General features: G+C 41.3%; 11 protein-coding genes across 15 annotated transcripts in view; 5 read left to right on the top strand and 6 right to left on the bottom strand.

Moving 5' to 3' along the window:
- Positions 1 to 1,947, bottom strand: part of LOC115809559 (zinc finger protein 883) — a 5,803-nt gene extending 3,856 nt beyond the window's left edge. Inside the window, exon 1 of the mRNA XM_030771270.1 lies at positions 1,844 to 1,947. The gene's annotated coding sequence lies outside the window, so the exon portion shown is untranslated. The remainder of the gene's footprint in view (positions 1 to 1,843) is intronic.
- Positions 1,948 to 4,295: 2,348 nt separating this feature from the next.
- On the bottom strand, positions 4,296 to 18,782 carry stox1 (storkhead box 1). The gene is made up of 4 exons (XM_030771388.1): positions 18,284 to 18,782; positions 7,348 to 7,500; positions 4,790 to 7,211; positions 4,296 to 4,449 (listed from the first exon to the last, which is right to left on the bottom strand). Exons 1-4 carry the CDS (start codon positions 18,612 to 18,614, stop codon positions 4,296 to 4,298), a joined length of 3,060 nt encoding a protein of 1,019 aa, XP_030627248.1. The 5' UTR covers positions 18,615 to 18,782.
- Positions 18,783 to 28,580: 9,798 nt separating this feature from the next.
- Positions 28,581 to 48,839, bottom strand: ccar1 (cell division cycle and apoptosis regulator 1). Its single transcript, XM_030770961.1, has 25 exons — positions 48,805 to 48,839; positions 47,670 to 47,794; positions 47,103 to 47,280; positions 44,769 to 44,801; positions 44,326 to 44,522; positions 41,835 to 41,961; positions 39,830 to 39,838; positions 39,537 to 39,729; positions 38,894 to 39,020; positions 38,395 to 38,550; positions 36,884 to 37,109; positions 36,325 to 36,438; positions 35,835 to 36,001; positions 34,564 to 34,774; positions 33,189 to 33,272; positions 32,578 to 32,766; positions 32,170 to 32,361; positions 31,791 to 32,009; positions 31,531 to 31,660; positions 30,801 to 30,883; positions 30,487 to 30,633; positions 29,889 to 30,012; positions 29,588 to 29,773; positions 29,079 to 29,284; positions 28,581 to 28,853 (listed from the first exon to the last, which is right to left on the bottom strand). The coding sequence occupies exons 2-25, from the start codon at positions 47,741 to 47,743 to the stop codon at positions 28,797 to 28,799; spliced, it is 3,429 nt and encodes a 1,142-aa protein (XP_030626821.1). The 5' UTR covers positions 47,744 to 47,794; positions 48,805 to 48,839; the 3' UTR covers positions 28,581 to 28,796.
- Positions 48,840 to 49,138: 299 nt separating this feature from the next.
- LOC115809359 (NFU1 iron-sulfur cluster scaffold homolog, mitochondrial) lies at positions 49,139 to 53,419 on the bottom strand. Its single transcript, XM_030770962.1, has 8 exons — positions 53,352 to 53,419; positions 52,725 to 52,822; positions 52,236 to 52,371; positions 51,860 to 51,926; positions 51,605 to 51,716; positions 51,256 to 51,319; positions 50,710 to 50,884; positions 49,139 to 50,226 (listed from the first exon to the last, which is right to left on the bottom strand). Exons 1-8 carry the CDS (start codon positions 53,417 to 53,419, stop codon positions 50,155 to 50,157), a joined length of 792 nt encoding a protein of 263 aa, XP_030626822.1. The 3' UTR covers positions 49,139 to 50,154.
- Positions 53,420 to 54,676: 1,257 nt separating this feature from the next.
- Positions 54,677 to 59,040, top strand: LOC115810970 (transmembrane protein 150A). Its single transcript, XM_030773044.1, has 7 exons — positions 54,677 to 54,741; positions 56,293 to 56,340; positions 56,541 to 56,612; positions 56,724 to 56,791; positions 57,176 to 57,306; positions 58,142 to 58,319; positions 58,853 to 59,040. The coding sequence occupies exons 1-7, from the start codon at positions 54,677 to 54,679 to the stop codon at positions 59,038 to 59,040; spliced, it is 750 nt and encodes a 249-aa protein (XP_030628904.1).
- Positions 59,041 to 62,319: 3,279 nt separating this feature from the next.
- Positions 62,320 to 68,172, bottom strand: eif4e1c (eukaryotic translation initiation factor 4E family member 1c). The gene is made up of 7 exons (XM_030771441.1): positions 68,137 to 68,172; positions 66,883 to 66,974; positions 65,025 to 65,120; positions 64,678 to 64,741; positions 63,483 to 63,596; positions 63,128 to 63,267; positions 62,320 to 62,577 (listed from the first exon to the last, which is right to left on the bottom strand). Exons 1-7 carry the CDS (start codon positions 68,152 to 68,154, stop codon positions 62,463 to 62,465), a joined length of 639 nt encoding a protein of 212 aa, XP_030627301.1. The 5' UTR covers positions 68,155 to 68,172; the 3' UTR covers positions 62,320 to 62,462.
- Positions 68,173 to 72,545: 4,373 nt separating this feature from the next.
- On the bottom strand, positions 72,546 to 101,904 carry tet1 (tet methylcytosine dioxygenase 1). Its single transcript, XM_030772328.1, has 11 exons — positions 100,447 to 101,904; positions 86,757 to 86,807; positions 80,434 to 82,558; positions 80,189 to 80,279; positions 79,174 to 79,267; positions 78,672 to 78,880; positions 77,314 to 77,464; positions 76,185 to 76,274; positions 75,571 to 75,708; positions 75,136 to 75,442; positions 72,546 to 73,585 (listed from the first exon to the last, which is right to left on the bottom strand). Exons 1-11 carry the CDS (start codon positions 101,902 to 101,904, stop codon positions 72,555 to 72,557), a joined length of 5,745 nt encoding a protein of 1,914 aa, XP_030628188.1. The 3' UTR covers positions 72,546 to 72,554.
- A 2,733-nt stretch (positions 101,905 to 104,637) lies between these two features.
- On the top strand, positions 104,638 to 110,937 carry slc25a16 (solute carrier family 25 member 16). 2 transcript variants are annotated; one of them, XM_030772797.1, is made up of 10 exons: positions 104,638 to 104,696; positions 105,481 to 105,626; positions 105,999 to 106,091; positions 106,641 to 106,774; positions 106,881 to 106,944; positions 107,119 to 107,240; positions 107,339 to 107,405; positions 107,853 to 108,015; positions 108,212 to 108,280; positions 108,742 to 110,937. In XM_030772797.1, exons 2-10 carry the CDS (start codon positions 105,527 to 105,529, stop codon positions 108,896 to 108,898), a joined length of 969 nt encoding a protein of 322 aa, XP_030628657.1. In that variant the 5' UTR covers positions 104,638 to 104,696; positions 105,481 to 105,526; the 3' UTR covers positions 108,899 to 110,937. The 2 variants fall into 2 exon arrangements, with proteins under 2 accessions (XP_030628657.1, XP_030628658.1); XM_030772798.1 differs by lacking the exon at positions 104,638 to 104,696 and adding an exon at positions 104,962 to 105,158.
- A 1,747-nt stretch (positions 110,938 to 112,684) lies between these two features.
- alox5a (arachidonate 5-lipoxygenase a) lies at positions 112,685 to 124,240 on the top strand. Of its 3 annotated transcripts, none has more exons than XM_030771430.1 (14): positions 112,685 to 112,834; positions 113,352 to 113,550; positions 113,666 to 113,747; positions 115,276 to 115,398; positions 116,334 to 116,440; positions 118,380 to 118,552; positions 118,959 to 119,105; positions 119,632 to 119,835; positions 120,531 to 120,617; positions 121,035 to 121,126; positions 121,820 to 121,941; positions 122,553 to 122,653; positions 122,987 to 123,157; positions 124,061 to 124,240. In XM_030771430.1, the coding sequence occupies exons 1-14, from the start codon at positions 112,685 to 112,687 to the stop codon at positions 124,238 to 124,240; spliced, it is 1,938 nt and encodes a 645-aa protein (XP_030627290.1). The 3 variants fall into 3 exon arrangements, with proteins under 3 accessions (XP_030627290.1, XP_030627289.1, XP_030627291.1); XM_030771429.1 differs by having other exon boundaries at positions 120,948 to 121,126; XM_030771431.1 differs by lacking the exon at positions 122,987 to 123,157 and having other exon boundaries at positions 120,948 to 121,126.
- A 1,609-nt stretch (positions 124,241 to 125,849) lies between these two features.
- On the top strand, positions 125,850 to 137,407 carry anxa11a (annexin A11a). Of its 2 annotated transcripts, none has more exons than XM_030771091.1 (16): positions 125,850 to 125,915; positions 126,227 to 126,269; positions 128,076 to 128,310; positions 129,201 to 129,289; positions 130,182 to 130,538; positions 131,418 to 131,505; positions 131,850 to 131,944; positions 132,544 to 132,657; positions 132,806 to 132,896; positions 133,495 to 133,574; positions 133,838 to 133,894; positions 133,992 to 134,085; positions 134,843 to 134,938; positions 135,676 to 135,734; positions 136,107 to 136,229; positions 136,652 to 137,407. In XM_030771091.1, the coding sequence occupies exons 3-16, from the start codon at positions 128,085 to 128,087 to the stop codon at positions 136,709 to 136,711; spliced, it is 1,629 nt and encodes a 542-aa protein (XP_030626951.1). In that variant the 5' UTR covers positions 125,850 to 125,915; positions 126,227 to 126,269; positions 128,076 to 128,084; the 3' UTR covers positions 136,712 to 137,407. The 2 variants fall into 2 exon arrangements, with proteins under 2 accessions (XP_030626951.1, XP_030626953.1); XM_030771093.1 differs by having other exon boundaries at positions 125,857 to 125,915; positions 130,326 to 130,538.
- A 4,374-nt stretch (positions 137,408 to 141,781) lies between these two features.
- dlg5a (discs, large homolog 5a (Drosophila)) overlaps positions 141,782 to 142,617 on the top strand; it is a 37,081-nt gene continuing 36,245 nt past the window's right edge. Inside the window, exon 1 of the mRNA XM_030771710.1 lies at positions 141,782 to 142,279. Coding sequence (XP_030627570.1) covers positions 141,979 to 142,279 — 301 coding nt within the window. The 5' untranslated portion in view covers positions 141,782 to 141,978. The remainder of the gene's footprint in view (positions 142,280 to 142,617) is intronic.

The raw sequence follows: 142,617 nt of genomic DNA, 5'->3' as shown, positions 1-142,617 counted from the left end.
CCAGCTTCAGCTTTCCAAAGTTTGAAATACAGGTGCATAACAGTTTGAAATAAAGCTACAACAGTTAAAAGGGGCATTAAGCTATACTAAAACAATGCATAACCAATAATAAAGGAAATTAGAGGTGAATAACATAAAATCAGTCAATAGTAACATAACCCCAGAGGCTCACGTTTGGAACCAGAGAGTAACCTAAATTTCCAACAGGGCAGTTGACTGCAAAGGCAACAAGGGAAACAATATCAAGTGCTATAAGAATACACAACTGTTGCACAACATACACATACATTATTAGTAAACTAACAAAACAGATAATGAACCATTAACATCACGTGCCTGTAACAGGTGACAAAACATTCCTACCTAAAACATGGCATATATACAGGCATACATGGCTGAAAAAACACTTAATACCAATCGATAGAGCAAGAATCATACCCAGTTAGCAAATTGCACTGTTGCTAGAAGCTGGCTAATGTTAGCCGGTGGGCAATTGATATTAAGCTAGCTGGCTAGATAGATATGTCTGGTGATGCAAACACAACAGGTAATTAGTGAAAGTACACAGAATGCAAACCTGCGCCAAATAGCATATTTTGGGAAGTGTTGTCCTATATCCTCCCTATGGACAATGCTATGACGTCTTCGAATTTCATCCAACTTAAAACTTTGAGAAAAGGGCAACTTTGGAATTTCATAGTTGGCTAACTTAGCTCGCTAAATAGCTTGCTAGTTAGCTTCCTTCTGCTGGCAAAATCTGCTAACTAGCTGGCTAACTAGCAAAATAGCAAGTTAACAAGTTGTGAAACAGCGTTCAAGACTAGTAAACAAAATTCATTGTTCATTATATTTTGTGCGAACGCAACGTAAATCTCTCTGCATGTGCAGACGTAGTAATGGGTGTGGAAGCAGCGACTCAGTCGTTTCTCCGAATTAAAGGGCTGTTGCGGGTAGGCATCTTGTGCCATGATGAGTTGGAGACGCAGCTAGTTAGCCCTAAAATGGCCGCCGCTAGCTTCCGCCCTACAAAAGGCATGTAGCCACGCATTTCACTTTCAACATTCATCGCTGACGAATAGCAAATAATTTGATTTCACTGTTAATCTTACAATTTCAGGGCGAAAAGAAACAAAACCTAAACGTTAAACACATGTAAATACACAAACACTGCGGAATGCTATTTAGGGAACGACGGCTATAATGCGAAGCGATAACACGGTCGGACACCAAAATGGCTAACCGATGAGCTCTGTAAAAGCCCGGGAAAGGCGTCCCCCATCTTATATAACCAACAATATGAATGCCCCCACCGACAAAAGGAAGGGAAATAAAAAAATGTATCTCAATAGGTGTTTAACATTTATGTGATCGATAGACATTTGGAGACGAATTCGCGTGCGTAGGCTGCGGAGAAACGCACAACACCACAGTTGAGAATGCTACATAATTCTTTAGCATATTTGTAGCCCACTAACACAACATGGCCTACAACACTCTGCTAGCGAGCTACCGCCATATCACACTGATCCGAGCTTCGTGGCGTTTCACGGTGTCTTTCACGGGTTGGAATAGGGCATAAGGTAAATGTATTGAAATTCGTTTCGCTTCGGAGAACCAACTACTGGCGAATACACACTTTCAGGATCCCTTCGTGTATTTGGAGGTTATCAACACAATAACGAAAAAAACTTTTGGCACAACGTAGCACGCTAGTTAGCCAGCTAAGTTTACCAACGTTAGCTTAATAAGGGATAATCCAAATATTGCACGGACGGAGACTTCTTTGAATATATTAGAAAGAATTACACAAATAGTATTCGGAGTCTTCGACGAAAATACCGACCTCTTGCTCCTTGGTGGGATTTTTTACTTGTTGTCGTCAAAGCCTCTGCACGGTCGATGTCTTCACGATCTTGGTTTGCTTGCGTCTGCACTCACTGCGGTCTTCTCCTCTCTCTGTCCAGAGAGCTGGCGCCACTCCGCTTCTGGCGCCAACACTGTTTAAGCAGTTCACCTAACAAAGGGGGACAGGACTGCCATCTAGAGTTTTGGGGTGACACTGGGCATTTCGTATTGGCCACGAAAATGTGTTTTTTGTATATAAATATTTCACTTAACATTTAGCTCGTGTCACCTGGGGTAGTATTTGTGGTGTATTGCAATATGCACGTTCATGTAAGCGCATTTCAAATGTGCAGATATTTCACATATAGAAGTCAGCAGAACTGCTTCGCTGAGCGTTCAATTTACAAAGTTTTCACATTTCCAGACATCACAAAAAACAGTGACAGGCCTGTACATGCTTGAGGAACACATCATTCGTAACGGCGATTCAGTCAACTTTTTGTGGGTGGAATGAGAAGTCTGATTACGTTGAGAAAACTAGGGACTTGAACCATGCGATCAAACGAGATAAAATATTAGGCAAAATACAATTGTTTGTCCAGTTACGGCTGTGATATGGACCGATTTGTAATAGTACTGAAGGAATGGGTCAGACGCTGACAAAACAGATTATTATGGTGTTTGCGTGAAAACTGCCTCTTCACATTGCACTTTACAACACTTCTAGTTAAGCAAAAGTAATGAAGTGGTATAATGGAGGACAACAGAATATAGTGTAATATAATGAGTCAAACTGTTTGTCTCTCATAAATATGGCGTCAGCCAAAATCCTTCGTCTCCGTTCGTTTGGGTTGTGTTGCACTGAGCGTGGTACGTGAAACCAGCCACTAGGGCGCACCTTGTTTCTAGGATTGGTTTAATAAAGCGTAAACAGTGGTACCAGCCCAATTGCCATTATCTCTTTCGGCCGTTCACTTATTAACGCTGTGTTCTACTCAGAGTGGAAGATTCGGCGTGTACGTGGAATCGTTAGAAGACAGTGTGAATTTCTCAGGGAGTTTTATGCCAAAACGGCGTGTTTCGCCCGATCTCTCTAAAACCTTCTTATCTGAAAGCAATAAATTATTCTGTTATTCTGGACGAGATATATATGTACAGTTAAGTCCAAAATTATTCATACCTATGCCAAATTTGGATTTGTAGTGGATTTTTATTCGACTAATAGGTTTCATCTGGCTGGAAATGACAAAAATGACAAAAGACGGTGAGGGCCGACCAAGGAGGACTCCGTTTCTCAAAGACAGAAAAGAAGAGAGCTTTTGGTCATCAGTGCTGTGGTCAGATGACCAAAATGTTTCTTCTTTGTCCAGCTGAGCTTTTGCAAAGGCTAGGTGGGTCTTTGTGTGCCTGTCTTGGAGAAGTGGAGTCCTCCTTGGTTGGCATCCATGGAGACCAGCCTTGTGCAGTGTGTGCTGGAGTGTCTGCCTTGAGATGTTGGTACCAGAATTGTTCAGATTCATCAGGATGGCCTTGGTGGTGATCCTTGGATTCTTCTTGGCCTCTCACACTGCCATTCTTGCCTGCACAAGGGTCACTTTTGGCTTCCTCCCCCCACCATTTGAGATTTTTCAGTGTACTTTTAGATTATGCTTTGCCCTGTTGCCACTAGCACTTGAAATCACTTGGATATGGCTTTATAGCCTTTCCCCATCTTGTGAGCAGCCACGCGTGCAACCGGATGTCCTCATGAAGCTCTTTGATTTTAGCCATGACTTGCAATTGACTAGTAACTGACTAGAGAGCTACTGCATGAGCTGTTCTCAATTTATAGTTGATTAGAATGCTCTAGAACATGGTAGAAATTACCAGGACCATTTGGAATGGTATAGGAGCTTGCATTTTGTCATGCATTTGTGACAATTTCAAGGGGTGTGAATAATTTTGGACATGGCATTTTTGGTAAAAATGTACCAAAAAAAACCCCATAGGAATAGTCAAAATGTATCATTAATATCCAAATTTGCCATGGGTATGAATAATTTTGGGCTTAACTGTATATAGACAGATGTAAAATTACTCATGCTAAATTCCCACAAGGGCAAGGGTTTACACACCAAAATATATAATGGAACAGACGATTCAACGCATTTATTCATACAGAAGGAATGACGAGATAAAGTTTCCACATAAAAAAAAGAGGACAGGGGTCCTTCAAGTAACCTCCAAAGAAGAAATAGCATGAACCCAAAAATGGATATGAAATGATCTGCACTGATTACAAAAATTCTTACTTGAGTACAGGTCTCCTTTTTTTGAGAGAGAGAGAGAGAGAGAGAGAGAGAGCAGAATTTTACAAGCAGAGGCAAAACATGCAGTATATATATATATATATATATATATGTACAAAACTATTAGAAAGAGTCCAAAACATAGGTTGTTTTGAGAGATGTTCAGACATTCATGACAGGAGTGAGTTGAAGCAGAGAGCTCTGAGTGTGCATGTTGGTGCTTTTGGAGTGAAGTTTCTCCAGATTTTGCAAGAAACCACCACGTTTCAGTCCCCTCAGTATCGCTGAGTTATTTGATGTTAGACTCAAACATGTCCTGTGGAGGAACACACACGCATGAATAGTCATTCAAATGGCAAACTCACAGATTAATGTCATTTAATGTATAACACAGAGAAACAGTTCATAACAAACAAGACGATAAAAACATTAATATTCCAGGCTGACGGAGAAAATGAATAAATGCTGATAATAGATATTACTATTATTACAAATGTCCTGGTCTGTAATTCATTTTAAGTGAGGCTCTTGTGGGCAACAACTTCATTAAGTCTTCGGTCATATAAAGTGCATCATTCTAGCTTCATTTTTTTCCAAATATCATATTGGATTTAATGGTACACTACACAATCATCACAATAGTGTAAGTGACTGACCTTGGGGAGTCAATGCCGCTGTCTACTGTGTTATTGTGACTTTCCACTGTTTCTCCTGAACATGCTGCATTGGGCATGCTCTGACTCTCACTCACTGTGGGATGGACTATTTCATCCTCCCAGGCTTCTGACTGGCCATGAGATCTATCCACCATGTGTAAGGCAGACACCCTGTGGTTGGACTGGCTGTCTCCTTCGTTTGTATACTTCTGCACAGTTTCAGTGTCTGTGTCCAACTCACTCATCGGACAGTAGTCAAAAATACTGCTGTCATGGGCCTCAGTAGGCTCGTGGTCTCCCAAAGCAGAACAATGTACTGCTTCACCCAAACCTAGGCTTTCTGTTGGAGATCTGGTTCCCAAACCCAGACCGCCTGGCTGTAATCTCTCACCCACACCTTGGTCCTCATATCTGGGGCTGGATGCATGCCGACTGATGGACAGCATTGCTTGGTACTCATTGCTGGCCAACTGCCACTTGTAAGCTACATTTGGTTTGGGATTGATTTTGACGTGGTCCAACTGGGCACTGGTTGTGTTTCCTTCCGCTTTGCTTTCCCATTGCCCATCCACACTGAGGGACTGCCGGCACTGGGTCAATCCTGGGAGGGATACCTCACTGCTGCCAATAACATAGTCCTCATTCAGACACAAAGAGCTGCAGCCATCTTCATCATAGTCCCCCTCTGCTCTCTGGTAGATTTGTTTGTCATCATCAGTGTAGCCATCGCTTTCCACCTGGCTTGTGCTCCTGTGCATGCACCTCATGTCTAGTGCCGGTTTACTGCTTGCCATACTACTGGTTTGCTGGTGTGAGGCAAGCAGGTCTGGTCGATCACTGGAATCCTCTTTGATGTTAAGATGACATACGGTCAGCCTACGCGGAACAGTGGATTTGGGCCAAGACATGACTGCATCTGTGGTTTCATAAGGATGAGATGGGTGATCTGGACTTGCCTTATGTTTCTGGTCAGGTACACCTCTTATATCTCCATCCTCTATGATCCTGGGTGTGACTTCCTTATTGTGTTTGTCTCTACACTCCTTGCCTCGAACTTGTCTTCCCCTGAGCTGTCTGACCTTTTCTTCCATCTTCAGGGTGCAGCTCTCTGGATAGAGAGGGCTGTAATTACTAGAGAGTTCTCCAATAGGTTTAGGGTCCAGGGTGGAGTCCATGATTAAGCCTCTGTCTTGAAGACGTTCACAGGATCTGTCCTTGAGGGTGTGGGATTTCTCTGTCTCATCTGATGCACCTTTTGCACGGTGAGGGTCCCATGACTTTGACCTGTGACCTACATGTTCCCTGTATCCAGAATTTTGCCTCTTATTCTCTCGTCTCCTGTGCTCTCTGTGACCCACTGTCTGAGTAGTGTCCCTAATGGGTATCCCCTGAAAAGGGTTCTCTATACGTTTCTTATACACATACTTTGCCTCCACAGTGGTAGAGTCGTCATGGCTATCAAGCTCATCCAGAAACAATTCAGGCTGAGGGTGAGAGGGTATTACATCGTCACCTTCTAAGTTGTCAGCACACTGCAGAGCCTTGGTCTTCAGTCTCTGTTTCTCTCTGGCTATAGGGCCTCTTCTCTTAGTCCTAGCAGCTCTAGAGGCAGACCTCTTGCCTCCAGATTTGGGGGGGTGGCGCTTCTGCTTCGAGACAAGTATCTCAGTAGACATGCCTTTATCCACAGCTCTTTCAGCCCCTCTCTCTCCCCTGTCCTGCAGCTTCTTCATCAAGACTGTGTGCCGGACCAAGTTGTCAACAGTCAGCTGAGGGTTTATGCGTTTGATAATAGCGTGCTCCAGGTCCCTTGGAAGATTATTTAGGTCATCCTCATCCCGCACTGGCCACTCTTCTGGAGGGAACTGTCCAGAGAAGGTGGCGTATTCCTTTTTCGGTTTGTTCTCCTTATTTTTCCCTGTGTTTCTGCGGAACAGGCTGAGGCCAAACTTGCGGCTAGGTTTATCCTTGCGATTACCAGTGGTAGTGCATGTGGATTTGCTGATCTCGCTTGCCTGGCAGTCAGCTGCTGTGGACGTGGACTGGTTCTGGACAGATGGCTTCTGTTCTTTGGACCACTTGAGACTTTTGCCTGTGCACTCACTGACAGAATTTTGGTCCTGTACAGATGGGGGTACAGTGGTCTGTGAGTGAAAGCAGCTGCAGGACTTACAGTGGGCCACAGGTGGAGTAGTGGCATCCACAGAGTTCTCAATGCTCAGCAGGTAGGTGATAGGAGGAGGAGAGGGGAGAGAGTTCTCTCCTGTTGTCCACCACCTTTCCTCCTTCTCCAGGCTGTTGGTGATGAAGTAGGTCCTTGGGGTAACAATGAAGTAGCCCTCCCCAGTGTGGTAGATTTTTCTTTCTTTTATCAAAGTTCCCAAGGCACTGTAAAGGATGTCTTGAGTGGGGATGGTCATTCCTGAAATTTACAGGAAGGAAGAGCTTAATCTGTAGTTGAACAAAGTAAATATCTATGATACTGAACGTTTATGAAACTTGCTGTAGATGCACACTCTGACAATAAGGTATGCTGCTGAACATCCGGTAGTAAGTACCTGGGTGGGCTTTCATCATATGATTTATCAGAGCCTCCTGGTTGACCACCACATCAGCAGCATTCATGTCAGAGATGATTGAACAGAGCACCTCTGAAAGCGGGATAAATTGGGACTGAGAGATGGGTGTCATCTGTACTGGAGACAGATCACCTAAGATTCAAACAAACATACAAAACATGTGCAAATGAGTGTGTAGTAAAACAAGTTAATTTCTAAGAGCTGGTTTTCACTCCTGTGTATCTATCAGTGTAAGAAAAAACAGATAAAACAAAATACTTTTCAGCACATTGTTAGAGAGATTTTGTGCATCCTAACAAACGGTTTCACAAACACAGGTGTGATGATTTCTTTCACCATCCATTCACTTTAACCCACTGAAGCTATTTTGCTTGTTCATGGTACAAAGGAAAATAAGACTGTCATAGAAACTGTTTCATTTCAGGACAAAACTGGAGCCACGTTATTTGATTCTGCACCTCCCTTAGTCTCCTTGCTGTGCTCACTCGAGCATGCTCAGAGATGTAACAACCAGTGTCCGGATCTTAATGATTAACAACATGTGGTTATATTTAATCAGGGAAATAGAACACAGACACAAAAAAACTACTTTCCACTCTCAACAAGATTAAAACAAAATGGCCAAGATATGTACCTTCTTCTGCCAAAAAAAGTTCATCTATAACCGGAAAGGTGAATAGAACCAGCATGGCCACTCAAGGTTGGACTCAGAGGTTGAGTAGAACCTTGACTCAAGGTTGGAAAACACACAGAGAATGTACACAACAAGGTTGGAAAACACACAGAGAATGTACGCAACAATGTGCAGCTCTGGACTTTCTAATTCTTCACTGAAACACACAATATATAATTTTATCCACACAAATGAATGAATGTGCCCAAACCCTTACATTAGGAGGGAAGTACTGTTTTCCTTCTGAACGTTTAACGGATGTTTTGATAATTGTCTTTCCTGAAGACTGCTGTTTGGGAGAGCCCAGACGGCAAGCAACGTTTTTTTGATGTAGACACATGCAGTCTGTACACACTTGAGGTGGCAGAGAGGGTGGCAGCAGAGAGAATGAGAGAGAGAGAGAGAGAGAGAGAGAGGGGGCTCTTGGCACTAGACAGGGGGATTCAGGTTCAAAACAACACCAGTTCACAACGAATACAGAGTATAATTCCACCAATGTTACAAATCTTAACATGCCACTTTTTTGTTCTTAAGTAATGTGTCTATGTTCCTCTTGGAGGTTGGATTGGTTAAAAGCATCTGGTAAATGAATAAGTGTAAACGTAAATGTAAAAAGAATTTTCAACACCAGCATGCAGCTGAAATTATTTTTTCTATTCATTATCATTCAACTGACCTAAAATGGACCAGGCAGGAAGAAAGGCAGCAAACGTAGGAGACTGAATTGTGTGCTGATTGGTCCAAGTAAAACATCTAGGCCTTTGTATTAGATTTATACTCAGTAAAGTTGAAGATGGGGACATGTAAGGGAGGACACAAGATGAAGCAGTTAATGATTACTTGCAAATATTTTACAATTTTACCATGCTGTTTATTTAGCAGACACTCTTTTATCCAGAGAAACTTACAAAGTTTCCAAACTCCAAAAAGTTTCTAAGGATGAAACTGCAAAAATGCAATCTGAGGAAATACAAAAATTTAAAGGTGATGTCTTTACACATATCCTATGTTGTAATGCTATGCCTAACAGATACACTGAAGTGTCAGCAGAGATGCTTAGTCAGAGGACAGGTTTGGATTGGTAAATTGGGGCACGCCATATCCTTATTTTAAATCCAGGGAGTATTGCACAACTTCATATTTGTTCCTCTGTGCTGATGTGATTCTTGAGTATTGTGGGGACTGCAACACCACCCACCCACCCCCCCCTCCTTCCTTCCTTTTGCTGAAATGAATTCATATCCAACGCATTGCTCTCAGGCCAGTAATGCTGTGGTTATTCTGCAAGCCACTTAGTAGAGGATGTCCTGCTTGTGTGCTTGCGTGTGTGTGCATGTGTGTGTGTATGTATGTGTGTGTGTGTGAGTCAAGAAGTGAGCAATGTGGAAATGACGATTCTACAGTGCACCACAATTACGACACTTGACTATGCTACCCTTCTCTACACAGCCCCATAGGCACTGCTATACAACACGATGTGAACTGGGAATAGGAAATTTCTGCAATAACTTTCAGTGAGAAAGACTAACTACCAGTGATGTGTTATCTGTCTGCCAGCCATGTGTCATCTGTCTGTCTCCTGAAGAGGGTGAAAGTGTGTATGTGTCCTTGTTCATTGTAAAAGAAGGGTATGAAATTGAAAACTTTCACATATCCTATAAATACCTCTACCTGTTGTCACAGCAACAACACCCCTCGACTCTAGTTAGCTTGGGGACAAGCAGTTTTAACATTGCAAATACATGACATTTTCACTACAGATATGGGTATTTGTGTTTCAGAGTCCAAGAGAATGTCAGTTCTGTTCACTGAGGAATCCAACCATGTGTTTAAAAGACTCAGAAATGTGTGTGTATGTATGTGTGTGTGAGTGTGTTTCTCATGCATTCACATGGTAGAGTGCTACCATAGGTCACTTGCATCCCATTAGCAGATCTTATCATATTACCCACCATCCTCTGCCAGTCAGGCCACAGGGAAGAAAACCTAGGACTTTGTACTGAACTACCCTCTGCTGATTTTTTTTAAATCATTTCAGCTTTTTGAATTTTCGTTCGGTAATCAGTTTGCATTGTTTTATTTAAATAATGGGACGGAAGAGTCGAGTTATTTATAAGTAAATGTCCTCCTTTAGTAAAAACACAAAAATTGAAACATAAAAACATTGTCAGCATGAAGATGCTTTTTCTGTAGTTCATACTCAACCACAAAACAAACCCAACGGACTCAAGACTTCATGTTGAAAACAGACTGCCATTCAGCACAAATGATTTCAGTAGGCATGAGTCCAAACGAGAAAGGGGACGCACAGACCACAGTATCATTACAGGTTTTTCTATTGGAAATAAATGTCTGTAGCACACTGTTCTTAGATATATTATTTCCAGTAACAAACGTGTTTCTGAATTTAATGTAGACTCTCTGTGGCATTGGTGTTCGTTCCGTGCATTTTCATTCAAAAAAAATAAATGCTTATGGTTTTAAATACAAGGAAAGCTGAGTACATACATTAGCCCAAAACTGATGGATTACCCTTGAGCTACTGTCAGATAGCTTAAGAAAACAAGTGTCAAGTGATGCTCACTCAAGTCCATGTTGGAACAAGTCCATTCATCAGCAGTGGCATCAAGACTTCACACGAGCAAAACCACAGAGGTAGTTACAAAAGTTCTGTTTATTCAACACGCACAAACTCTTACACAGACACACACACACACACACACACACACACACAAGCAACTGTAACACATTTCATGTCTCTGCTAATAAAGGTGGGAGGTTAATGTGGTGGTTGTTATTCAACCCCACAACCACAAACATGGCTCCCACCAACCTGAACAGCCCCACCTCTCTGTCCCTCTCCCCCTCTTTCTCTGTGGTCTGGTAGAAAGAATCAGTGGCAGGTGAGGGAAACAAAACACCATGATGTTTCAGACTTTTTCAAATGAGGGTGCAGGGTGAGTATTGAATTTAATGTGACCTGGCTGCTGCACTGGTCATAGACCTTAGAAATCTGGAGCTAGAGAAATTCAAAAATGTGTAGTGGTCTTTTTAACTTGACAGTTAAATTTGTGGACCATCCCTAAACCACTAGACCGCAAAGCCACACCCACACTCCAAGACCTCCAGACGTAGCATACTTCACCTGAAATTTATGAGTCTCTTGGCAAAGTCCAAAGCATCAGCTACTTAAAGACCATTAAGCTCTCCAAGGCAACACCAAACATGAGGCTTTCTTCAGAACTCCGGGGCATGAACACAATGTATTGTCTTATACTTTAAGACTCTTCTTGGCTGAATTCATTTGCCAGCTACTGCGTGTTCCTGCACAGCCATTCTATACAGAGTCATTCAAGTAAAGAGGTAAAAAAAATAATGCTCCAATTAGCATTTGGCAAACGAATCTCATTTTCATTAGAAAATCCATCCCTGGGAGGGATATTTAGAAGCAAGTTTGCGTGGAGCCAAAAAAAAAGGCCATATTCATTATGGCCTTTGTTAGCGGAGGCTGTGGAATCATGGCTCACTTTATCTAACTGAAGCCTCAGCCCACCCACTGCCCATTCTACACACACAAACAACTCTGGCCCCAGCACTTCACTTTATCACTGTGTTTTAATCTCCTCTGCCTTATCCGTAACTCTTCTCATCTCAGACACAGCTCCATACACACTCAGAGTGAACTCTGTGAGTGAAAACCAACAGTCACAAGTGTTCAGTGGTCTAATCTGGAAAAAAATGATTTTAGAATCAGCAAATAGCACAGTGTGTAACAGCACAGTGATCATTTATAAAACCTTTCTGTTGCAGGCATATATTCAGAGGCACTGTGCTGAAAAAGATATTATGTAATATCTAAGATATATAATATAGACATATACTATCTATGATGTAATATTACTTAGGCTTAGATCTTGCATCCCTCTTTCGCCGCTTTGTGTGTAAACACTACAGTTATTATTGTGTTTTTCTAATGTTTATAATACTCCATCTTGTATGCTCTGGGTAGAGTTTTATGAGGCTACACTGTTGCTGAAGCTGCCATTAAGGTGACAGATGTGGAAGAGGACCTTTATAGAGTCTTAAATCCACGGACAGACAGACGTCCAAACCACACCCCGGTTCGACCCTAGTGTCTGCCTCTTCATCAGAAAAAGAGAAATACAACATGACACTCAAGTTAAACTAGATCAGTTCAACCACACACATAATAACAGAACAGATATGACTTTGATCAGAGAATTTACTAGACTCTACATGGACTGCGAGGCAGTGATGAACAGAGGAAACACACAGATAACAGAGGGGTTCAGCAGGTTATTCCATTACAGTCAAGTGCCTATTCAGAGCAGTAAAATATATGACAGAATGGCTCTGAGTGCTTTTAGGATTACTTAACCATTCTGTTGAACAAAACACTTCCGTTCACTCGGTGCCTCCCAATAGACCAAGAATAAATATTTTAATGCACGTAATGCCCAGGCGTCTGGGATCCCCACTAAAGGCCTGGATGAGTAGAAAGACCAATATTTTGACTGCACTCTTATCCTTATCACAGTGTGAGGAAACAGCAAAGCAAAGCAGACAGAGAGACTCATTCCAGTGACGAGAGAGAACTAAATCCAAAGCAACGAATTTTAGCAAATAAGAAATATTAGAGGAAACTAATCTTTTTATGTAGATGTTGGCCATGGAGCAGCAAACCGAATATTTATCACATATAAAAACACACATCTAGCTTTCTGCCTCAAACTAGTGCGCTGCAGGTCAGACTGTAACTTCATCTGGTGTAATGTTACACAAAAGGGAGCAGTGAACACTGTGGAGCTTGTCCCGAACATTTGTCACTTCCAAGGAAGTAACAGGAACGCTCGTATTCCACAGCTGGAAAAGAGACAACTAAGGGATAATAAATAGCCAAATATACTTCTCTGAATTAATAAAATGATGAATAAAATATGATTAGGAACACAATAAACCATAAAGCATTAAAATGCTAAAACAAACCCAGTGGAATGGAATTAAACTGAATGTTGACTATCGGCATTTCAATTTTGCACCAATAACAGATTAATAATAGCTCCTAAGCAGATGATGTACACTCAGACAGTGTCCAATTCCCTTGAGCATGCTCAGTAGTAACTGTTATGTCCTGCAGTGCGACTGCACAGAACAGACGTTATCAAGCCTTCTGTGCCACGATCTCGAAATTGTTCAACCACGAAAACTCCGAAAGACAAATGAGACTTTAAGTGAGACTTAGACTAGAGTGAGCCACACTAGACATGACTTCATCACAATAAGAGAAGATCATACAGAAGATGTAAATAACACTGTAAACAAACCCCCAGCCCCTTTGATCAAAACACTGTTTTTAAAATACCCACCAAAAAAAAAAAAAAAACCCTCATTCATGGTTTGGTGGTGAGTTCCTGGTTTCAGACTTCACATGACAAATGTTTTGCATCCACATCCAACCAATGTGATGGATTATGTCTGTCATCATCTGTTGTTTGACAGAGAGGCTTTAATGGAATGTTGGGGTTCAGTTTCATAAGATCTGTTCCCTAAGATGTTTAGATATTCCAGGTGTTTTGGACAGAACGGCTTGCCCACAAGAAGCAAAGCTTTACAGAGCTCCACTAATCAAGATCCACGCTGCTAACTCACACCATATGTCTGCCATTTCCTCCTGCCTAGAACGACCTCCTCCGGCCTCAGCGTTTGTTATCCTTTCATTGGGAGGCCTTGCCACATGAGCAGCTCAATCACACACACGAAACGATGAACAGCTTTAGCGATAAAATACTGTTTAAGTCCAAACTGTGGCTCCATTTCAGCCCAGCTGCGCTACAGTTACAGGACAATGTTATAAATGTCTAACAGGAAAAAGAAAACTACTGTGGAGACTAAACTGCCCTTTCCTTTTTACCCAGTTGTACAATTAAACCATCCCTCTGTGCTGTTTCCTCTGACCAGTGTGTGAGAGATACGAGAGTACGAGCGCAGCTAAATCCAGTAAAAGCATCCCAGTGGGGTTTGTGAACTGAAGAAGAGGCAGAATAGGACTATTATCATCATTTGTTTTAACTGGCACAGTCTCTTTCTGGTGGCAAGCTTCAAACGTTGGTAGCATGTAGTTTGTAAAAGTATGCCGTTTGGACGCAACCAAGGACAGGCCTCCTAAATGGGAAGAGGATGGAGCCGACGGAGGTCAGGAATTTATTAAGAATAGGGTCAGATACAGAATGGAGGAGGAATGACTTCTCCAATAAAAGCACATGTCCTCCGCCAAGAAGGAAAAGCATTCTGCAAACTAAATGTTAACCCTCCCTCTCTCATCCCAGTCGGCAGGACGTAATGTACGCTTGTGTAAAAAGCCCTTCAGAAACACACCTGCATTCTAGCAACACAGAACCACTGGTTCTGAAAATTCTTAAATGAGACAAAATTAGGAAATCTTGTGCCCCCGTGTTGTTTGGAAGTAAATTCTGAAGTAGGGACTTTGAGATAATTGGAGTCACAGGGATATATTAAATTGTGGAGAGTAAAATTAGCCCTGAGCAGAAAGACTGGTGAGAATTCTGTGTGAGGGAAACGCAAAGGCTCAGTGGACAACGTCACAGATGCTGAAACCTGCCCTTCCATCTGGCAACACAGCCAGGGCTGTTTCAATCCAATGGCAGAATAGCAGCGTTTCACTAAAGAAAACAGGCAGCATAAAGAATACGACACACAATGCACATAGCTGTCTGTTGAAGACTATGAGTGTTTGGTTACCACACAGAAAAGCATTCCAGTGCCAGCTTTCCTAGAAACCAGCCCAGCTTCACTACAGTCCAAACATTGGCTAGGTGCCCACTGAAAATTTGTAGCGGCCAGACTGTCCCGCAAGTCTTTGTGTTTGTGGTTTGTTTTTTTGTTTTTGTTTTTTTACAGGTCCAGCCTTTAATTATTTATTTCATAAAAGACAAGGTAACTGGTATTAATGTTTTCACTTCATTTTTAAGAGACCGTTTTGGCTAAGTTGCAACTCAGATGTAATGAGCTAGCACTTCTAGCGCCAGCCTGATATAGAATGACTATTTCTCATCTGGGCTTCGTTAAGCAAATCTGAGGGCATAAAGAAGCCGTGTCTTGATGAAGAAAGAGAGCTTGTGAACTTTAACAAGCATATGCTGGTTGACCTGTGGCTTCTCTGAGCATAAGGAGCAGCTGGACCTACAAGGTTTACATGCTGCAACCACCAGTAACCCCTGTGTTTGTGTGTGTATTTGTTTGAGTATTAGTACAGAAAGTGTGTGTTCGTGTGTGTGTGTGTGTGTGTGTGTGTATGAGGAAGTGCACCTTTGGTGGCCAGTTAGCGGTGAAACTGACCTGTGTTGCCACAGCACCACAGGGAGTTTCCTCTCTAACTTACAAAGACCTGCGTGGCTTCTTGTCGCTGCTAATATACAAAGATCCATAAGATGAGCTTTGTACTAATGAGAGAACTTATAGCTTTACACCTACACATACATCAAAAGAATGCAGGGATTAGCACTACAAAAAGGAAATTAAACACATACACTGCCTCTTGTATGAGTGAGTTCTCTCACAGTCCACAGCCAAATGAGCAGCAGCTGAAAGTAGCACAAGACTTTCTCAAAGACTAAAGCTGTTCGTCATCTTTAATGGCACAGGACACCTCATTACAAGCCAGGGCTGCTCTGTGTAACTGTGTGAACCTGAACATCCCTGTATCTGTGCACTATCCAGCTATTCAATAATGCAGAGATCACTAACAGCCACAAAGAGTATGGGCTCACATTTCCCCAGAGAGGCACACTGGGAAAAAGACGACAAGGTCAGGATTGTTCTTCTGCTTTAGACAACAAATGAGGACACATTCAGGTGATAGACTCCAATATAGCACATGTATATCGATTTTGAAATTAAATATGGTTTTTTTATGTACAGATTGTTACATTTGTGAAATCAGAGATGACGTTCACAAAGTAATTTTTAGGAACACTCAAGCCATAGGTCTTATGTCAAATTCCTCCACAGTCACTTTGTAAGTAAGTGTGATGCAGTATAACTCCTGTGCCAGAGCGCCTCTCCTCACTTTAAAAACAATGACAGACACAGCCTCCTATAGTAAGAATCTAATTCACATCATCTCAAAAATACTGAAATGTTCCTCCTGAAGGAGAAACAGAAAGAGAGAGAGAGAGTGAGTGTGATTGATATTGTAATCAGTGAAGAAAGACAGAACTCTGAAAAAGGAAAACAGTCTCTCTCTCTTCACAGATTTTCTGCTGTTAGTAAAGAGGTCAGAATAATTCATCTCATTTGCTTAGACTCACACTCAGTCCCCTTATCACTCACAAAACACAGACTTTACATCAGACAACCAGACATGACACAGATTTAAATTAACAGTTAATGAACGACAATATTTCATCGTCTTCACTCTGAAAATAAACCATTACACAACCAAGTTCATTGCCAAATGATTAAGAGTTGCTTCAGATATAACAATCCAGTGAACTTTTTTTTATTTGATGAACTCATTTTAAAAAGCAGGAGCGAAAGTGAGATGCAAACTCGGATTGCGTTGAGGCAGAATGGATTTGTGTTTGATGTTGTATTTGATGCTTAGATGTAGGGTATGGAATATATTTTGCAGGTCTATTGAGACTAAATACATTCACTGGCTATGAAATACATAAAATCAACTCAAGAGCGACTGCTGTAAACACCATTCAGCAGACAGCTAGATGACAGGAGCCCACTCACTCCCAGTGAAGGGTCACAATGAAAAGACGAGACATTCTAGACTCCACGTATGACTGTGTGTGTGTGTGTCTGTGTGTCTGCCTCTAAACCAAAATGGGATACTAGAAATCTATATCTACCCTCCACTCTCCATCCAGTCTCACTGTGTGGTCCACCACCCAAATCCGTCAAATGTATGTTCCCACCCACCATTCTACAGCAGAAGCAAAAAAAACAGCTATCTTGTCAGATGAATCCCCTCAATATACAGCCACAAAGCACACACACGTCTCTCTCTGTCACTCCATGTCACTACACATGAACCATACCACAGCACTCTATCTCTGCGTCCCCGCACAGGCTACACCATATTACTGAAGTCTCTCTCTCTCTGTGTGTCTCTAAATACACTACGTAAGTCTGTCTCTCTCTGTCTGCATACAGCACATTACAACAATCTATCTTTGTGTCTCTTCACCCTACTCTAAAGTAGTCTCTCTCTGCACATACACGTCTCAGTATTAGTATAATGTACAGCATACAGCTGTTTACCATATTATGATTGGAGGAATACTGAACAGTTTTGACTGTCTATGTGCATTACAACGTTTTTGAGTGAGAAGATGTGACATTTGTGACATAACTTGTGTCTAGGCCCCGACTCCAATCAGTTTTAGTTGGTCACAGGTCTCTGCACATTTCCTGTCATATAAGCTGATGTTACAAATTCATATGTATGTCTTAATCAAGTTGAGGTATGCCATGAAACAAGAAAAAAAAAACTACTTTACATTTTTAAAACAAATTCTGTGGCTAGATTCTTTGATTTTTATACCAAAGAAAAACCATACCCGCACAAGGGAAGAACATCAAATACTCAAGTTTCGCGTTCATTCCCTTGAGCACATTCGAGAAGGCTATAATCAAATACGTCGTTTTAAGATCAAGGTGTAGTTTTCTTTAAAGATATTCGTTGCTTTTTAAGCTACCAAGAAAAGCGAGAGAGTTCCCTAATGCTGCGTGTTCAAGCAGCATCAGGTGAAACCTGGAAGTTATTGAAACGAAGTAACTTGTTCGGAAGATTCATAACCTTCCTAAATCTTTTAGAAGGTGTAGAGGTGTGTGCATGGAGGCCCACGTATGTCTGTGTTGTTTAATGAGTCTATTGCAAAGGCTTGAGAATTTTTGGATGTGTTTTTTTATGACCTCTTGTTTTGACCGAGCGCTGCTAAGTGTAGAGTAAACAAATCAACATCAAACCCACCCGTGGGAAATGATGTAGGCCACAACTTCTGAATGGTCAGTGTTGTGCTGTTTGCTTAATTTGTTTTAACGATGATTTAAGGTTGATTTATTTTACGGTTAGATTGTCAGAGCATTTATAATTCGCATGTGTGCACGGCAGGCATATGCTGATTAATAAAGATTGTAAAGATTAGTTTGTCCCGCAAATATTGTTCACATTTAGCTTTTAATACATACCAACAGCTTTGATGGCCAGTCCTTTTGGTGACCTTAGGGCTCTGCGCATCCATGCTTCTCTCAGCACCTCCAAATTATTAGCACTCCCCTGGACAAGTAGAACAGCACTATCCAACCATCCCTGAAAGTAAACTTCAGCGATAGCCTTTACGAGTCTCTTATTCCAGAAACTGCGCAAATTCTGGGATTTAAATTCCTGGAAGATGTCCAGACCGCTGGCACTTGTAGTAGTGTGTTTCCCTTCCCCAGCCACGGAGCTCTCCTCGTCTTTTCCGAAAACAATTGCAAGTGACGCCGCTGACAGCAGAACCACCCGGTGCTGCTGAGACATATCTTCCCTTGTTGCCGTCCTCAAGACGGTAACTTCATATAAAGTAAATTAAAGTCAAGGATGGGACGTCTTCAGCTGTGTTTTCCAGTAAATTAATATGGTGCCTTTCAAAAGTACTGCGGTATGAACTGAATCACATTCCAACACAGAGCTCTCCAGTCCTTTCTAAGTGTCTGTAAACTGTTATACTTACTCCACGGAAACTACCGCAACTAACGATACAAGCTGAAGGTGGTGAGAGGGAGCGACTCCGCCGCTTCTGACAAACCAATAAAAATTCTTTACTCGGTGTAAAGGCGTGGTCATGAGTGCGCCCTGCCTCTGTGGCAGGTGTGGGTGAAATGTTGGATTTCTGTTGTTAAAGTGGAAAGCTTTAGCTAACTTAGCATCGTTCATCAAAAAAGTACACGTGTTTTCATCTTTAGATACGCGCCTGGACCAGTTTCTCTTAATGCAAAAAGAATAAAAAAATCTCATACATTTCCGAGTGTACGTTTTAATTATTTTTTTCTTTTCGCTCCTACACTCCGTAGACGACAAGAGTGTCAATTCTGGAAAACCGGATTAAGCCAGTCACGTTTTACAATCAGCTACTGGGCTAATGGCTGAAAGGGTCCAACACCAAACAGCCCCCAGAAATATTTCCTCAGTGCAGATATTCACGTCTAAACAATATCAGCGATCCAGAGGAGACCCCCAGCACCTCTTTTTTGGTGCAAATATTGTCTAGGAAAAAGTCTCTGCTGCTGTGCTATAGTGCTAATTCTCTCTTGTCTCTATTAAACCAAGCCAACCAAAAGGGTTTTTTAAACAAAATTACATATTAAAATAACATACTAAATCAACTAATTTTACAGGACCTGATCTTTGGTCCAAATGGTAATTCTTACTCTCTGTCAATGAACTCATATCCTAATAGAGTCAGGCTGATCATATCCATCTCTTAATAGGCAGACAATGAAAGAGCTATAACAGCAAAGTTTTGTGTATCCCTCCTGTTTGTCTCAAAAATGTGTTGAATTTGCATCTGCAACACAATAAAACTTTTAGATCACCTCTTCTCCCATAAACACTAATACTCTGTTCCAAGCTATTTACATATAAAAAAACTCTGACTGAGAAAATACACCAGAATGCTTTGCAAAAGAACCTATTCCAGTGCAAAACTTTTGTGTAAAAGCATCTTGGCAAAAAAATACACCACACTCAACGGTTTCCTGAGTTACAACCTTGGCAAGACGCAGGCAGCCACATGGGCCGCTTGTGAAACTGCAAAATTGGACAGTGAAATGTATGTATGAAAGATGCAGATTAATGAAGTTAATAGGAAATCTGAACTTTAGTAGTATTAACACAAGAGAGAGCAGCTCACAAACAATAGCTATGTACAAATAAATTTCAGTTGAATTTATGGCAATCCAGATACAATAGTAAACATGATCCAATTTTTGGTTATTTAATGCTTCTTTGAGTCACAGAGAGTCATCTAAATGCCTAAAATCAAAGGACCAAAGGTTTTTAAATGAAGATTAGACAGACCACTCCACCCCCAATACTTATTGCTGTGACCCAGGTTAAATGTGGATACAGAAAGAGGATATTGTGTTTCCTCTCTGTATGCAGAGTGTACATCAGTTTTCCCCATAATAAATCAGGCCCAGGGGCTGCATTAGAGCAGGATGTGACAGTGCGCACACACACACACACAAAACAAAAGCTAAGGTTCACTGCAAAGTCTGGAGTGATTAAAAACAGAGAGGGGAGTAGAAAGATATTCACATTTGCTATTATTTAATATCACACATAAACAATATTTGAATATCTACCAGTGAAAGGGGAGTTGGGCTGTCCTTTGCCCTCGGAACAGCTTCAGTCCTTCTTGAAATATATCTGTACAAGTTTACACAAGTTTTCTTCAAGAAAAAAATCTACAAAGTAGGTGAGACAACTTAAAATTTCCCATAAAGATTGAGTGATGTTTAGATCTGATGACAGCGGAGAAGGCAGAATAGACTTTTGAATCCATTTAACAACCTGAACAAAGGTAGGGAACATCCTGTGGAAAACAATGGTTGAACTACAATATGTACCTGGTGGCCAAAAATGGTGTTGTATTTCCCATCTGAAATTCTACAGTGTAGAGTAATACTTGGACCCAGTGACTCCCACAACGTGGCTGTCTAAACCATAACAGATCCAAATGGGAACATGTATTATGGATCGGAGGCTTCCTTTGGCATCCTCCAAACAAGAGCCTTATATGGGATAATGTATCTTCTATTACAGGAAAAAGAGCAAAAAAAAAAAAAAAGGAAAATAAAACCCATCAGACCAAAAGTTTTGGTTTCTTTGCTCATTACGCCAAGCTGACTTTGTTATAAACTGAATTTACTTACAGGTGGTTTCCAAATGGCAGCTCCACTGCTAAGGAAAGCTTCTCAAAACATATAGTTTTTGCTGAGACTGGGACATGGGTGTGGGCTGTTATTTTGTGGTTTGACTTGTGACCAGTCTTACATCTTTCCAGTTTTCCTTATTTGGCATATACTGTTCTTTTTTTTTTTCCCCTGACACTCTTCCTCTTGAAACTTAGAATAAACTTTATTGTTTCCTTTACTGATGCACCTGCAATTCAACAACAAACTTCTTTACCTCTTTTCAAAATCTTTTAGATCCCTCATATTGCTTTAGATGTGCTCATATTAAAGTGTTGATTGCAAACTTTTAAAGCAAAAACATTAGTAATTAATACTGAAATGAACATGAAACATGTAGGGTCCCTCTCACTCTGATTTACTCACTGTGTGGAGGCTGTAACTCATGACGCAGAGTAAGAAATCCTTACATTCTTTCTCTCTGATACACACAGGGCTAAAACAACTGAACATCTTAGTCCCCTACAAGAAACATGCATAGGCTAATTATTTAATATAAACAATTTTTCTTTTGTCTTTTATCATATCCTAGAGTACTGATCGATATCCGTTTTCTATCCATTTTTTTTTTTAATTAACTATAAGAAAACGGTAACAGAAAGCAGTGTGTCCACAAAAAAAGGGCCTTGACGCAACACGTGAGATGAAGCATCTGGTCCTATTCTATCCTGCACAGGATCTGTAGCCTTTTCAGAGTAAACTTAATTAGGCCTCTATCCCACTCTGGCCAACATAAACTGGACTCTAATCTTTGGTCCACCGGTGAAGAATTCCACACGTGCTCAGCCAACACAAAAACATACACACTTGTGAGCGTGTTGGGTTAACCCAGATCATGTTAAAGGTGCTCTCCATTGTAGAGCCGTAACAGCCAACCCATTCGGGAAAGACAAAATAAAAATACTTTGGTAACTCATAGGCAGCGTTTCTGTGGGTGGTAGAGGAGGTTATGTGCACAGGTTTTTGTGCACTGTTTATATCGTATGTATTATAATAATAAATATGCCATACCAAACATTTGCGTGTTCATGTGTGTAGAGGTGCTTCTGGTGATTATTAATGCGTTGATGCAATGACGCTTCAAATGTCAAACGTCAACAGGACATATGGAGTGAGTTCTCCGTGTCTATCATAGCGGTTTTCCATCTCAGAGTGTTTCTGTCAAATTTATTACCTGGCTAAACTGAAATCAAGAAGCCAGAGGAAAAGAATGATACACTATCTCTGATTTTATAACAGAACGAATGTTCTCTCATGGAGTGACTTTTACCTTAACTTAAGAAACTGTAAGTACCAAATTCCTGTAGATTAAACCAACATCATTCAAGAGCAGAGGAAAGCAGACAGTATCACCAAATATCATTTAGTCTACTGGTCGCTGATTGAGGAGACAAGTAAGACAATTCTCTTTTCCCTTGAGGCTGCAAGGCTGGAGGCACTTGACACTTGGCTGGGGGAGGAATGGACGGATGGAGTGATGGATGAGCAGATGAAAGAGTGAGCAGTAGTTAAAGCAGGTGAGGGAGTCTAGCACAATTGGAGGGTGATGGTTTGTTTACTCTCAGGACGTTGACAAATCTTTAAACAATAACCTGAATCTGTGTAGTTACACACAGTCTACGTCCTCACACTGAAGTGTTATGTGAGTTCAACCACCGTTTTAGCTCCGGGTGTTCAGTGACCTCTTTATTGATAGCAGTCACTACAGGTTGAATCAGCAGTGGTCTCATATCTAATCATTTTTTCATTAATTCTATTTTCTATTCATGTATTATTTTCTTTTTTAATAACTATTTTCTATTCTACTATTACAATAGTTTTCTACACTTTTCCTTTAACACTTTCCAGTTAAATTCTTGTTTGAATCCCTGGACATGTGATTTAGCAATATTTTACAGTGTCATATTCTCCCAGAGAGACAATTCTCTTGCTCTACAAACCTTTCACCTACAAACCACGGACACCGAGTGTAGACTAAGGTTCCCAGAAGTGTCTGAACTCAGGCTCTTTCAACCCAGTCAGAGCCCTGGGTAAAGTCTCCCCCACCTTCCTGACAGCCCTTTAAGTCTTACAGCACCGTAATGAAAATCTCTGATCAGAGCGCAGAAAGGGTAGGAAGGGAGAGAGAAGGAGAGAGAGGAAGAGAGAGAGAGAGAGAGAGAGAGAGAGAGAGATCTGATGACATTAAACATGAAGTTATTAGGAGGAAAGTGGCCCAGTAAAAGACCTCCCACTGCTCCCAGTGACCTGCACCTCAGTGAGGCCAACCATGCAGGAAATGCCTCGGCTTGGCTTCCTGCTCTGGTTGAGAACTTTGCACATCAATGAGAGAGAGAGAGAGAGAGAGAGAGAGAGAGAGAGAGAGAGAGAGAGAGAGGTCATTAGGGTGGTGGAGAGAAAAAGAGAGGCATACAGTATAAAACCCTCACTCTTCTGTGAGTCTGAGAATGAGCCTCAGTGTCCAACAATCTGAACAACACAACAGCTTGACAATCTTGTCTCATACTGCAATCTGTCCTCCCGACAAACCAGGGAAGAGACAGGAAGAGGCTTTCCTGTGTTTGTTTCTGTAGTTTCTATAAGTGATACCATTGACATTTGCCGTGAGAAAGTTGCTTTGCAGTAAAAATGAAATATTTTTTCAAATAAAATATTATGTTGGGAATCCTATTACACAAGAGACTTCACAAACATATTCTCCTCTTGGAACGTTCACCAGTGATAAAATAATTTTCCGTAGTTTAAAAACTGTATATATGTATGTGTGTGTGTGTGTGTGTGTGTGTGTGTGATTTAAAAATCTCTTGAGAATTCAGAGCAGATAGCGGACACAGTTCCCACACGCTGTATCTGTTTCAGAAGGTGCATTTTGTGAGTGTGAGTGAGAGGCATGTCTGCTGTTTGGAATCAGACCCCACAGGGGCGCAGTCCATGCTCTGGGATATGTGTACAGAGATGAGACAAAAAAAAAAGGAAAAAAAAGCTTTGTAGGTTTCTTAGACTGAAACACAGTACTACCCAGAACCCAAGGTCAGGAAAGAGTATCATTTCCCCCCAACAACCACAGCACACAGTGCCTGTTCCTGGAGCTCGTACGTAGGCCGGGAGACGACACAGAGAACCTTTAGATGCCAATGAGGCCTGGCCTGTGATCAGAGCGCCAACCCTGGTCTCGCCAATCAATGGCTTCCCTCATGGATCAATTACCTAAAGAATCAAACAGCGCGTAAGAGAGCAGTTAGTGTGTTTGTTTGACTTGGTGCTCTGCTTCTCCTGCTGAAACTCGAGCAGGGAGAGTGGAGTTGTGAAGTAGACACAGAACAGCGTGTTACATTCCTAACCATTACCAAAAAAAAAAAAAGAGAAAAATCACACCAGCACAGAGTTAACTCAACCTGGAATATGAATGTAGTTTCTTTCATTTGTTTTATCATTTTTTGTGTTTGTGTGTGCATCGATCATCACCAAAGCAACGGGACATTTTATATATGAAGGTGAAAAAAAAGAACAACAAATCACTCAAGCCAAACTAAACAAAACAAAACTTAAAAAAAAAAAAAAAACACAGCAAAATCTATTTTCATGATTTCTATAGTTGTGATATCAGCCAAGCAAAATGCAGACAGGTAAATACCACTTAGTTCCAGCTGAGGGATAATGAGGTGATCTGAGTTTAATGAGAGTCGTTAACTATCTGAGGGGCCAGAGTGAAAATGTCTGTCACCGTATTGTTACGACATGACAGGAAATCACAGCAACAATCACAACAAACAGAAAGACAGACTGAGAAAGTGGACGTGTCATGAAAGGCGGGCCTGTCAAGCCAGACCAAGGTCGCCAGGGGAACGGGACTGGCTTTGTCATGATAATCAGAACACACATAATCAGAACTTAAGACAGGCTGAAAAAGAGCAAACTACAGGAAAAGAAGTGATATTCAGGTTGGGGGGGGGGGGGGGTCAGGATAGTGGGCTCTACTCCAACTGTTAGTATGTGTGTATGTGGTTGGGGACAGAGAGAGAGAGAGAGAAAGAGAGAGAGAGAGAGAGAGAGAAGGATTCTGTGACAAACACAGAGATCTGACATAACAATACACAAATGTGACTGACAGAGGACAAAAGGGAGAGGGGAAAGAGATTAAGCTGTCTGTGTTTCTCAGGACTGACAGACAAAAGGAGAAAACAAAGTGATGGAAACCTCAAAAGAGAGATTTAAAAAAAAAAAAAAGTCATAAAACAGAACATAAAATTCTGTCATCTGACAAAAAAACAAACAGACGGGGAGATATGAAAGAATACGAGGAATTGGTAACCAACAGACTCTGTCCGAACCACAGCTGACAATGTGTAAATGACCTTTAACTCTTCAAAACAGGGCTGTGATTTATCTTATGGCAAAGACAAAAAAAAAAAACAGTTTCATAAATCTTAAAAAAAACTGTCAGTCCTGCTGTTCTCTGAGACCTCCCCTACATAAAAAGAATTGTAACCTGAATCCCTCTGCTTGGTGTTTTAACAGTCAACTTGCCTCCCCACCCACAAGAAAGAAAGAAAGAAAGAAAGAAAGAAAGAAAGAAAGAAAGAAAGAAAGAAAGGGTTGAATTTTCCTGCTTGGATAGTGTGACTTTTCCCCATGCTTCCCTTTTCCCCCTCTTTTCTGTGAGACAAGTGAGGGGAAGGGGGACAAAGCCCTTCTTTCTTTCTGTCTCTCTCTCTCTCTCTCTCTCTCTCTCTCTGCAAGTGGGAATGAGGCTACCTGAACAGGCTCTCATTTCACAATATCCACACCAGATAGCTTTCAAGTTTGGATACTCTTCAAAAACCTCAGAGATCAGTTTTAAATATTCAGCTCGGGACTCGAGAGGTTTGTCCTAAAACCGTTCGCTTGTTTCCCTCCTTAATGTATTCTAAGCTGACGATGAACTCAAAGGGGCAATGAGTACCAGGACATACTCATGCGTCGAGAGATTCCCACGCAAAACATGAAGAAAGGGCAAGATACCCTGACAGGAAACTAATATGGGACAGAGTGAGTGCTAGTGATTGTGTCGCTGGATGCAGTGGAGGACGTGACAGACAAACGCCGCAGGGAAAACAGAGAGTCGTCTGATGAGAGAGGCCTTACCTTTTATTAGACAGTGCCAAACATCTCTGAAAATATAACAGCAGTCGTTCCGAAAAAGAACCCAAAGTGAGGAAGACAGACAAATGTAGTTCAACAAGTCATTACTTCATTTGTTTCTATTCAAAGGGAAGAAATCTCTGGGGTTGTTTTTTTTCTCTGTGAAACGTAGACACAGCAGATGCACCATGCCCAAGACAACTTCCTTCCAATCAAAGCCCCCCACACTTAGGGGGAGGGACACACACACACACACACACACAGAGAGAGAGAGAGAGAGAGAGAGAGAGAGAGAGAGAAAAGAAGTGGATGAATAGCAGCACACAATCTCAGTGCAGACAGAACAAAGCAGGAGTCACAATGAGGGCTTTTGAGCTAAACTGCACCCTCAGCTAGTAAAGCAAGTGTGTGTGTTAAATCACACCTCCATTGTCTTGATGGCCCGCCCTCAGATGAATACACTACTGAGGTAATCTGAGTGAGTGGTTTGGCGGATTGTTTTTCTCTTTTTTTCTGGGTGGTAGGACGGATTGTTGAAAAGTTTCTTGTGTCATTTTTTCGAATGCATCTCGCTATTAATTTATCACTTTATCAGCAACAGAACTTGCCAGGTATGTCTGAAACTCAGGCCTCACCTCAAACTTTCTAACTTACCCTGATCAGTCGACTGATGGCTCCAAAGCACATAAAAATGGCCATAACTCACAAACAGGGTGTTTTGTGTTTATTTCCACTGGACAGAACATTGTGAATAACATGTTCAGCACAGAAGCTTGCTTTTCTGTTTATGTTGCTCATATTGGATTTTCAAATGCAGCCACTCATACATCTGTAACGGATGATTGAGACAATGTGCGAATATCATAAACCTTTGCCAATATAAACTGAATGCAATATGAAAGTCTAAGTAATATTAGACCACAGTTTCTAGGTACTTGCAAAATGTGGCCAATCTTCACCACTAGGTGGTACTATCATGAAGAAATCAATGAAAATGCCTACAGCTCAGGGCCTATTTTTCAAGTATATATAAAATTTTGCATAGTTTTTTGTGTGCAGAGTGGCGAAAAAGTTAATTAATTATAGCACTTTATAGTCAAAATGTCATTTTACAATAGAAAATTTCTGAATTACTTCATTCTTATTGCAGCACTATACTGAGTTTCATAGGATCTGCTGCCCTCTGGTGGATCATGTTTATTTCAACTCTGAAACCTCCAGCAAAGACCAAAAAAGGAGAGAATCAACAATGAAATAATAAAGTGAACCACTTTTATTTTTTTTTTTGTACTGGACAACTATCGAGTACATCTGGAATAGAAAAATAATAAGCACCTGTCTCAAGGCTGTCTAACGTCTCTGCTTTGGGCTCTTTTTGGCTCCGTTTCATTCAGCACATTACTGTTCAAAGAAAAGACCAAAAAATAACTACAAAATCCACAGCTGCTCTCACACACTCACTCACATACACACACTCTCTCTCTCTGTGTCTGCACAGGCATGTGCGTGCATGCACACATTTAAAGTTCTGTCTAGAGGATTCCAGAACACCTGCATCATTTCAAAACCCTCTTCGCGGGGACAGACTCAAGAGCGCCTGAGGAGGATTCTGTGAGAAGTCACCACTGCACTAGCACACATACAGCTCCCAGTATTCCCAGCAGCTCCCATGTAAGGTTTAATTAGCTACCATTATGACCTCGCCGTCCTATTTCCTTCATCATATCTGCTGCGTGTAGCACTAGACACAGCACTGGGTTTACACTGGCCATGGTTATGTCTGAGGTCCCTTTCTCGATAACTCAAAGCATAGCCACCCAGTTTAAACTGCGTATGGCTCTAAACGGAACATTAACTCGCAAAACCGATCAAGAGCGCTTGAGCAGATAATATTTTGAGGAATATGGGTGGAACCGCATGCTTTGTTTTAGGTGCATGCTTTCAAAGCAGGGTGGCAGCAAGTCAGCGACATTTTGAGAAAATATTAAAGATGATGTTTATTGGTCGGTTGTGCCACTGGGACAAGCGAGATGCAGTCTTCCTTGACCTCCCGTCAGGCTCTGAGTGACAGACACACGTGTTTGAAGTCACTGGGGGATTAACACTATTATTGCTAATGATAAAGGACAATTCACACATACTGGCACAAATGCTGTATTTTCCAGAGAAGTCGGGAGACACAGCAAAAGAGAGGATTTTAAAATTACTACTGAAATTACAGCTGAAATTTAAAAAAAAAAAAAAAATCCAATTATTTCACAGCGTGAAATTGCTAAAACTTAATAACATCTTCACGTCATTTGAAACGAAAATTTCTAAATATCAAACATAAATGTAATTAATGTTTTATTACAATTTTGCAGATAATTTAACTATATCATTCTTTTCAACAAATAAAGTCAATGTCAACGTGTTATTTTCAGATGCAACAGTGACGATGGAATAGAACACAGAGTTACAGCGAACTCAGGTCAGTAAAATTCTGTACATGTGGAGGAAAAAAACAAAACAAAACAAAAACAAAAACAATAACAAATAAAACAAGCTTCAGATGGTTCTGGTTTAGTGCCTATTTACAGTTTGGTAAGAAAGAATTCATTCATTTTAGATGAAAAAGAAAAACAGTTCATTCATCTGAGCCGTTAGCTTGAGTTTTTTGGTCTGCATCTTCAGAGAGGTTTCCCTAAACCAAACAGACAAGGAGAAAACACAAACACACATTAGAGCAGCGTTCTTGCAGCTCACCAAACAGACATAGTTGTACTTCAGACAAGTGCTCTGTACACAAAAACTAAAAAACACTTTACTTATAGCAGTCACGGTTATATGCCTGCCTTTGTCTGGGGCTGATTGGATTGCATGAATCTGTATGGTGTAACATATTTAAAGTCACGTGTGTGTCAGATACCTTGGTTAAAACACTCTGGAGGTCGTTCATGATGCTGCTAAGGTGAGAGTTGGTTTTGTGAAGCTGTTCGTGGTATGTGTTTTTCTGGAGCTCTGACTCCTCCAGGCTTTTCTGTGTCTCTTTCAGCGTACTCCTCAACTCCTCCAGCTCCTTCTGCAAACTCCCATTGAGCGTCTCCAGTTCCTCCATATGCTTAGCATCTTCATCTACAACACAAACACACCCCCACCCAAAGGTTCATGCACATATACACACATGCAATACAACACACGAGTTTACCAAAATGACTAACACCCCTTAACTTTATAGCATGTCAGAACATCTTAGTAGCATCCAGACTGCAGGGTGAGCACTGATAGCCTCCAATATTCAGTCTTCAGATATGATGCTGTCTACAATGCCGACATGCTAAACATCAACTGCCTCCTATCCTTATTGACATTCCTTCAGTACTTAAACCAAGGACAGACCCTGTGTGTGCAGTATCACTCTGTAAGACTAAGACATACCCATTTTTGCATCCTGCTGCATGAGTTTCTGTTCAATCTCCTCTCTGCCTTTCTCACTCTTGTCCAGTTTCTGCAGCATGCTGCCCACGTCGACCATCGCTCCGTTATACACGATCAGACTGGCCGATTCGCTGTTCTCTGCGGCCTCCCGCTTCCCCTGGGCGCTTGGCAGCAGGGCGCGGTTACCTGGGAAACAACACGGACTGTAAGCAGGGGCGCAGCCTGCGACCTATGGCCTAAGACCTAACGGCGTGCCACGTGTCTGTGGAGGCTCCACCGCACTGAGCGCTCTGGGACTGACCTAAGATGTTGTCTATTTGACTGTCCAGGATCCCCGCTGGACTGGGTTCATCTTTAGGCCTGTCGGTCAACTTCCTGTAATGGCAGGACTCCCTGATCACAGCTTTATTCAACAGCTTCTTCACCTGAGGGAGAGAAAACACAACAGAACGGGAAATCAGTCCATCCCTCCCCGTAACCATTCCCTGGCCGTATGACTGATGCTTTTCATCTCCTTCTGTCTGATTCCATCCATGGCTCAACTCCAGCTGAAACAGCCCCTTTAAACTGTGTCACTGTCTCTGTGCTGAGACAAAAAAATGACCGAACCTGAACAGTCCCTGACAGACATTGGTCAACGTCCTAAAACAGACAAACTACAGTCCTAGATTCAAGCGAGCCAGTTCCAGCTACAGGAGGATGGTCCCTCATTCTGTCTAAAGGTTTCAGTCAAACTCTACCACATCATTGTTTCCTAAGGTGGATTGGCTGAGGCTCTCAGGTGTGCGATTCATTAAAGCTTGTGTGAAACTCCTTTCTGTCAGTTGTGCTATACAAATGAAAATGCAGTACCATAAACTGAAAAGAGAGTGAGCGGTGGTGCAACAGTTGTGTGTTACCTGAGCTCTGGACAAGTGTAGACCCAGTGTGTATATGATCTCCTCCAAGTCCTTTTCCAGCAGGTAACCACAGTGACTCTGATCAAAGTACACAAAGGCCATCAGCAGCTCCCTGTTATAGGTCACCATCTGCTTCTTCCTCTCCTCCTGAACACACACACACACACACACACACACACACACACACACGGAAGAGGTACACATTATGTAACAGACTCAAACACAAAGGCGGCACACAGCATGGCTAAGTTAGGCAGGCGTGCGGTAAGAACGGGCCGGCCACGGTGAAGTCAATGCTATCCCAGAATGCTCACTTTATCTTTAGACGACCTCTCTTTTGACTTCCTCTCCTCTCTCCTGTCATCTCTTCTGTCCCGTCCATTAGAGTCTTCGTCATCTTTATCTGGGAAGAGACAAACAGATATTAATCATCCTTCCTCTCCCTGCCATCACAATCAGCAAGATCATCATCGCGACCCTAACTGTTTATCTCGTTCCGCCGGTAGAGTTGTGTTCAGGCTGCGTGTTGGTGGGAATGTTTATCTGAGTTGTTGTGCACTCCATCTGATCAGATCACCCAATGATCTTTCACATCCATGTAAAGACACGCCACTATGATTTGGCCTTTTGATACAGAAAACAGATTCTAACCACCGGTACCTCCCATCTAAGGCCCATGTGACACGGCCAACGCTTTCACTCAGACTCTGTCACAGCATCACACAACCCACCTACTTTCCCTGAGAGAAAGAGAGAAGTTTTCTTCTTTCAGGCTCCGTCAGTCTACTAGTCACAGAGCACGCACACACACACTAAACCTCACACACCAAACCTAACACACACACTAAACCTCACCAACTGCACAGAACATACGCACTAAACTTCTGAATGGACTGATCTTACAGTTTTGATTACCAGTCCCTCTGTCTACAGGAACCAGTAGTGATGTGATTTTAAAAAGTAGCTGGGCATTTTCTTTATGTGTCTCTAGAACGCATACTAAAGGACTGAAACGTTAATATGATCTACTCTTCGTCATACTACCATCATCATCGTAGTCATCCGCATCCTCAGCCTCAAGAGGGTCGTACTCTTCTGCATTCGTATTACTGCCTTCATCTTCATTATCCTCTTCCTCTTTAGACTCTTCCTTTTTCAGCCCTCTCTCTCGCTCCTCATCCTGCCATAAAAAAAAAAAAACACACACACAAACATTAACACATTAGAGGCACTTTACAAAATCTTTATTTGGCACGAAAAAAAAAAAAAGATGAAGAGCATGGGAACCAGTGAACCACACTCACCTTCCTCTTCTCCTCTTCCTCTCTCGCTCTCTTCACCACAGGCTCTCCATTCTCTTCTTCTTTTTCTTTCTTCATCTCTCTCCGCTCCGCTTCTCTCCTTGCCTTTTCTTTCTTGTCTTTCCTGTCATCTTTACTGGGACCGGAGGCTAGGGCCTTATAGATCCTGTAACCAAAGTCTCTCTGCAGCATTTCATTAAAGAGTTCTGCAAACAAGGACACCTGGAGAGAACAGGAGAGATTTTTTTTTTTTTTTTAAGATTACATTTGTTGTGAAATTAGACTCTTTCATTCCACAGCTACACAGAAAAACTAATGTGGCTAAAATAACTGTACTTGTAGATTGAAGATCCGGGTGTGTTTGTGTGGTTTCCGTGGTTACCTCAAAGGAATGCTCCTTGTTGTCCTCCAGCCGGTAGTCCAGCAGCACGCTCAGAGACATGATGCTACAGTCAAATTTGCCGTTTTTGGCCGCCCAGTTTGGATGGACGATGATGGTGGGCTCGTCGGGAAGAACGTAACGCCGCTCTCTGCGCTGCCTCTCCAGCTCCTCCTGCCGCCTCCGCTCCTCCTCCTGAGAGAGAGAGAGAGAGGGAGAGAGAGAGAGAGAGAGAGAGAGAGAGAAAGGTGGGGTTCAGACCATATCCGAAATGTACTTATACACCTGTCATCACATGACATTCAGCAGTTGGGTTTGTACAGTTCGATTTGGTGCCCAAGGGGAAGCGTGTATTACAGATCCCATACAACACACACACACACACACACACACACACACACACACACACACCTCTCTGTCCTCTTCCAGCCTGCAGGTTTCGTCCTCCTCGGTGTTTGGAGGCTCTTGCTTCTCTGGCTCTTTAGACTCCTCCACCTGCTCCTCCACCTTCAGCTGTTTGGTGAGACGAGCGATCAGCTGTGACTTGAGTCCCTTAGAGCTCAGAGTTCTGCTCTCCAACTCCTTCCTCAGATCATTCACCTACACACATGCACACAGACACACACAGCAGTTACAACACAACAGCGCACCGGACCAAACGGACTGTTTCATCGTATGATTCTGCTTACGGCCAAAGGTCAGTGGACTATATCTGATACCACTATGATATGTGCCATAGCGTTTACATATGTGGACATAAGCCATTTCCCTATCAGCAATACTGTGGTACGTGTATGAGCTCTAATGCAAATAAAGCAGTCTTCAACTGGCGACCTGTTTTTGATGCACCATTTGATTTACTCCACGCGTAGAGCCGAGTTTTGAAAGTCTAGCGTTGTAAGTGGAAAGAATGGGATAACAGGACAGAGATCTGGCCCTTCTTGGCCTCATACAATCCCAGTGGTGAAGCTTTCCTTCACTTAATGATATTTTCCTCTGTATAAAAGCACTGTGTTTGCTACCTTCATGGACTTTGGATCAAGTTTGGACCAATGGGTGGGCGTGGTGACTTCTTTAGAGTCATCTTCATCTTTCTCCTCTTCCTCCTTCAATGAAAAGAGAGAGAGAACAAGAGGAGGAGGAGGAGAGAGAGAGGGAGAGAGAGAGAGCAAGAGAGAAAGAAAGAAAAAGAGAGAGAGAGAACAATGGGTGTGAAAAGCTGTGTCTCCTGTATAATCGCTCTTCTGAAACAAAAGTTGATCCGTGCAAGAAGCAAGATGAACACTGTCTCTCTCTCTGTGTCCTCCGACTAAAGTTTTCCATTGGGTGAAAAGTACACAGCTAGGACACATGAAGCTCTCTAGCTTTGTCATAGATCCAAACCCCACCCATCAGCCAATGAAAGCCAGGGCTGTGGAATACAAAAAAACACAAATCAATGACAGCGGCTCCAAGACAAGTATGTGTTTGTGTGTGTGTGTGTGTGTGTGTGTGTGACAGATGAACTCAGGATTGCTCTTCAAATGTCTGAGTGTGCGTGCGGAGTCCCTATACTGAGACAGGTCTGAGGCTCAATTGGAACTGTATCGTTTTGTTTTGTTTTTTTCTCTGTTAACACTTTAAGCATAGAAAACTGTCCTTCGATCTGGAAAAATCAAACAACAAGCACCTGGGTACGGTCCAATCAAAGAGTAGCGTCAAATCAACAGCAGGGACAGACAAGAGACAGAACTCAAGGGAGGGTTTTTTGGAAATCGTCAGATAATGAATTAAAATTCAAATTAATCAAGACAGAGAACATTCTAAGAAAATACACATTTTTAACACAACCAGATCTCCAGATTCCAGCATCTTTCCAAATATCATTTCAGCTCCATGCAATAATTAATGCACACATTGTTTCTACTGACTTCAACCCTTCCTGCAATTGGTCCAAATTCAAGCCAAATATTTTGCTCTTTGTGTTGATTGGCCAATGAGAAACTGATGGACTAGAACAGCTTGATACATATGAAAACGCTCCAATTGGATAATAGACTGATCAGTTACTGGCAGAGCTGGAAGCTGGTTCACCAGTTGAAGGTGTGCCACCGTTTAAACACAACCTAAACTCTCACTTTGTGTGCGTGTGTGTGTGTAAAAGAATGGAGAATGCTGGCAGACCAGGGGGAGGGGTTGGATTTGGGCAGGTGGGGGTGGGGTGGGGTGGGGGAGTAGGGAGGTAATAAAGGTTGACAGAGGGATGTTGTATGAGGGATGTGTGAGTGTGTTAGTGCATGTGTGTGGGCGACTGCGTGTGTATTTAAGAGTGTATATGCGTATAAATGTGTGTATGTGTGTTGTATTCCTGTGCCTGTGAGAAGCGGAAATGAAGGGGGAAGGATTAGTGTGCAGTGCCTGTTCTCCATCTGCTTCCTTTCGTTCAGCCAAGAGTTTCTCTGCCAGCTGCTCCTTGAGTCCGCGGGACAGCGCCTCCCACTCTGAGCGGGTAGGGAGGCAATGCCACACATCCGGGAGAAATAAAACCACTGTCTCCACATGTGCGGGCACTGTCCGCCCTTTGTGCGTCTCCTCTGGCCGGTGATAGCGAATCTCTGCAAAACGATACCTGTCGCAAAGGAAGAGGCGCATTGGAAAGAAACATTCTGTCAGACATAACACAACGCCCCACCCACCCACACTGTCTCCACACACACAGAGTACTCTCTCTACACACACACACTCCTGACTAACACTGATCCCTCCCTCAGCCCCTCCCTCTCAGATGACACGCCCCCCGAAACTGACGCACACACGTACACACACACACACACACGTATGAAAACACAGTCTGGCGATCTCCACAGCAGATTCTCACGATGAGCAGCAGCCACGTGTGAGTCGGGAAAGTTGACAGACAAATTTAAAAAGAAAAAAAAAAAAAGAAAAAAAGAAAGAAAGAAACAAACAAACACAAACCCCCACCCTCTTCTCAAACAGGTCGCTTGCCTTCACAGGCTCCTCCCCTCCTAAGGTAACCACCCTTTCATTTTGGTGCGGATGCTCTTGTGGGATAGCCGACACATACACAGCCCCGCCCCAGGACCCCTTAGCCCCGCCCACCCCCACCCCCAAGTGGGTGTGAGAGAGACACGGAATCAAAGACACGGTGAAAGCAAGTTAAATATGTAAGATATTTAACACACAGGTCAGAGGTCATTATAAACAGAAAAACATAATGGTAGTGGTGGTGGTGGTGGAGTCTGTCCTGGTCCGGCCCAGGTCCCTCTCTTGGAGCGACAGAATCAACTCATACACAGAAGAAACAGAGGCAGGACTCGAACACACAAACATCGGCAAAAAACGGCACATCAGCCAAATAAATTAAGAGCAAATTAAATGGCAGAATCATAATCATTAAAAAACAAACAGAGAAAGCCTCCAACACGTTTTGGGTGTGAGTGTCTTTAAGAAACAAATAATCATGCAGCTGTTTACACAACACTGGATGTTTTTTTTGTTTGTTTTTTTTGTCGCTTTTTTTTGAGGGGATTTTAGTATCGATATCAGGCTGAGTAGTAAAGGTGACACACACACACACACACGCATACACACACACAAACACACACACACGGGTAGGAGAAGGTCTGATTTTGGCGGAGAGAGAACTGGAGAGGGGTTGTACTCACCACTGAGTGCACAGACTCAGGTCAATGCCAGTGAGGGCCTTACAGCATCGGATAGCCGTCTTAATTAGCACCGACGGGTCGTTCTCTGGATCGGAACCATCCAGAGATGGAGACCAGTGACCTCCAATAGCCATGGCCTCGTCTTTACCACGCATCCCTACCAGGAACTGAGGAGAGACAAAACCACACACACACGCACGCGCACACACACACACACACACACACACACACACACACACACACACACACACAAAGGGTCACACACAGTAACAGACTGCTCTTTGAGAGACACAGAATGAAAAATGAGTACAGCTGCCATCGGTAAAGATGATTCCCCAAGTATACTGTTCAGAAATTGAATAGGGAAGATGCATCACTGTAAGCCCCCGCAAATACCTCGGATTCAGTGAAAGCACAGTTCCGGGGTTATGGTATGGTATGTTTTTGTATAGTGTGCGTTCGATGCTGACTGTATGAGTGTGTTGTGTACCTTAATGAGGCGAGCAGGATGCTGGAAGGAGTCTCTGATGTCTTGAGGGTCTTCAGCCAGAGCACATGACTTATGATAGAGCTCATCCAGACTGGGCGTGGCCAACAACATCACCTGCACGCAGATCGTCGTTATCAAACCAAACAACAAAAAAAATACATCAGTGCATCAGCACACAAGGGTCAAACCTCACCTGTGTGCCAACCATTTGATGATCAAGCCGTGCTGACTTAAATGACCATATAACAGTTAAAAACCACTGCCTTTCTTTAGTAGAGACCCAGGGCTTTATCTGTTTTAGCCATTATGACACTCGTCTTACATAAAACGCCAGTGGCTTATACACAGCTGACAAACTGATTACCGCACACACCATTAATATACGTGTTTGAAGGCAGATTTCACTGAATGCCCAATGGTGACAGCACAGACCAGAGGAATTTGAACTGATTATGCATAAATGTGGTGTTAGGGCCTTCATACTGCAGTGTGAGAGTGTGTGTGTGTTTATGTTTACATGGGTACACGTGTGTGTTGTTGTAAACTCGTGCATGTGTACCTTGGCGCTGTAGGTGTGGTTGGCGTCTGGTGGGTCCAGTACAGCTGTGTTTTTGACCAGTGAGTCGACCTCTTTGTGCATGATGTGAAAGCCACAGTAGTTGCCAAACTGGAAGGGTCGTGTGAGGGGGAAAGCGTCCACCCAGGTGAATACAGCATCAAAGAAATCACTGGGGATGTACAGACTCTGGTATCGACGCCGCAGCTCCATAATATCACAGCTATACCTGCACACGCAGACACACACACAAACACACACATTACATAACTCATATACAGACAGGCACACGCGTCATACCTACAACTATACCTGCACACATAGATACAGTTCCATAATATCACAGCTATACCTGTGTGCACACACGCAGACAGACAGACAGACATATCATCAAACCTACTAGGGATGTGCACAGAGCCCAGTATTTGTATTTGTATCTGTATCTGTATTTGTTGAGGCAGCAAAATTATTTGCATTTGTATTCGAATAAAAGTGGATATAGGTGTAACAATCCTGTTTTTGTTTTTATCACACTTCTAAATTTAGGATATTAAAGTGTTAATATAAGAGTTCTTCAATAAAATATTATACTAATTATTAACACATAAATCTAATATTGGTTTATGGTTTTCATAAACCAAGCAATAAACATGTATAACCATGAACATCATTGAAAAGACAATCATTTTAAATCTAACATTCAGTTCCTAATCCACACTCAAACCAACAAACTAGACTCTAATCTAATAAATGCCTACGTGAACATTGTGAACCCCACCACCACCCGCCCTAATTGGAGGACGTTGAACAGACAGAATATAAACAAACAAAAAAATCATTACAAATAAAAACTGTTCTCTTCGTTAACTACACTGCCAGAGCTAACATAGGCTAATTTCCTCCTCCAAACAAACTCTGCTTAAAGTATTGCAGGTCCAACAGGAAAACAAAAGACATCTAACGTTATAACTAACTACCTCAGCAAACCAGTTCAGGTAAAAAAAAAAAACCCCAAAAAACTAAATCACAACAAAACAGTGGTGTAGCAGTGTACTGTGTTTTGCCAATATTTTAATAAGGCTTCGCCGCTCTCCCCTCTGCTCTCCTGTTGTCTTTCTGTCACGTCAGTGTAAGCAGGCGGAGCACAAATACCCACCACGCCCACTGTTATGAGGAACACCAGCTATGCTGTTCCAACGATGCTGTTTTTCCTTCCCGAAACAAATCATTTTAAAAATATTTGTACAAAATAAACAGTCGTAAAAACCCACTATTTGTGCTTTGCCGAATACCGTATTCAGATTTGGCTCCACCCCTAATACAACTATACCTCCACACACAGATACAGCTGTGTAATATCCCAGCTAGACCCGCATGCATGCATGCACGCACACACCATTATCATATCACACTGGAACATACATACAATACATTACACACACCCATCCTGTCATAGATCTACCTGCACATACACACGTACGGGAATGAGAAGAGAAAGTATACACCAGACTTACCCATCCAGAGAGAACTTGGAGAACTGTACGGTGTATCTCGGGACGACTCTACGGGGTCGTCGCGGAGATCGTTCTCGCCGAGGCGATCGGTCTCTAGAACGCTTCCGCGTTGGCGAACGTTCTCTTGATCTCCTCCTCTCTCTGTCTCTCTCACGACTAAAACAAACATTAAACACATACCAACACGATTAACACCCTCACTCATACACAACTATTCAGAAAAACTAGACATCAGATCACACACACACACACACAAACTCACTCATTGACACTAAACATAGGACAGACAGATTGACCTTAAGTACTATTCTTTTTTTCGTCCCTGACTGAATAGTGGTGGATATGTTTGGGGTCTCAGAGAGAGTGAGAGAGACAGAGAGATAGAAAGAGAGATACAGGAGAGCTAGGACAGAGAGATCAGTGATGTTTGCTCAGGTGACAGCAGACAATTATCCTCTGTGTGGGCACAACTGTAGGTATGCGTAGTTTGACCCCTGACCTGCGATCATCTTTCCTAAGGATGAGGTCAGGTCGGTCAGTTCGGCCAGGGAAGCGTGGAGAGGGGTCCATGCGCCTCACCGTCTGTGGCTGTGGGATCATCCGCACGGGGGGCTGCAAGAGACCGCCTGAAAATACAGAGTCTGGCACAGAGAGACACAGAGAGAGAGAGAGAGAGAGAGAGAGAGAGAGAGAGAAAGAGAGAGAGAGAGAGAGAGAGGTGGGGATGGGGAGGGAGAGACATAAAGAGAATAAGAGATAATTTAATGACCACTAAAATCTTGTTCATCTATTTGCGATGCCATCCATAGCGAGCGAACAGAGATGACTCCTAGTGAGTAATGTTCTACAATTACGAGAAAAATAAAAACAGTAAAATAACTTCTTGCTCAACAATTTTACACTTGAGCACCATCATCTTTAAAAGCTCATTAAGTCACATTCTCGCAACTGGATGACTAGAGGAACGTTAGATACAATCATCCGTGATTGGTCAGTTTCCGAGGTGTTCAGAAGACATTTACATAATTCAGAGGCCAATACCCTGATTAAAATTGAAATACAATTAACAGCGCAGCCCTCACAGTGAGCATGTGTGTCACAGCATGTGAACCCGAGGGAGCGCTAAGCAGCGCGTGTCGTACCTTTCGGTGGGGGCTGTGGAAGCAGTGGTTGGGGAGGGTTCTGGAGCAGGGGGGCCAGAGAGGCTGCAGAAAGCTGGGCCTGCAGAAGAGATGGAGGGGGTCCCTGCGCGGGGACGCTAAACGAGGTCGGGGGAGGAAGGGACTGCAGCATACCTGGACCACTTTTCATCATGTTTGGACCGGGAGGCTGGCTCTGAAACACACACAAACACATCGACACGATCAGGACTACAGCATCATACAGCGACTCATCATTTGAGTACATAAGAATATTGACTAAAATAGTCATGAACTTGACTCTGCTCTAAACCTGGCATTACTCTAAACCAAACACACACACATGGACAGCTCTGTCTCCTCACACACACACTGCTCTAAAACAGCAGAGCTACGTAGGAACAGAGGCACCCCCCCACACACATACACAAATACAAACAGCCCTGTCTCCTCACATACAAGCAGTTTCAAAAAAACAAAACTCTGAAAGAACATCCAATCTATCTTCCACACACACACACACAAACACTATGAACAGTTCCCACACATACATGTTAAAGCTGAATGATCAGGCCCCCTTTCCAACACACATACGGCTCTAAAGCACACACATACACACACACAAACACTACAAGAGCCCCCTCTCCCCAAACTGCCCCCTCTTGCAAAACAGACACTAACACTGAAAGAACACCCCTCCTTCACACACACACACGCGCCCCCAAATTTAATAACACAAAAGAGATTAATTCTGAATGAGCAGCGGCCTCCACACACACACAGACACACACACACACACAAACCCTTAATTAACTGCCATTTCCAAACACAGACTGTTCCAAAACACATTTTTCTGCTGAAAGCATCCAGCGTCCTGTCCCTCGACACACACTCGTTTGTAATACGCACACATATTAATGCACAAAAAACAGATGCCACACATATGTCTAAGGTACAGTTTGTTCCAGACGGATGGGAAAAAGGCCATCAGTGAGTTTACAGTTTACAGGAGCAGTGAAAGAGAAGAAATGACAGTTAGAGAAGAACCAGACGAGTCAGTCTGATTCAGTGGCTGCACCTGGCCCTGTCAAAGACAGAACATTCATTTTACGACCAATCTCTAAAGGTACAGGCTAAGAGAGGCTCGTCCACACGGACAGAAACCTTTTTCTTGGCAAGGTAGTACCACACATTCCCTATTCGTATGCCCTACACAGTCTGCTTTTCCTCTCCTCATATTCTGGAAGCACCAAAAACCTGCCCCTTTGTGATAGAACGCTAGTGAAGTAAACAGAACCAGGCTGTGTATAGTCTGTGTTCAGTCAACATTCAAAAATCTTTGTACTTCACGACCTGACTAACTCGTACATCAATGGCAGGGTTTTAAGGGAACAGATCTTGCTAAGAGGCTTCTCACAATTGAATTTTTTAATACAAAGCTCGTAAGGCACATAGAGTGTGGGTGGGGGAACCTTGTAATACTGGAGGACAAACAAATCTATGGTTTTATCAGGGGATATCAGATTACAGGAGAAAAAAAAAAATCATTTCCTCCAACATTCAAGTTCAGGGCTGTGAAACAGAGGGAGAAAGAGAGAGAGAGAGAGAGAGAGAGAGAGAGTGAGTGAGTGGTTAAAATCTCATCAGCGGCTAATCTTGGGGAGGAAACACACAAAAAGAAGCTCAGACACTAGCGGTAGTTAGAGCAGTCAGAGAGGGAGGGAGTAGAGGAGAGGAGGAGGAGGGGGAGGAGGAGGAAGAGGAGAGACAGAGATCCAGGACTGTGTGGGTTACATTTTGTCTGGAGTCCACGGCAGGGTGGATGTCTGTGTAGCGCGTCATTCCTGCTTCCGAGTAAAAGGTGGGCAGCTGAGAGGGAACCTGAGGTAAGGGTTGGGCAGCCTGGTGCTACACGGAGAGAGCACAGTTAGCAGCGGCACCGTCATCACACACACACACACACACGCACACGCACACGCACACGCACGCACGCACAAACGAAGAAAACAATCACCAACGACAGTCATTACAACATCCAATACACATTCAACGAAACGGTCATCTACAGTCTTACACACAAGTAGGCATAAAAAAAAAAAAAAAAAAAAAACAACCAGCCATCATCATAAGGTTCCCAACACACACAGGAGACAGCGATGGAGAACAGAAAGACACACTCACAGTTCAGTAAATTTAACATGCGAGTGCTCTCTGTGTATTTGTATCTGATGGAGAAAAGATGGCTATGTGCTTGTTTGTCTGTGGTGAAGATGTGGAAAAACAAACAGTGTAGTTGCTCACCGACTGGTTTGGCAATTGAGGTAAAGTTTGGATTCGCTGAGCATTCCATTTGAAGGGCATGTTGGGGTTGTAGACGGCTTCCACGAGCACACGATCTCCAACCTGGGGAGTCTTCCCCTTCACTGCACTGCAAACACACAGTCCACACTCACTTAAAAACACAGCTTACACACAACACACACAGTATACAGCACCACAAATTACAGAGATATACCACATAGTATGAAAAACGCAATTACACAGATATTTTTAATCATTCACTTAAATAAATGTAACACACACAAATACTTACGGCCGGTTGCGCACACTCACACGAAGTCACATATTACATACAATTCTATAACCTACTCTCAGAAAAAAACTCCCACACATCACACACACTGAACCAGAGCTTCTCAAAGGTCAAAGATTTGGATTCAAATGTGATCGGCCATTCTTTAAACAAAAAGTACACATCTGTTAAATATTTCATTTATAAAAACTGGGGGTCTGAGTTGGCTTTGAGTGACTACCTGGGACATGAAGTGCAGCTCTTCACTGGTGACTCCATTCCAAACCACAGAGCTTACATTCCACACATGCCTTATTAATGGTTTACTGACATACCCACAGTTCTATGAGGAACTGTATGGTGTACACTCCACTGTGTCATTTTAATGCCTGACTTTAATGTTCCCTCCGATGAGTAGGGGTCTACATGAACGGCTGCCTCTAGTGTAATCTGGGAATCCCCAATTAATTGTGGGCTACATAAACTGTCACCACAACGTGGCTTCTTTCACTATCATTCCTGTACTGACAACTGCACCACTTGGGAGTGCTGTCTTCAATCACATACATCTCATGCCAAAAAACGTCACCATTAGGGGTGGGCATCAATACGCCAAAGTCACGGTTCGGTACGGTTTTGGCACAGCGAGAAAAGACATGCAAAACATCAAATTTCTTTTCATTTAATATGAATTTACTTGTAAACTTATAAACTTGCAAACAATGACAAATTGGCCATAATTTCCAGTCTGCTCTCCACTCTGTTTTTTCCTTGTAACGGTGATATTCACATTTGGATGATGCCATCTCAAATGAGTAATCATATTCGATATTCACATTTAGATGATACCGTCTCAAATGAGATCATGTTCGATGTATTGCCGGCAACTGCCTTTGTCTTGTCCACCTATCCACAATGCCGTCACGCTGCCTTCGTCTTATCCACTTGCCTTTGCCCATTGCTACTGTAGTTCTCTGGAAAACCGAAATGTTCCCAAACAGAGGACCTTAAGGATACGGAAAGGTCCTGAAGCTCTGGCTTTACGGTCGCCATACTTGCGAGGCTGTGTCATTGAACATGTGCCAGTACAGTTGCTAAGTTACGGCTCCGTTATGGAATCGGAGAGGAAACTGAGTTTTTAATTTCAGATCCGCATAAAGAAATGTAGAGGAGAGGACACACTGTATCTTGTCAAGTATCACTTTATTCGCTGACGTTTCGGTTGACTGACCATCAGAGCATAAAAAAGTTATGCATGTATCGTGCGTGGTTATAGCTAGGATATATTCACTCGGATCACAACGCGCACCAAACCGAACATCCTGTACCAATTGTGTACCGTTATAACCCTAACACAAAATATACAACTTGGCGTAACTTTAAGTAGAATAATAATTTCACGACTTACATGTGTTATAGTGTTAATTGTGAAATGAAAAAGTGAGTTTTGTTACATTAGTAACGTAATGAGAGCTCAACAGGCTGCACCTGCAGCGGTTGGCAGCGAGTCGTGGTTGGGGGGTGGAGGGGACAGGGGATCGCGTTTCCGTATTCCGGAACCGCGACACGAGACCGTGAACATTTGTACCGCGGTTTCGGTCTCAGTTTCAGAACCGTTACACCCTGGTTATACTGAGTGTTCCTTCATTAATCTGACCAAAGTGCACACGACCTGCCAAATCACAGGCTTTCTCTCAAGCTGAGAGATGCCAGCTCAACAACTGAGCTTCAATACTCAGTTTCTCTTCTCAAAGATAATCAAGTTTAGAGTCTCTACTGACTTAAAAGCAAATATAAAAGAGACAGATCTCTCCAGACACTGAGATCAAATTACTGTCAGTAAAAGACTATCCTCCATGATTTTTGAGCTTCTTCATTACAAAGGAGACAATGTCATTGAAGCTACTGTAAAAAAAAATATTGTAGAACTGGTGAGGAATCAAGCAGAACATACACAGGAGGGACCGAATGATATCCAGATTTAAGTTTGAATGTTTAGCGATATAAAGCACAAAAAGAAAAATCAGAGAAACAACAGGCACTCGCATAATTCAAAACATCATATAAAATAACATACTCAAACCCACTTCATATACACACACACTCAGAGAAGCAAAATTCATACATGCTGAAGAACATGTCACACATAATTACATTATTATAATACACACAAACACACACATATATATACACACACACAAGTATCTCAGTCTGGTGTACCTGAGCTGGAAGAAGACATCCTCGTCCACAAAGCCAAAGGTGTCGTGCAGTTTGTTGACGACACCTGTGAAGACGCGTTGTTTCTGCGGTTGGGTCTGCTGCTGCTGGCTGGAGCGTGGTGCTGGGTAGGACACGGTGATCTGGGCGGTGGGCTGAGGGTTTGACAGACTCAGGCTGGTGGGTAAGGCTACAGGAGGCTGAGGGGTACAACCGGCACCAATAAATAAATAAACAATTCAGAAACAGAAAACCGCTGGCAACACATTCAGTAAAAGATAAGTAGCTCTGATGATGTGAACTTAGGGGGTGACAGAAACAAAAGTAAACTAAAACAAGGTGTAAATACCAGAGCAAACGTCTGCTGAGGATCAGAGGAGCAAAACAGAAATGTAATGCTACGGTCTAAAGCCCTTAATCAAACCGAAACATGTGAGTCACATTACCTGTGAGAGCAAGGCCTGCTGAGGTTGTGGTAACTGTCAACAAGGGAATTAGAATGAAAATACAATGATTAATAAATCACACAGACTGAGGCCAGTTTATATCTGAACTAGGCACTTGCACTCTTATCAGATTACAGTCACTCACTTACTGCCTCCACCTGAACAGCTCTACTGCTGAGTCAAATGAAAAGGCTCCAGTGCTGACTAAGATTATACACAGTCCAATGCTCCGACAGATTAAAGCACTCTACTGTTCCCTCAAATTAAACTGCTTTTTGACATGTTGAGCTCTGGAACAAAAAGGTTCTCTAAATTCTGAAATGATCTAATTCTTCATTAGCTATTTTGAACTTTGATTAGAATTTGGTGTGTATGTATGATTGTGTGCATATGAGTGACATTGCAGAGGGTTTGTCGAATAGTGTGTGTGCGGTACCTGATCAGGGACACAGTGGAGAGTTTTATGAGAGGTGTGTGTGTGTGTGGTACCTGAGGAGGGACATTGTGGAGAGTCTTTTAAAAGGTGTGTGTGTGGTACCTGATGAGGGACATTGTAGAGAGTTTTTAAAGGGGTGTGGGTGTGTGTGTGGTACCTGATGGGGGACATTGTAGAGAGTTTTTAAAGGGGTGTGTTTGTGTGTGTGGTACCTGATGAGGGACATTGTAGAGAGTTTTTAAAGGGGTGTGGGTGTGTGTGTGGTACCTGATGAGGGACATTGTAGAGAGTTTTTAAAGGGGTGTGGGTGTGTGTGTGGTACCTGATGGGGGACATTGTAGAGAGTTTTTAAAGGGGTGTGTTTGTGTGTGTGGTACCTGATGAGGGACATTGTAGAGAGTTTTTAAAGGGGTGTGTGTGTGTGTGTGGTACCTGATGAGGGACATTGTGGAGAGTTTTTAAAGGGGTGTGTTTGTGTGTGTGGTACCTGATGAGGGACATTGTAGAGAGTTTTTAAAGGGGTGTGTGTGTGGTACCTGATGAGGGACATTGTAGAGGGTTTTTAAAGGGGTGTGTGTGTGTGTGTGTGTGTGTGTGTGTGGTACCTGATGAGGGACATTGTAGAGAGTTTTTAAAGGGGTGTGTGTGTGTGTGTGTGTGGTACCTGATGAGGGACATTGTAGAGAGTTTTTAAAGGGGTGTGTTTGTGTGTGTGGTACCTGATGAGGGACATTGTAGAGAGTTTTTAAAGGGGTGTGTGTGTGTGTGTGGTACCTGATGAGGGACATTGTGGAGAGTTTTTAAAGGGGTGTGTTTGTGTGTGTGGTACCTGATGAGGGACATTGTAGAGAGTTTTTAAAGGGGTGTGTGTGTGTGTGTGTGTGTGTGTGTGTGTGTGTGTGGTACCTGATGAGGGACATTGTAGAGGGTTTGCTGAGGGGGAGGCTGTGGAGGAGGGGCTTGCTGTTGTTGCTGCTGCTGTTGTTGCTGTTGCTGATACTGCTGCAGAGCTGAACTGATCTGGGACTAAAATTAAACACAAATCAATAAGTCACATTAGCATGTGGCCTCTAAGGAGAGCAGGGTTACTGCAGGGCTGAGAAACAAAACCCACTCAGCATTAACACTAAGACTCACATTTACAACTCAACTATATTTACAAGTGGGTCTTAACGCAAAACAGGAACAGTTGTACTACTACTATGACAGTTTCCCTCTATCTTTGTCAGGATTTTAAAAGCTACTATGACACCCATCCAGTGTGTGTTTTATTTTGTCATGTTCTGATTCTGTATGTAAAGACCCTTGTCAAAACTCCTTCTGAAGTTGAACACATTCAGACATCCAACCAGAAAAACTACTAGCTCTGATTGTGCTTCACAGGTTCTTTCTCACAAGAAGTTCTACAGGAACAACAAACAACCAAAGCCTACAGACATAATTGCCTTGAGTAAACCCCTAATTAACAGGGGTTTAGTCATTATTGAATATAGTAGTAATTATTATTCTTGTAGAGACTGAGCTCAAGCATTGTCTAATGACCTAAAACTTCACACGTGCTGCAATTCCTGCTGTGAGTTGCATTCAGAACCCTGTAACTTATCTGTTTAGTATTTTCTTAATCAAGGTTCAATGCCCTGCCAATTTTGCATACAAAGAGAGGGCGACACCGTGGCTATGGTGGGGGTAGTAAAGTTTACCTCATTTTAACTTAGTGAGAACAACCAGAGAGCTGTGGTGATTGTTAACTAAACAGATGAACATGTTACACATTCTCACTTACTCCACCTCTCTCTGACAGGACATGTGAATTCTATTGATAATACTAATATTTCATAATATCATTGATAACATTTATTTTTATTAAATTGACAGCTAATCGTAGCCAGAGGTCTCACCTGTTGCAAGGCAGCTGCAGCAGCCGCTGCGGCTTGCTGCTGCAGCGCTGCAGTCTGCTGCGACAGCTGGTAGTTGGCGGCTGACTGTGTGTTAAGGGAAGCTGCTGCCAGAGCGGACTGCTGGGAGTACATCGAGGGAGAGGCACCCAGAAGGGAAGGTTGTTGAACGCCGAGAGCTTGAGGATGGCAAAGACAGATGTGTGACTTATATGAATGCCTGGGTGACTCTATGGAGTGGATTACAGCTAGTAAATTAGTGTTTAATCTCCAGGACAATTTTCCCTTTGGTGACAATGAAGTTTACAATTACAGTTTAACTACATTACAGTGAGTGAAACAGAACATCACCACAGCAAAGATATAAAAATCCATTTCACAACAATACGAAGTAACTCCACATTGATAGTGGTAATACGTGGTAGGGTAGCAGATACGACTGATGCAAAACAGAGGTATTTCAGACTAACACTTAGGTCCTTTGAGTCAACTGTAGCCACAAGTTAGAGAAAATAACTTCTAAAAGACTTACAATGTAAACTGCTGAGGTCAAGGGACTGCCCTGAGTGCCCGGGTTGGGATACCGCTGTAGCGGCGAACTGAGCCGCCCACGGAGGGTTCTTCTGCCCTCCGAACTGGGCCATGAGGACCGGCTCAGGTCTCTTTACGCTGTAGACGGCTGTTAATCTCTCCTGCTGGAAATGGAAGTTTTAAAGTTATGCTTTAAGAATTCCTTTAAAATTAAACTTAAATCCGTAAACTGGACGATATGAAAAGGCATTACTATTCACCTGTAAATATAGACGTTGGCTATGCCCAGTTATTTTTAAGTGCAATTCTAACCCAGGCTGGTTATAGAGTTAAACATTACCTAATTACCACTGTAACTGACATTGAGCTGTCCAGCGAGGTAGTTAACTGCAGCTTACGCCTGACTTAAATGTAGGTAGTAGTTTTGACTTCTAATGCCGACGCTAAACTAAACACAGCCAAGATCACACTACAGCCTTGCAACAGTAGCCCACTGTACACACAAACACCGAGGCCAGCCAAGTTAGTATGCAACAATAGAACAGTAAATTAAACGATTAATACAGGCCCATGAGATTATACTATACTAAGACTCTGTGATATGTCGCAAGCACAAATAATGTGTAAGGGAATGTAAAAGACTGTCAGCTTCAGGCCCCTGCAGTTATCATTTCTCTTGTAGCAACGCTAGCTTAGCTTGATTATCCTGTCTAAAGACAGCTCACTTCGTTACCCAGTCCTTTACACGCTACCGTTAGCATTAGCCACTAGCAAGGCTACCATAACGGAGATTCAGCAAACACGAAAAACTACCAGGTAACAAAGGCTTGCACTTTAAATTGTTTTGGGGTACTAAACAAGCAAAACCAGTTCCGCTATGTGTCTAGTTATCATATCGAGTGTATCTCGGTCACGTAAACAACTAGCATTACTAATTAGCATAGCTAATGACTGGTGTTTTGTTATCAGTGCTCTCTCACTAAGGCCCTGGCCTTAGCATATTAGCGTGCTACCAAGCTGAGGAGTTAGGGAAAGCGTGGTAGTTTTTTAACGTGATAATGCAATCTTTGCTGCAAAAGCATTGTAGCTGAAAACGCCTCCAACACATCCAATTCAGATAGCCAAACTTTGTGCAATATTGCAGTGTGTAGTGGTTGTTCTACTGGCGGCTTACCCCCTCTGTCCTCTCTTCATACACCGGTGGACACACACAAATCCGAGACTGTTAACGCGCATGCGCATTCAACTCTTGACACAATCGTTCGGATTCGGTCCAGCATTAACACCAATGCTCTACCAGTAAACGAACAAGTATGTCTCTTACTAAATATGCAATAAAAAGGTACAATGTTCCTACTGTAACTTATCCAATAAAGAGGCAACGCGAATAAATACTCAATACGCAATGCGATGTTAACGATGTATTGATATTTATTGCTGATCAGATACTTAACAGAGACAACAGGAATGCAATGACAAAACAGTAAAACATGCTAAGCTTTACATTGATGTCAACATCGCTTTATTGTTAAACATAAAAGGATTGGAAACGTTTGTACAGAACTACGGTGTACCATATATGAACAATCTAAACTGCTTACAGAGACATTTCTAGCTGCTGTATACTACAAAAGAGTCGTGATCACGAAATCGCCAGACTTAAGCTTAAACCATTCTGCAAGTGAGGGAAACCGTAAAACCATGGAGTATTTCCATCTTTTTTCCAGGAACCGTGAAAAGAGTCACATGAATTGTTCAATATTTCAGAGACCTCATTTCATTCTTACACTACTACCAAACTCCTCGTCTGTAAAAAACAAACAAACAAAAAAACACTTTTCAAAAAATCTGCATATCAATTTACAAAGTGCAAAAATATTTCATATTTAAATAATAACCATCCTTGACAACCGCAGCACTAAAGACACATGAACAAACATGTCTCACAGTCGTGTGAGAAATCTGCCTCTGTAATAGGTCGATAAATCCCGGGGGTGGGGAAAGAAGCAGCATACAACTAGACACTTTGAGCATGATATTTGGAAAGTGCAAAGGTGCAATGATTGATCCACAATAAATATATTGCCCTTGAATTCTAGAATTGGCATAAAGCACAGCAAAGCTTGTTTTAAACAAGAGAGACTAATAACTTTACTGGGTGTTCTAGAATCTGTGTGACATCACAGGAGAACATCCTTAGATTTTCAGCCAATGGAATACTGATTAGTTGACTTGAAATGCAGGAACAAGTTTGTGATTTTGTGATGTCAAAAATTGAAGGGTAAATTTCACCTTGGGAGGCAATACATTTTCACACAGAGTGTACATTTTCAGCTTGTGTGTGTGTGTGTGTGTCTGTCTGTCTGTCTGTGAAAGAGTGATCCTGTTATATTGTTTGCATGCTCAAAGTCTTCTGTCATCACACATCAGGACATATCTGAACTGCATCTAATGTACACACATGAGTGTGTAATGTACACACAGATGTCTAGCTAGTAAAGTGCAGAGTCACGCAATAAGTTTCTTAAGAATCCTGAAGCTTCTGTTCCAGTTCAGTGAACACTTTCATATTGACCTCGTCGACGTCATCTTGCACCTGGATAAACAAACAGAAATTCATCTCTGATTAGCTGTTTGTGATGTACAACAAATGATGATTATTTACTCCTTTAATGCACAATCTGCTCAACATATCCAGTTAATCTATAAGATTGTAACCAAAAGCTTTGAGATCAGTGTAAACACCTGGATAATATGATACTAAAATAAACTGACATGTATCTTTAGCCTAAATATTAATACTGGAAAGCACTGCAGCTCAATATGGCAAATACAACGAGTGCAATGACTATACATGAAATACAATGGAAAAGTGGAGTATACAATGCATTACGGAAAATGCACAATCGTTGGTTGATGAAGAGTTGTGCATTTTTATCGAAAGAATTTAGCTTGAAGCCTCTCAGCTTGAAGTGTGCCATTCATGTCCAAGAAATTCAAGTCAAGACTTTTGACTTGTAATGTTTGGGGGCCAAAGTTAGACATCCGTCATATTCTTTAAGGCCTCTTGGCCTCTGACCTGTTCTACTTCGTCCACCTCAGGGATGTAGAACTGCAGCATGTTCTGAATGCCATTCCTCAGCGTGACAGTGGAGCTTGGGCAACCTGTACAAGAGCCTATCAGCTTTAACTTCACCGTTCCACCCTCAAACCCCTTAAAGATGACATCACCCCCATCCTCCTGTACCGTGGGCCTGTGTACATTGGGGGAAATCAAAATAATTACACTGCACTATATCATAGTACTAACTGTGAGTCAATGAGTGGCTCTAGTAATCTGCATTACATAAGATCATATTGTCACATCAAACTGGTCAAAATTCAAAAACAACATATACACTTTCATAACCATACTAACATATATAATTTTTCTCCCTCTGGTACACTCATATAGTGTCCTCAAACCTGTTATGACTGAGTCACTCTCATAAAGTAGTGAGAATAATACTGAGTTCAATAGGAGAGGACATATTAGTAAGATGTATGTTTTCTTACACATTCAAAGCACCACCAATCATTTTAATCAGTGTGAAATCACTTTATTGCTGTCCTGAATTAATCCTACCTGATCCTGGTGTCCAAAAGCTCTTTAATCATTGAAACAATGTCATCATCCTCCTCAGTAATACCTACAAAAACAGACATTGCATTAAAACAGGAAAACTTGCATATCACACTGAGTTTCAGTCACCACATTTCCTATTAAAGGGCTCAAACAGTTAAATCTAACACTGTCATTCAGCAGTAAACTGACAAAACTGAAAAGTGAGAAAAGTTTGTACATGAGTAATTAAAACTTGTTAGCATATAATTTCACAGACTGATATGTAGATATTGTCAGTACATTATGTCCACAAATAATGATCACCTGATATCCCCTATCAACTATCACACACACACAAAATTAAACTCACTGCTCTCAGCATGTGTGGCTCCAGTTGTAATGGGTTCTCCACTCTCAAAGAATTTCGAGATGGCTTCCACTGCATGCCGCTTAATGTCTGTCCACTCAACATCATCATCTGTCTGTTACCAAAAAAAAAGGTTTGCACCTTAAATACTCAAACAGAAAACAGCAAAGCACCAAATCTAGTTTTAGACTGAAAAACAACAGAGCACAGAAATACATTTACTAAAATATACAACATCAAAATGTGTATGCATGTCACCTTCGTGACTGTGATGAAATCAGGACCAAAAAACACACTCTTCACTCCCTCGATCTGAAAAAGCTCCCTGAAGGAAAAAAAAAATGAAAGGAAAAATAAGACTGACTGAGCCAGGCAGGTCATTTGCTGTGATTATGGGGTGTGGGCTAAGAATGAAACAGAGCTCTATCTGTCTGGATTGGTGTGCACTGTCAGGGACTGATAAGCTAGGCTTGAGTCTTTAATGCTGCAGGCAGCTTGACTCTGTACATGACATAAACAAGACTAACATCACAAATAGTTTTTATGTTTACACCGAGCATGACTGCACCAATGCCACTATTAATATTATTTAACCATTTGTGTGTGTGTGTGGTATGTGTGTAGTGCTGCTGACCTGGCTAAAGAGGAGCACTCCGCCGAGCTGGCAGTGGGGAACTCTACTGTCCCTGTGCCCAAAACAGGCTTCCCTGGGAGAAACTTTAAACTCCTGGGATTTGGTGTATCTTGTGTTAAAATGGACTGCCATCTCACTGAAACAAAGCAACAAACCACATCGTGATACCTTGGCATCCATTACCAAATGTGTTTCAGCGATATTCATTCCAAATTTAGTTTAAGGAAGTAAAAGATCATTAAGACAAACACTGTGTCATGGAAATGATGCATTTTGCATTGTCCATTACTAACCAGTTAAAATGACAAGACCCTATCTTTAGATCTGATTTCAGTTAAAAAAAATCTGTAATAGTGGTTTTCCATTCTCAGCTGACATGTCTCAACAATGTGCCAAAACGTCCAGCAAATTCATTTAGGAAAATATAGACCCACTCTCATCTACTTCTAGACATAAACTGCAACATTCATTTTCTTTTGCATGTCTCACCTGAAGGTTTGGATGTTGACTGTGGTACAATCTGCAATGGTTTGATATTTTGGGAAACCCATAAAGAGTGGCAATGATTTGTGTTCCTGATGGGAAACCTGCAAAGACACTAGCGGAGTTTAACCGGTCTGCACTCAACCAGTAACCATAACAATGGTTTTTAATCAGCGAAGTAACTGTTGATTAAAGAGAAATGAGCAAAGATATTCCTTTATGAGTCTGAGAAAATATCATTCTCTTGCCCGCGCTGGTTAAAGAAACACACAAGTACATACTACATGAAATCTGCGTGTGTTTTTCTTGACGACAACTTTGAAATATAAGAATAATACAACAAATTATTGTTGTTTCATCTAAAAGAGAAACTGAACGTGTGTATTTAATTTATTTGTAGCAAATTATTCACTTGGAATTTAAGTTCTTAGAGAAAGAAATAAACTCCCAGTGTCCATGAATTTTGAGTTTCTAGAGTCGGAAGAGATTACCTATGCTAGCTCCGCGGCTAGTTAATATAGTTTATTAACAAATTCGGCAAATTAGCAATTGTCCTGCCCTATCCTATGCATTTAAGCCGTTCACTAAGATCAGACATATTTACAAAATGTACCGCAAAGTGAAGTCACAAACCTAAATTGCTGCGAATTTGAATATGACCGAAAGAAGCGCAGAAGACTCCATCTTACAGGCGCCGCCATTTCATTTGTTTTGGGGACTAGGACCTAACGCTGACCTCATATGTCCTGATGAAAATTCAAATTGTGCACTTCGAACTTAACCTAAACTCATCCCTAATAATATATACGGCACAAGACGACATATTGCATAGATAGAGCTATGGCACTAAATAGCACATCAAGTAAAGAAGTGATGTTTTAATCGTAAGGCATGGTATTGGTCAGCTCTGGTCGGCTGGTCGTCTCTGATTTAATATTTCCCTAATTGGTTTGAAAAATTAAGTGTGCAAAGCGCTTTGAGTAGATACTATTTGTTAGAATTTGTTTTTTTAGGAACAGTGTTTTGAAGAGCCAGCTGTAATTAATTAATTTTTCGGGGGTGGGATGCTGAAATAAATGTTCGTACATTAAGAAGCCGAACACCTTCAAATTAATCGAGTTTTCTTACTGTTGTTCATGCAATGATAAAAAACCCACACACATTGTGAACACATACTCATTAGTTTTGCTGCAATCTCTTCCCCCTTTGTGGTATTTTTGTTTGGTAAGTACCATAAGATTGTCTTGCCCAACACAAATATTTAGAGCATCAGAACATCAAACAGGACTGAGGATGGTTTAAGACATTGTCATCTATCATGAAAGATATCTGACAATATGACAGCATACTGAGAGAGAGAGAGAGAGAGAGAGAGAGAGAGAGAGAGAGAGAGAGAGATGAAACCATTATGCTTTATCCTTCTGATGAGTGTTTTGTATATAATGTAAATAATCAGCTAAACCACTAAAATGTCTTTAAGGTCACAGAAAGTACAGTGATGCATAATAATGATGAAGAGAAAGGGGGATTAAAACCACTCTCCCTCTGAAAGTGTTTTACGATGTATTACCCTGAGCAAATAGAGAGATAAGGTTGACTCAACCCAAAGTTTCCTCACGGCTGTTCTCTGACAGGACAAGGTGATTGGCTGTGAGGAGTGGCAAAAAGGCTGCCACACTTGAAGTTACTTTTGTTCTGAAAGACAAGAATGCAGTCTGGGTGGTGGAGGAGGACATGGCAAACCGGTAGGATCTCATTGAAAGCATGGGCTAAAATATGTAAATGCTCCATTAGGCATTGGTGAAACGAGAAACACCCATGTGTTAATTTGTAAATGACAGATTACTTGGTTCGTTGAGCTGTGGAGATTTTTTAAGAGATATTATCATCTAGTGATAAGCAGTTTAACATAGTACAGTGGGCTCTCCTCTGAACACCGCAGCACCTCTCACACAGACATGGTCTTCTGGATCTTCTTACCTATCACACTAGCAGCTGTCAAACTGGTCGGCACCTGGACAGTGTAAGATGATATGTACTCATATGTTTTATTTCACCTTCATTTTCAGAGGACTGGAATTCCTTCTTCCTCTTCTTCTTCTTCTTCTTCTTCTTCTTCTTCTTCTTCTTTTCCTTCTTCTTCTTCTTCTTCTTCTTCTTCCTCTTCTTCTTCCTCTTCTTTTTACTAATTTGGTTATAACTGCTTTTCTGTTCATGGCATTCAGCTTGTAATAGGTTTTCATTTGTGCGTTATGCAATATTTTCACAGTTTATTCCTGTTGAAGCAATATTTTTGTCATTGTGTGCTGTGTGTCGGTGTTTTTATTGACTAAAATGTTAGGGTAAATATAATTCGATAAATTCCATTTATCAAACTCTGTATCAATATAGCATCATTGGGAGTGGAAAGTTTGGCTTGTTTAAATTTGATCTGTCTGGTTGAGTTTATTTGATCCGACTGCAAATGTGGGAATGAGAAAACATTTCCTTGTTTCCATAAAGATTGACTTAAAATCATTGTGATAAGAGCTTGGGAATTGTAATGTGTATCCACCTTAATTTTTTCTCCTGAACGGCCAGTTTTCCAAAATTTTGCTTTTACGACATGAAATCCGAGTGAAAACAAACAAATTAAAGTACACCAAAAGCAAGTGAGCAAACTATAATCAGTCAGGAAGTAGCAGTGTGGGGTTCAGTGAGCGTGGAGCGGGCTGGTTATGTCTGGTAATCAGCTCCTTTAAAAAGGATCTAATTCCACACGGAATTGGACAGGCTTCCTTTGATAAATACAGGCTTGGGCACTGAAGGTAAGGCAGCTCCACTGAGGAAACTACCAGAACAAAAACACAATGGAGTCAGTTACGTATTATTGCAAGACTCTTCCCTCAGAAATTATCCTTGTATTCCCATCACAGAGAGGCTGTATTTGGCATATGTTGATTGGTGTTTTGTTGATGATTAAATTGCTGGTATTTTAAGTCTAGCTGCATAACCAGCCCGACAACAAAAGTGACGTTAAAGGCCAGTAATATGCAAACGTCAAACATGACACACAGGTCCATAAATAGTCTACTAAGACGCAGGGCATTCACAGTAGTACTACAATTACTGTCTTAGAGTTTCTCTGGAAACAGATGACATTTGGGCTTAAGTTTTCCCTGTGACTAATATTCAAATTTCCATTATGTCACAAGCAGTTCTGTACTGTGATCAAAATTATACATCAGATTCAATGAAAAGACATAATGCACACTTTCACTGACTTCAATGACAAGACATAATGCATACATCCAACAAACGTAGTTGTAATAAAGGCAGCTGTGAGATTTGGGATTGTTGCATTTAGCCATTGGGTTGTGTGCATCTGACTCATTCAACATCGCTCGGTTCCTGGTTATTTATTAAACCACTGAAGTACAATAAACCAATAGAGTTCTACTCCTGGACACTTCCTGTATGCCAGGAAAGGATCATATAAGCATGAATGATGGAGAGAGAAACAGAATGTATATTTGACAGCAAACACTAAATGCTTTTTTCTCTTGCTTGATCAAAGTTGTTTGCTTTTCTTCAGGTATGGCATAGCATTAAGAAACAACCACGTGTGCGCCCTTAATGACTGGTATGTGATCCTCATGCAGATGAGTTGCCTGGAAAAATAATGTTACATTTTAAAAATAATTTTCCTTTCAGCAATAAACTGGTGAGATTTATTATTTAAACGTAATGATTTCAAAAATCACACAATAACCCTGGAGACGCACTAAAAGCTGAAGTCACATTTTAATACCTAATATGTATTTTGTGTGTCTTTCCCTGTAGGGGATATACAAACACCTGCAGAGGCAATGAAACAGAAAACTGCTGCTCACTCAATAATGTACCCACCATAAGGTGAGAACAAACTTCTCTGCTGGAACCATTTTGCCTAAAACTAACACTGACGCTGAGCGCAACATAGTTTTATACAAGCTATTGGAAGCTTGTTTGTTTCTTGTCTTTTAGCACAAGCGGGATGAATTTTCCAGAAAATTCTCTCTTCAGTGCGACAGTCAATGCTGGGGCATTTTTGTGTGAGTAAAAAAGGCTTCACTCCTGCATTTCTTAACTTGTCATGACCTACATTTGCTGACATAGAGCGAGACACATAACGACTCGAATAGACTTTAAAAGAGATGATACTTGGCTATCATCTCTGAGGAAAGATACCAAATCACATTTAAGCACATTTAACCAAATCAAATCTAAAAAAGCAGTACCCAGTATCAGAATATAAGAACTGTAGAAACCTGTACCTGTTAGCTAAGGCTTCCACACAGGAGCTCAAGTGTATGTTATGTACCTCTTAGTTAAGGCTTCCACACAGGAGCTCAAGTGATAAAAACTAAATTGTACTATGGATTAAGGGTGTTTTCACTCATGTTTTCTCTTTCCGATTGTTTTTTTTCACTCTGTAGTCCTGGTGTTCTGTGTTTTCCACCACGCTCATATTTTGACGCGGAATGGGTCTCAGTCCCTGCTCAGTAAAATCGCCCTGTCGTTTGGCTGTGTATCTTCAGCTGGTGCTTTTGTGGCCGGGAACTGCAACGTGAGTACAGCCATTCAAAAGCTTCAGTCTATTGGAAAATCACCCTATTGACACACATACACACACCCACACAAACACACATACACGCTCTTATCTTTCTATATTGATAAGTGTTTCCTGACTGACTCATGAAGGAGAGAAAATAAGTTTTGGCATCATTTAAGCCAATCTTTCCGATCTTAGTCCTCATATTCCCACTGCCCTGATTTTGTCTGTACCAACCACTGAATCATTGGAATCAGGTGTTTTAATGCAGGGCTAACACTGAATTGTACAGGGCAGGTGAGCCTTAAGGGCTGGGTCAAAACACACTGATGTACAACAATACAGTATAAGTGTGGAGACATTTAAGAGTTTGTTAACTCAACAGAATTAATTAATATTCTCATTAAATCCACATACTGCACATGCGTCTCATGCAGTATTAAATGATTTTAGTCTTGTAAAACAAGTGAAGGTGCGGCCAGAGACAGGTGCGTGAGAAGGTGTGGCTGGCTTTTTGACTGAGCAAACATTCAGGTTGTATCTGTAAGGAGAGTGTGTGGTATTATGTACTTGTTAGTTAAGGCTTCCACTCCCAAAACCAGATACATCTATACCGGCAATGACACATACCTTTTCACGCAACCACGTCACAAAACCACAACACACATCATCCTGCACAACAGCACATCCACCAAATCATAGGTAATGAAATGACAATGCACACAGCACTGTAGGACTGTGTAACCACAAAACACACAGTGAAACCTTAACATTCACATATGACTGAGAAGTTTTAAACCTTAGTTGTTTGTCTGTGTGTGTTTACATGCTTTGTCACAATGGGTTATAGCCAGGTGAACTGGTGTTGCTGCATTACCTGGGTGCAGCGGTGAGCTTCGTGTGCGTCTGTCTCTACTGCATCCTGCTGACCTCTCTGACTATCCGCTGTCTTCTGACCGGGATGGAGAGCGTTCTTTACCCTGTACGGATCGTCTCCACCAGCATCCAAATCACCGTCACCGTTATCTGTATCCTCCACCGACCCTGTCCAAAGCCTCTATCACAGCTGCTTCAGAGGGACCACTGGGCTTTAATGTATTAGTGTGATTAGGCATGCTCTGGGGTTTAATATGTCAATGTGATTAGGTATAATATGAGGTTATAATATAAGACATGATATTGATGTGTTAGTGTAAGTAGGTATTGTCTGAGGTTGGATACGGTCTTGTATTGGCATTTACAATCAGCAACATAACAAATTTGTGTGTTTTCATCATCAGTTAATATGCTACTAATGGTTTTTTTTTTTTCTGAAGTTTTGTTCTAAATACATTGTAGCCACATAGTTGCACTAGAAAACTAAAAAGCTAGAAGAACTCATGCTCTTAAGACTAAAGAGACTGAAACAGAGTGACTGATGCCCCGCATATGCTTTTCAGATTGAGCACAAAAGCGTGTGACATATGTATGTATCTGTGTACGTATGTGTTTATTTATTTATTCATTTATTTATTTACCAACCAAGCATGATCCTTATTTGGCCTTGACTCCTCTCTCCCAGACTGTATCTTCTTTGTGCAGGAGGTTTACTTTTACAAACACATATCTGCAGTTTTTGAATGGATTCTGAGTGTGAACATGGAGCTGTATGAACTCACTTTCATCGTGGAATTTTATTACTTCTCCTCTTCCATGTTATCAACACTGCTGGAGAAAAAAGAGGAGCAGAAACCTCTGATTCTCTCCTGATGACAGGCCGAAAAAAAAACAAAGACTTTTAGTAATTTATTCTCTCTTTTTTGAAAACTTTTTTTTTTGGGGGGGGGGGCACATCTTGAGATACTTTGGGGAGACAGAGGAAGAGTCTCCACAATTTTATCGGCGTTTGTATTTACTTTGCTTCCACCCACTGAAGGCACAAATACTTCTAAGGAATTTTAACATCATCTTCACCAATGATGGAGAACAAGCCGTGTTCCTATGTGTAGAGCTGTCACAGAGATGGTTATGAATGGTCAGAGATTTTCTCTGTTTGACTGTTAAAACCCTGAAGGAGAACATACAGAACCTCGTATATGCTAATGCACATTACAGAAAAGCACTTTTTTTTTTTTTAACTCAACTTAAATGACGACCTGTGACCTTGACAGACTGCACTTTTTACCATGTGACTCCTGCCAGCATTAAGTGGGCTACGGAAATGAAAATCTCCTGGAAAATTATGGAGTTGTTTACTTGATGTTGTTTACTCCTTTCACACAGAGAGAAGACCTTTATTGCACGTTAAACATGGTACCCTGACAATAATTTAGAAGAATGGATGTATGCATCAAAACTTTAAAGGAAACGTGTTATGGATGAATATGTCACAGCTGCATCTGGATGCATGTTTTCAGACTGTGGCCAGCATGACAGCAACGTTATCAATGTTCCGGGAGCTACTGAGAACAAACTTAGATGCACACACACACACACACACACACACACATTAAAATTAATGTTTGCAAAACAGCAGCACTTTGATGCACATTTCAGAGAACAAACATTTTGCTTCACTCTTTCAAAGGAGGAATGTTGCGCTTTGTCTTGCTTTACCGACAAATGGGCTGAACGCATTTGTAATGTTGGAGCGTCTTAACATTTATTTGTGTTTCAATATTATACATAAACTGAAGCACAATACCGTGACATGTTAATTTATGTATGAACAAGATCTAGTGCTACGATGCAAGATTGATGAACTGGCGTAATTTTGACCATCGCAGTTGCAATGTTAAAACTCGTTTACAACTTGAACATCATGTTACTTGAAGATTGTCTCTCTGTCTGAACTGGCAGATTTCAAAATCGCAGCAGTAAAACATTAGCCGATATCTAATGTAATAAGATTGACAGATGATTTATGAGTAAAGCATTTAAAAGGAAACAATGTTCCCCGTCTCCTCTGATGTAAAATAGTGTCTTTGACAAAAAAAATCCCAAAACATCAGAACCTCTTTTTTGATCAAATTAAAATTTGTCCCATTAAAACCATATTTTGTTTAATGAGCAGTGGTTTTGATATTTTATTTATTGCAAACGAGTCTGTCTGGTTTTGAAGGATGTAAAATTTCTCTAAAGTTGCTGTTATCACCAGAAGTGACGGCCAGCTAATGGAACGTATGACAGTTAAAGAATGTGTACCAGTGTGACTGCATGGTTTCCACAGTCTTGTGTCTTGACAGGGACGGAACAAAAGCACCTGTCCTTGTGATATGCAGTGGTTGTCTGATACAACGTACTGAAAAAAAAACTCCCTTTAGGATTTTTTCGGCATAACTTCCACGCGTTACATGTACTTGCACTCTAAAATGAAAGTCTTCTTCATTTTTTGGCTGGCATTTCAGTGGGAATTTCAATGACAATTGTGTTTTGTAATTCAACAACGCATTCAGTTTAATATTGTTGTAAAAGTGAATATCCTACATCTGCGTTGTCGTACACAAGGTTTTTCAAGTTCCGTTCCTCTTCCTCCTCAGCTCAAAATATCACTGAAGCCGACATTATAAAATACAGAAGAGAAACCATGACAAATACTATTTAAACACAGACCACCCGTTGTTGCACAATGGTTTAGTAGAAAGTTAAGATGCAGGGTGCATTTGCAAGGTGGCAACTCTTGGGTCGTATTTACGCAAACACAGGTGTAAATGTCAACAGCTCTTTTAGAAGCGAATTCGAATGAACTGTCTGTTAGCTCAGTTTCAAAGTGTGCGTGCCTTTCTGTGTTAAGATGACAGACAAGATATAAGTGAGCTGATGTCACTATGTGAGTATTTTGGGAGTGGCTTTTTTTTGTCAGAAAACTTAGCAGCATTACAATAATGATGTTCACTCAAGACAGTGTTCATCAACATCAGACAGTGATCAGCACAAAAGAATTATATTCATCTCATGCCTTCAGTCCCGTTTAGATATGAAGTTAAAAAAAGAGGAAACCGCAAAAACGCTCGTGTGTGTGTATCGGTGAGGGGATGAGGAAACTGCTCCAGATGTTAATGCAAAGCACTTAATCTTTAATTGAAAGAAGGTAATATACATCCTGGAGGAAGAGACAAGATTAAACATTATGAGCGAAAAATAATCATTTCACAATGGATTAGCCGTCTTCAGGTGCACAGACCCTGCAGGTAACGCCAACTAGGGAAAGTCTACAGTATATTTCAGAGGGAGAGAAAAGGCATCATCATTTACCAAACACTGTAAAAAAAAAAAAAAAAGAAAAGAAAAGAAAAGAAAAAAAAAACCTTTCTAGATTTAGCAGTAGTTCACAACTCTAACAATTTCCAAAAGAGGAACTCTGTATTTTCCACTCCTTTTCATGCACACACTCTCACTACATTTGTCAACTCCTATCGATCCCTCATAAACAGATTAGGGGGGGGGGGGGGGGGGGGCGGGTAATGGGGTAATGGGGGAGGGGAAGCAAAAGAAAAAGCTGAAAACAGGCCTACAGGCAAAATTCCACAATTTCAGCATAGCTGAAACAATATATGGCCCCTCTTCCAGACTTTAGACCTGGGGAAAGACCAGACTGGATCTTTGAACAAACCGTTGATTGAGTTTTCAGGTGTCTCTGCCATAACTCTCGAGCCAAACACCTCCGATGAAAAGCATGTTAAAACAGCGGCGGCCCTCGCGACCTTAAAGAGCGGAATTTAGATGCTAACACTTTCGTCTCTCTGCTGAGAAATACCTTCATGACAAGAAGCACTGGTGATTGGGATGGGGGGGGGGGTGTTTGTTTAGACTACGACTGAAAATATGCAGAGCAGGCTGTTATTCATGTCTATTACTGCATTTCTGATTCTAAAATGATATCAGTAACATCTAGTTCATCTCTGACAACAGTGTCAGCTGACACAGTCTGCCCCCCCCCCCCCCCCCCCCCCTTCGAGATGGAATCCGTTACACGTCTTTCCCTGTCCTCACTAACCCCACGCTGTCAGAGCGTGCTGGGAGGGGGGGTGGGGGGGGGGGGTTAAATATCACAGGGTAAACATGGTTCTCTGTCTTTAAAAAAGGAAGGACAACTACAGTAGAATTCAAAATGATAAACGTGATGCAAACGGGTAATTTTATAAACCTAAGACTCGCTGAAATGATGAGTTTGTCTGTTTTTGATCTAGTTTTCAAACTGTGTACATATTTTTTGTCGTGGATCCACTTTTGCTTGATGTGTCGTCATGTGACTGGTATCCAATCATAGCTTTCATGGGCAGGTTCAGACGCTCTTTGTACTGCTGCCTGTGGGGGGGGGGGGGGAGGGGCAGACACAGACTTATTAGACATGCCCACATCCTATAACCATGAATTTCACACACACAGACAGACACGCACACACAATTTACACATAACAACTCAGCTGTAAAAAAAAAAGAAAAAAATCCTTTTGATCCTGAACCGTTTCCATATCGACTAACTGAACTGAACTAACCATACTGTAAAACGTTTCATTTAACAAACATATATGAACTCAGCTCTCATCTGAGGTTAAGAGGGTGAGATAAGCAAACCAAACACTGTAATACTGTGCTCAGTAGTATGTCTGCCCCCTAGTGGATTAGCAGAAAAAACACAACAGACAGAAACAGTGCCGAATTACACTGACAGGGATGACAGACATGAGAGCTTGACTCTCCTACCAGAATATGATACCTAGTCACCAAATCAAACAGTCCAAGTTCATTCAAACTCTCTCTCTCTCTCTCTGAAAAAAAAAAGAAACTCTACAGACAGAACTGGTTGAATCTGTTGAAACGTTAAAAACCAGAGCAGATAGAACACATTCACTGACCCTATTGTCATGATGGCTTCCCTGTTTTGACAGTTCGCTGTCCAGATGGAGATTTTATCTCCTTTTGGCCGAACATTGACCACTGCTCCGCACACTTCATCGCTGGCCTCGTCAAACGACTCACCGACTAAACACAAGAGCTGCAAAGCAAAGACAGATCATTACTAAGCTCAGGAAGAGAGAAAAGGTGGTCTAAAAGAGAAAGCTGATTTAAACGGACCTCTGATTTTCAAGAGTGATTTATGGTGATTTTGAAGTGATTTAAGGAGCGAGTTCATTTTAAAACAACCAGAGGGATAGAGATGCTTTATGGAGGAATATTAGTGTTTATAATATTGGTGTCAGGGAGCCTCACCGTTTCCATCCAGTAGCGATCTAGATCATTGTGTCTCTGCTGTTTGCTCAGAGTCATTAACCATCGACCTCCAAGTTTATTCCTGTCATCCTCCCACATGGGCTTTATCCCATCCTGTTACACACACACACACACACACACAGAGAGAGCTAAGAATCAGACACACACTGGCTGGACAACACTAATCTCTCATACCTTACTGACGAATGCTGAGTTAGTCACACAGAGTTCAGTGTGTCTGTATTTCCTTCATCACCAAAAGGCAATTTGCATTAAAACTCCCAAAGTTTTCCCTAACCATGATTAGGACATGAGGAATCCAAATTAAAAAGTCAGACTCTACCAGTCACAAAGAAACTGTGGTGTTTCCTCAACAATGCCATGGCAGAGTCCAACACTGGAAGCTATCTTTATTGAATATTTAATTGTTATCCTTCCATAATGAAAGACAGAATTTTAGGGTCATATTAATTAGCTTCATTTTTCACAAACAAAATTACATTTTTACAAAATAATGTAAAAAGAAATGCTTATCTTTACCTACACTAATAATCTGAGAACAATATAAAATGGTGTGGGCCAAAATCTACTACAGGTTGAGCATCCTTAATCTGAAAGTCCGAAACGCCTCAAAATCTGAAACATTTTGAGCGCCGACATGATGCCACCAGTGTAAAATTCTACACCTGACCTCACTTGCCCATGTGGGGCTGTGATGCTCTGTTGGTGCCAAGATATCTCATTATGCGTATTCAAATACTGTATTCCCAAATCCGAAAAAATCCAAAATTCTGGTCCCAGGCATTTCGGATAAGGGATACTCAACCTGTATTTCTCTGTGCCTTAAGACGGAATGCCCAATGTACCTGTATCTCTTTGACAAACAGCTCATTAATATCAAATGCACTGTATATGAATGGCTATGGACTGTGAATGACTCTGTGTCAATCCTCATTAATACCATACGGAATGTGTATTAAAGTGTGAACTCTACTGTTCCAGTTACACTAACCTCTTGTTCAGCAGGCATCGTAATCATCATCATTTTCACCATCAAAAACACCATACTGCTAAATCTCAAAGCACTTGTAGTCTGAATTAAACAAGCACAGCCTGATACCAGAGCAACGCTTAATCCACAACGAAACATAATCCCATCCAAACCCAGTCTCCAGCCTAAAGCGATGAGCCTTACCTTAAATAAGGAATAGTCACAGCCAAAGCCAAGCTTACTGGGCTGCTGGATGTGGTTATACAACCTTAAAAAGGAAAAGGAGAATCAGGTAACTCACAAAGATATGTCACATCAAACACCACAGAAATTCCACAAAATATTCTACCTGGAGTTCAACTCTTTTAGTTTGTCAGACATACTTCATTATGTCTCACATAATTACTGATGATGGAGAGCGTTGATAATGGTCGCAGTATATGGTCTGGCATTATCGTTATCGTTTTTATGATTTGCTACTACTGCCAGACAGAGAAAGAGACAGCCCAGTTTTAAGACAAGGCTAAAGAATGTTCAAGACAAACACTTACGCCCAGAAATCTTCCACTGTGTCAAATTTAGAAATAAGTCGCAGGTTTTCCGTCCAGCTTTTGCTCTTGTCGTTTTTAAAATACCACAAGGCCCATCTGAGAGAGAGAGAGAGAGAGAGAGAGAGATGAGCAGAGAAATCCTGCTCCATTCATCAAATATTCATATCCATTAGCAGAGGGTGGGTTTTTCTTGTTAGTTTGGTGAAGGTAGAGCCAGGCTCCATATTCATAAATCACAGTAAGTCATCCCACAATAACCATCATCACCTCTATCAACCACTACGTTAACAACATTGACCCCTGGGTTGCAGAGCACTGCTGTAGTCCCTTCGAGTTAAAGTCACTTTTCACAAATCAGGTCTCCCAAAGCAGGAGCCTGGAGTCCGAGACTCCTCCAAAAACTACAACTCCGAGATGTGACCTTAGAAACCACAACATAACTCATTACTTATAAGTTATGAGTTACAGTACTCATAATTTCATCCCTGCCAGAAAATACATAGGACAATGCAAATGACTAAACTATATGAGCAGCATGAGTTGAAAGCCAATCTCATCCAGAGAAATTGGGGTAAAGGTAAGAGTTCAAGTACAAAAAAAAAAAGCGAATTGGATCCAGAAGTTCAGTATGTGTGTGGTGCTATCGAGCTTGTGAATGTTGAAAAGAGAGTATGCATGGAAACAAAAGGCCCAACCGCGCTTCAAATACCGCTCACTGTTACAGAGAGCCATTCACCTACAATCCGTTCATCTGACAGAAACAAGGAAAGATGAACTCAGAGTCTTACACTAAACTTTAACCCAGACTGCAGGCCAGACCTGAGATGAACTTTACACTTATCACATGCTTATCGTAAACGTAACCCGTTTGACTCCACACACACGCACACACAGACAGATACACGCACACACACAGCTGCAGGGCAATGAGAGCTCTAGACACAACTGTTTACCACACTATCAGTCAGGAACCAAAAACGAGGTTCATACTACAGTCTGAAAAATTAATAAAATTCTGACATAACAGCTAGTTCATGTATATACCTGTAGTATTCTGGACGCAAGTATGGCCCTCAGTTTATTTGTGCAATGATTTTTATAACAACTGGTTTACAGAAACCAAATTCTAAGGCCCCGAGGGTGAGAACTGCTAACAGTGACAGTGGCAAAGAGAAACTGATCCCAGTACAGTGTTCTTGTCAGACGGTGTATACTGACACACTGACAATTTAAACACAATACAGCACTACTGTCAGACTGAGTACACTGATCCACTCATCTCAGAACAGTACTACTGTTTGCATCCAGTGTGTGCAGGAGGGTGAGCAGCAGCAGCAGCAATGAAGAGACAGAAAGGTCTGGAAAGAGCCCGTCCAACATGTGAGGTCAGCACTCTTCCAGCGAGCGACTGTGAGCAGCATCACTCAAACGTGACTATGACTGTCCGTATGCTCTGACAGACAACCAGTTTGGCCAATTAATGATCACTACCCAACTCCCACTTAAGTTGAGTGATAGTGCTTCTCTCTTTCAAAGTGAGCTTTAACTCAAACTTCGCAGAATAACACTCGTCCGTTCAGCATGCTTACTAAACATTTTTGTCAAGCAAATAGCAGACAGGTTTCCAATCTGATGGATGTGCAAACAAAACAGAATAAAGCCTTGTGATTGTTAAAATATATCTTTGTTTCACTGAAATGAGCGAGCGTGCGTGCGTGTGTGTGTGTGTGTGTGTGTGTGTCTCGGGTCCACATGCGATAAATAGGCCAATCCTCATCTGAGTAGATTACGGTTTGAGGCCTAATGGCAGCTGTATGAGGGGTTCTGTGTGAGTGGATATAACCAGTGGTAGCGTTACCTGTTTTGTAAGGGGTGTTTGATGTACTGCTCTGGACTTGACGTGGTTGCTGTAGGACTCTCAGTAGAAAGGTCTTCACTTTCCGTTCCGCGCTAGAGGAAGAAAACCATTCATTTATTCATTCATTCATTCATTCATTCATTCATTCATTCAGATGATCACAATAGATCAATACATGCAATCTATAGTACTGTAACTTTAAAGTAATCAACGATATGATATATTCAACAGGATCTGAAAAAGACAGTATCGTTAATCTCAAATGTCAAACTGCTGTTCCCTGAAAGTAAATGAGTAACAGTGCGATATGTATGCAAAAGAAAAACAATATAAGCTTTTATAAGATGACAGCTATCAACTGCACTTGAAAATAATTGTATAATTTACCTATTAACATGACCTCGTAAAACTTGCGAGGGAAACAGAATTAGGATTATGAATGGGTACCTGAGCTCCTGAATGACAAAATATAGCATGAGGTCAAATATTTAACGCGTGAATTCAACAAACGCTTCTACAGCTAGCTGGGTGAGAATGAAAATCTTTTTTAACCAACATTTAAAATTACTTTTGAAAGAGTCTCTTGGATAGAGTGTTAGTGCAGACTTAGTGTAATTTAATAGCGATTTCAAACTGGGAGCAACACACACACCCTCTACCGTTTGGTTAGGAACTAGTCTTTCCCATCAAATAGTTCATTTTGAATCAAACCACATGACACATATATATATAATAGATAACAATTAAGTGACTTTATATTCCCACTACCCACAAATTTCTCTAAAAAGATTGCTCTGAAGCGAGGAAAATTCGCCCGAAATTAGAGAAGTTAGCCTTGCAGGCTAGTAAAATAGCGGCTGTATGAATAGCCTCAAAAACTAACAAGCGACGCTAACACACGTGTCTCAGGAGTCTAAAGATCTGATTTATTACAAGTCAGTCCAACCAGTTCTACACTCCTCATGTAAAACAGACAAAATACAGATTTCATTTGAAATGGACAGACACTGACTGAATTTATCAAATGCGAATCAGTGCTTTGCCCAGTTCCCTCTCAGGCAACAAAGTCACCACCAATGCCATCCTGTTCATCTACACACCCTCATTACACACCACATGCTCCAAATCCGATGCTTCTAGACGGCTTCTATTGATCTGAATCTATTAGATAGAAGTGAGGTTACGAGTAATGTGCTATTTCTGACAGTAAGGATCCCCCCACCACCTTCTCCTAGACCTCATTCCCCCCCTTACCGGCTCCGATGTCGCCATCTTGCCTGTAAAATTGGCCTGACCGTCCGCGTTGATGCGTCACACACACACGCACACACGCACGCACACACACACACACACACACACACTCACGCACACACACACACGAAACCCCTCTAGAAAATCTACGGCATCACTCTTGGCCCAAGAGTGTTAGGTTTTTTGCAACCGGAGCACAAGAACACACAATGTGTGTGGGCATGATTTCTGCGTACCACAACCGAGAAGTAAACCTACAACAAAAATTTAAATGCAGACTACATTTAGCTAACTCGATTTGTGTTTTAACCAAAATAAACCCCAAAATAAAAATGTAATACAACAAAGTACGAGGACTTTGGTTAATCTGACTGTAGAAACTAATATATCAAATGACGACTGTTTAACTGTTCAGTCTTAAATATAGATTACAATATGGATTTCCATTCATTTACTACGTGCTTTGCGTCTGTGCTTTGATTGAAAGGATCAAGGGTCTGGAATTAGCCCATATTATAGACGAACAGAAGACACCAGGCAGATGAAAATATAAATATATCTTTATTTCAGAATCACCCATATTGATGGACGTTATCGGGAAGGCTGAGTTCTGTATATCTAAAGTTTGTAAAATGTTTTTGTCCATATACTTATATACAGTAATTTCAGAGCCAGAAAAAAAAACAATGAAAAAAAAAACTTGCAACAAACACCGTGGGGAAAAAAAACCTTACAAGTCATTTATGTGTATCACACAAACTATTGACCAGTTTATCTCTGTGATGAAAACTCTCTGATAAACTACTGCCCAGTTTATCTCTGTGATGAAAACTTTCTGATAAACTACTGCCCAGTTTATCTCTGTGATGGAAACTCTCTGATAAACTACTGCCCAGTTTATCTCTGTGATGGAAACTCTCTGATAAACTACTGCCCTGTTTATCTCAGTGATGGAAACTCTCTGATAAACTACTGACCAGTTTATCTCTGTCACGCAAACTCTCTGATCAACTACTGACCTGTTTATCTCTGTGATGGAAACTCTCTGATAAACTATTGACCAGTTTATCTCTGTGATGAAAACTCTCTGATCAACTACTGACCTGTTTATCTCTGTGATGGAAACTCTCTGATAAACTATTAACCAGTTTATCTCTGTGATGAAAACTCTCCGACTGTGAAAAGCTTGGTCAGGTTACCTCTCATTATCTTGTCAGATTTCAAGTTACTCACAAGAACATGTCAGAAGTACTCAAGTAAAGCAAAAACATCTGAAAACAGAACATTTTCATTTGTTTGTCTGCAAAACTGAGAAGAAAAACAAAAAACAATTACACATCAATCTGGCGTAGTCACTTGTAATAGCTTTACATTCATATGACTCCTATGATGTTTATAGGTCTGAACTGTACAAATTTACCATTGTTCACAACTGTCACAGAAAAAAACAACTGTTTATACAGGGAAACAAAATGTAAAACAACGTGTGATTTTTGAAAATTGGTGAAAACATCAAATGGAACATTATTCAATAGAATCAGGAAGACTACGCAAGGATGTTAAAAGCTGACGTCTGAGTCACATCCCAGACTTTGACTACCTGAGAACAGAAAAAAAAAAAATACAAAGGAAATGAAACCAATGCAACAATCTTGGGGTATAATGTATATTTATGATATAACAAACAAAGAAATGAACAAAAACGTTTTGATGCATATGACAATTATAATAAATTTGCATTCTCCACACCAATATTCCTATGACACTGTCAATGATCCTGAAAATCAGAAAAACTGGAGCCAATTACACAAAAAAAAATGTTGAGAGTTCACATTGGGAATGTGGGAGGCCAACGTCTCAAAAGAAAAAAAAAAAGAAGCCAAATCAATCTGGGCTTAGGTAATAAAGACATCTGTGGCAATGCATCATGGTAAAACAATCTGTGATTACGGTGAATGAGTAAAATGTAAGAAAAGATGTATTTATTAGACAAACTTGAGAAAGCACACTAAAATATGAGAGACATTTCATTAACATTTCTTTCTTTTTTTTTAATATATATATATATATATATATATATATATATATATATATATATATATATGTGTGTGTGTGTGTGTGTGTGTGTGTGTGTGTGTGTGTGTGTGAGAAGTAGAGTAGTCCAGGTTTTACAGCAGACTACGCTAACAACTCAACCGCTCAGGACTGGACAGGCAGCTATGTCCGACTCAGTCGCCGCTTTACATTCCAACATGGACCAGTTCAACACACAACAGGTATCAGATATAGAGATGGCAAAGCAGAAGGCATAACATGAAAAGAAAAAAACTATCAAAACAAACAAAAAAAAGATAGTTTCAAAGCCCCACTCATATGTGATTTGTCAACAAAAAGGTCACATCTGGGGGGTATTCCGGAAAGCGGGTTCAGTGAAAACTCAGGGTTAGTTAACTCAGAGTAACCTCCTAATAGAAGAGCCATGTGGCTTCATTCTCCAAACAAAACAAAGCCATAGGGCTCTTCTATTAGGAGGTTTACTACTTGCTGTGAGTTAACTAACTCAGAGTTTTCACTAAACCCGCTCTCTGGATTACCCCCCTGATATATGAGCACCAACCATTTCTGCCTTAACTAACATCAAGCTGGTCTTGCAGCTAGTCTGCATTCTCGTTAGCGAAAATTCCACACTCATTCTGACAGGGAAAATGTAAAACATGTCATTAATATCGATAAAAAATGGACTGAGTGTCCATTCATTTTCAGAGAACAGCAGTTTCTTTGATACCCAAAGAACTGAAACAACACAGCCGTGATTACACCCATAATACGCTGCAGTTTTAAACATGTTTTTTTTTTTTTTAGAATGAGTTCAAGGACATTTTCTGCCTTTTTATTACAGCCACTGAGGATTACAGTACAACTCCAATACAGTACAGCTCTGAGGGATACACCCGCTCAAACAGAGTTATCACTCAGGACTCAAGTGACTCTATAGTCAGAACAGATTTGTGTGTGCACCATAAACATGTCAATATTTTAGCACCTTGAGGAGGAATCAAAGAAAATAAGCATAATAACTGACTGGACATGTTTCAACCTCAAAAATCCATCTCACTTAACTCATGTGAGATAAAGACTGTAAACTTTTTATTTCCTTGAATAAAGAATACCCCCAAACAGTTCTAAAAAGATCTGCAACAGAACTGAGGACCAAGGTTTTGAGGTTTGAGTTTGGATTTTGAAATCAATTCAACAGGAGTTTGGGCACATCAAGATGTGCTGAAATCTGGTCATGTAGTAATTATTATCATTGATATGACTGGCAGATATATGAGGATTTAATTTAAAATACCAAAAATGTTTCATGCTACGACTAAACATGGTCACATCTTGAATGGATAAATTAGAGCTTTTTGTAAGCACCAGTGAAAAACATGATTGAGTGATAATTTTGTTTTCATTAATAGAGTACAATGTCATTAGGCTGTTTTCAAGTCATAATTTAAACACTTTGGGCAACATTCAAAAAAATTAGAATTACTACAACAAATTAAGTGCCATTAATAGCATGATTTACATTTGATGTAATAAGTGCAGCATAGTTCATAAGCTTGCATGGTTATTGCTTTCGATAGCTTGATATTTTCACAGACGTGATGCAGAGAGATGGAGAACTGACAAAGAGCCATGGGAAAAATGTGCATGTGAGAAATTTAAAAAGTGCTTTAAGATATTAATTTGAACTGATGCATAAAAATGCCGGCAGTGCAGAACATAAGTGCCTTCATGCCCAACGTTATTTACAGCGAAAAGTGGAAAAATAATGTCCACTGATGTCTTAAAAGACTGCGGCTAAAACCAATTGCAATGTAAAGCACTGCATTCTTTTTTTTTTTCTCTCTGATTCTATAAATGCTTAAAGTAAATTACTGCTACAATGGCACCACAAAATAGGGACTAGAGACTGTTGAAGGAGCACCAAGACTGAAAAAAAAAAGAAGAATTCACATTTCATCATGTCAATTCTGAGGGTTTCACTACACGCATGTCAAACACAGGCTAACGCTATTGCAGTAAACAGGCTTGGACCAGAATTTAAATTACAAAATAGCTTTTCGAAAAAAAATGATCAGAATAAATAAAACACAACCTGTATGCTCTAAGTTCATTAACATGTATAAAAGCTGTTTTTGAGCACCATCTCTTTATAATACAAATAAACAAATAAACACACAGTAAAACTCACAGTTAAAAACCTACAAACAGGCAGTCCACATGCTTCTTTATAAAAGGTGAGATGAGGAGACAAATGAAAGAGTGCAGGTATAAAAAAACGGTCGTTTGAGGTAAGGCATCAGCTGGGGGGGGGGGGTGCAGGCCCATCAGAGCCAGCAGTTGTAGGGCCCGTTGGCTTGGGCTCATTAGAGCCAGTGGTTGTAGGGTCCGGTGACCTGCGTGAGGGCATATGGACAAGCCATGATTAACCCGTCACGTGTAACCGTTAGCGACCGGCGTGTGGGCACCTCTACTCCGTTCTTGACGTCCTGACTAGTCTCGTCCTCGCTTTCCGTCTCGCTCTCAGCTGCCCGCATCCTATTGGCCATTCCTGGACTGAGTCCCAGTCGCTCCGCCTCCTCCTCTCTCTCACGGGCCCGTTCAGCCATCTTAGCCTCCCACTGGGCGATGCCGTGTCCTGGCTCGTTCAGGCTCTTGTGCTGGTAGAAGACGAGTGAGATTCGTGTAGGGTGGGCACGGTTTGGTTTCAGGATAGGCGTGGTGGCGTGGAGCTCCCGACGCGCACATTCTATCAAGATTGAGCCATGAGAGGGTGCGACTGCCACCCCACCAATCTCACTGTCCAGGAAATTATGCTCGCTGTCTGACCACACCTCCTCCGTTTTCACCTCCCCCACCGGTGTCAGAACTTGTGAGGTCACAGGAGGGGTGTAGCCATTGAGTCTGCTATGAAGACCCTCATCTACAGGAGGCTGGAGCACTTTGGGAGCTTCTCCAATCAACGAACAGGGCATCTCACTAGGCTCTGCCTTAAAGGTGTGACTGTAGTCATGGAAACCTGGGAAAGTGTTCTGGGGCTGCTGTGAAGGTCTAGGTGGAGTCCGCTCAGAGAATTCTGGATATTTCCATCTCAGGGCTTCTTGCTCTGCGGCATGTGTGAGGGCAGGGGAGCCATGGTTCTGGAGTTCTGAGGTTCCAAGAGAGCCATAAGGTAGGTGAGGGATGTTGGGCTGGGGAGACTGAAGTGCTGGTTTGTGTGGGCTGCTGGGAACTTGCCCATGGGAATGGGTGCCGCTCTGGTTGTAACTGTGAGAGGCATCAGCATGGAAAGAGAAACTTCCCACACTTGCAGTCCCGGGCAACCCTGCAGGGATACAGTAATTCTCTGACTCTGTTTTAAACAGCACCGATGATGCAGCAGAAGTGCTTTTGAAACCTGTAAAAACAAAGCCATATTTCAGTGTCCAGAGTTAAGATATTAGAGTTGTTTAGAGTTTGCTGCACGCAGAGGACAACTGAGTTCAACAAGCCAATATTTATTTGAAAAAAAAAAACTTAATTAAGCTATGTGGGAAGCCTGTACCAAATCCAACTAAATACACACTGTCATCTACCTAAAACTGAAGTGCAAACTGAAGTTCCGGGAACACCGCAGAAGATCAAACAGTAACCTCAAACAGTACCATTCCTTGGTGGGAAAAGGAATTTACCTCCACTTCATTACGGAACATAACATTACCTTACACACAGAGTTGGAAATGAGCCTGAACACATAATACAATGTATATTAGAAATTATGATTGTGATAAGCATCACAATCTGCACAACCAGTTCATAGAGAAAGCCTTTCAACAAACAGCGTAACAGAAGCCTGGCACTGAAACAAACTTTCCTGTTGATGCTGAGTCACAGAGCGTATTAAAAAGATCCTTGGCTGCATTTATAAGCGAGCTCCTGTGCCCTGACGTGAGTGTTCTCTGGTGCTGTCTCCATGCAGAAATTTGCCATACCTGATTGGCTGTTCTGTTGCTTAAGGTGTGAGGGTGGGGGTGGGTGTTGGAAGGGGGGGGGGGGGGGGGTCTGCTTTCGTCATCAGTATAATCAAAAGGAGACCATGATCTAATCATGCTCTGGATTATATTGTGGATTTGGTTTCTCTTTCCAGAAAAAAAAAATCCTTATCCAGTAATCACTTGGCTAATTTTATAATATGCTTAATGCGAATTTTACTTTGCAGCCTGACAAAAGGGAGCGAAAAGGGTAAAGAAGGAATAAATGGAGTGGTCAGTTAGTCTGTGTAAGTGCTCAGTGTTACTTTTTTAAAATCAGATTTACAACGGCACACTAGTGACACACTATGGGCCTCAGAGTTCTGTGACACTCTGGCTGTTGAGTAGGAGGAGGAGGCCTAATGCTGAGCCTACAGTAAAAGAGAATAGGAGAAAACAGAGGAAAATGCCTTTGCTTTAATTAAGCTTATATTCTGTCCTGTTAAGTTTGTGTTCTACTCTATTTCTGTTAAGTATAAGACGTCATCTGGGTCACGATAATGACAGAGTTACAGAACTGGAATGTAAAGGTAAACACTGTTTATTTAAAAAAAAAAAAAATATATATATATATATATATATATATATATATATCAGTAAATTTGTTACTCCCTTTGAATTTCTCATTTCTCTAAACTTTTTTTTGCATTGTGATTACAGCCTTTTATCTTTCCATATACATTATCATATTGACATTCAGTGGGTGCTGTTACCCATCTGGATTTCGATGTAGGATCCCCCCCCTGTAAAATCTGGTCATTTCCAGCGTGGCTTACATACAATGCCAGTCACAAAACGACACACAATACAACACTGATAACAATGCCTACTGACAGCCTACTGACATGAATACCCCCATTTACTCACATAGCATTGAAAAATAGATATGGTGGATATTTGAAGGGTTATTTTAACGGGAAAGGGGAGTGTTGGATACCTTTAACAGACTCGTTCTTCACTTTCACAGGGGTTTTCCTCTCTCGTTCATTCATTTTTTCAGCATGTGCTCTTTTGGCCTCCAGTCTTTTTCTGCGGGCTGATTTGACGGGCTCCACGAGCATGCGCACCTCTCGGGGAAAAGCGGACAGGACCTGCAGAGCCCCAGTCTTCATTTTCTCCCACTGCCCCTCCACACAGCCAAACTCATCCACCTCTGAGATTTTATACAGAGGCAGCACGTGAAGTTGCTCGTCTTCTGGAATATTCCTCACTGCCCGGTTATCCTCCTTTGTTAAAGTGCAAACCTGCCAAACAACGAGAGGGGGGCACTGAGGTCAATGTGTGTGTGTGTGTGTGTGTGTGTGTGTGTTTGTGCGTGTGTGTGTTTGTGTGTGTGTGTGTGCGTGCATGTGTGCATCAGAGGGGGACCCACCACTGTACTTCCATTGGTCATGTTGTGTGTGTCTCTGTGAGCATGGGCACAGAAGTCCACGCACGCCGTCACACCTGAAAATGGCCGCCCTTCCCTCTGACCTAACCGACAGTCCTGACCGGACCACTCCTGCGCCACCTAAAAGGTCAAAGGTCAACCAAAGGTCAGATCATTTTTCATAACTGCGAAACTCTATAGGATTTCCATATTTAGAGATAGTAGTGAAAAACAGCATGTTCACAAATGCATTTACATATAGGGAGATGTTTCTGTTTTCAGTGCTCTCAGAATTACATTTACTCTGATGACACTAATTCAATCATATAGACCCCTGATAGCATTCACATAATTCAGCTACAAGTAAATTTAACACTGGTGAATCTTCCATGCAGTGAGAGATTAACTAATGACTGTGAGTACCACCTAAAGATTCATCTGGCCCAGATTAAGATTAAAATGCATTTCAAGGGAGTTTTAAGTGCCAGGTATCCCAGGTTATAAATGACACAGATAAAGTTTCTGTGTACTGACAATTATGCATGAATTACCTTTGAAAGGACACTGTGTATGCTGTGTTTCTGAACAGATGTGCGTATGTAGTAAGAGGTTCTCACCTGGTTCTGAAAGGCATCTGGAGCCAGTTTCTTATACAGAGGAGCCAGATCGGTGGCTAAGCCCTGTAGGTTCTTCTCTAGCTTCTCTTCCTAACAGACATAATGACAACCATTATCCAATGTCACAGAAACATACTTTCAGTCACTCTGCCCTGAGCCCATGTTCACAAGGAACCTCAGAGCATTTATAAGAATCAGTTAAAATTCTGTTTAAGTTTATTAAAAGAGTTTTATCGAAGAGGGGATGTCTGTCTGCTGAGCTGGGTTCTGGATGTGGAATTATTGATGAAGGAATAGTGCACGGTGCAGTGCTCTGCTGAGGTCTTCCATTAATGGCAGGTTAAAAATCCTATCTATCCAGTGTCCTATAGACACGGTCTGTATAATCCCCAAGTAACACCAGTGCACACACAGTTACAGACACAGGTACAGCGCAGTAGGGTAAGAACAGGGGGATGAGGGTTGTACTCCTGTCAAGTGTTCATCAGTATGTGGAGTCGCTAATGGAGTAAATAAAAAAAACCCCACAATGCTCTCTGAAAATTCAAAATTCAACTGTCCTGTAAGGAGAGAGAAAGTTTAAAGTGCTCTTAGGTCCTCATTTTCACTTCTAAATTCCCTGATTTCATTAGGATTGTGAGGCCCGAAACACTGTGGAAACAACTTTGAATATCATTTGAGCTCATTCTTGAATTTCTGTGAATTCTGTGTAGTTCTGTGAATTGTTGCTAACTGAGCGCTTTTATCAGCACTAAAATATTTTGCAAAGACAGGCACATCTGACAGAGGCCAGTCTGACGGGAAGTGGTCACTAGGGGTCACTAGGGGGGCACAAGACCGTGCCATACAAAATGAGCCCTGCTTTTCACTGACTAAACACAACATTTAGAGCCATACACAACTCATTCACAATGCAGCTGTAGCCATCACAGTACACGACTTAATGGGCAGATTTACACTGTGATGCACAGAGAACCTGTACATATGATCAGTTATAACCAAGGAGAGACACTTCTATGTAAGTAAATTCCCCCTCTGATTTTTGTCATCATTCAGTGTACCGATATCCCAGACTGTAAGCAATGAGTGATTTGTCTGCACACGCAAGACACATCTGTCTCCCCCTTACCTCCTCTGGGTAATCTCCCTGGAGTCTGAACTTTCGGGGAACTTTGCTACGGGCGAATTTGCAGCCATTGAAGTACATACTCCAGGAACAGCCAAACGAGAACGAGGCTCCACAGGTATCAGGGTCCAAACCCTGACATGCACATGTACGACTACAAAGGCCCAAAACAGAGAGAGAGAGAGAGAGAGAGAGAGAGACAGAGAGAGGGAGAAAGATGTGTTTCAGTGCTGTTTACTGAACATTAATACATTTAAAAACCTTTAACCCTTTCTACAACAACTACAGCCATGAATTTAGTGAGAAATTGATGCCTTGATATCCTCTACCAGAAGCCTTGAGACAACAGCACAAACTAATCCCAGAGGGCACTGCCAAATGAACAGGTGTGACCAGGTATGACCTTGTTTACCTGTCAAAAATCTGACCTCGGGTCAGTGTAAAAGGTTAGCTGCTGCTGAATGCAGTAGCCTCTCTTGAACAAAAATGATAGAGGATCTGAAAACACAAAACCTGTACCGGCACGATCAACGATCATTAAACCTCCATCAGTACCTGCTAAATGTCTGAGGAAGTATAATTCAGGCCTAACGATATTTCTTTTTTCTAAATAAATACAACTGAAACAAAAGGGCTACCGGTACGATTTTTTTTTCTTCACACATAAGATACGATCCAGAGGCATAACCAATAAAATCTTCACACCTGGCCACCCAGTCAAAAATATGCCTTCTGACAGCAGGTGGTGTGTTAGCATTATGCTAAAATAATCCAGGTCCTCATTGGGTATCCTAATCAAACACCTACTTTAATCTTGCTGTGTACACAAGTTTTTTTTTCATTACGTCCGCACACACACACACGCACACACACACGCATGCACACACATACAGGCGAGTTACACCAAAAAGAGGTTATTTCCTGTTCAAATATGAGTGTGACTTGATAACGGCGACAAAAATTACGATTTTATCGTTCTAATTTAAATATCACTGATACGAGACGATATAAAACTAGAGTGACAGTAACTAGGTATTTTGTACTGGAGTAGACAAAAACAGGGGTTCCATGCTACATTTCTTGTGATATTTCCAGGGGATCTGCAAAATTTGTACAGTTGTGTTCTTAGTCAGTAATAAAGAATATATGGTCCATGCAAATATTTTCCAAAGCCATATAAGGAATTCACAACACATTCATTCAAACAGGATAAAACAGCAGCTCAGCATCCACCTGCAAGCCCTAGCAACATCTGAACGGCTCATTAGTTTTAATCATTAACACACTACAAGCACGCACGCACACACACACACACACACACACACACACACACACACACTCATAGACATTGAGGGACTCACTCTTCATTCAGGGCACAGCGGCGGCTGGTTGGTGATCCGTATTTGCAGAGCGTCTGTGTGAGCTCCTGGTACAGAGAGTCAGCCAGCGAACGAGGAATTCCCTCCCAGGCCAAGATCAATATAACCACGACAGCATTCTCACAGGAGTGACCTGCACGTCTCCGGACCAAACACAGTAACTTCTCCTCTTCACTGCTCCGCCGAATAACCTGAGACAACACACACATGTTCATATACACATAAACACAAAGACACACAAACAGACACATAACGACACACAGACACACACATACACACACACACACACTCACACATACAAATGAATGAACAGACACTACAATTTCTAGGTTAATGTGCTCTGTTGTATTACTGTATAATGTATCACTGCTTCAACAAAACAGGAAACATCAATGTTTAAATCTGAAGACAACAAACTTTGTTTTTCTTTTAGAAATATTTATGTTTGTCATGAAAACAACCATATTCGACGAAGGACACTCACCCATTTGGCGATTGGACAGCCCTGGGAGCTCCGCCCCTCTTTCCCTGTGTAGACCACGACCTCCACTCTCACAGCTTTTCCCTTCTCACCATACCTGTGACCAAAACCACAAATCAACCAGCACACACACACACACACACACACACATACAAACCCCTAAATCAGTATGATACCAACATACTGATAAGATGAGGTGGTATACCCACAACAGATGTGCTTTGCTAACTTTGTAGTAGTACATAGCAATAAAAAGACACTTCTCTAATTTCAATCTCATTGCCTTCCATCCTTTAGGTTATTCACATAATAAAGGCATTGATGGTGCCAATAATACTTCAAACTGGCTTACTATCATTGTTTATTAGCAAACAATGTTTCAACATTCTGATAGAGATAACTTTTCTCTACTGGGCTCACTAACTTCACCAAAGTTTCAGCGACTGTGCTCTAGTCGTCGTAGTTCTTGTCAGAACGATGTTTTCTAATTTTATATCAATATAAGTTGTTTCTGTTTAGTATTATTCGCAACTACTTACCACTGGACAACTGAATCACCACAGAGGGAGGGCAACATATATATAACATATCTCAGAGTAACAGCCTAGGGCTGGGCAATAATAAAGAGAGTCTGAAAACAGAGGATAAATGGAGCTATAATAAGAGAGAGTAAAGGTAGTAATAAGTAGGCCATTTGAATGAACTAGAGCTATACCATCTCTACGCTGTCGAACTGGCACCATCAGGGCCCCTTCAGCTTTGCTCAGAGGCTTCCTGTTGTAGCTTACCTCGTATGTGTGTGTGTCTGCGTGTGTGTCTGTGTGTGTGTGTGCATGTGTGTGTGTGTGTAAGCGCGGGTCTGTGTGTGCGTGTGTGTGTGTCTTTGTGATTGTGTGGTCTGATTAGCGATGAGTGCAGGCAATGTGAAAACCTCTTTTGCTTTTGGTGTATTTTTAGTATATCCTTTTCAGTATGTGACAATACCTATGCTGTGTGCGTGCGTGTACTTTTATATTACCTGTCCTCCATCATCTCTCTGACGGCTGCCACACTTGGCCCTGATCCAAGGTGTGTATAATAGGGCCCCTCGTCTTTCTCAATGATTTGCTCTGCAAAATGTAAAATAATGTAAAACGAATTGTAAATGTTTAATGATACAGGTGAGAGGCTAAAAATTGGTCCTACAACAAGTAAGCCTATGAGCTGAAGTATCTTTAGATCTGCATTTTAACACTTTGACTATTTTTCTCAGGTCTGGCTTACCCATACAGTCACAGGAGGGGAATTCCTGGTTCTTCTTAGAGGGTGTGTTGATTAGATTCTTGGTCTGAGGATCCAAGAATCTGAGAGGAGATTCCAGAAAGTTGTTCAGAGAATGTTTGGGAGTATGATCGCTAGGGAAGTCTGAATTGCCATTTCCTAAATTGACAGTCGATGTGGACAAAACGGTGACGGAACCAGATGTCTCCAATTTGTAACATCCCTCCTGTTTCACAGGACTTGGTTGTTGGTCATATGTGAAACTATTGGATGTGTTGTGCATTACTGTGCCATTTGTTGAATCTGTACTGAGGACACTAGGCATAGAAAGAGGTTTAGCACCGTTGGTTAGCACATCACGGGGTTGAGATACCTGAGAATTCAAACGTCCTTCACATTCATGCCTCTGGGCCTGGACAGTACCTTGGTGACCATTTGTCATGGAGTGGTTAATATGGGAATGATTTAGAAATGTTTGTGCAGGTTTGAAATCAGAGCTAAAGAGGGTGTCTTTTTTATGAGCGTTGCTGTAATGAAACAGCTGCCTTTTCTCCTGCTGAGCTTCAGCTATATATTTCTTCAGATCAATCTGAGCCCGCGGAAGAAACGGACTCCTCTTGTGGTTTAGCCTGGCTTTGTTCTGCGAGAGAATTCTTTGTATCTTTGACTTGATGGGAGTCTTCCCATTGGCCGTTCTTCTGGCTAAAGGAATCCTATGGCTGTCTCCCTCAATCTCTCCTGCCTTTTTCTTTGATATTCTGGGTTTTGGAGGTGTAGTTCTCATTTTTCTTGGGGTTTTGGGGTTCTGCCCCAATGAGCGATGGTGGTACTTGATGGTGTGAATTGGTGTTCCTTTAGGTGGGTTATTTTCGGTTTGCTTGGAAAGGTGGGCTAAGGGTGCCTGCTTGTGTCGGGATTCAATCATGAAAGCGAGCTCCACCAACTGGGCAGCGACCTCTTCCTCATCTTTCTTCCTGGAATTCAGCGTCCATTCAATGTTTTTATATCGCTTGAAAGTGCCATCTGATTTTGTTGATTTGCAAAGTGCCTGATCAGCTCTCTTGGTAGCACCTCTCTCAGGAGAAAACGAGAGCTTTTCACATTCTGAACTGGCTGTCAGGAGGTCCTGCAGACATTGTTTGGGTGGAACAGGACTGTTGTAATGAGCCTGGGAAAAACTGGCTTGTCTGCTAAGAGGGCTGCGGATAACAGAGGTGTGATGCAGGGCTGAGCTGATCACAGAGACCTTGTTAGAAACAATTTCTGATGCAGATTTAGCCTCTTGGTGAGGGACAAACGTACTTGACGCAAAGTTTGGAAATGGTATAGTCTGTGGTTGCTGGCCTAGCCCATGGTTCTCTGTTTTTAAGGGCACTGTTTGTGGTATAGCTGCCAGCTCAGTCAAGGCTTCTATGGCAATGGCCTGAGCCTCGCTAATATTCTTCTGCTCCATTAGCGATAGGACACTGGGCAGAGACAAAGTGGTGTGATCTTTCTGATGATGAGTGTCACCATGCTTTTGACCGCGGAACGTCGCCCCTTGGAGCGAGTGACTCTTATGTGACTTCTCATCTAAGTCGATTTCTAACGTGCACACAGCAGAAGTCCGAGCACCATAAATTTTCTCTTCTAAGCGTTTTCTGTCAGTGATAGAGTAGCAGACCACAGCAGCTAAAGTGGACAAGGCATCTTCACAGCTCTCAGTGTTCTGTACGTGTGTTGAACTTTGGTCATTCGCCAAAGCCTGCTGTTCTTCCATTTTTATTCTTTTCAGTGGGACTGTTTGTTCTGGCAGTGTGTCAAGTTTGGATTTGGTGAGCATGACTTCGGTTGTGTTTGTTTGTGACTGTGGATCAGCAGAGCTGACTTGTCCCTTGCTGCGTGGCTCCAGGTTTTCAGCACCATGATGAACTGTTGAAGGAGCGTGGTGGAGAAGAAATACATCTTCGCAGTCAGATGACCTGAGGTCTCTCTCAGGAGGTGTGTTTGAGACTGGTGGAGGAGCATCAGCTGGAACAGGATGTTTTTGAGGAAGATCGTGCTCCTCATCCTCCTGTGCCTCATTGGAGGAGGTGTGTTCCATCTGTGCAGAACTGCAGCCATTTGCTGAGATTCTCTCTGACTCAACCTGGGAAAACAGAGAGGAGTTAACAGGCGTTGGCATCAACAACAGGCTATCCATACTAAGCCGAGTCATCAGCTCTCATCCAACAGACTGTGTCACAGCATGACTTTGAGATACATCACAAAAATATCCAGAACTCCAGAATGAATGAGAAAAACATCAGTGATAACAATAACAATGGTTATGGAAAGCAACTATTGCCACATACTTTCTTCCAGGACAAAAGACCTCTCAACAGCTAATAAGCTAACAGCTAACAAAAGCACCATCAACCCTTCAAACTGGACAGCATCCAAAAATAGTTTGCGCTACTGGCCAAACTGGACAACATCCAGAGACTCACGATATTATTGGCCAAAGAGGGTGGGAATTTGGATATTTCCATCAACACACTGGTCATATTCTGCCCATAATTCAGGCATAATACTGACTCCAGTAAACAGAATTGTTTTCCCACTGCGTATGAGGTGATGTATCAAACATAATCTGATGGCACTCAGGGAACCCAGTGGAAATGACACACGTCACATCCTGTTTTCTTGTTCAATCAGCCTCCAGTAATTTCAGTGCAGGGAATATGGACCATCTCCTTGAGGGGAATATTGAAATTGTAAAAAGTCCTTACTTCATTAAAACATTAAAATAAGGCAAACATGCAGATTGCTGGAGAAAGCCAACAACTGGTTTGTAATTGATGAACAGACCACAGGAATTTAAAACATCTCTAGATAATTGACGACTTCCCACAACGGAGATCACAACATGCAAGTGCATGTCAAGAGGGTGTGATACAGCCTGACGTGGTGTGAAGAGCCACTCACCCCATTAAAGGCAGTTAGTTTCTTATAACTGACTTAAATGCAGCAGATTATCCCACTTATACCACGGCTTAACCTTTCAAAGTAATTACTACTCAGTATGATATTTAGAAATAATTTTATTCATGAAACACAACCAAAGACATCACTAGGGGAAAACTTAAAGCAAACTTCTTTGTCGTTACAAGGAAGTCAAAGAAAAGTACGAGTTAGATGAGCACAGAACATTTTTACCTAATTGTAAAACTTAATTTGTTTATAGCCACTTATCGTCACACTGGACCCTGTGAAAAGAATTCCCTTCAGGGCAGTTTGTGGGTAGTTTGGAATCACTGAGTGATGTCAGTTGTGTTGCTTCCTTCTCTTGTGGGGGAATGAACACAACTACCTTCCCTATTCGTGTTTCCCAAAAGCTGTGCAGTAGCCTAAGGTGTAGCAGCATTTAGATTGATATTTTCCGATATTTCAGATACAGCCTGGTTGATGTGGTTTACTGAATTAAGGCACGTTAACGTGACTGAACAGACTGGAGGATTTGTCAGAGGTGTGGATTATGTATCATGGTAGAACTCCAGTCAGTTTGTACAGCCTGACATCCAACTACAGAGCCTAAAACATCTTCAGTTAACTTACAAAGCCAGAGGGTCCTGCTGGTCTGGCTACACTTCCTATGTTTCCGAGCATGTGTCTTTGTTTAACTCAAATAATGTATGGCCTGCCACTTTCACAGTGCCATATGTGGCTTTAAAAATGTCTGCATGAAATCTATTCATGCTGACAGTCTCTATTCAGGATTAATAATATAGATATAACTGTTAGACTTTTGCACACTGCCAACAATATTTACAGAGGCAGAAAAAAAACTCAGGTTTACCGCTCATGACTGAAAGGAAAAAAGAAAAAAAAAAAACCTCGCACTACTGTCGGTGAATGAAGGAACAGACTGCGTGACTCCGGGGCTGTGCTTTACCGAAGATGTGAATTACATCGAGCGTTAGCCTCACAACGTGGTGCGTGAGTGAATTCGACACTGGTGCTCAGCTGAGCTCCTACTCACGATCTGCCCCTGCGATCACAGCACGGTGACGCAACAGTGTGGCTGAAACGTGAGTGAGGCAATAACTTGGCAGCCACTGCAACTCTTACTGCCAGAAACAGAGAGAGAGAGAGAGAGAGAGAGAGAGAGAGATGGAGAGAGGGAGAGAGAGAGAGAGAGAGAGAGAGAGAGAGAGAGAGAGTAGTAATCGGCTCTTCTGATGTTCTCATTCAGACGAGGAACAAAAAGACTCCACGGCAGCAGGAGAAACAGCCAGCGAATGCTTTTAATAACAGGCACCACCATATAAATCATCTGATCCTTTGATTCTCGTGAAAAGCAGATGAGTCTGAGTTCACTACCGAGGCACACTGACACACATACTGACCACAGACTCTCTCCCTTTGTTCATGAGTTTAACACAAAATCCCCATTATAAAACATCAGGACTTTGGGATTACGTTTTAAATGTGAAATAAGGTTTGAGACAATGTGTTATCCATGCTTTTCAATACCAAGTCCTCTAACACACTGTAAACACTGCAAACAGATGATCTCTACTGGCATTGAGACACAGCCTGAAAACTACGAGTTCAGAGGAAATTAAGAAGTGGATAGTGACTGAGTCCCAAACCCTTTAAATCCCGGACTGAGGTGGCCTCATTTGACCTGTAGTCCTCTGTTTATGGTGAATTACTTTAAATAACTGAATAAGAGCTGAAATATATGTATATATATTGTGGATATTGTGGATTTTATCTATATTATGGATTTTAACAGACTGGTCCAGAAGCCTTGTAAGGTTAAACTGCAGATAACAGTTAATCTGCAGATAATCATGCTTTTACTATATGGCACAATATTAAACCCTGTCTCCCAAAGGAAAACAGTTACCACTAGTTTCCAAACTGTAACTAGGGTGTGAACTTTTGTATGGTGAGTTATTTTCACCAAGAGTTCACTAAATGTGGAAGTTATGTTTAACAAAAAATAAAAATACAAACCAAAAAAGAAAAAAAAAGAGGTGTTCGTTCAGAGCTTGCCATTGATTAATGTGTGAGAGTAGTTTCACTGTGGGTCCTCGTTACTCACTTGTGTTTGTCTGACAATTGGAAAAGTCACACTTCACAGCATTAAACACACACATACACACACACACACACACACACACACACACACACACACACACACACACACCCCTAGCAACAGAGCTAAGACTGCTTACTGAATTCTAAGAGGGCTCCTTTGGGAAGGGGGTTACCAGGGAAAGTTAGAGCTAAGAGGAGGAGTAACCACCCAAACAGAGAGAAGAGGAGAGAGGAGATACTCTGACAATAAGAGAAATAAAGGCTGATATAGACTTACTTTAAATGGTTAGAAAACACATGCTACTCTGGCCAGAACAACAAAGAGAGACATTGCAACACGCCTACAGAATATTACACATATGGCTCTGGGATAACACACATGTCATATAAGACACTACAGGCACACATAGGACAGCACACATGTCCGCAAACTATAGTATACAACATATGTAATTATAGCATACTACATATACAACCACAGAGCATTACACGAAAATCACGCATAATCACATAATTAAATAATTACAGGACATTACACAAATCTTATAACAGGACACTGTACATATAACTTTATACCAAACTCTACTGCACGCTCAGTCTGAGAAGGAGACAAACCGATTGAGTAAGTCATGTGATGTCTGAGTGTGAGGGAAATTACAGTCAATTTTACAATCTACAGATAGCATAGCTTTTTCACACGCGTCTTTTCACACGTAACTTATAGATTTCAGAGTAAACGAAGCAATGCTCAGAGCCCTGTGTTAACAGATCAAAGACTGACTGTAGATTACTCAAACCACGTTTGCCTGCTCAGCCTCCTTAGAGTACACCCTTCACTCAAGCATGAGGTCTGAAAAAGCATGCTTCCTTCCTGGTATGTGTGTATGTGTGTATGTGTGTGTGTGTTTCTCTGAAGTTGGTTTAGTAGTCGCTTCATTCATACGCAGCTCTTTTCCTGTCTCTGAACTTGGCTGAACCAAATAAACACAGATTATACAGAGACATCAGGTGAAAACTCACCGAACGCCACTAGTCTGCCAGTCTCTAAACTCCTCTCTGTTCACAAACGTTACGTTCCTCTGTTGAATGAACAGCAGGTGTAAAAAAAAAAAAAAAATCTTATAACAAAAATCATAAAGAAAACATAGAGAAGACCCAAAGAGTGGCAGAATCCTCATCACTAAACCACACACACACACACACACACACACACACACACGCTCAAAAAAAAAAAAAAAAAGCACTGAGGTGTCTGTTACCTTGGAAACTCGTTTCTTTGTCGTGGGTTTGGCGATGTCCTTGCACTCCACCTGAAAAGCAGAATCCAAAACAGAGCTCATTAATGGCTAACAACACAAAGCCAGACAAACACACACACACACACACACACACACACACACACACACACACACACATACACAGACCCCCAAAACAATCATTCACACACACACACACACACACACACACACTTACACACACATACACACACACAGAGCACGCTCAGAGTGTGAGACCAGACAATAGCCATTAGAGTCCGTCTCAGACTGTCTTACCCGCTCTCTCCTTAAAGGCAGGCCCTCTATTTTGGGCAACATATCCTAAAAGGTGGCCATCTTGCCTCCCTTGGCTTCAGAGAATAAGTGTGTGGGGTAAAAGAGGCTTAAGCGAGCCGTCCGGGTTAGCATGATCAGTACGGAGCGGACACACACGTACAGACAAACACACACACACAAGGTACTGCTGCTGCTGCAGATACACTCCGCATGCCCCTTGCGAACGCAGACAGAGCCCAGGCAGCCAATCGCATGGTGACTTGAGGAGCTTGTAAATTATCTTCCATGCCTAGTCCCTCCTAAACAAAGGCTGCCCTATGTGGGCTCTTACTCTAGCACTACGCACAGGAGAGAGAGTCAAACTGTGGAGTGGACAACAAAGAAAACTGGACTGGATTTCACAGGCTTAGAAACTGAGGGAGGGAGCTTTCAACAGTTACTTTGATTAAAAACACACCCACACACACACACAGAAACTATAGAACAGCACAATCAGATTCATGATTACTTGGTGTAGTGGTATTTGTGGCTCAAGTGTTAGGAAGGACAGGCTGTGGGCTGTTCCGCATCAAAATGACCACAATCACTTACTGACAAAATAAGTTTCAAATCTTTAGAATGAAAAACTTAACAAAGTTTTGTGCAACAATAGGCAGACTGTAATAAGTATCACTTACAGACCATCAGGATCATATATATGATCATAATGTGAATATATGGTCATTTATCAATGGATTCTAAATGGATTGGCTAAATAAGCTAAGTGGATAAATAAAGGGGACACATAAAAAAGACTTCATCAAATCATAATAACATTATAGAAATGGACTCATTCAAATAATAGGACTCCATTGTATTTAATGTGGAATACACCACGCAATCTCTGAGATGTTTACCCTTCTGAAAACAAAATCAAGTTGGACTTGCTGCTATATCTCTTAGATGAGGGTCACAGTACGAAGCATTTCAGGGTCTGGAAATGATTTGCAACATGCTTTGAAATCTGTTCACAAAATATTAAAAGAACATGTTAAAGTGAGAATGTTAATAAAAGGAGCCAAACAGTATGTTTCTTGCATATCTAACCTGGACTCCGGTAGACGGCTTACGGAAGACTAGGAGGGTGACAAATAAAAGTTGTCCGAGCTGCCAGGCAGGTTAAACTGAGTCAGTTAATGGTTGAACAAGTCAGACTAGGTTATCAATGAAGAGGAGGTCTCACAGCTATTATTCACATGTTGTAGGTCAAGCTTTTATCAACTGACAACACACAGTTCACAACGACAAACCCCGACTTGGATATTAACTATTCAGCAAAATGTGACACGATGTACCAAGTGTAATAAATTAAACTGAATTACGTGAAATTGAATCGAATTGAACGAAATTGAATTGAATTAAATCAACAGCGTTTGATACCCTGTCACATATAATCTTCAGTCAGTCTCGCTGAACCATAATCTTCACAATTGTGGCTTCAGTCTTAGCTCCGCTCTCCTTAAAGCCTTCATCTCTCTGCCACGATTTCCCTCCTCCCCAAACCACAGATAACTTTCTCTCTCAGAAATAAGTCAGATAAAGAGGCTGACTCAGACAGAATCCCGTTTGTGTTTTGAGTCACGGTCTGTGTTCGAATCGTTCTCCGACCTCTCTCTTCCTACGTAGTCGTGCCTCACCAATCGCGCCTCGCTAAGCCCATCTCAAACAGAGGGATCGTGAGACTCCGTCAGACACGCAACAAAGAGTCCGAACAGATCGTGAGGTCATATTTTAGCATTTAAAGATATAGCAGACGGGGGAGAAAAAAAAAAAGCAAGATTCTCGACCACTGAGGTTTGTGACAACTTTAATTCCAGTGCTTTGGAAAAGTCAAATCTAACTAACACTTCTGTTATTATTTTAGCAACAGAGCCACCTTTTATCCATGAGGTGGTGAGAAGCCCTCTGAACTCAGACACGGAACGCAAAGAAATTTTACTTAAAACAAATGTACCCACATAATTACCTGCTCCCCTCAATATTAAGGTTGAAAGGATTATAAATATAATAAGATCTGGTCGGCACCCTCTGGGGGTGAGCTGAGGGTATTCTGGCAGGTACATAAATAAATATAGGGTTCTGCTCAACGTGTCCAGTCGTCTCTCTCCACTCTCTAAAACTGCCAGGTGCTCCTAATTGGCTGTGCTTAAAATGTCCCATATGCTCAGCTTTAACAAGCTGTCCAGCCCTCGTTAGACATGAGCAGAACACACATTAATCATTCTGCTTTAGGAGCGTTGGAAAAGGAACGCTACAAAAACCGCTGCAATGTGTAAACCTGGCACACATCCATTTACCAGCCGTGCTACCCTGGCAGTGAATGTATGTATTTTGGAGGATTTGCGCTCTCTCTCTCTCTCTCTCTCTCTCTCTCTCTCACCCTCTCTCTCTCTCTCTTTCACTCACTCTCTGCATTTTCTCTACCTGCGATACCGTCACTCTTCATAAGTTGTTTTGTTTTGTTTTTGCAACTTTGGAATATTTGAAGTGGTAGAAAAGAGCTTGGTCATTTTCTACCTGCTTACAGGAGTGAGTGGTGGTGTATTAGGGAGAGTAGCACCTAAAGTCTGAATATTTCTCCATTATTCACACACTGGGACTGATGCCCTGGAGAGCAGGCAAATAGCATGAAGAGAAACAACGCACTACAAAAGACTGACAAGACCGATAAACCAAATTATGTGACAATAACCAACTCCACAGCCTCCTGATAGCTTTCAGAGCAGCCTCAGAGCTGTGAAGATTATAGACCCTGATTATGGCTAATTTCTCAGACATAGTGTTACGCAGAAAGAAACAGTTTCTATTCCAGATTTTAAACAACAAGGATATGTATTCATACAGAGATACTGTATGTATTCATAAAGCCCTCACTAATCACCCATACTGTCTCTCACATACACACACACACACACACACACACATTATTGCATAAGAAGCTCCTTTCAATATCACAAACTTTTGCATTCTGCATCATCCCACAAGTCCACCTCTGACTAAACATTGGCATGAACAGTTATCTGTGTTGGAGTTATCTGTGTTGGAGTTATACGTGTTGGAGTTATCTGTGTTGGTGTTAGGTTGCTCACTGCCAAAAGAAAGTTGACAAAATGAAAGTCATTACCGTTTTCTCTACTAATTTATATTCACTTTCAACAAAACTTTTTTTTTTTCTTTGAATTGCCTGGGTTTCAAAAGCTCTGAGGACCACCGCACTGTGCTCTTCTCTAAGCCTTGAAATGTATCTGCCCAGTCTGTGTCAGGAGGTGGCATGATTAGGCTGTGGGGTCAGAGGAGAACTGGGTGGCTGTCTCCCTAAGGAGCTGCCACATGTCCCTAATGGGGGAAAACAAGCCTAGAGTTTTCTCTTCTTTTCTTTCCTCTGCTTTCCTCTTCAAATTCCCTTAGTGTGCAGGAGGTATGGCAGTGTACGTTAACCGATCAGTAAACACAGAACAGCCCCCCCCCCCCCCTCCCCTCGCCCCCCCCCCCCTCCGGAGTGCCAGAGTAAGCGAAAGAGAAAGAAAAAGCGTCAGAGAGAGAGAAAGGAAGAGGAGGCAGAGTTGCTAGACATATGAAGCCATGTTTGATCTCAGATATGCAGGTATCAGATACGCAGGTCAAACCAGAGAGACTGTCGTGAGGCAAACCAGATGGTTCACACATTACGTGCAGAAGTCTGGCGATACACACGTAACACAGAGAAAACAGCAGTCCAGTGATCCAGTTCAGCAGAGCCTAAAGTCCCTATTAGCAGATTGTCATCTCCTAAAGCCCAGTGGAACTCTCGGAGAGATGCTTTGTTAGTGCAGAGACTGTCTGACAGGTGCCTTAGACAGAGCGGAGGTCAAGCAAGTCACTTGGGTTGATTCACTGTTTGGGGGTCATCTCAAGATATGGATGAATCTAGCGGTGAAGACAGCCTCTCTGGATCAGATGTCAGAAATCTTGTTTGACTCATTGGCATCACCATTCAATACCATTTTCAATTTCAAACCCTCAAAGGAATGATACCTAACCTAAAACCACACTGAAAATTCGACAATGTCTTTCTCTCTTTCTCTCTGCCCATTCTGAGATTTTGAGCTGAGTTTAGCCTAATACAAACTGATGACATTTTAGGATGCCAAAACCTAATTTCAGAAAATGAAAGCGTGAAGACAGAGAAAGACAGATTGGGGGTGGGGGGAGGAAGAGGAGATGACATTTTAAAAGAGAGAAGTAGTGGGCTAAGCATGCAACAATAATCAACATTCTAGTACTGCCAATTAAAGAGGAGCAAAATTAGATTCACTTTGTGTTATTAAGTGGACATCATCTGTTTGATGTGCTGCCCATTTCTCTCTCTCTCTCTCTCTCTCTCTCTCTCTTGCCTTATGTCATTACCGTTCATTCACAAAATAATAAAACGACAATACGTTCAGCAATAAAGAGAGAGGGAAAGAAACAGTAAGAGATAATACTCTTATTCATTAAGCACACATCCCATCATTGTCGTTGCTTTCTGATAGTGTCTCATGCCTCTCTCTCTCTCTCTCTCTCTCTCTTTGATGGGGTGTGTGGGTCTGTTCTATGGGTGGTATCTGACGTGTCCTGATGAGGGCACTCCTGACGCATCCCCTGATGTGTCTGTAACATTTTATATAAGGGTACAAGCTGACCAGCGCCCTCTCTCTTACAGCCAGACTTATCGCAGTTGCTATCGGAGGTTTTTTTGAAAGGTTTCCTGACATACAGTCAATGACTTTAGCGTTTCAGTTTTCACTTCTATTTATTTTATTTGTCATTTTGCTCAGAGAGAGCGAGCGGTAGTCATTTTTTTCTCTCACAGTTTGACTTTGCATAGATCAGAGCCTGTAATCCGACGCTTGGGAGGCTCGTCCCCTTTGGAGTCCGGTAGTGTATGACCCGTGTCTTCTTCTCCCTCCCATTCTACCATTCAGTGTTCGGTGTCATCGATCTACTAATCACCAGCCTGATCATCCTATCATCAATCAAAGGACTCATCTGTTTTCTGTTAATCATCCTGTCAACTCTCTGTGTATAAATACCCCTGTCTTTCTTTGGTTCATTGTGAAGCCTTGCCCCGTGTTAGTTTGAAATTCTGCCTGAGTTTGAACCTGACTCCATGTCCTTGTGAGGCAGTCACACGTGACCTCTGTCTGGGTCTGCCTGTCTGCTCCTGTGACCCTGTCTTGCCTTGGACCACCGAGTCTTGTAATAAAGGAACCCTGATTATGGCACAGGCACCCAGTCTCCTGTGATCTCTCTCTGACGGGTAAGATGTGAATTCAAGGCAATGTCCCTCACCACAGTTGTCCACTTGCCTTGCAGCTGGTCGCTCATTCATTTTTCCTTTATAGTAAGTTTGTAATAAATGCTCCTTTAGAACTGGAATATGAAAACAAATGTTAACCAAACGGTTCTGTCTCTGGATATTATAACGTAGAACACTTTCTTTGTAGTTTAATTTATGTTAGACCTATAGAGAAACCACGCTCTGTGGATAAAATCATTTTTAATGTGTGATGGGGCTGAGTCCTAAGCACTAACTAAAATGAGGAGAAATTTCCTGACTCTCAATCATTTTCAGTACCTTGCCTTAAGCCCGTGAATGAGATGGCAGACAGAATCCTCACAGCTTGGATAAAAAAAAAACTTGTTCTTTATTTGTTTGGCTTTCTCCTACTGAATACAAAGTGAGGCAAAGGGAGAAATGAACTTCTTAGAGAACAGAGAGGGAGGTGAGAGAACAATTTGGTAACATTAATTCTGTGAAATGCTATAATTATTCTGAGCGTGACTACCACTCTACCACACCGGTGTATTTACATTCTGTATCTGGGTAATATAGTGTGTTCTGGCTGGTTTACAGCGTGCACAGTCATAGGGTGGAGTGCTTAATGGACCTCAGTCTAAAGGAAAGACGCCCAGAACAATAGGGGGCACGCAGTTCGCCTATCAAAATGTGCTATAATTGTAAAGGGTATCTTTTTTGATTTGATGCTTGAAATTACGGAATTTTATCATTGCCTATTGATGAATCTGCTGTAGTATAAACTTACTTGTGTGGTATATTTCATGTATTTTGCTTTTGCAACCTTTTGAAATATAGTGTGAATTACTGGAGTTATAACTCGCACGTTCAGGTACTTATGAGCATACAAGTGAAAGTTACAATCAATGCACCGTATCGTTCATACAAATGTAAATCTGTCTTATTTTGCGTGTTGCCTGTTGAGAAACTTTTTTTTCTGTCGTGGCCTGTGGAAGCTTTTTTTGATTGTTGTCTTCCAAATCCCTCAAACAATGCCAAAGCCAAAGAACTTCAGTTGGTAGATGTAGCATAGGGTGGTTTATTATCAATTTTAAGTTCATATGGTGGTGAGGTAGCAGACAGCAGACTGAACTACTCTTGCAATTACCAAAAGCCATAAATCAGCACTGTGTCCACATAACTAACTAACTGTGCATATGCTTGGGATTCTGTGATCGTTTAATGCATGTAATTATAACAATAAGGACATCAGATAACCAGATAACCAATTCACTTCTACACTGATTTGAAGTTTCATTGTCTTCATAATCCTTCATTTGACACAGTAAACTGTTCAAACCTCTTTGCTGGAGTTGAGAACACTTACTTTTTCAAACTGAAGAACTACACTAAATGTTGTGGCTATTTCAATTATTGGTTAGTTGGAATATTTCAGAAAACTACATAAGGAAAAGTACAGTATTACAACATCAGTTTGGTTGGAAACGTCATTACTTAAAGCTTGCAAAGAGTATTTATGATGCTAGAACAGATGTGCTTTACAGCCAGTCATGATCAATGGCAGTGCCTATTAGCACTGACGCTAATGTCCCTTGCCTGGCGTTGACTACACACAGTACATATGAGCCAGTTTCTGCTACACTATGTCTTATGGCTATGGTTATGTGACAGACTGATTACATATGGACTGTGTACAAGGTGTTCTTCTCAAGTGTTGCCCCTATGCTCTATGAATATTCACCTAAATTACTGCTGCCAGTTGTCTTGGGTATAAGAATATTTCTCTTCCAACTGGTGATATTTCAATGTGTAACTTGTTTTGTTGTGTTAGACTGTGTGAGAGAGAATGGGTCATGATCCAATGTTAGAATTTTGTGCCAGGATGATGCTGAAGTTAACGACCTTTCTCTCTCCCTCCCATACAAGCATATGCACACGCACACACACACACACACACACACACACTTAATGACGATACTAACAAATAATTCAACATTTTCACATGAGTCCACACACATGTCGAATTCACACACAATTCCACAGGAAGTGTGAGACACATTCAATACTCAAAAGCTCTTCTGTGTATACTGGTGTGTTTTACAGACAGAGCTAGCCTTCTTGCTGTTGCTCTCTCTCTACAATCAAAGGCCAAAAGCAGGGTGGGGCTCAGGGTCATCCAGAGGTCAAGCTTATTTTGCTCAGGACTTCCTTCCCCACTCTCACAACAACTGTATCATCTCAGAGAGAAAGCAAAAGACCCTAAACATACTCAACAATTAAGATGCTATACAGTAAGCAGATTATACAATGAACAACGTACAAGTTACACATCCTCCAATTAAAACTCTCTGCAACATATGATGCAATGAGCATTACATAATGTACAAGTTCCAGTAACTCTACAAATAACACTACAATTAACACTGTCTGATTAACACACAATGCAATTAACACTCTCTGATTAACACACACTGCAATTAACACTCTACAACATATAATGCAATGAATATTACACAATGAATAAGCTCAAATTAAAACATTCTACTAACACCACAATTAACAACTCGACATTTAACATATTTGACATTTAACACTCTTAACATATCACAATTAACACACAATGTTACCTCAATATAATTAACCCTCTCTACAACTGACACACTATAGTTAATACTGTATAATTAACACACTCTACACTTAACATTCTCCAAAATTAACACATTCTACATTTAATAATATTTATTATTACTACTACAACTACAACTAACACATTTTACAGATATTCTTTATGACTGCTTTAACTCAAGTTTTCAGAACAGTGTCTGAATGCGCAAAATGGTGACCTGCAGATTTTGGGATCTACAGTCTGTTTTGCATGTAGCCTAAGTTCAGCTGTGTCAAATAAGACTGGGGTACCATCTGAAGGGTCACTGCAGCAGCAGGTCATTAGAGAGTGCTGGGCGGAATAGTAATCACTATTGTGTTTTTAAATAAAACTGTCAATATCAAACAACAGTTTTTGGCAAACATTTCTGTTCAACTGTTGTGTGAGTCATAATGTTAAAGTACATCAAGTTTGGTAGATATTTCATTTCTTGAAGTTCTTGAAGAAAAATTTCTGCAAATACAGGAATGATTTGAAACTTATAATGTGTATAATATATCTGTGTATGGTACAGGATCACTTTTAATATTTACTTGCCACATAACTTATATTAAGGGAGAAGTGAATTAAAATGAATTAAACGTGGTCAAAGGAATCATACAAAAACACTAGAATATTTCACAGTATTCACTGTAAGTGCTCTCTGATTTGGGACAGGAGCTTCAGCTGCTGTAGACAGAGGCCTTTACAGTACCCTGGGAGTGCGGAGATAGCGCTAACTGTCAGAAAATTATCACTGCTCTCCTCCACTATCAAACACACACTGGAGGGGCTAGAACTTTAACCCTCCACAGACCCCACTCACGCTCACACTCAAACTCACACGCACACACACACACACACATGCACACACATACACACACAAATTTGTACAAAGCCTGGTTAACCACTGGTAGTAGATACTGCATCCTTGTCGGTTACATGGAGTGTGACAGTAGAAAACACAGCAATGCTGGAGAACAGATGAAGAACAGAGGGTCCCAGGGTTCTCCCAGTGTTTCACCATTGACATTAAAGCTTAAGACATGACATGTAAACTGATGTAATGACATAATAGTCACACAGTCACACTGAATAAATAATAAGGAAGAAATGTAAGTAGAGACTGAGGCATGGGAGGTCAAAATCAGCAACGTCAGTTGATGGACTGATGCAGAGAGGTTGGAGCTTAAAAACCAAAGTGAGATACATGTAACCATGGAGACCGTGACAACCCCAAAAAGATTATAAATCAAACTTTCTCTTCAAGAAGGTGATTAAGTAAAACAGCCTAGTAATCAGTAGCTTGGAGAATTTGTGAGATCACTTGTGTTTTGTCAAAGAAGAACAAAAGATAAAGGTAAACACACTCTGAAAAAAGGAGAGCAAAAGATGAGATTTTACAGTAGTCTGACCAAAGGTCATCTGTAAAAAAAAAAAAACAATTAAAAGAGACAGAGGGCTGGCGATACTTTCTTTATTAGGACTGATTCATTCACAGATATGCAGACTAGACCATGACACGCATCACAACCGGATTCTCAGTCAATTGCAAAAGTTCATACCTGCCTCTTTTCTTTTGAGTATCAGTTTTATAGCACAAGAATGCCACAGTGGTAGGTAATGGATATGTCGGAGATATTTTGGCAAAGTCTGTCTTCCTCTGAAAAGGATAGGATCCTGATTCTGGCTCTGCGTATGTTGTGTGTGAGCAGTGCCAAGTTAAACAGTGTGAACAGTAATAAAGGATAACTGGTCTCGTGCTAGAGCGAGGGGGATCAGTTTTCATATGCTGACACGCCCATTAGTTTAACAGATCCTGCTGTGCAAATGACTGTATTATACAAACACAGGCACTGGAACCTAACAAACTATACAGGTTGATTCAGCGGAGAAAATCAGATCTCCAGGAAACATAAAGTGTCGTTGTTTAGAAGAGAAACTCCTCACCGATCTTGCTTACAGCGTGCGAGAATACAACTTCAAGGAAAGGTCACGAATCCAACTCTGTTTTCATAGATTTCCAGAACTTTATACACACAGCAGAAGAGATAACCAAAAAGGACACACTCCGTCTGTGAGCAAAGAATCCCAGTCAACTCATCTGGACACCAAACCATCACACACGTTTCCCAGAGTCTCTCCCTTTCTCTATCTTTCACACACACATACAAACACACATCGACAAAATCAGCCATTCTTAAAACCTCAACTAATCATCAGCTTTCCAAATTCACCCAATCGACGATGACTCCGCCACTTTAACATCTTCATCACTTCCAATCAAATTCAGCGGAATCCAACTGCATTTGAATCAAATAAACTCCGTGAAATCTTCTGTAGTTGAGTGTAGCAGGTTTGAGCTAAATGTCTCCTCTGACAGGTAAATAGTGGTGCTACACTCTACGGTTGCTCAGTCCCTGTGTGCGGGTCTAGCGCTATGCTGTCAGTATGACGGAAAGCAGAACAGCTGGACTCGAGTTCTTCTTCTAGTTCTCATTCTTACTGCTTACCTGCAACGGCCAAGCTAAGCAAACAGCCAGCACCACTTACAACACAAAACACAGAGGCTCAGTTTGGATTGCATGATGAAAGGCTTAAAATGATCTTGGGTGAGAGTCTGCAACGCCCGACATCAGAAAGTAGGACTAGAGCAGCCAAATTCCCTGGCATGTCCACACAGGCTCTGGTCAAAATATTTCTGTCATTTTACCTGAATGAAACATTGCACAAAAAAATGGAAGCCTCTTCACTGCAGTGGCCTAAATGACATTTCGAATGGACCTGAAATATTTCGAAAAATGTCCTTTGACTTCTAATGTCTTAGAGAAAACAGCTTCTTAACTGTCATGTTCATTTTTTTTTGCAGGCAAATAACACTTGCAAACGACTGAAATAGGATTCGGACCAGAAGGAAGGAGAAAAGGCTTCAGTTTAAGTGCTGAATGACTTGCTTATCTCTCCTCACCATTGTTGCATATCAGTGCTTGTACTTTCAGATCTGAGTGCTGCGTTTGATAACGCACAGCAACATTCTTTCTGCTGGACTAGAAAACTTTGTGGTTGTATGTTCCATGTAAATTTGTGAATATATGTCTTGGTGACATTTGCTACAATATTTATCAGCTTCCGCTGTCATGCTGATGGTATATAACCGTATATATGAGAAATGCCAAGCTGATGAAGATTTTCAGTTCTCTAATATAGAAGACTGTTTAAGGGACATAAACGAATTGAATGATGTGAAACTACCTCCTGCTAAACTCTGATTAGACTGATACTTCGTCCTACAGCTGCTGGAGCTAAAGCAAACCCAATGATGCTTTCGCTTGGGCGGTCACCTTTGCCAATCTGCCAATGTCAAAATAGACACAAACAGAAACACACCATCCCTTCCCCCACCCACATGTGCCGTTACAACCATGTCGCAGAAGAGAGGTTACAGCGTGGACTGAGAGCTAAGTGTGTGTGTGTGTGTGTGTGGGGAGGGGGGGCATATTCCCTTCTGTCCCAGAGGTGACTGAATTCAGGAATGCTGACTGTGCAATGTTTTGCAGATGCTGCAGAGATATTCCAGCATCATCAGCTATGTTCCGCATGCATCACTCCTGTGCAGACTTTTAAAACGTAATGCACAGAGTTTCTGTGTGTGTGTGTGTGTGTGTGTGTGTGTGTGTGTGACAGCAAGGGCTTCAACAGAATGTTTGACCAAGGATGTGCATTTAGCCTGTGTGTGTTCTGTTCTTGCAGAGGCGGAAACGGGTTTATCCTGCTTGTCCTGACAATGCTGTCACACCTTTTCACACACCCATAAACACACGCACACATACACACCCACAATCAAACCTATGCGGTCTGTCGGATTTGAACTGTGATTTGATCGCAAAATTACGCTGATGGAACACTGCACGAGTCAGATGAATCATGTTTTGTAAAAACTCTCAGTCAGACAGACAGACAGACAGACAGACAGGAATTCCTACAGTTAGTGCAACATTGCAGGGGCATGTGATGCCAATTACAGGAGAAAACACTGAACAAACAACACTCCCTGTCATTTTAATTACTGAACTCCTCCTTCACTTCTCTATTCAGAAACACACACACGCACACACGCATGCATGTGCACACACACGCGCGCACGCACACACACACACACGCACACACACACATACAGAAAGGCATGCATGCACACTCACAAACAAACATGTACACAAACACAGTCCCAAAGGCACCATGCAACAAAAACAAGCAACTCCCTTCCTGTCTTTGAAACATACCCCAACTCTTACTAACAGTGAGAACAAGGCTGAAATCTAACCCACACATGCACACAAACGCATGCTCGAATATGACAGATGTGAACTTGGATGTACAGTGACCTACATGAAGCATTTAAAGAGTCTGAGCTACTGTAAGCCCAGTTTAAATTCCCTGCACGTCCATTTTAATCTTTCTACTCAGCATTTTTTAATGACAACAACACACGTACGCATGCAAACTCACACACAGACACACACAGACACACACACACACACACACACAGCTGATGAGTCTGACTTAGCAGGTGGTCCTCAACATTGCCACTTTCTTGTTTGATTTACTGGTTTGTGGAGTGATGAATGCAACAGAGCACTAAAACAGGCAAAGAATTCTGTTAATGAGCTGAACATTTGATCCTTCTGATTTCCATCATACACACTTTCATGATGATTCATGAGTGTTTGAAATATTTGAGGTGTAGCGTGACTTTCGTTTTGCGAAACAACACAGAATACACTATTACTCCGCTCTTTTTGCTTCAGCCAATCAAACAACGGTGTAGAGAGAGGGGAGGAGAAGACAGAGTAGATTGCTTTCATTCACTCACACACATACACACACTCAAACACACTCATACACACACACACACAAACACACACGCACCCCACCATGTGCCGAACTGTCAGAGGCTCATGTGACAGTGCTTTCCAGAGTGACTGTTCCTCTCCACAGTCTAACGCTTCACTTCCTCTTCTACTGAAACCAGATCAGTAGAACAGTATTTGTGTGTCTGAGGCAATGACAGCATGACTGAAAAAATCACAAACTTACAGACAAATGCATTCACAATCTTACACACCACAAACAAACACACACACACACAAACACACTCTTGTGCCCTCAAACACCCGTGTACCACATTCCACTGAACAGAACACACTGATGACCCCTCAGGGAACAATCAAGAGGTAAATAAATTAAAAAAAAACAACAACTTTACTCTGATGACCAGAGCAATCTTTCTTCATGTAACAGCAAGACTTGCACTTATGCTCTTAGTAAATCTCAGAGAAACTCCATACATAGTAATACTATAGCAATCTCTCACAGAACTATACATAAATTAATGTGAGGTCTGAGAAATAGAAAATGTTTGGGGCTGGGTGTCCTACCTCAGCGTTCTGTAGAAGGATAGGTCTTTTCTTCAGCTCAACACATTTCCTGAGTTTGCAAATCTGATGGCTGGTCTGACGCCTTACACAGCAGCTACACTCTCCACAGTTGGTTTCACGGCGACACGGTTCACACGCTCCACAGCGACTCCTCTTCTTCCTCCGCCTACCCCGCCCCTCCGCCTCCACCAGGGATCCCTGCGTCCCTCCCTGCATGGGTGGAGGGGCAGCCGTGACCCCTGGTTCATGTACCTGTTCAGAGCTGCCCGTCTCTGACTCCCAATCGGCTGAAGACTGCGTGCTTTCAGTGCTACTAGGGAGAAAGCCGTCAGGACAGGGTGACGCTTTGGGTCCCAAACTAAGGTCTGGCTGAGGTGTGTAGACAGCCATGCTCAGAGCGAGCAGAGATAAAGCCCCCTCACTATCCCTCCACATTTCTGAAGAGCTGGTCCAATCTTTGGTCTCTGCAGTTATGGGGTTTTGAGTCTTCCCAAACTCCTCCTCGAAGGGCAAGTCTCTCACATTGTTAAGTGTTGCTGGTTCTTCACGGGATTCACTTGCAGTGTGGTCATCAGGTTGAATGGAGTTATCTACAGCGGTTTCAGATGAGTCATCAGAAGGGGAAAGTAGCTCTGGACCGCGTATAACACTTTGGCTGTCCTCCTCAACCTGACTAGAATCAGAGCCGCCACACGGCATGCTCTCGTCTTCAGCCGGAACTGAGGTATCGTTTGTAAAATCCATTTCAGCTGCGTGATCGGGTTCAACTTTTTCAGATGGCTCCTCTGCTGCATCATTAGCGTCAGTCGTGTTTGTCTTTTCAGGCGATGCAGAGCCGGCCTGGCTTTCAGACGTTTGGGTCGTGCCCTCTGCCCCCTCACCCACCTCCTTGTTGTTAGTATCGGTGGCTAGTTTTTCTGTGTTCTCAGTTACTGCCTCTCCATTGGGAATAATCGTCTTTTGTTGTTGGTCATTTCCTTCGATGTCACAGAGTTCTGGAACATTCTGAGTGTCCTGCTGCTTGATCTTCCTGCTCTTCCCTACAGATGCACGGCCCCTATGGTTAAGCTTCACTTCCTGTGGGAAACTATGGATTAACTGACTTCCCTGAGGGGACTTCCTCCGGCCAGCAAGGTCCGTAAATGACCCATACTTGTTCAGGGACCTATGAGATCCCCTGAGCTGAACGACAGCTGTCACTCTCAAGGAATTCTGGGTATTTCTTGTGCTTACTCGAGTTGGCAAACCTGCTGGCCTGACAACATTGCTCTGCACCAGTTTAGTCTGCTGGTTCTTTGATGAGAGCTTTCTGGTCTTTTGTTTTCTCCTGTGAGCGGGTGGCCCTTTGGGTTTGTTTGAGTTCACAGAGTGCCTCTTCACTCCAGCTGGACTGAACCTCCTGGCGTTGCGTTTGGGTGGAGGGTGTGACTTTATGGGGGGTTTTGGAGTGTGAGGCATAGTGGAGGTGGGTACGGGCAAGGAGAGCGGGGTAGGGGTCTGACGGCATGGGAGACTGGTTCAACTTTATTCTCAGACCCAAAGACGCTGACCTTGTTTATTTCTTTTCTGGTGTTTCTTATCAGAAGAAGAGTGATCAACAGACTATAGCACCATTTTCAGCACTGGATGAGGGAGGACCTAAGGAAATGACAATAGAGCATGAAACAAATAAACGTCACACCAACTGATTATGCCCTAACAAACGTAAGCATACGACTACTACTACAAAAAAATAAATGCTCACATAATACGTTATATTATATACAAAGCTATTAATAACAACAGTAAATTAATCCAATATTTGTAATACATCACTCTACCAAGAAGTATACATTTGGCGCACGACCGCAAAAGGTAACGGTATTGCTTACAAACCGAATTTTGGAAAACAGCAGGCACTATGCCAACTGGTAATTGCTAGCGGAGACCCAGACCAACTGTCCTGCACATTTCCACCCAATATACCTCATAAGGTAATTATTAACGTAGTCGTGTCTCTTTAAGAAAAGGAATGGCGATGGACTGCATAATTTGGGTCTCCTTCAAAACATTCTCAACGCCAAACACCTTGTCGAATAGTCGGTCCATGAAGAGTTCACCGCTTTTATCTCCATTACATATATTATTAGGATAATAAGCTGTAATAACATCTGTAATACCAATAAGAAGGCTAAACAGCACGCGTTGATTACCTTTGCAAAGAAAAGAAATATTTTCAGGCGCTATGGGCTCTGACTTCATGCAACAACATCGAGTAACTGCCCTTGGCGTTTTTGTACTATGGCCAGTATATGCACCCCCGATGTTACGGCTACAGTTTCACACAGTGGTGCAGACTGGGTCGATTATGTTTCCACAAGCCTGCTACGGCGTCTCGTAACAAGATAAGTTACAGTTTCGTGAACTTCAGTTTATTTTGGACGGTTGACACCCTTGCTGTCGTACTGTACCCAAAGAAGTTGTCACATGTTACAAGAACGATTGTTATTACAATTTATTGACGCGATCACTTCAGAGGCAGTTCAAATGCTTTACATACCGGAGAGACAGATGCCCTGTCTGAATTGCTAATAATACTCCACGCCTGTAAGACACTGGTGATCCTTGGACATTTTTCCCTTTTGCAAATATAGTGGTTTGAAACATAAAAATTCGACAATGCATTAATAAAATCGAGCGACTTTTGGTCGGAAAAGTGTCACTATTGTAACACTGACATGTTGTCACGTAGAGTTAAACACATATTAAAGCGCAAATCCTGCTTGTGTCAATCCATTCACGGCAAAACCCTCAACCAGACACGACCTACGGTCCCGAGTCAGCTCGGCTCTTTAATGGACGATCACGAGACGGAAGGAAAACACGGAATGGATTTTTGTTCTGAATTCATCCACTTCTGTTGTACCTGCACTGCTTCAAATAGTTTAACAAATATATTTAAAATGATATACTTATTAAGGTAATTAACATTAATAAAAAATAAAAACTGAATGACATCATAAGTTTTATAGTGGTTACGTCAGATTAATTTTCAATTACTGTAACACACACACACACACACACACATCTATATGAGAATTATATCTGAAATATATTATGCTGGATACTAATATAAAAATGTTTTGATTTGTAAACCTCCTAAATTAAATAACTTTATGAGAAATATTGGAAGGGCTAAAACTTTAAGATTCAAAAACTTGTGCTGAGAGTCATGCTTAGTGCTGCTGCTTGGTACTTCTGTTCACATCTGATCTAAACACAAGTATGGAAAAAAGTGGAAAACGTCTGAAAGCATGACTTGTCACAATTCATAAACCGAGAAAGGAAAAACTTGTCTCGTTTTTTAAGTATAGCTTGTTCAAAGTGAGCCATCCCTGTGAAGGGCACTGTAAAAAATGAACTCATTCAACTGAACAAGAACACTGAGCGGAGATGCCTGCCAATCAGAAATAACTCTATGACACTTCCCTCCTCTACAGGAAAAAGACCAGGCTACTGCCGTTCAGTCAGTGATGTTTTCCTGTCTAAGCAGATTATCTGATGAATTATCAAAGTGGAAAGAGTTACATAACAGACAACCGTTGTGTGTTTGTGTGTGTGAGAGAGACAGAGAGAGAATAAGTGTAACTTGGGTCTGCCAGCTGTTGCAGTCTGTGTAATCAGGTCAGTGTACTGTAGTTAATGAGCCCCAAAAAACCTTTAGGCCACTGGGCACTCGTAAACATTAGAAATTTAAGACGCCACCAAAAATTGCAGGAGTAAAAATTACACTGTTTAGACACAGTCAGGAAAGACTGGTGTTATTTTGTGGTCTCTGCAAAGCATACTGTAGGCTAAGAGGTGAGATCATGAGTTGTTGTGATAATAGTTTTCTTTTAACACATTTTCAAGTAGAAGTTGTGAGACAATGGGATTTGCGCATCTCTGTAACAGTCTCATTAATAATCAATTTGCTACAAAGGAAAATAAAGTAACACGAGAAATTCATGTACATTAATCATAAACTTTGAATTAAATAAATAAATGATTAGCTTACTATCTGGGAGAATAAAGCAAAACAAGACATTCTCAAACAAAATGAGAATAGACCAGAATTTCAGAGATCCTGCAATATCGCTACCAAAATGTCTACAGCAAAATATATATGACGTAATAACTGTGCGACAGAAACATGTGACCGATGAAGGGCACCAAAGATGGAGGGGGATACAAGCACCTGAATTGTTTGCCCGTGACATCCTGCCTATCCTGTAAGGTGCCTCGATTAAACATATGTGTCAGTTATGTTTTAGAGTGGACAATGTAATCACAAACGGAACTGATTTAAAAGACTTTAGATGAAATTTGTTAATGGCACTCGTATTCATTAACTTATTAGCCGTCTTGGGTAGCCGTAAGGGCAGTCGAAAGGACAGCCTGTTTCGCTCTGCTCTAAAGCGTTGTAAAACTCTCTGTTGACAGTTGACCTTGCATTTGAGTAAGATTGCATTGCACTTTAAACCATTGCACCGCACAGTCGTTGTGTTTCCTCTGAAACTGCTCACGCTAGACATTGGATTAACAGTTTGATTTTAAAAGTCTTTACATTAGATCGACTTATTTATCAGTTAATTAATCTGTCAGGAAAACTCCAGCGTTTATTGATGACAACCTCATATGTACCACTTAACGCACGCCTGTTTTTTGAAGTTGTACAAGCTTATATCTTTACGGTAAGTCACCATAAATGAGGTGTTTCAATTCGATCATGTTGGATATTATAGTGCCACGGCACTCTAACATTGCTATGATCAATCAATATTTGGAAGGTCTCACGTGCAAATTCTCGTTTGCTGGAAACACATTCTGTCCGTATTTAGTATGCAAACGAAAAATATGCAAACTGTCGTCCCGAGAGATAGATGTTTCCTTGTGAGCCTAATCGCCTCTCGGGTGTCATCGCTCTTTTTGTAATGCCATGATGATGTAACACGAAAAACAGACTGATTGAAGAAATCGGTTTTGGGGCTAACATTGCGTTTACGTTTTTTTAAGGCGTAGCTTCGAATATGTGAATGTTTGAGTACTGACCACACTCGCCATGGCAACAGAGGCGTCAGTCTCGGCCCCGGGTCCACCCCAGATCCCAGGCCCAGCCCAGAGGGACCATTACTACTGGATTCGCTCTTTTGTGGCTGGAGGTACTGCTACATAAACAGGGCCTCTGTTAGTAGACTGCCACATGCCACGTAAAGCATGAAAATATATGTGTATTTTAGAGCCATCCTCTATGGTCATGTTTTGTATTTCAAAATGATGCTCATTACCATTCATATAGTTCAGTAAGTTCCCTTTATGAATGTGTGTGCTCTGCCTTCTGATGTGTATACATGCTCTGATGTTTGAATACATGCATAGGACCACACTACCGTGGAGACCTTCACTGCTAAATGAATAAATGAAAGTGGTAGTTTGTTTAGTTTAACAGTTGTGCTGGTGTTGTGTTTATAAGTGTTGTGTCTTCATGTGGTGTGGCAAGGGAGGAGCACTAACTGGTCTTATGTTCTTTTCAGGTGTTGCAGGATGCTGTGCCAAGTCCACCATTGCGCCTCTAGACAGAGTGAAGATTTTACTGCAAGCTCAGAACCCTCATTACAAACACCTTGGTAAAACACACCCTACAGAACATCTCTGGTTAATGCTCTACATTTATGGCATATGATATGAGGCAGAATCAATAGTCGATTTGTAGGGGGAATGAGAGGAGATGCCATCCCCCGTGATAGCAAAATTACCAAAATCCTTCCCGCTTGCTGACCTGCCATACCCACGTTAACAAATCACCTACTGGGCTGAATCATTTCTCATATATATAGTTGAGAATGGTGGTCTGCCATCCCAAAAAAACAGTCATTGGATGGACAGACTGAGTACTTCATCTGAACTAGCCACTCTTTATGTAGAATTTTAATGATATCATTACATGAACTTTAATGGGCACTTTACTGGACCATTAATGATCCATTAATGATTTTGGAAGATCTTTGAGAATTTTGAGTCCGTAATTAGTCAGGGTTTTTTTTTTTTTTTTTCACTTTTCACCGATCCCAAATCATAGTTCCAAGGCTGTTTTTGCACATGTCAACAGCTTACCTGTCCTTTGTCTGTGTCTGTGTGTATGTCTGGGTGTGGTGCTTGTATGGTTTGTATTGTAGGTGTGTTTGCAACCCTCAGAGCAGTGCCAAAGAAGGAGGGCTTTCTGGGGTTATATAAAGGCAATGGAGCTATGATGGTCCGAATATTCCCGTACGGGGCCATTCAGTTTATGGCCTTTGACAATTATAAGAGAGTGAGTATGAGCGTACGTGAAAGCCACCGCTATACGTAAAGATTTTCGGCATTTTACCAGCTATTGACAGATTAGATTGAAATGAGTGTCATATTGTGTTCTTCAGTTTCTCAGTACCCAGATGGGCATATCTGGACATATTCATCGCCTCATGGCTGGATCAATGGCAGGTCAGAGAGTAATTGCTACACACACACACGTACACAAACACACACACACATGTACATAGGAGTGGTTGATGGTTTTAACTGATTATGTTCATGGAACAACATTTCGCTTTTTTTTGTGTGTGTGTGTTTAACCATGTGTCTGAGCCTTGGTATCTGTCTGTTTTGAACGGGTAGGAATGACTGCAGTAATTTGCACGTACCCGCTGGATGTTGTCCGCGCTCGCTTGGCGTACCAAGTGACAGGGGAACATCGCTACACTGGAATTGGGAATGCTTTTCAGACTATCTACCTGAAGGTAACGGCCCTTTTCGACGCACAGGAATGATGTTATGGATACACGTGAGGTGCGTGTTTGTGTGAAAACCGGAAACTGATGATCTTTGTTCTCTAAAGGAAGGTGGCGTCTCTGGGTTTTACCGTGGGCTTACTCCAACTATAATCGGCATGGCCCCATATGCAGGTGAGAGGCTTTGCTATCTTGTTATTGTATCTCTGTTTTATTATGGAAGATTATACGCCTTATCCCAAGTAGCCAAATAGTCGATGCGCTGAATGCGCGTAATAAAACGGATATTGATCAAGGTAGTTAAGGCACTAGTTTTGTGTTTCAGTAAGATTAATGGGTCTTATTTCATCAGCAAGCTCATCCGTGTATATACATTTCAGTCACAATCCCATACCATAAAACTGTCAGACCTATGCCAGTAGCGTCTAATCCTCATAGATACCGAAGAGCCGCTATAGAGCAGCACTGTCGACGTGTAGCCAGTCGAATCACTCCTGTTTGGATTTCGTGTGTTATGTCTTTGGACTACATGATAGTGGAGTATATCAGTCAGGGGACGAGTTATGAAGCACAGGGAAGACTTTTCTCTCTTTTAAAAAGATTATGTTCATTCTTTTCCAGGTTTCTCTTTCTTTACATTTGGGACATTGAAGAGCTTGGGTCTGACCCATTTTCCTGAGCTGCTCGGCCGACCATCTCTGGACAACCCGGAGGTCCTGGTTCTGAAAACCCACGTGAATCTCTTGTGTGGAGGTGTGGCCGGAGCCATCGCTCAAACAATATCGTGAGTTAGAATGTGCTCTACTACTCATTTGGATTTTCCATCTGTTGTCAGATTTTTCAGCTTGTACATCACTTATTAAGTCAAGTTTATAATGAGGCGTAAGCCATCTCTTAGGGTTTATGGCCGGGTGTAAACGGTTTGTTTGGGTTTCTAGCCGGGCATAAGCTGTGTGTTTGTTTATTTGTTTGGTTATCAGGTATCCTTTGGATGTAGCTCGCAGGAGGATGCAGTTGGGAGCATCTCTACCAGATTTCGAAAAATGCAGGTAAGTGTCATTTTGGTTTATTGTAAGAAAACTATCTTGGTATATATGCATGAAGAATATATGGACTTATTTTGACAGCAGGATCCTTACTGTTAAGTCTATGCGATTTTTCTTATTCATTGTTTCAGTAGATCTGTAAGTACCACTGGTTTCTGTTTTGTACATATTGATATTCAACAAGTATATTAATGCATAGCAGACTGACAGAAAATAGCATTATACTCTGTCTTAAGAACCATTCCTAAGATATCTGACAAGTACTATAGTACAGTAGCCAGTACAGTAGTTTGAGGTCTTGAGTGAATCATGTGTTTTAGCAGTATGGTCTACTTCATTGTCTCTCAGCAAATGCACTTATACATTCTATAAGTCCAAGCACAAAGGATACGCTGCTAAATGTAAGTATTTAAGATGAATTAAGATGTCATAGTTGTATGGTTTTCTGTATCTGTTTGAAACAGTACCCTGTCCAAGACGCTGAAGCATGTATACACTCAGTATGGAGTTAGTAGGGGCCTATACCGTGGTCTCTCTCTGAACTACATCCGCTGCGTGCCCTCCCAGGCTGTGGCCTTCACCACGTATGAGTTCATGAAGCAAGTTCTCCACCTCAACTAGGACTGCTACCTCATGACATAAGTCCTCCACCTAAACCAGGACCACACCCTCGTGACATAGGTCCTCCTCCTAAACCAGGACCACACCATCACAACAAAGGTCCCTCACCTACACCAGGATCACGCCATCACGTCAAAAGTCCTCCACCTAAATCAGGACCACATCATCACAGCAAAAGTCCTCCACCTAAACTTGGACCACACCATCACGTCAAAAGTCCTCCTCCTAAACTAGGACTACATCACACGTCAGAAGTCCTCCACCTGAAACAGGAACACACCATCACAACACAGGCCCTCTGTCTAAAACAGGACCATACTATCACAACACAGGTTCTCCACCTGAAGCAGGACTGCACCATCGCGACACAGGTTCTGGACTTCATAATGAACCAAGTTCTCCATATAAGTCAGAACTACATTTTCATAATTCTTCAGCCTTCAGTGCCCTCCATCCAGCTTTGTTTTGAGTCAGGAGAAACGGGCTCCTGGCCCTTGGCAACACTGTGACATCTCTGTTGGCCAATCCAGTAAGCCATCCAGTCATCTCTCGCTTCTCTGCCAGTCCTACGACATCACTGGACTGACCTGTTGTTTCCAGCAGCTCCATGGCAACAGTTACCATGGAAACTGAGAACAATTGTTTTCCCTTTTTCTTTTATGTGTGACTAAGGGGAATGCCGACTAATGTACGTCACTGAAAACACGACGTCACGATGGAAGGGAATAAGTCACGCTAGAATCTGCCTTAACCAATCAGAGACTCCCAATGCATCCTTGAGTTTTCTTCTTTGTGGCCACATGTTTGGCATGGCTTTACTTTCTGAAGTTCACCTGAAGTCTTACCTGCCATTGTAATCATTATTTTGTTTGCACTAAACGTTTCTGGTCTGTTCTGAATTTCAGGGGTGTATATTAAGTGATGTTTGATGAGATAAAGTGTTCAGTGTGTAAGTATATGACTGTGTCAGACACTGGTGTGAGGGTTGGATTTAGACACCCTCTATAAGACGTGGACCGTCAAACTAGCCTGGCGATATCTTTCTCTTTCTGCTCTCAGTAACAGCTGGAATCTCTCATATGAACAAAAAAAAGCTCTGTCAAAGCTCACTTTGGGAATATGCTAATTACTGCCCATCCATGAGATTAATATATAAAATTAATGTTGTCCTATCAATATTTTTTACAGATTATTTAGAGAGTACTTTTGGATGGACAGTCATGTTCTTTGCATCATGTGCGTTGCCATATGCTAATTTCATTGGTAGGCTTGAACCTTGTCACTCTAGTCTCCTTTCTCAGATGTTTCATTTCATAATTGCCCAAATAATACTTCAGTTTTTACAGTTAATGAGTGAATGAACAAAACAAAAATAAACAAACAAACAAACAAAATGGAAAGTTCAGAACACTCTTGACTAACTTGAGCTGTGAACCATTTGAAGAATTATTTGGTGTGTCATTTTATAGTTAGCCACACAGCGGCAGCACTGAGTCTGAGTTAAAATGAGCGTGTGTTTCTTGACCCTGAAGGCATCTCTCATGAGAGCATGCCTTTCTCCTGCAGGCTTTCTATTATGTGCAAGTCTATCTATAATTTTGTAATAATTTTTATTGCAGAGATGACTCATACAGCCTTATTCGCAGTCACAGACACCTTCATTGTAGTACAGAAGTTACCGAAGCAAAATGCAGCTGTAGATAACATGCAGCCCGTTGATGAATCAGACTTATCAGGATGGGGTTCTTCTTATATTTATTCTTCTAATCAAATTAATCGTTCTAGTTCTTTGCTGTCAAAAGAAATCTGTATAAAATGAAGAGACAAAGGTTACGTGTCCTTGCTGCTCTGGAAATGTTATCCTGCTGCTTTCACAATCCTTGCTAAAGAATATGATCTGAATGTTAGTCTTGATATTGATGTCATTTCAATGTAAAATATACGTGTACAAATTGGGTTTGAGTTTTACATTTTTTTTTTTATTTTTGTGGTTAAATAAGGAGAAATTAGTAATCTGTCTAAAGTACTGAACGATGCCTTTTTTGTACACTTCATTTAAATATATATATATATATATATATATATATATATATATTTGCTTGTTCTAAGTTTACTTTACGATATACAGAAATAAATTTGCTGTTCTGCGTGTGTGCAGAAGTTTAGTTGCATGGTGTGTCTTGTTGTGATCTGCTGTGTGGGAAAATAGGACATACAGCAAACATACCAAAGCACACGGCTTCTTTAACAGTACCATAAAAAAAAAAAACCCCAATCTTATCACGTTACAGATCTCGCCCCGATCTACTGATTTCTCACAGACGTCTGCTGTGCAGCCTGTCTGCTAATCTCATACACTTGTTTACCAGTAACACACTCATCTATGTCTGTCTTATGTGTCCAGGACTCATTCTCCTCTGTTGATCTCACACTTATCTGTATTCTCTTTCACCCGTTGCCAGTGGACATTCAAACCATATTTTGTTCAAATGAAATTAGTTCTTTTTTTCATTTCTATTTACATTCATACCCCCCCCCCCCTCCCGATGCACACTGATATAACGTTTGTGTAATCTGAGTTTTATTTCCCCTTGGGTTGTTTTCGAGAGGCTTATAGAATGTGCTGTGGAAATATGTTATATTACGAGTGTCAGTAAATAACATCAGTTGTAGTTACGATATGTTTTATATCAGCAACATTTAACTTTGCATGAAGAAAGCAGTCACTATTTAAACAGAACCTTAAAAGCCAATGAAGTTTTTCCACTCACAAGTTTGTTGTGTATACTGACTCATTTATCACACTGTGTGGCAATTTTCATTGAGGAAGTGACTGATTGGCGGTAAGCAGTAAGGCTCTGGCTGTCGGCCGGGCTGACATGGTCACGTTCACTTTTTCTTCTTCCTATTTGCATGGATTTCACATAGATGCTCTGAGGATCTATTGTGTGACAGCATCACGTATTTGACTGGTAAATATGTTGTGAACAAAATGCTGTTTGTTGTTTGTTTTCCAGATATTAACCCCATCTTAGTAACCCTGACGTGTCGCAAGAAGAATCCACAGACTGAGCTGGGAAAGGGCTGATATTTATCATCTAAAATCTAAAAAAGTATTTATCGGTCATGTAAGTTTTGACTCTAATGAAGATGCCGATGAAGTATTTGATATGTTTAATATTTTACATAAATTCTGGGTGGTGAGTATCAGTAGTAACATGCCCACAGGACCATCATTATAATACCAGCATCATTCATACCTAGAAGTTCGCTGTATGTCTCTCTCGTGGTCTAAAAATATTCCTGTAGAGTTCCTCTATCTCTTTCATATGGAGGAAGGTATGTGATGAAGAGAGAGAGATATTGTTAGTTTAGACTATGAGTTAGTGTAGTGTGTAGGACTGACTGCATGGATTGCAGAGATATGTAAACTATCATATCTCATGACATTATGGTGAGGCGTAAAAATTTCAAAGCTGCTAATCAAACATCTTTCCAATTTTACTTATATCTATATAAAAAAAAGACACATAAACTTGAGTCCATCTGGACCCTGTAGTTCCTCATACAGGACCAAAGAAAAGTGTATGCGTGCGTGCGTGTGTGTGCGTGTGGGGAAGGGGGTGAGAGAGAAAGTGTGTGCGTGTGTGTGTGTGAGAGAGAGAGAGAGAGAGAGAGACAGACATGAGAGCTGAAAGGGGAAATGTTTTTTTTTCCTGTTGTATAATTTCAGCAGTTGAGTGAGAACGACCAAATCCTTTCGTGAGTTTGCCCAGTGTGAGCAAGATGCCGAGCTATACAATAACTGTTGCTACTGGGCACCAGTGGTTTGCTGGGACAGATGACTATATCTATTTGACTCTGGTTGGGACGGAGAGATGCAGTGAAAGGACTCTTTTGGATAAACCTCTATACAACGACTTTGAAAGAGGAGCTGTAAGCACTGTTTTTCATTATTTCACACAGAAACACCTCTAACATTAACCTGAAAATTACACTACAACAGATCTATATCTAACAAGGTGCCACAACACAGCTGAACTGCTGTTTTGTACAAAAGAAAAAAATCCTCTGATGTGGTTTTGCCAGTGGTGTACTTTAATGTGACACATAAAGAATCACGCATATCACAAATTGTGGAGAACACTAGAAACGCTAATTTTCAGTAAGAATAGTTATAATTATGATTAATGCAGGTTTTTAAGCATGTCTTTGCTATTCAACTTCATGTGCACCTGTCAGCTATGCATGTTTTTTTTTTGAGGTTAAATATTTGACTTGCAGGATCGGTGAGCGTAAGGTGTGAAAAGACAGGCACACCATAGCGTGTGCTGAAATGTCAGATGTGCATATTCTCACTCTACGTCAAAAAGATTTTTTAAAGATTTTGCCACTACCTTTTAACCATTGAAGTAAGAGTCTTGGCATTGACTTTAAACGTATATGTCTGAAGGTGGACTCCTATGACATCAACGTGGATGAGGATCTTGGTGAAATAGAACTGGTGAAAATTGAGAAGAAAAAATACTGGGTGCATGATGACTGGTACTGCAGATATATTACTGTGAAAATGCCCTCTGGAGACTACATTGAGTTCCCCTGTTTCCGCTGGCTGGTGGATGACAAAGAGGTGGTTCTCCGTGATGGAAGAGGTAGGCTTATCACCCCCTCGGCATTTCAACGTGACTGTAAGGCGTAGTGAGTTGGGCTTTCAGAGCTCATCCTCTAAGAACATCTAGATCATTCTTTAACTGTGCTTCTCCTCAGCGCGACTGCCGCAGGATGATAAAACTCGTGTGGCCAAACAACACCGACACAAAGAACTGGAACTCAGGCAAAAGACCTACAGGTCAGATCACCGTTGTCATTCATCACATCACAAACCGTCCTAATCATCCCAAACCACAGACCATCCACAAACCGCGCAGACCATCCACAAAAAGAACACTGACAACTCAAAAACCACCCCATAATTATCTCTACCTTTCCTCAGATTGATACAATTCACACACAAAGCCGCAGACAGTGCACAACAGGACTGGAACAGACCAGCAAAAAACAAGTGCAAGTGTTTGTTGTTGTTGTTGTTGTGGTCGTTGTTTGTTTTGCTCTAAATGAAGCAAAACCTCAGAGTATTTAAGTAGCTCTAATAAAACAGACACTCCTGGAAATGTAAACAGCTGTCATTCATCAGTTGACAGGCAGAAGATGACAGAGTATCGAGGTGAGAGTGTTTAGTATGTGAGATAAACATATAGGCATGTGTGGCTTGGAATCTTAACTGTAAAACGATTATTAAGACATGTAGCCAAGATAAATCCAATCACTCCCTCTCCTTAACTCCCCTCCCAGACAATTCAGTGAGGTAGAATATCAACAAAATGACAGTTGTGTGCAGACTATCATAAATGTCTCAGGTCTCAGTTTTGCAGTGACCACAAAGCCACAAAGACAAAAAGCATACTAGTTCACTGAGACATTATACACTATTGGCCTTTCAATGCAAATGATCATTTCTGAAAATTGAGACGATTAATTGTTATGTTCACTATAGATTGTATTTAATTATATTTTCGGTTTGAGCTCTTGTCAGTGGGTGATGAACTTAGAGTGGTTATGAAGTTATAGGGGAAAACCATGATCATGCTGTAGTCTGTAACATCTATATTTTATATGTGTGAATATCACAAGTGCTTAACTATGTCAAGATCACGAGTGTATTTACTGTATGTCAGTTTGGTTTCACTACTGTTTACTCATTCACATGTGTTATCTTTTTCCTTACTGAAGTACACATTACACAAACAGGCTGTAAGAATGGTACTCTTCACAGTGCAATGTACAATGTATTACGTTAAACCAGACTGATGTATTCTTTATAACTGAATACATCCTTTGACTGGTGTAGTGCTTCCACAATACTGTTAACTTTACAATGTAGACACTCCACGGCTAGCTACAGATAAAATAACTAATATTGCATGTTGTTCATTTTATGTGTGGCCACAAAATGCAAACACATTCATTATGTCATCATGGAGTATGTGAGAATTTTCCTGGCATCTGCATGGATTCTCTCCAAAACTCCTCCATCAGACAGACTAAAGCTATGGTGTTTTAAATCACTCTTTAACTCAACCACGAACACAACCATCAACTCAAAATGTCATTCATGTGTAAAACATACATACGCAGTTACATGCGTTTGTTGTTGACAGACAGATATTTTATCCAGTCTAATGTGTGACTGAATGTTTGTGAGACAAGCCAATACGGTCACAGTGCAGAAAGAATGATGGAAAACCGTACGTAACGGGCGGTAAACAGTATGTTTTTACGGTAAAATGCATGTTGTGCCCCTGTGTTTCCTGTTGCAGATGGAAAGAATGGCATCCGGGTTTTCCTATGAGTATCGATGCAAACAGGCATAAGGATCTGCCTCGGGATATCCAGTTTGACAGTGAGAAAGGAGTGGACTTCATCCTCAACTACAGCAAGGCGTGAGTATGCGATAGGATGTGCAGAGCCAGAGAGGATTCTACTTCTTAGGGTTACTTACTTTAGCATTAGGGGGGCTGAAGTGGTGACATAGAAAGACAGCTCAACAGAAATCTAGACAGAGTGGACAGACAAACAGGAGGGCTATTGTGTTACCCAGCTCAGACATTTGCATGTCCCATTCACTCTTTCCTGAACACAAACAGAGGTTTTATGTGTGAGTACATGTGTGTCTGTCTGTTTGTTAGTCTGTGCCTACATGCATGCACCCTGTACACTGACAATATAGACTGACAGCTTAGTCAAATTGAAGCTGTCTCAGACCAGTTCCTGGGTAGTGCACTATATACTCTTTAGGTTTATGGTTTAGCAAAACTAAAGATGTCATAAAGTGGATGCAATGAAGTGTGTGTGTGCATATCTGTGTCTTTCTTGGGTGTAAGCATATTGTGTGCGTTTCGTGTGTGTGTGTGTGTGTGTGTGTGTGTGCGCAACTGACAGAGGTTGTTTAGTGCTGTATATAAAGGAAGTGACTAAGGACACACTGGGCGAACTGTGTGGTTAACACAAATAGTTTTGAGAAGTTGTGTTCTCATTTCCATCGTGGCTTTCTGCACATATCTGCACATATCTTCTCATAGTTAACGCCACTTGCCTAAAGATTGTGTCTGAAGGCTGTAGTCTAACTTAATAAAATAAATGTTGTTATAGCACAAATTTGCATCAGAAAAATAAAGTTATGCACAACTTGAATTCAGAGAAAGATGCTTTATTTTCATTCAGTCTGGGGTTTCGCATCATTTCCTAATACTGATGTAATGTTACTCGGCATTGTGTGTGTGTGTGTGTGTGGGCGTGCGTGCGTGCGTGCATTTGCGTGCGTGCGTGCGTGCATTTGCGTGCGTGCGTGTGTATGTGTGTGTGTGTCATCCCTCAGGATTGAAAACCTCTATGTGAACCAGTTCATGCACATGTTCCAGTCATCATGGGGGGACTTCAGTGATTTTGAGCGGATCTTTGTGAGGATTAAGAACACAATATCAGGTAAAGAAAGTGACTCTCTGAGAACCCAGTACCAGACAGGGAAAGTGACCCTCTGAGAACCCAGTACCAGACAGGGAAAGTGGCCCTCTGAGAACCCAGTACCAGACAGGGAAAGTTGCCCTCTGAGAACTCAGTACCAGACAGGGAAAGTTGCCCTCTGAGAACTCAGTACCAGACAGGGAAAGTTGCCCTCTGAGAACAGGGCGTCCACCCTCACATTCCTTGTGTGTGTTTGAAGCTTGATAATCATCGCAGTCTAGTCATATACGTGAGCATGAACACATATCAGCACAGTAACACATAAAACAGGTTCACTGATGTGTTCTCACAAAGTTGAAGAACTTATTTTCAACTTATTTTCTGTTGCAGCTGAGGTAAAGCAATAAGGATCTGTCATTTGAAAACCATCATTTGATACCACCGTCACAAAGTGTATTATGAGGAAAGATTAAAAGAGTTATGACTGGTTATGTTAGCATGCCTTAAACATCACACAAATTCATGTAAGACACTGAAACATCACACCCAATCCTGTTAGAGTGTGCTGCTCCCTATAGTCTTTGTTTGTGTTAACTCTACCACTGCTAATTCATTGTAAGAGCCAGCGACATGTGCTACGGTAATTTCAGTTAAATGTCGTTCTGTTGTAATGAAATCCATTTGAAGATTTGGTTGTCACAATCTGTCTGGTTGTTACAGTGCTGTTTATCCTGAATGCATTTTCCATGCATTTGAAAGTAGTTTCATATGGTGTGTAGAATGCCATTATAAACTGAAACAATGAACCAAAGTGGAGTTCACTTTCACTTTTAAAGAGCTGGGAGCACTTGGGTCACTCAAGCCAGATGTTGCTAAGCGACTTGTCATTTTTCAAGCAGGGTAAAAATAGGTTGATGCTCATGGTAACCAACGTTGCTGATAAGATGTTGTCACATGCTGCTTGGAGGAAGTGGTTTGTCCATTTCACAGATACTTTAAAGAAGAGCTTAGTCATTCTCACAACTATCTTATCTAAGTACATAATGGAATGAGGCAGCCATTTGACAAGATGAGACATTAATAAGCGATTTATATGAGTAATTTGGATGGGTTACTTATTCACTTAGCACACACTGCTCTCCCAAGAATCTTACCAAAAAATGTGTAAAGTTAATGTCTAAAATCACACATTCAAGTGATACAGTCAAGAGACTGAAAAACGAAGCCGTAAATTTCTAAAAGCTCTAAAAACGATAAAGCAGATCATTGAATCTGCTCGGGTTATATGATACTAAACTAAACCGTAATAGGTCTCTAGTCAAACCACCATCAGTACCAGAAGTCAGCATGTTGCAATTTAGCAAATTAAATAAGTGCAAAAATGATTTCATCATGCCATCAAAGAGGATAAGTTTAATTGATTACACACACACTGTGAACAGTGAATTTGTCCTCTGCATTTAACCCATCCAACACACCAGTAGTGAACACACACAACAGATGCAGTGGGCAGCATTCCTCTGCACCCAGGGAGCATTACCTTGCTCAAGGGCACACAGCTGTGGGTGTTGGGCCTGGGAATCAAACCAGCAACCCTCCAGTCACAAGCCTGGTTCTCTAACCTTTAGACCACGGCTGCCCCTAAGACAGTAATGATGAGACCCAACTCACAGAAATAGTGTTTTTTTTCCACCATCATAGACCAAAGGGAGCTGATATATTCTGTCATTACAGTTATGACTGATTAGAGAACATTCCACGAACATCTTTTTGGGGTTTCCGCAACATTTTCTTTGAAATGAAAATTTGATCTCACTTTATTTGGACGTAAGAGTTCACACTATCTCTCACACTATCTGGTACATCTGTGATAAACCTAATCTCTTATGTAGGTAATATGAAATAGAATTCATAAGCATGAAAAAACTCATAGGCAATAAACTGTGTGATATTTTCTTAGAGTATGTGATGCAGCACTGGAAAGAGGACTTCATGTTTGGTTACCAGTTCCTGAATGGCTGTAATCCCATTATGATCCGGAAGTGCACCAAACTTCCAGAAAAATTTCCAGTGACACATGAAATGGTGAAGGACTGTCTGGAGAGAGAGATGACTCTGGAAGAGGAGGTGGAGGTCAGATAAAGTTTGCGCAACAAACATTCTCTATATTGCTTTTGCTTTATCTCAAAAGCACACACAGAACTGATCACACATTTAGAGCAAATCCACTTTATGTCTTATCACACTCAGTATATGCATGTAACCTCCAAAACCTCAGTTACCTTACCTTTCCATTACGCTGCACACAATCTCTTGGCCTCCTCCTCTAAACATCCTTTTCATTGCACAAACAACTCCTTAGGTCAGCTTTTCGACCTCAAAATTAAATCGCACACAATCTCCAAACCCCAGCTGCCCCAGGCACCCCGTCACCTCCCTCTCTCCACAGCGTCCGTACTGAAGAGAAATTGCCCGTTTCGGAACGGGTTGCATAAAGACTTAAGATGCCATAATGTGATGTGTTGGTGCTGTGTTCCAGGCTGGAAACATCTTCATAGCGGATTACGAGATTATGGATGGAGTGCCGTCCAATGCTACAGATCCCTGTACCCTGCAGTATTTGGCAGCACCTATATGTCTCTTCTACAGGAACAGTCAGAACAAAATACTACCCATTGCCATTCAGGTATCTTTATCTTGCCAAGGGAAGCCAAATCATTATGGTCATGTAGAGGCTCAAACCATGGCAACATCAAACTCTCCTGATCCTTAAAGGTGCTATTGGTTTGAGCACTACCTAAGTCCATCTGTAGTCCCGTGGGTTAAAGCATGGTTTGACAATAGGCTGTTGGAGTATTAATTGTGCTCCTGATAAATTCTGTCACTCTGTCAGTGCTTCGGTAGGACAGAGTTTTTACCCTGAGTGAGCTCTAACGTTAAGCTCTTGGACAAAGAAGGGTCTGACATGATGCTTGGAAGTGATGACACTGTAGAGTCTTTTTTTAACCTCAAACTGGGGAAATGAAAGGAAGAAGGATCTCTTTTCATGCATGTTGGTATTAGAGAGAGCACAGATGATCATCATTATAAATATTGATTTTGAAAATGTAACTTTTTAAAATAATTGGAAAAAAAAAAAAAAATTTGATATAAAGCAAAAAGTCAAGGCTCACAAATGCTTGCTAGGTCCTAAAATGATCCCTCATCTGCAGCTTGGTCAAACTCCTGGGGAGGATAACCCCATCTTCCTCCCAAGTGATTCCCAGAATGACTGGGTACTGGCCAAAATCTGGGTCCGATCCTCTGACTTCCATGTGCATCAGACGGTCACACACCTGCTGAGGACTCACCTGATCTCAGAGGTGTTTGGAATCGCTCTCTTTAGACAGCTCTCTGCCGTCCACCCTGCCTATAAAGTGAGTACCTCCCAGTTTCCCCCCCACGAAACACGAGAAATGACAACGATAACTATGACATTTAGAACATCACTCTCATCACCATCATCATCATCATCGTCATCATCATCATCAACAATAACAACAACAACAATAGTGATTTAAGTGTCACTCTCAAGCTCAAGGTTGCTGGCCAGTGTAGAGATAAAAGTACAGTTGGAAAAAAAGCAGGTTTAATTCATTGCTGATATAAATAGAGTATACAGTAAAATAGTGGGATCCTGCAGCAGAAAGAGAAGTGGATATATGGGCTAGGCCTGAGGTGCAGTCAAGGGAAGTAGTGGTTTTGCATTTTTTTTTTTTCACACACTGGCCTGTCCGATTCTGAGATAGCGTACAGCATTTAGCCGTCTCAATGTTCCTCTGTGAAGTCTAAGCAGCAATAACTTATAACAGCTGTGCATTAAAATGATTGTCAGACCAAGCTAGACAATCCTCTCTGTATAAAAGCAATGCTTACGGCTGTACGAGGTCAAGAATGCCCAGCCAGGATCCTTCATCCTCTCCTTTATTCGTTCGTTCATTCATTCATTCATTCATTCATTCATTCATTCTTTCTTTCTTTCTTTCTTTCTTTCTTTCTTTCATTCACTCATTCATTCATTCATTTATCCAGTCAGTCATTTAGTGAAATCTTTTCTCTTTCTTCTGTTCAGTTACTGTTGCCTCATATTCGCTTCACCATTGCCATCAATACCAAAGCCAGGAAACAGCTCATCTGTGAGTGTGGGCTCTTTGATAAGGTGAGTTTACAAACACAGAAACTTCTGGGGGGTTTTTTTTTACGCCACAGAACACTCTCCACAGCAATCGCAGGAGCACAGAACCCATCTCTAATGTTTGGTTTGGTACATTTTCCTCGCGCTAAACCAGAATTCAAATCCCCAACACTGATGATCAAGAGTCTATGAGTAGCTCATTATTAAGGTACACAGTAAACATGTACCCTCCTGTACAGGGCCAACACTCATCGCTACAAATTGGCTTTGTGATGCAGCATGTGCTACTGTAGGGGGTCTGAGCTACATCTCTAGGTTGTGTTTGTTTGTTTGTTTGTGTGTGTATATTTTCAGGCTAACGGTACCGGTGGCGGTGGCCACGTCCGTCTGGTGCAGAAAGCTATGAAGACATTTACTTATAAGTCTCTGTGCTTCCCTGAGGCCATAAAAGCCAGAGGAATGGGCAGTCAGGAGGATCTGCCCTACTACTTCTACAGAGATGATGGAATCAAGGTGTGGGATGCCATCAAAAGGTAGAGCTAAACCTTCTAGAAGACATCACCCACTAAAGTAAACCTACTTCCAAGTTTTAACCAATGCTTTAAGCCTTTTTTTTCCCCTGGAAAATCTGTTCATTTGTTTCATCAGTGAAAATGCAGTAAATAAATGTATTTTACGTCATATACGCTTTTATGTCTTGGTGGTTCCATGATTAACAGTTGCTCTGCATTTCTTGCAGCAGAGAGACATTGGTCAGGAGGACGTACAATTAGTAATAATAGTGATTTGAATTAATGTAGGGACATGTATGCCTATTTATAATGATTTGAGGGTTGTTGTAATGTGACATGGCTGTATTCACAGATCTGAGCAGATGACTATGAGTTTTACGTATTGAACATACAATACATATCATACGTATTGATATACTGTTTTTTGAGAATTTAGTAAGTCAGTTTGGCTTGTGGTGATAGGACCTTTGCTTATTGAAACTGTTGTGAGAGGTTAGTCAACAACCAACTGTAATGATAAGGTACACTGCCAGTGTTTTTGTTTTTCCCATAAAGTTTATGTAACATACAGAGTGTCATATGAAATAAAACAATGCCAGTCAGTTAAGACAAACATACCAAAAGCCAATTTCATGCCACGCCTCAGAATGTAAAAAAAGAAAAAAAAAAAACCTTTTGAAATCAATCAATTACTCTCTTATCTCTGTCTTTAAGTTTTGTGACAGATGTAGTGAACATTTACTACCACTGTGATGAGACAGTGCAGGAAGATGAGGAAATTCAAGCCTTTGTTAAAGATGTGTGCAGTTTCGGCATGCAGGATCTGGACAACTGCGGTAAGCACCAGCTCGCGGGCGATAAACTCGCGCTTTCTGATTGCAGATTAAGATTGCTTTCCCGAGGCAGAGACACACAGATCTTTTACACAGATGGCTGGTCAGTAGCGTGTTGGGGTGGGGGGGGGGGGGGGTGGGGGTAACTGCGCCTGGGGTCAAACTTCATTCCTCATTAACTTCCTGTGTTTCAACGGATTTCGACTTCCATTCAAACGTGGGTGTTAATTTAAAATGTGCGTGTAGCTTATCATTTTCGTGTGGTACTGTGTGGACCAGGTGCCCATGAAAACATAAATATGACAAATGGTGACCTCGAGAAGACATTTGCTGGTCTTTCCTACAGCAAAAAGCTGTTATTGTTAAAACCAAAAAAAATGTGTCAAAATATTTCTACTTTGGATTAGGTTATTATTTTTTAATTAGTGTATACTGGAGGTCGAGGAAGTACCCGTTAAGATCGGAAGAGAAATGCGTGAATGTGTATGTCTGCACGCACATATGTGCATGTGTGTATACGTGGTTTAAGTGTGTGTCTACATGTGTTGTTTGATTGCTTCTCTGCTTTTGAGACTTCTGGATGAAATGTACTGCTTTTTTTTTTTGCTCTATAGGGTTTCCAAAGTGTCTCAAAACTAAAGACCAGCTGGTGGAGTATCTGACTGTGGTGATCTTCACAGCCTCTGCACAGCACGCTGCTGTCAACTTTGGGCAGGTGCGATCACATTTTTACTCTCTCACTATCTCACTCTGTCTATTTTTCCTGTTCAAATGATTTCACATTTCGCTTTTCAGTTTTCTCAGTCTCTCTATCAAGGTGCCTCATTCCATGTCTACGGTATTTTTCTCTCTCTTTCTCTCTCTCTCTCTCTCATGGTCATTCCCTCCGGATCTTATGGTTCTGAACTATTTTAAATGTTGATGTTGTTCCCAGAATGTGTGTGGTTAGTGGTGTGGTTATCAGTGACATCTGTGTGATGTAAATGTGTGTGCTGCAATGCTGGTAATAGGTGGGCTGTTGATGTTTTTGATGTATCATCTGTTGCAGTATGACTGGTGCTCTTGGATCCCAAACTCACCCCCCACAATGCGGAAACCCCCACCCACTGAGAAAGGTCAAGTGGATATCAAATACATCGTGGAGAGTCTGCCAGACCGGGGTCGGTCCTGCTGGCACTTGGGGGCCGTATGGGCCCTTAGCCAGTTTCAGGAGAATGAGGTGCAGACATTCAAACATACACACACATTCACACTCACTGGAGCCAGACTCTAAAACTGTTAACGGACTTAGTATGTGTTTTCGGAGAGAGAGAGAGAGAGTCTTCAGAAGGAACTTTTAGCCTGTAGCTAAATGAAGCTTCACATAAGCTCCTACAACACTGACTTTAACCAAGAGAGAACCTAGCTTTGCTATGGAACAAGGTTCATGCCAAGACACGAGGGCCTAACATTAGAAACCCCCTAAAATGTGACACAATTCGTTAATCATTAGTGCAGGGTGTGTGAGAAGCCAGTGTGAAACTGCCGAGCGTTTAGACATGGCCTGAAGCGGGAATGGATCTTAAGACAAACATAGGTTGACAATGGCAGTTGGCTGATAATCTAATGTGAAAAATCTACTGCCCATGCATATTATCTATGTTCACTCTCTGAAAACGTCTCATATAGAGTACAGATAACTGTATCCTGCAGATAAGTGGAAGGACTGATACTTAGGTAGGGTTTCACTATGTGTAAATGTTTAATCACACGACTTACACACACAGATACTGTCTGTCATCCTATTTCTACACAGTGAACTCAAAAGATTTGCATGACTCAGAAACCCAGAGAAAGAAAGAAAGAAAGAAAGAAAGAAAAACCTGAGGCACAAAGGTCGCAGTGATGTTAGCTGAATAGCTTTGACTGTTAGGTAACGTTTTCACGTTTTGGATTCTTTATTTTTGGAGCCTGTTTCATACCATAATAACTTTTTTGACAAAAGAATTTATGTGAGTACAGTGGAGAGCAGTGTAGGGCAGACAGTGAGCAATTTATAGTGTGTGTGTGTGTGTGGTGTAGGAATTGTGTGTAACATAAGGAGCGTGTAAGTTACAAAGCTGACTTTGTCTTTGCTCTGTAGTTGTTCTTAGGGATGTACCCAGATGAGCATTTCACTGAGAAACCAGTGAAAGAGGCCATGGAAACCTTTCGGAAGAAACTCACTGAAATTTCAAAGTTCATCAAGAACCGCAATGAGGGGAAGAAACTGCCATACTACTACCTGTCCCCAGACCGTATTCCTAACAGTGTGGCTGTCTGAGGAGCCATTCTCTCCCTAGAGTGTGGCTGGGTACTTTGCCACGTATAAACATTGGCTGGGAAACTTTTTTTTTTTTGCTCCTTCTAAGCTCCATTGGCTGTTGCCTAAGCAATCACTATTCCATCTGAGATTTACGGACAGTTGTGTGTGTGTGCGTGTGTGTGTGTGTGTGTTAAATACAGGGGCAAAGATGAAGGGTTGAGGCTACAGTATACTACCATATCTACATTAATAAGGAATTGAATTTAAAGCATTATAATGTTTTATTTAATCAGAGTTGTTTGCTTTTTTTTAAACGACTGTGTCTTTATATGCACAGTTTGTATAAAATCTCTTTATCGGTTTGATGTGATGTCATTCAGAATATCAATATATTAAAGTATGACTGATCAGCAGTCTTTTCAGATTCAGTTTTACTCCTAGGGCTGTGTACTCACTGAAATTGAAGCAGTGCTTATTTTCCATGGTTGAACATGTGCAACACGGAGAACAGTCTTTCAGACATTTGCTTTTGTAAGTATAAGGGAAATAAAAGTGAAATAAATATATATTTGAAGCCACGCTGCAGTTTCTTTTAATTCACTTACTTGTCCAAATTATGATATAGCCTGTTTGAAAGGAATGTGTTAAAGCTTGCACCATGTTTAATATCTCTTTACAGAGAAATATCATCATCAACAGCTGTTAGTGTTATCTTTCCGGAGGCTGTGGGTACGCCTGCTCTGCTTTTAAATGCAGCAGTTACAAGCAAACAGAGTTAGAACCTGTTTCATTGCCCGTCAAAGTTCCCGTTTCCTCCTAAAAACAGATCGAAAAAATCGTAGTAAAGGGCACATCTGGCCGTTTCCGCTTTAGTAAACTTCCTACCTAATGCTGTAATCTAAACGCTTTTGCTGTGTTGTGATGTCTCAATTTCCTTTCATCACGTTTCAAGAATACAGGCTCCCTGTTACTGGCCGCTGATAACGTTAGATATCTGTCTCCATCTAGAGTTAAAATTGCACAGTGCAAGAATAAAAAACCGTGTATCGTAAGCACGGGCAGATTTAAGGTTTGGCCCAGTTAAATATATAATAAATCACACTAGAGAGGGTTATATGCTTTTCTGTATTCTCGTGGAGGCTGGGTCTTAATCACATCGCATTGAAGTGAAAAGGAATAAAAAGTAAACAATACAAGCGGCATTAGGGAAACCAGAAACGACGGACCAGCGAGGACCAATTGCGCAACAGTCGTAGGCCTACCAGTGGTCATTTCCTCATGAAGCCTTATGAAAGCAGGCCTGGACAGGTCTTGTACGATTGTGACTGATGGTATTGTGTGATGAACGGTTCAATCGCCTGTGATTAAACGTTTTGCCAAACCACGTGTGTCGAGGGTTAGTCTACCAATTCAGTGATACTGAGTAGGGCATACCTACGACATGTCTGTTTTTGTGTTATTGTTAACGGGAAGACGGGTCATTTGTATATATATTGCTAACATTTTCACCCTACTTTTCCCTGTTTTCAGTAAAATGAATTTTAAATTCACCGCTGGTTACGTAATACGTACTGGATGTACCGTACAACAGGCGCACGCCTATATTGGGCTTATTGCCATGTAGGGACACACCCACAGCGACGACGTAGCCTGAAATGCAAACCTAAATCGGGCGCACGTCGAATTGGTGAAGGTAACTTTTATTTTTTACAAATTATGTTATGCATTATTGTCCAGAAATAAATTAACAAGTAAACGCAAACACAAATAGGTAAATAAATACTAACGAGTCCGCAGCTCGTTTCCCTAACACGGTGAGTCACATTTGCCATTACTGTCGCGTCGAATTGTTGTTGCAAAATAGTGTACCTATATCGTAGCCTATTGACCGTAATAACTGGCGTCTGAATTACAGAACGGAAAAAATTACTCTTACGCATATATTTAAGAGCATAAGATCCCACCCACTTAACTACTTGTTTCCTTTTCGATACAACACACCAGTGTGCGTTTCAGGAAGAATCGGACACCAGGCTAAACTTGACAGGTAAGTGACCGTCCTAAATGTAGTCCATAAGCTGTTGTTTTCATGAATGAAATATCTTAAGTCTTCGAAGAATTCTTGATAATGGCTTTATTCGAGGGTGTGAACTTAGACATGACTGTGTGGAACCATTTGCTCATTTTCCTTGGAGTCCGCTAACGTACAAGCTAGCCTTTAGCTAAAAATAGTTTTGTTGACAACGGGTAATGTTAGCTGTGTATATTCTCATATAGTTTATTTGCGCGAAGTACCTCGCGCAGTACTCTTATGTTACAGTCTTCATATCGAAAGTGGTAACAACGTTACTGTCTGTATACAACCTACACTGTCAGAACTCTGTTCTGAAAAGAACCTCGCTGGCAACTAGGGGTGTGGGGCCTTCTTTTTAAGGTTTTATGACTATAGCGGTTAAATGGAAGATCGCACTGCTTTCATATCTTTCCAGTTCTCCCACTGTTTGCTTTCCAAGAGTTGGGTGGGCCATAAATGAACAAGTGTTGAATGCTATACTAAAGCCGTGCTGTATGGGTTTAACAGGACTGCTGATTTAGAGGCGATATGAGAAACGGGTCTTATTTTCATAATGACGTAAAATATTTCTAATCAGCAATATGTCAGTGTAATTGCCATATCTTTGTGAGCTCCTTTTGCCATTCATGATGTTTACGTGTTTGTATAAGGGTGCGTATGATTTAACTGTCATACATTTAAAGTTTCTTCCTCTTAGTTGTGTAGCCTATTTATGGTTGTCAGAATATGACAGATGTGTGTGTGTGTGTGTGTGTGTATGAGTTTCGCATCCTACAAAGCCCTTTGGGGACGCTAAGAAGAGTGACAGCCTTGGATAACACACGTTATCTGTATACATATTAAAATGCCTTTGTGGTCATTTCCATGACTACACAAAATGCAAAACAAATGGATAGGAAGGCATTCATTGTTCATCTACTCTTGTATCTGTATGTCTCTGTATGCCCCACCCAGTAGTCTTAGTTATGTTAACATTTAGCCGTGTAGACCAAACCTCATCCACTTGTGTCTTTAAATTGTTGTGTCGTTCCCCACCATAGGTCAGTTTTTGTTTTTTTACGCAAGAAGACCTGTTATGTGGAAGTAACCTGGGACACTTTTAGTGCCTTTAAATACGTGTATAAAATAAATGTATGTAGGTAGTTAAATGAAATCCTAGTGATCTGGTGCAGGTTAGCCTGAACACTATGGATAGTGATGCTTAAGAGCAGTGTGTGGGACTAGAGGGGAACAGTAAAGAGTTTGTCTAGGCTATATTATTTCTCAATTCAGCAGTGAGCGAGCTCTCTCTCTCTCTCTCTCTCTCTCTCTCTCTCTCTCTCTCTCTCTCTCTCTCTCTCTCGGTAAAGTGAGTTATTGTGCTGTAACTACATCATTATGGAACATTTTAGTGTGGTTGATTTGGTACAAGATCCCAGGTTGTAAACACGTGATACTTTTGCATGCACATTCACGTAGACACGCCATTACTGCTTTACAACCCCACACTGTATTCCCTCATAGCTTTTTTTTTTTTTTAATATTTAAAACTCTCGTTTTCTTTCACAGTCCCTCTTTGGAACTCTTTTTCTTTTATATTATTTGGTTTGTGTCTGAATAATGCGACCTTTCGCCTTTCTCTGTCGTTTTACAAGTACTCTGTCTGAAGCACACGTAAAAGAACAGGGGTTCATTGTGTCTCTGCCCCCAGCATCATTAGTTAATTATCGTTCTCTTCTTTGGTGAGGGGCAACAACAGTCTACTAAATTGTCCGTTAAATATTTGCTTCTCATTTTTAGAACCAAAGTATGAGTTATCCAGGATATCCTCCACAGCCTGGTTCCTACCCTCCCCAGCCTGGAGCCTACCCTCCTCAGCCAGGTGCTTACCCCCCCCAGCCTGGCTCCTATCCACCCCCAGCAGGGGGTTACCCTCCTCAGGCAGGAGGTTACCCACCTCAAGCAGGTGGATACCCTCCCCAACCTGGTGCCTACCCACCTCAGTCTGGCACGTACCCTCCAATGCCTCCTTCAGGTAAGTCCTGAGCTTGCCATGAAAAGAGCTAGTTTCTGATGTAAGCGAAGCAGATAAGAAGAAAGGGAGGGTTATCCAATCAGGATATGCCCTTTTTAGGTAAGAACAGGTTCTAGGTGTCATTTACATTGAATGGACAGTGGCGATATTTTCATACTCGAAGGAGGTGGAACCAAAAAGAACCAGTTCAGGATTTCGTAGTGTTCAGCAGACACAAAACACACACACACACAAACACACACACACACACAGTTGTGTGTGACCTTCAAGTTGACCAAAGCTTATGTTTTGCTGCTGATGGGCCTCTTGTCTTTTTCTGTTAGCTGAGTGGGTGTGTGTGTGTGTGTGTTTTTGTGTGTTACTGCAGAGATCATGTGGTTTGTATTATACACTCATAAAGAGTACTGTTGAGAGGTGTGCTAACATTTCCAAGTTGTGTGTCACACATTTTTGCATGTAGACCGGATTGTTACAGCTCACTGAGTGGAGTTGCTTGCTTAGATAGACAGGCGCTCTTGTGTTTTGTTATAATTTAATACAGTCTGTTATTAGCCAGACCATATTGGATGGAAGTTTTTAGCAATTTCTGTCTCAGCTATTCTACAGCTGTGCCACTGGCCTTTGACCAGTCATAGACGGATTGTTTTTTTGTTTTTTTTTTTTTAACTAATATGCTCTTCCTTACCCATGGATTATTATCATGAGTCTCTGAAATGTGAGAATTATTGGCCACAAAGTTCCAGAATCATCTTAATTTGTCATGAGAAGAGGATTCTCATTTTACCTGTTGAATAATTGCAAGTATCCCATAAGTTATAAACCTCAAATCATTTTTTTTTTTTTTCACGTCAGTTTGATCGTCTGAAGCTGGATGCATCTTTCTTTTGCAGGCGGGTGGGGTGGGGCTCCCGGTATGCCCTCCATTGGTCTTGATAATCTGTCCAATCCTGGTTTTAATGCAAGTAACCTCCCTGGAATGGTAAGTCTGAAATAAAATAGAAAATTCTATGAAATTTCATATGAAATTACAAGCCTCTGTCACCAACTAAACAGATTCAGGTAACTGGATTTAATGTCTTTAAACAGCATGAAATGCATAGCCAATTCAGAATATTTCCATTAAAACCTCTCACCCGTCATCTTTACAATAAACCTGTGCTTTCAATACTGCGATCCGAAGCTATCTTCTAAATGTGCGTCGCTATCGGAATGCCTTTAATTGAAGGGAAATGGCTTCTAATTTGCCGTCAGACCTATCTCTAGATATTGGTTCAGCTGAAGGGACTCAAAGATGAAGGGGAATTTAAAAAAATTGCACTCCACAATCTTCCATTAGTAAAGCCACAGTGCAGTGGTTTGGTTTGAGTCACACCTTTAGTTTCTAGTCCAGCCACAAGGTCAAATGGGTCATTTGCCCACGCTGGTATGCGAGGTTTTTTTTTTTTTACCAAGGGAAAAATAGGTTAGTGACATGCTCTATATTTTCAGTTCAATTGCAGAACAATACCTGCACAGTTCAGTTTTTTTTAAAGAATTCGTATGACATTTCTTTGCCCATCAGGATACTTATTGATTTTAAGCGATTTTTTAGAAATTCTCACCACAAATAGAGGATGAGAGTAACAGATTGTAAAATGAAGGTAAAACAACGACACCACTCGCATCCACGACCCCGCTCATCTTTCAGGCCCTCCTGTAATCTGTAACTGTGTTTCCATGTCAGTGTCATCATTTTAATCCTTTGTTATGTTTTAGTATCTGTGGCAGTCAGTGTTGTAATGTCTGCATGCAAGATCATTCCTGAAGCGTCTGCTTGTCTTTCACAATCAGCTGCTGTGCTCTCTTTGCTGCTTTGGCATTTCTTATCACAGGCAAACCAGATCTCAGCATCCTTGGGTGGGGTTACACCAAACCCTGCCATGTTCTCACAAATACCCACTACCTACCCTTCTCCCCAACCTGGGGGGTATGGTGCCCCTTCCCCTAACCAGCAACCCTATGGCCTATACCCTCAGCCGTCTGGACCTGGAATGGGCTACCCAGGTGGTCCAGCCCCGGGACAACCAATGCCTGGCTACGCAAGTGGACCAGCGCCTGGCCAACCCATGCCAGGTTACCCCAAAGCTCCATCACCCAATCCGTCCATGCCCAGCTACCCAAAAGCGCCCTCTCCTAATCCTTCCATGCCAGGGTATGGAGGAGGTGCCCCTGTGGTTCCACCTATCAATGTAAGCTTACCTGCAAAGTCCTTACTTGTATTACAGTTTTTATTGTTAACTCGCATCATGAGTAGAAAAAACTGACTACAGTCATCATAGAAATACACTGCAGCTTTGAAGCTATGGAAATTGTATATGAAATAAGTAATGAAGAACACATCCAGTTTTTTGGTTCCTATACAATTTCCATAGGTTTAAAGCTGCAGCGGCAATGCCGTACATTTTCATGATTATTGTGGGGAATTTTTCCAGTCTGTATTCCACGTTTTTTGAAACAGTTTTTTACGGAATGATTAATGAAAACATCCCGTCACATGAGAGCTGCTCGCATTCTTATCCAGTCATTTGGTTTTGTGATGGAGGTTTTTTCCATTTTGAGTGTGTTAGGTGCATAGACAGTGTTTTTGCGATGTGTGTGAAGCATTGTGAGCAGTGGTGGATTTTGAAAGTGAAATTTGGTGTTTTGAAAGTCCTGCGGTTCCGTCAGTTTTGCAGCGCACACTGTTTTGACAAAGTGCAGTCTATTGTGCGAGACGTATTTAAATAATCAAGAAAAGCTACAACACTCCTGTTTAGACTCAAAAGTATGCAGTTCCAATATGAGTAAGTACAAATGTGCTATTTCAAGTGACATAAAATCATGTGTTAATCATATAAACGTAAACAGAGGTAAGTGTTTTGTTTTTTCTGTGTTTACGTATTACAGGGTTTTTGTAAACGGTTAAAAGAAATATCATATATAAATATGGTCAATTACATGTCCACTGCTTCAGTAGAAAGTATTTCATGAAAACTGCATTGTTCCTCTGTGTTATACAGTGTGCCCACCTGGTGAAGGAGTTCTAACATGCTTGTATCTGTTCTGAAGAAATGTGCTTGTATTTGTAGAGGGGATTCAGAGGGACTATACAGGACTATCCTGGAGCTGACCCACTGAAAGATGTGGAGGTTTTGAGGAAAGCAATGAAGGGCTTTGGTGAATATCACTAATCCTATAAAGCAATCTTTTACCTACTCATCATTAGTCTCCTCCAAGCGTAATTATTTATATCATCAAAGTCTACATGTCCTGTTAGTGTAGTATTTCAGTTTCATGCTTTTGTTCTGTTATCAAAACAGAGATTTAAAAGAGAAGTTGAACACCTTTCTTTTGTTATCTTGCCTAGTTGAGCTACTTCCTCTCGTCAAACCACAGAGGGAGCAGTAGAAATCTTCTTCAGTTATTGTGTCACATGTGAACTTTGTGGTTGGGGTTTATCTGAAGTTCATCCGCTCTGAAAGTTCATGCAGACATACAGATTGACACATTTCTTTCCTCAGGCACTGATGAGAAGGCTATCATTGAGCTGCTGGGTAGTCGCTCCAACAAGCAGCGTGTGCCTCTCCTTGTGGCCTTCAAGACTTCATATGGAAAGGTAGAACTACATCTACACTGTCAGTTAGGCTTAGTATAAATGACGTTTGGCTTCTTGAATACTGTCTGCAGTCAACTTTAATAAGAATTAGAAATATCCCATATCACTTTAATGAAAAATTCAGATACTGTAGTTTTTAAGGATAAGGACCGCTTACAGCAGCGATCCCCATCTTAGAGAAGTGTGTTAGTTTATACTCACAGGCAATGCAGGCTGAGAAGAGCCAGCACAAGAGTTTGTAATGTTGAGCACACACCTGAAACTTACACGTTGACACTTACTCTTTGACGCTTGCACACAGACACGCACACACAGACACGCACACACAGACACGCACACACAGACACGCACACACTGACACGCACACACTGACACGCATCTCTGTGTGTGTGTCTGTGTCTGTGTGTGTCTGTGTGTGCCACTGTAGTTTTAAGACATCCCCACCCCATACTACTGACAGAGCAGGTATCAGGCCTGCTGTTAGAACTCTGCTAATATCTGATCTCAGATCAGGTCTTTGACGTAGAATTGGAATGCTCGCAAAGTGAATTTGGAAGAGTTGGGATAAGAGTTCCCAAATGTACTTCCTTTTTTTGCAGGATTTGATTAAGGATTTGAAGTCAGAGCTTTCTGGGAACTTTGAGAAGCTTGTTCTGGCCATGCTGAAGACTCCAGCCCAGTTTGATGCATACGAGATCAAAGATGCTATCAAGGTTTGGAAATAAATGTTAAACAGAATTACTCTCAAATCACAAGATTTGGCTAAAGACCTTTTGAGCATAACTGCTTTGTTTTAAGTCGAAGTAAAAAGAGATATTAGACAAACCACTGAAACCTGCGGCATAATTTCGTGCTTGACAGGGTGCAGGGACAGATGAAGCCTGTCTAATCGAGATCCTGGCCTCTCGCTCCAACGCAGAAATCAAAGAAATCAATCAAATCTACAAAACTGGTTTGTTATTTCCTTTCTTTGTTTTTAGTGTGTTCTGAAAACCTAATGATATATGTGGAATGTTTATGGTGTTTCTTTTCATTTTTTTTATTTTGTTATTTTGAGAGTTCTGTCTAGATGTTTATTTCTTACTCACGAAATCTTAAGTTACCTAAACTAGATGAGCTTATCTTTGTTCTGAAAACAAATTTGAAGTACTAATCGTTATGAAAAGACAACACTCAAACAGTGATATACGGATGGAATTTAAAGACAGCCATAGAATCTTAACTACCTTTGACATTGGTTGTTGGTGATGCAAAATATTTTGATGACAAGTGTCACTGACAGTTGAGATTCACATGAGCGCCAGTATAATTGTTATCATAGCGTATCGGTTTCTCATGAAAGAAGTTACCCACAATAATTCAAAATCCATTAATTGTGTATTCGAATATGTCTCATTGGTCGTCCTAACCTTCTGTCGCTAAATAAGACACTCATTACTGAATCAGGTTGGTTCACTGATATAGGCCTAACGTTTACATGCATGTATGAATTCCTGTTGGTGTATTTTGATATGTTGGTTCTATAACTGTGTATTTTAAATGTGTTTTAGAGTATAAGAAGACTTTGGAGGAGGCCATCAGTGGGGATACCTCAGGGCATTTCCGCAGACTGCTGGTCTCTCTTGCTCAGGTAGGGACTTTCCTACCTTGCCCTATTTCTTTTTGAAAAAGTCACTGATGTTTTTTGTTTGTCCACCAATTTAAGTAGGAAAAAACCATAAACTGCCATAAGCTGCAGTACCCTAAACCACAGTAATGGTGTCACAAAGCAGTTTGTGGATGGATGACCTCCTTAAAGCTATTCTGTGTGTTTAATGAATGCTGTTGCTGTTTCACTGAATGATATTTTACTGCAGTTATTGTGAAGTAAACCTCTTGTTTCTGTTTAAACAGGGTAGTCGTGATGAAAGAGAGAATGTGGACATCTCTTTGGCCAAACAAGATGCTCAGGTATAGTGTGAGACTTACTTTTAAGTTTTTGCTTTTTTTTTGTTGTTCATCCTGCGTGAAAGAGCTCTGTGACTGATGGTAGTTTACTATGCGATAGGCCCTGTACGCAGCTGGAGAAAATAAACTGGGAACCGACGAGTCCAAATTCAATGCCATCCTGTGTGCTCGGAGCAAACCTCACCTCAGAGCAGGTACAACAAACGCAGGGCTCCAGTACACTGGTCACTGTCCAAAAAAGAAAAGAAAAAAGAAAAGAAACATGGTCTTGTTTAGAATGGAGTATTTAGAGTACTGTGGGAAACCTTATGAGAACCTTATTGGAAGCAGAAATGCAGACAGAATAACACAATATGATTGGTGGTGACTTCATGAAGTGACTGTTAAGCTGATTAATTAGACAAGGAATAATAATTGTTGTTCACCTGGCAGCAACAGTAACATTTCACTTTACTGTCAGTTACTTGAGCAAACCAAAGTGAAGTGTTTTGCATTAGAACAGAGACCTTTGGCCAAGATTAGAGTCAACAGTGCTGGATGATACATATTGTTGACTCGTACTGTGTCATTCCTGTCCATATTCATTCACGTATTGACTCTCTGCTTAAACATATGGTCTGCAGCAGAGAGAATAAGCACACGGACACGCCTATTGTAATCTGAAAAACGATAGAGTCAGGGGGGATGACAAGTGATATACAACATATGTTACTTTTTCACATAATGTTCCCATCACTGGTCATGCCTGTGGGAGCAAAGCTATATGACGGCATTAATTAATTAACACATTTGTCAGGGCCATCTTACCATAGCAAGGTGTGTTAATGTTCGTGGGCTGCGTTGGCGTATCGTTAGTGTTTGTGAAGGTGTTGTCGTTGTATTGCTGTGTGTTTGTGGAGACCGTGTTAGCACTGATGGCCGTGTGTGTGGATGTGTGCTGTTTTGGGACAGTGTTCCATGAGTACCAGCAGATGTGTGGCAGGGACATTGAGAAGAGCATCAGCAGAGAGATGTCTGGTGACCTGGAGAGTGGCATGCTGGCAGTGGGTAAGCACTCTAATCTGTGATTGGTCTGATTTCTCACACACACACAGACACAGAAGCAGACAGACTCACACACACACACACACACACACACACATACATACACACGCACGCACGCAAAAAGACTCACACACACACACACACACACACACACACAAATGCCTATGCCTTTATCGTAATACTTACCAAGCATTTAGATATTTTATGTTGCTTCTGTGTCGTCAGTTTGAAGCATAGATTTGCTATAAAATAGGAAAAGATGTTTTTCTCCCATTGCACCAACTTGATAACATGCTTGCACTTGCAGACTTTGTAATTGCATGTTTCAAATTGTCTCCTATTCTGCTGGCGCTTCCCAGCGTAATGGTAATGTGGTTTATTAAACAAATTTATGGCTTGTGCATCAGGACTTTGTCATAACTTTTATTGTAAGTTCTTATTCACAAGTTATGATGTGTGTGGTATAATGTGTTTTCAGTGTGTCTATTGCATGGTTGTTGGTTTTTTTTGTTATGTGTAGAACATACAAGTACATATTGGAAAAAAAAAAAACTTTTTTTTTTTTTTTTTTTTTTTTTTTTTTCTTAAAAGTGTACTCAACATGAATTTTTAGTGTGCTTGATTCATCTGTCTTTTCAGTTCCTAAACTTCCACTAAACTGCCTGCTCTTTTGTGTGAATGTACTGAAGTGGAAGGTGATTGAGCTTGTCTGTACTAAACATGTGTTGTTTGCCCTGCAGTGAAGTGCATAAAGAATACTCCTGCCTTCTTTGCTGAGAGGCTCCACAAAGCCATGAAGGTAAATCCAACTCCACACCGTCATAAGCCTAACAGACCTAACGTCAACACAATAAAACCAATAACCAGTTAACACTGAATCACCGCGCTGACACGGTTTACTATCAGAGGGCTAGATTTAAAATTAGGCCTTATAGTTTCTGTGACAATGGGGTGGTAAGGATTCAGGTGAAAATTAGGCTCAGAGTTTATGATAAGGTGTGGTTTTTGTAAACATGAGAATGAGTGTGTGTTCTGTGCCTTGTCATAGTCATAGCATTTTCTTTCTGCATTGTTCAAGTTCCACTGTAGCTCTAAAGTTCCTCTTCTATATTTACCACACTAACAAGCGCCAGGCTGGTGTTTCCTTAAAAATGATGCTCTTTGTTTACAGGGTCTAGGGACAAAGGACCGAACCCTTATCCGGATCATGGTGAGTCGCTCAGAGGTGGACATGCTGGACATACGGCAGGAGTATGTGAGGAACTATGGGAAATCTCTATACACAGCAATTTCTGTAAGTACCCGTCCAGAAGCATTCAGGCAAACTTGACCGAATGCCAAACATTTACTGGTTACACATCTCTGTAAAGTGTGGTGCATCTTTCGGTAGTCAACATTTTATAATGAGACATACCACTTCTGCAATACCAGTGAATTCTACCAAAATAAGTCTACTGTGCATCCATTCCCAAATTTCATGGCTTGTTTTCCAGTAAGACCGCAGAGTTCTCTTATTGACATGCGTTTTTCAAATTTGTTGACAACCCGTACTTGTTTGGTAGCTTGGCAGTGTGATATGGCTATACTTTTTCTGTATTTTTAAGTCTTAATATGTCTTATCGTGAACCGACTGATTGGTTGATTGGTTGATTGGTTGATTGATTGATTGGCTGATGTCTCTGGGATAAATGTCTTGTTATTTGTCACTGATTTCAGGAGGACACCTCAGGGGACTATAAGAAGCTGTTGTTGAAGCTGTGTGGGGGGAGTGATTAAGCAACTGGACACTTTTCATCAGACCAGTGCTTGTGATGCCATACGTCTCTCTCACAGTGCAGATGTGCCTGCTTTACAGAATGTATTTTCTCTCAGAAGTGCATGCCTTTGCCTTAATTTACTTCACTGCATCTTTTCGCAGATATTATGTATGCAACATTTCGTTTGAAAAACATTACGCTATTTTTATATGCAATTTTTATTTTAATGAAAGCAAATGTATTTTGTCTAGAAGTGTGTTTTTTACATTTTTGCCTTCAAGAGCTAAAACATGGAATATTCGATCCCTGATACGTATTCATGTTTTATAAACACACAGATATATATTGTATTTACATTTATTTGTGCCAAGTATTTTGCACATCTAGTTTTTGTTACCATAGCACAAAAAATATCTTTTAGCTGAATACCAAACATACATTATTCATTTCTGTTTTAGTCACAGACAAGGTGTTGCCCTGTTCTGTCTGTGGTAATGCTTTGTGGTGATAAAGTAGTGTGGTGTAGTATGTGTCATATATTCTCCTGGTAGAATCAGATGTTTCTTTGTGATAGATTGGTAAGAGTTTAGACTCACATTGTCAGCTTTGTTCTTTTACCTTGCTCATTACTTTTTCTGTGACGGTCATTATTTTCATCTACTCTCAAAGTGGAAAAAAAAAAATCTGGAAATACATTCATTTATTCGCATGGCAATCAGCGTGCTCCTGTTGTAGCAGTGTCTGTTTTTAGAATACTTCGTGACCCACTTGGATAATGCAGACAGTACGTGTATTTTAAAAAAAACACACATAGTCTAACAAGACAGAGAGAATGGAGAGGATGGAGTTCAGGAGGCTGGAGTGATAGTGTTGTAAGAAAGAGTCTAGGTCCCCTAGAGTTGTTCTCCTGCAACAAAATGAGGACAGTCACCTGAAAACATCCTTTCTGTCTCCAGTGACTCCATAACAACATCCCCTTTCACACATACACATGCACATTCACACATACACATGCACATGTAAGTTGTCCAACATACAATATATCATTATGAATTTCTTTCCTTGAACTGAAATAGCAGACTAAACAAGCAACTTGTATGGCGTAGACACAGGACACGAACACATACATATCGTTTTGATGCACAACGTCAAGGGTTCGTTGCATGTGGATATCGGTCAGCTAAGTTTTAATGATAATCTGCTGTGAATATGGGACTTTCTGTCCTCCAAAACAAGTGTAATACTGAACCTGCTATTTTGCCAGGGCTAAGCATCTGTCTCATAGCAGTCTTTTTTGGAGTTCGGTGGCTACGAGACTGAATGTATTTCATCCTGCCCAATGAAATGACAGCTGACACACGCCAGAACGACAGCACTCTTCCTTGCTGACCCAGTAAATGAAGTTACAGCGATGTAAAGTTTTCGGCTGGAAAGAGTTTTGAAAGCCTCTTAAATCAGTCAGACTTTCAGTTTTGCGCAACACAGGTTCAATCGGTATGATTTCGCGTGAGTTTATGAGTACCGTCCGTTGGTAGTGCTTATACCCGTAGACCCCTTGCAATGACATTACCACAGACATCGGTGGATTGCCGCAAATGGGATGATAATTCTTTCCTGTATCCGATATGCAACGCCTAGTGTATCGGCAAGTGGACAACGTGTGCCAACGTTCGAAACGAGATTTTTAAACCTGTTCATTAAAATTTCCTATTCATACACACATATTTTTTATGACGCTTATCACTGCAGGTGCTGTTGTAACTGTCTAGATATAGGTTATGATAGTCTATTTTTTTTTGCATAAATAAGCTACTGCTTATTTTCTGATGAGAGCGGGTTTCCTCATGTCACTGATGCAGTGGACAGCATCAAATCACCATGACCGCAGTATGAGAACCACATGTTCGTGATTTAGTGAACAAAACGTCCTTGCATAACATTAACATTCGCGCACTCGTGGCAGCATCTGGAGCTGTTCTGTAAATTGTCCAACAAGTTACGGCGTGTTCTTTTGCTATTTTGATGAAAATCAAGGCTTCGGTATCCCGCTAACCGGAACGCGCAATTACCGTAGATTACTGACATCAAGCCTCAACTAACGCACTCGCGCGATACATCTGCTGGTTCAATTGGTGATGCAGTCCAGTACGGTGGATGTCGCTTTAATCTGAATTAGTTGAAGGACAAATATACAGTCAGTCAGCCCTCATCCAACTTCAAATGTGTTAGATTTTCCACCAAAACACCAGCAGGGGGTAGTATCGCTTTGAAGAATGATACCACTTACAAAACTGACGGATGTAATCCCATTAATACAAGTACGGTAGTTATGTTAACAACAATAATTGATAAACAATTAACTCTTTCCCCATTGCAGCAGAAAATCAACTGCTCTTAGGGGATCAAATCAAGATACAATTTGAAAATTTTAGGATAAAATTCGAAATTTTCTCAAAATTCTGTCTGAAGCTTATCAAGGTTTGAACAATTGTCTTGTTCAAAAAATAAAACATGTATGGTATTGCACATTTTGTCAGGATACCCTGAGTTGTATCCCTCATTTTCTGATTGGATACATAATTCTGTTGTTTAAAGGGCACTGTGGATGGAGGAGAAAGACTGGACAGTAGATTTGGAGTGCCTTCATCTCGTAGATGTATTAACTTTGAAAAGACACAAAGAATTAATACAAAGAAATCTCGATCTCTCTCTCTTTCTCTCTCTCTCTCTGCCTCCCACACACACACACACACACACACACACACACACAGAGGGAGAGAGAGAGAGAGAGAGTTTGCTGACTCAGTGTATGCACACAGATGTGGTTTTAATTAGCAGTCTTTAATTACAGGCCAGCTTTATGCCAAACACAATGGTGCTTGTGCTTTGCCAACAGTCATCTCTCCCTTGTACAGAGAAGAACTGTTTCAAATACCACTTCTGAAAACACATCATTCAAAGTGTCATGTCAAGGGAAGTGAAGGGTCCTGTTTTTAGAGCACAGATGGTGCTTTCATACAGATGGTAGCATCACAAAAAAGGCTGAACACAGATTAGCTGCTAATGTTTCCAAATGCTTTTGTATGCTTTGTTGGCTTTTGGCTGTGTTTAAAGTGCTATAATCAATAACTTTAACAAAAACATATATCACCAGAGCCAGTGAAGGAGTTATGACTGATAGTGACTAAGTTTTCCCTAATGCCAGTCATCAAGGGAGGGTGTCGCTGTTGATACAACAACAATGTTCAATAACTTGGAAATATCTCAGAATATGTGGGGTAGTTTGCGATGGAATGCAGTGGGTTTTATCATAAGGATATTCTGAGTCCTCATATGAACAATGCCAATTCATCGTTTGCATATTAGAGGTTGGATCTGAGCTTTGCACATGATGTTTAATCAGAGAAAGTGATGTCATGTCTACCCTCCAATATTATTTTTGCTCTCTTCTGTTACGTAAGCCATGCAGTACAATCTGCAGTTATCTAGAGAATCTCTCCACATAAATATACACAAAAATAATAAAAAAATAACAACTGTTGGACCCCCTGAGAGTCATGTCGTGTAACCCTACACAGCTTCTGTCAGTCCATATACACAGTAAAATCATGGCCTACATGATGAGTGCATGATGAAATGCATTAATCCAGAGGTGGTCCTTGTGTGGCCAGGACACTGTTATCTGCCAAACTGATTGGATTTTAATGTCATGGAATGTGAGCCAGACTGAAGAACAGCATGTTGGACAGATCTGTCTGTGATGTAATATGCTTAAAATCAGGTTTGGGCGGGGCCTCTCTCGTTCACTGGTATTCCACATTGTGGTATTCCACATTCTCAATTCTGTGTAAGCAGAATTCTCTCTTTTGGATGAGGGTCATTCTAAATTTGCTCTGCGATGAATATGTTTAGACATTGTACAGAGGTTTTGTGTGACATTATAAGATATGTATGAAAAGAGTGTAAAATTAGTTAGTTTAATTCATTATAAAACAGACCTGGAAACTGTTTTGTAATTCACATGTTGCAAGAAGTCACCTGTGATTGATTTGCCATTTATGTGATTTGCTCCAATGCTATTCCACCCTGTGGTTAAAAAAAAAATAATAATAATAATAACAATAATAATAATAATAATAATAATAATAATAATAATAATAATAATAATGATAAACTAACAAAAGCAAATTAATTAAAAAAGACATAAAAAATCCAGGTTGGAACAGTTTTGCTCATTATGACAGGTTGCTATTGAGTAGTTTAATTTATGCAAAATGCAAAAATTGTTCACACGTTGAGTGTTTCTTGTTGTACCCAGAGTATTACCAGCAGAATCTTTTCTCAAGTTAAAATTTTGAAGGTTTCTTCTTAATGAAAGCCGCTGCAAGTGTGTCTTATCTGATACTACAGCAAAATGTACACGTGTAAGAGTACCGTAAGGTGAAGCAAGCTCTATTTTGCATTTTCTTTCACCATTTTCATCCTCTTGTCTTTTGTACGTGCTTTCTGTCCTAATACCTCCATAACAAATAAATGATCATTCTGAGGTTTGAAAACATTTGTGAAATATCACCGTAGTCCGCATGAACGACGTTTATTATCTGAATGCTCTATCCTACACACACGCGCACTGAACTCCTTTGATCAATGACATCGCAATATTTCTTCATAAATGTTTATTCCTGAAAACCCAGTCGAAACCGAAATGATTTTCCTCATTGGAAAAATATAGAACACACCCACTGAAAATAAAGGTGTGTTTCTCCGAAACTCCACCCCGTTTTACCTTATATGCTTACGGACAGGAGAGGTGATTGACAGCAGGCAGCAGCTGCTGAGCTGCCGAGACATGGCGGAGTACACAGTTTAAGAGGGGTGAGCTAGAAGAGTTACGTTAGTTTTGTTTCTTCTGAGTCGGCAAAGCGTGCATTAAATGGCCAAGAAGAAATGGTAAAGGTGGACAGCTATTCTCCTTGAATCCGCAAGAGAAAATGGACGAAGTTGCAAGACGTAAGTAAGCAAGGAAAAATGTATTGCTGTTTATTGCAGCCAACAGCCTTGGGCAACAAATATGGCTTCTTGTACCTTTTTGGTAATTGTATTAATAAAACTGATCCACTAAACCACACGGTATCATGGCTGTGATGATCAGCTCTTACAAGTGACAATTACGAAGGAAGTTCTTGCTTCATTATCGGGTTTTGTTTGAGAAATTGAGACGAAGTTTAGTTTCTCTGCCGATATAGCAAGCTAGCTCGTTAGCTACGGAACTACACACGAACTGCCATGGAGCCCAAGCACAAAGAGTTACTACACCAGTACCACCAGAACATACTGGAGTCCATCACCGATCCTGACCAGTTGATAGAGTTATTGAGTAAATCAGGGACCCTCAGCCAGCAGGAGAAGCAGGACTTGGACCAAAACTGTACCTCCGGCGCGGAGAAAGTGGAGCAGCTTTTGAAGACACTGATGAACAAGGAAAGCGACCATTTCCTTGACCTGTGTGTGGCTTTGGAGAAGACCTATCCTCACCTGTACACTGAGCTCTTTACCAACGGTGCAGGACCTGTAGACCACATATCTGGTAAGCCAAATCTGTGATACGTTTAAAGAGCTATTGAACACCTGCATCAACACGTCACCCAGGCTAACCCCCTTTCCCACCTTCATATGTATGGACCTGCTGTTTCTGTGCATATTAGAACTTTCCATTTGGCCACATTCACCATAAAGGGAGATTTTCGCCCATCCCATGGGAAGTACTCATTTGGAATTTCTAATCATAGTAAAACATCTGTTTGATGACATCCAGAAAGGCGGTTTGGGCTCTGCAAAAGTAAACACCCTGCATGCCAGGAACAGGCTCAGAAATGAGTCTGTTGGTTTATCTGAATTTTTTTTTTTTTTTGCTTTTTTCCTTTA

Source organism: Chanos chanos, chromosome 4 (assembly GCF_902362185.1).
Source record: "Chanos chanos chromosome 4, fChaCha1.1, whole genome shotgun sequence".
NCBI classification, from domain to species: domain Eukaryota; kingdom Metazoa; phylum Chordata; class Actinopteri; order Gonorynchiformes; family Chanidae; genus Chanos; species Chanos chanos.
The sequence above is the reverse complement of the archived record's forward strand: the minus strand, read 5'-3'. Positions and strand labels throughout refer to the sequence as shown.

Excerpts from the sequence above, each read along its gene's own strand:
- slc25a16 (XM_030772797.1), top strand. The coding sequence starts at position 105,527 with ATGGCAACAGAGGCGTCAGTCTCGGCCCCGGGTCCACCCCAGATCCCA. Across the intron at positions 106,092-106,640 it reads CCCTCATTACAAACACCTTG|GTGTGTTTGCAACCCTCAGA; the intron begins GTAAAACACACC and ends TTTGTATTGTAG. Across the intron at positions 106,775-106,880 it reads CCTTTGACAATTATAAGAGA|TTTCTCAGTACCCAGATGGG; the intron begins GTGAGTATGAGC and ends TGTGTTCTTCAG.
- alox5a (XM_030771429.1), top strand. The coding sequence starts at position 112,685 with ATGCCGAGCTATACAATAACTGTTGCTACTGGGCACCAGTGGTTTGCT. Across the intron at positions 112,835-113,351 it reads ACGACTTTGAAAGAGGAGCT|GTGGACTCCTATGACATCAA; the intron begins GTAAGCACTGTT and ends ATATGTCTGAAG. Across the intron at positions 113,551-113,665 it reads GGTTCTCCGTGATGGAAGAG|CGCGACTGCCGCAGGATGAT; the intron begins GTAGGCTTATCA and ends GCTTCTCCTCAG.
- anxa11a (XM_030771091.1), top strand. The coding sequence starts at position 128,085 with ATGAGTTATCCAGGATATCCTCCACAGCCTGGTTCCTACCCTCCCCAG. Across the intron at positions 132,897-133,494 it reads CAATCAAATCTACAAAACTG|AGTATAAGAAGACTTTGGAG; the intron begins GTTTGTTATTTC and ends AATGTGTTTTAG. Across the intron at positions 134,939-135,675 it reads GAGTGGCATGCTGGCAGTGG|TGAAGTGCATAAAGAATACT; the intron begins GTAAGCACTCTA and ends TTTGCCCTGCAG.
- stox1 (XM_030771388.1), bottom strand. The coding sequence starts at position 18,614 with ATGTCTCAGCAGCACCGGGTGGTTCTGCTGTCAGCGGCGTCACTTGCA. Across the intron at positions 7,501-18,283 it reads ACTGGCCATCAAAGCTGTTG|GTGATCTGTCTCCAGTACAG; the intron begins GTATGTATTAAA and ends TTTGAATCTTAG. Across the intron at positions 7,212-7,347 it reads TATGATGAAAGCCCACCCAG|GAATGACCATCCCCACTCAA; the intron begins GTACTTACTACC and ends TGTAAATTTCAG.
- ccar1 (XM_030770961.1), bottom strand. The coding sequence starts at position 47,743 with ATGGCCCAGTTCGGAGGGCAGAAGAACCCTCCGTGGGCGGCTCAGTTC. Across the intron at positions 38,551-38,893 it reads CTTAGGAAAGATGATCGCAG|TCGTGAGAGAGACAGAGAGA; the intron begins GTCAGGGGTCAA and ends TGTTTGTTTTAG. Across the intron at positions 33,273-34,563 it reads AGGAAGCAGATGGAGAACAG|GAGGAAGAGGAGAAAGATGA; the intron begins GCACTGCACACT and ends TTTTCATTGAAG.
- LOC115810970 (XM_030773044.1), top strand. The coding sequence starts at position 54,677 with ATGGTCTTCTGGATCTTCTTACCTATCACACTAGCAGCTGTCAAACTG. Across the intron at positions 56,613-56,723 it reads AATAATGTACCCACCATAAG|CACAAGCGGGATGAATTTTC; the intron begins GTGAGAACAAAC and ends CTTGTCTTTTAG. Across the intron at positions 56,792-57,175 it reads CAATGCTGGGGCATTTTTGT|TCCTGGTGTTCTGTGTTTTC; the intron begins GTGAGTAAAAAA and ends TTCACTCTGTAG.
- eif4e1c (XM_030771441.1), bottom strand. Across the intron at positions 63,597-64,677 it reads GTGACTATTCCTTATTTAAG|GATGGGATAAAGCCCATGTG; the intron begins GTAAGGCTCATC and ends TGTGTGTAACAG. Across the intron at positions 62,578-63,127 it reads GAAGCCATCATGACAATAGG|GCAGCAGTACAAAGAGCGTC; the intron begins GTCAGTGAATGT and ends CCCCCCCCACAG.
- LOC115809359 (XM_030770962.1), bottom strand. The coding sequence starts at position 53,419 with ATGGCGGCGCCTGTAAGATGGAGTCTTCTGCGCTTCTTTCGGTCATAT. Across the intron at positions 50,885-51,255 it reads CTTTTGGACACCAGGATCAG|GCCCACGGTACAGGAGGATG; the intron begins GTAGGATTAATT and ends CAATGTACACAG. Across the intron at positions 50,227-50,709 it reads AGGTGGACGAAGTAGAACAG|GTGCAAGATGACGTCGACGA; the intron begins GTCAGAGGCCAA and ends TTGTTTATCCAG.
- tet1 (XM_030772328.1), bottom strand. The coding sequence starts at position 101,904 with ATGCCTCACACTCCAAAACCCCCCATAAAGTCACACCCTCCACCCAAA. Across the intron at positions 80,280-80,433 it reads CCCCTCCTGTGACTGTATGG|AGCAAATCATTGAGAAAGAC; the intron begins GTAAGCCAGACC and ends TACATTTTGCAG. Across the intron at positions 73,586-75,135 it reads GAAGAACGAGTCTGTTAAAG|GTTTCAAAAGCACTTCTGCT; the intron begins GTATCCAACACT and ends TTGTTTTTACAG.